A 142,666-nucleotide genomic window follows, 5' to 3' on the forward strand; every position below is an offset into this window, starting at 1 on the left:
TGAGTATTGAGCCTGATCCATACAGAGGGAAAGAAACCAGTAAGTCTTTTGTAGTTAAATGGGCCTGCTGTGAAAAAAAAAAATCAAGGTTTCTAAAACCAGCTAATTTTAGCTATAGGACATTTTCTGAATCCTGAGACTGGATGTGGAAGTCTGGGAAGCTGGGCTAAGGGCTTCTAAAGGCAGTGTGAGATCTTCTATAATCTTGAGATGCTTAGGACACAAAGGTCACCTAGTGGAGGAAGGCCTGATACAAAAACACAGCTGTCATCCTCAAAATGTTTGCCAGTCTGAAGCTGTAGGGGTGAAGAAGTAGAGAAAAGGGATAAAGTGTTGAGCCTGGAACATCCAAAGAGCAGGACTGAATCTTTTGCAGATCTTACAAAGTTGGGGAGACAGAGATCAATTAGACTCTCAGTCAAAAGCCCAAGAGGGCCTAGCCTGAAAACAGAAATGAATTGGAGGTGGACTGAATAATACTAGAATTGCAACCCCGTTCTTTTTCAGTTAATTGCTGATTAGTTTGAGGTAATTAATCAGTTCCTCATCCTATCTGCCTAGCAAAGGAAAGGTGGAACTTTTCTCTGGTGGGAGATACCATATAGAGCCTCTAGGTCTTTTATGTGTAAGTGTCAATGGATGTTTTTTTACTGCCTCTAAAATCCTTTTAATAAATGTCAGGGGTCAATGTCTGGTATGCAATAAAAGTTCCTAGGTATATTAAGAGGCAAAAAAATGTGATTGATAATCAAGAGAACAGATAAACAATAGAAACAGACCCACAAATGACCCAGCTATTAGAGTAACAAGATAAGGACTTTAAGTTACTATACTTAATTATAATGATTAAAGAAAATATTAAGAAATATGTACAAATGTATCAAAATGGATAATTTCAACAGAGAATTGGAATAATAAAAAGAATCAAATGATTTGAGAACTATAGAAAAGGTAACATTGAAAGGATGTGGGATTCTTTCACAATAGAATAAATGCCAATAAGCATAGTTTACTTTTGTAACATTTCAATTAGTCCAAAAATCTATATATTAAAGTACAACAAATTAATTGATCTCTTGTTGAGTGCAAATCTATCAATTAATAATCAAAATCAATTTATGCTGCATGGTAAATTTTCACCAGAAATGTCTGTGAAGAAGGAATAGCTGGAATTTCCACACTAATAGAAACAAAGTAAGAAAAACCTGCTACCAAATATCTTATTAGCCTCTGGTACTCAGGAGGCTGAGTGTGGAAATGATCTCCTCAGCTGCAGGCTGCCAGGACTCTGTTCTGTGGTGTTAGAGAAAATCAGAGATGGAGTAGGTTACCCTTGAAAATGCAGTTTCATAGGGACAAGCACAGTAACAAACAGTGTTTGTAAAAACGCTAGCTGAGAAAAAAAATTATATATCAATAAGGTTTTAAAGAAAATGCAAATTCAACTAGAGTCCATTTAGTTCAAATTATTTTTCTTGGATTGTCAAAATTGCCTTGAAAATTAAGGCAGGACAAAAGTTTAGAAAAAAGATGAGGAAAATATATAGGAGTTGGAGTTAGAGAGACCAGGATAAACTGCTAGCTCTATCTTATTTCCATACAGACCCTTAGCAAAGTATTGCCAATCTACATGCCAATACTTTGCTAAGTATTGTTTTTTGTTTTGTTTGTTTGTTTGTTTCCCAGATGTAAAGGAGAAGATGGTCTCCACAAGGCAACTCATTTAGTGCCTGGACATATCAGGCTGTCAAGAAGTGGTGGTGATTGTCCTTACAACTCTGTTGGGACTAATATTTGAAGATAAAATGCTCGTTATTTTGAAGATTTTCTTTTTAATTGGACTTTCTTTGAGCAGATTTGTTTCTGTAGTGCTGTAGGATAAAATGCAATATGATGGGATATAAAATATGGCAACTAAGCAAGCACTGGTCACATGCCCAGGACAGACACTGAAATTATACATCTACTCATGAATATTGAAATGAAAATCTGGCTATGTAAAATGTATTTACATTTATGTATTTTTTTCACGAGCAAAACAGATAAGATGGAAAGTAACAATAAGCAGAAACTAATTAGCAGCACAATGTCAGAAGTGGAGACGTTTGAGATTCTGTGCTATAATATATCTTCTGCACTGTGAATTTTAACTAAAACAAGAGGCTGTGCTGAAAACAACATCTCCCTCTGGTCAATTCAGGGGAATGGTCATTCTGAAAAGGCTGCTGTTATCACAAGATGGGATAAGCTTAACCCATCAGGATCAGCTGTTTATGTCCCCTCCTAAAAGAAGTGCACATAGAAGATATCTATGGCAAGTGGAACAGAGGATGTTGTTTAAAGGAGGGTTCCTTCTAATGCTACCTCCTGGCAATGACTGTGATTGGCAGTGACTGGTCAGAGTTGGAACTTCCAAATTGAGTTTATAGCCCATTTTTGTCTAAAGTCCCCAGGTGTCAATCACTATTTGCCAAAACAAACAAGCAAAAATAAAGTTGAGTTTCTTTTTATTTTATTTAAAAAACACAATCAAATGAACATTCTAGGACTGAAACAACACAATATCTGAAATTAGAAATACATTACACGGGTTTAACAGCAGACTAGACATAGATTACAAAATCATTAGAAAACATCCAAACAGAATACAAAGAGAATAACGAACAAGTTTTAAAAATAGAGCATAAAAGTCATATGAGATCAAACAAAATACCTACATGATTTTAATTGTAATACCAGAAGAAAAGAGTAAGAAAATGGAATGGAGGTCATAATTAAATAAGGGGGCTAGGGTTGTGGCTCAGTGGTTGAGTGCTTGTCTTGCATGTGTGAGGCACTGGGTTCAATCTTCAGCACCACATAAAAATAAATAAACAAAATAAAAGTATTTGTTCATCTATGACTAAAAAAAATTTTTTTAAAGAAAAATAAGAGCCAAGAATTTTTCAAAACTAATGGAAGGCATTGATCCACAGAGTCAAGTACTTTCATGAAACCCTTCCAGGATAAAACAAAATAGAGTGAACAAACGAAACCAACCAACCAAAAATCTCATAGGAATATCATAAACAATTAAAATCCAAAACTATTAGGAAATCTTAAAATCATCTAGAAGAAAGACACATACAGTCAAAGAAACAATAATAAGATTGGTAAATACTTTGTGGAAACTATAAGACAATGGAATTACATCTCTGAAGTGCTGAGAGGGAAAAACAAATAAACTTGGCAATGCAGAAAAAATAATAAAAATAAATGTGAAATAAAAATTTCTTCAAAAATAAAATTAAAATTTAAAAATAGGAGCTGGAGTTAGAGAGACCAGGGATAAACTCTTAGTTCTATTATATTTTCACCCTTAGCAAAGTATTGCCCCTCTACATCCCCAAAATAAAAATAGAAATAAAAAAATCTTTCAAAAATAAATGTGAAAGAAAAAATTTATTCAGACCAGCTGAGGACAGTCATCACTAGTAGATCTGCAATATAATAAAAACTAACTTAAGGTAGACTGTAGTAAATCAAGAATGTATATTGTAATTTCCAGCATAAACAGAAAGAATAATAAAAGAACCTATCAATAAAGTTAGTAGAAGTAAAGAAATTAAGAACACCTGATTAATTCAAACATAAGCAAGAAATAGACATAAAAGACAAACAAAAGATAAGAGAAAACAAATATCAAAATGGTAGATTTAAGCCAAACTGTAACAGTAATAACGTTAAGAGTAAGTGAATTGGGGGCTGGGATTGTGGCTCAGCAGTAGATTGCTCACCTAGCATGTGTGAGGCCCTGGGTTTGATCCTCAGCACCACATAAAAACAAATAAATAAAATAAAAGATATTGTGCCCAACTGCAACTAAGAAATAAATATTTTAAAAAATAAACAAGTAAACAAATAAATAAAATAAACCTATTGTGTCCATGTATAACTAAAAAATAAATATTAAAAAAAGAGTAAGTGAATGGAACAAATTAAGAGACAACATTGGTATAGTCAGATAAAAACCAAAATCAATGATTTGTTTTTTATGAGATATATGTATTTTATATAAAATGATGAAGAAAGGTTGAAAATAAAAGCATGGAAAAGATATTCTGTGTAAATACTGAAAGAAAACTGGTGCAGCTATATTAATATCAGACAAAGTAGACTTTGAATCAAGAAGTATTAGAGAGACATTGCTGAATGATAAAACAGTCAGTTCAAAAGGTGGTAAGGTGGCACATGCCTGTAATCCCAGTGACTTGGGAGGCTGAGGCCTGAAGACTTTTGAGTTCAAGGCCAGCCTAGCAATGTACTGAGACCCTGTCTTAAAATAAAAAGAGCTTGGTATGTAGCTCAGTGGGATAATAATAACCCTAACCCTAACCCTATGGATTAATAAATAAATAAACAAATAAAAATAAATAAATAAATAAAGAAATGAGGATAGCTCAGTGGTAGAGTGCTCTTGGATTCAATCCTCAGGACTGGGGGAAAAATGACATATATAACAAACCTAAAGTAATAAGCAATATTAAGGTTTAGATATGAGGTGTCCCCCTAAAGCTCATGTATAAGTGCAAAAAAGTTTAGAGGTGAAATGATCAGGTAATGAAAGCCTTGACCTAATCATAATCAGTACATTAATCTACCTGAATGGATTAACTGGGTGGTAACTGTAGACAGGTGGGGTGTGGCTGGAGGAGGTGGGTACCTGGGGGCATGACTTTGGGGCTTATATTTTGTTCCTGGTGAGTGGATCTCTCTGTTTCCTTGTTGCCCTGTCCTGAGCTGCTTTCCTTCTCCACTCCCTTCTGCCATGATGTTCTGCCTCACCTTGGGCACAGAGCAATGGAGTTGGCTGTCTATGGACTGAAACCATGAACCCCAAAGAAACTTTTCCTCTTCTATGTTGTTTTAGTTAGGTCTTTTTGTCACAGTGGCAGAAAAGGCTGACAAGGCAGAAAGGCTGACTAACACATGCAGCTAAGAATACATTGTAAAAATACATTAAAAAAAAAAAAAGAGTTAACAGAACTTAAAGTGGGAATAGACAAAGCAAATCCACAGCCAGACTGGAGATTTAGCGAATTTCTCACAGAAACAGAACACACAGATAAAACTTCACTAAGAGTATAAAATATTTTAACAATATGTTTAATCAATTGGACTTAATTGACATTTATCCTACATTATGAACAACAACACTCTTGTGAAGTACATACAGAACATTCACCACATAATATGCTGTGAAACAAATCTTAGCAACTTTCAAAACTCGGGTTGGGGGTGTAGCTGGGGTGGGTAGCTCAGTAGTAGAACCCTAAACTAGCATGAGGAGGCCATGGGTCCAATCTTCAACAGAGAATTAAGCCCGATTCTCTGACCACGGGGAATTATTATGTCAAAATCAATAATAGAAAGATAGCCAGACCTAGTGGCTCACGCCTGTAATCCCAGCAACTTGGGAGGCTGAGGCAGGAGGATCGTGAGTTCAAAACCAGCCTCACCAAAACCAAGGCACTAAGCAACCCGGTGAGACCCTGCCTCTGAATAAAATACAAAATAGGCCTGAGATTTGGCTCCATGGTTGAGTGCTCTTGAGTTCAATCCCTGGTACCCACCCCCAAAATAGAAAGATAAATAGAAAAATCCTCCAAATATTTGTATTTTAAGCAATTTGCTAAAACCATCTATTGGCCAAAGGAGGAATCACAAAATAAATTATAATTTTTGGACATCAATTATATCTCATGATATCTTACTAGAGAGTCAGGTAAAGTAATGCTTAGAGAATTTTATATTTAAATAAGTATATCAGAAAATAAAGTTTAAAAATAAGTGATGTAAACTTCAATCCCAAGAAGCTACAAAAAGGAACAAATTAAACCTAAGAAAAGCAAAGGAAAGGAAACAATAAAGAATAAGAGCAAAAATCAATGAAATTGAAAGCAAGTATAAAATCATAAAATCAACAAAATCCAAAGTTGGGTCTCTGAAAAAAATAATAAAATTGATAAATGACTAGCAAAATTGATGAATATAAATAAGGGTAAGAAACTAAATTATCAATATAAGTAACAAAAGAAAGAATTTTTTAAGCGAGAAAATTAATACAGCAAATATTTTGAAGATAATATATCTGAAAATAGGCAAATAATCTGAAAGATAAAATTTACCAATTCATATATTTATGTACTTATTATTACTTATATATTAATATGTAATTATTTATTATTTATGTTATATATTTATATTATTTAAAACTTAATGCATATTTGCTGTTATTATATTTTTAATATATATTTTGTCATGACATGATTCCATAATGAAAACCTTACCATACAGTTCCAAGCCTAGATGGGTTCACTGGAGAAAATCTTTAAAACTTAAGAAAACAGTAATAACTAATAACCAAACACTCTTCCCAGGGATAGAAAAAGAGTAATCACTTCCTAACTTCTTTTATGAGTACAGCATAACAATGATAACAATGATACCTGAGAACATTACAAGAAAGGAAAATTATAGGCTAATGTCTCTCATGAATATAGCTACAAGAAACCCTAAATAGGATTATGACAGATTGATTTGTATGATATATAAAAAGGATACTACATCACAAATAAGAAGGATTTATGACTACAGTTCAAGTTGTGGTTTAACATTTAAAAATTAGTCAATATATTTTGCCACATTTGCATAATAAAGAAAAACTAATATACAGAAAAAGCATTTAATAATATTCAACACTGATTCATGAAAAATGTCTAAGCATGTGAGGAATAAGAGGGGATTCCTCATTTTGATAAAACACTATTTTCTCCAAAATTCTATAGCTAATATTATTCTTTTTTTTAACATTTTAGTTGTAGTTGGACACAATACCTTTATTTTTATTTTTATGTGGTACTGAAAATCGAACCCAGCATCCTGCATGTGCTAGGCGAGTGCTCTATCGATAAGCCAAAACCCCAGCCCCTAATATTATTCTTAATTATGAAATTTGAATCCTTTACTCCTGAGATCAGATCCAGATATCAGCTATCTCTATGTCATTGGCATTTTACTGGAGTTTCTAGCCAGTGCATCGAGAAAGAAAAGGAAATAAAATTTTGAAATATTGGAAAGGAAGAAATAAAACTGTCAATATTTGTAGCTAGATGATCATATGCAAATCCAAAGAATTGATGAACAATTAGTATTTAAGAATGAATTTACCAGGATCATGGGATAGAAGATCAATATGCAAAAACACTAATGTATCTAAATAATAACAGCAAACAATTGGAAAAGAAAATAAAATTAGTTTCCACAGTGAATGTATACACCTACACAAACACACACACACACAAATCCTATGAATAAATCCAATGAAAGTGTTCAAGCCCTCTAAACTAAAAACTACGTAATATTTAAGATATTCTAAAAGAAAATCTATATGACTGAAGGGATCTACCATATTCATGGATTGGAAATCTCAGAGTTGTCAAAATGCCAGTTCTTCTCAAAATGACCTATAGATTTAATACAATCTCTGTAACAATCCAAATGAGGTCTTTTTTTTGTGTAAATCAACAAACTAATTCTAAAATTATAGAAATATAAAGGAACTATAATAGCCAAGGCAGTCTTAACAGAGGAACTAATTCAGAGGACTTCTACTTCCAGATATCAAGACAGGATTAGGGCTATAGTTCAGTGACAGAGAAATGCCTAGCCTGCATGGAGCTCTGGGTTTTATCCCCAGCCTTGCAATAAATAAAAAATAAATTGTGTGCGTGTGTGTGTGTGTGTGTGTGTGTGTGTGGGTGGGTGCGCATGCGTGTTTTTACACGCGGGTATATATATGTCTATTTTAAATTTAATACTTGATTCAATTTGTAAATGTTGAACACCTAGTTTTCTTTTCTTGAAATGCCTTTGTATGACTTTGGCAGTAATGTTGGTTTTATAAACAACCTATAAATTATTCTTGTGTAGGATAGTTTCATTTCTTCTTTGATATTTGTAGAATCTCCTAGTTCTCCTTACTTCTTCTAACCAAGATACACAAAGAGACTTGATTGCTTTGTCATCTGACCAGATGCATGTTTTTCCCTGCAGGCTTGAACCCAAGCCCAGGGTTTGAATATTCCTAGAAACTGATATATTTATATAGGTTGTTACCTGAAATTCAGAAAGATCATGAATGCTGTCAAACATGTTAGAACCTAGCTCTACCCTGAGCTTAGTTTCTTAAGCCCTTATACTAACTCCATAGACTGAACCTCTCCTTGCAGACACTCCTCGGTAGAATATCGATTTTTCTGGCTGTCCAATGAAAAGATATGGGCAACATTTTTTTAAAAAATTTGTTTTAGTTGTAGATGAACATACAGTATCTTTATTTATTTTTATGTGGTACTGAGGATCAAACCCAATGCCTCACACATGTGAGGCAAGCGCTTTACCACTGAGCTACAGCCCCAGCCCAATACTTTTTTTTTTTTTGTACTGAGGATTGAACCTAAGGGTCCTTCACCAGTAGATCTTTTATTATTTATTTATATCCCTTTTATTGTTTAATTATTTATTTTGGGCGGGGATGTTGGGGATTGAACTCAGGGGCACTCAACCACTGAGCCACATCCCCAGCCCTATTTTGTATTTTAGAGACAGGGTCTCATGGAGTTGCTTAGCGCCTCACTTTTGCTGAGGTTGGCTTTGAACCTGCAATCCTCCTGCCTCAGCCTCCTGAGCCTCTGGGATTGCAGGCAGAAATGCACCACTGCACCTGGCTGTTTATTTTTTTATTTTATATTTTGAGGCAGGGTCTTGCTAAGTTGCTGAGGGGCTTACTAAGTTGCCAAGGCTGGCCTTGAACTTGTGATCCTCCTGCTTCAGCTTCCATTGTCACTGGGACTATAGGCATGTGCCACCATGCCCAGTTGTTCTTTTTCTTGATTATGATTGGTTACAGGAATGTATTTACTTTGCGACATAACCATTGAGTGTTACACTTAAAATTTATGCACTATGTGTAGGCATACTTAGTTATATACAATGCAACTGCAATTCAATAAACTTATTTAAACTTAAAAATTAATTTATTAAACATTTTTAATTAATCTTCAATAAGAAAAATGTACTTTTCGGGCTGGGGCTGGGACTCAGTGGCAGAGCACTTGCATAGCATGGGTGAGGCACTGGTTTCAATTATCAGCACCACATATATATAAATAAATAAAATAAAGGTCCATCAACATTTAAAAAAAAGAGTATTTTTAAAAAAAGTAAAATGTACTTTTAAGTGTGCTTTTGAAACAGGTTTTTGATCATTTAAAGGTAACAGATTGCCACAGCTGGGTATGAACTAAGGTTCTTGTCTGAGAGAGGTATGGCAAATCCTCCTCCTTTTGCCTCCATTTACGATTCACACAAGAAGAATGAAGAGGAGTCCTGAACTCTTCCAAGATGTGTTGGCTGGTGGACTGGGGTGATCCCAAACAAAGTCTAATGTCAGAGAAAGGAGACCAGAGTCATGGAAAGAGAATTTGCTATACATGGAAGAAGGAGTTGGGTATATGGACCAACTCTAGCAATAGAAGCTAATCCCAGTCTAGCCCTCTCGTGGTTGATATGTACCAGGGAAACATGGATTATGAGTTTGAATTAGATAGTTAAACAATGGATCTCTAAAATATCATGGGGCTCAGTCAATCTTGCTATGACGCCTCCCTTCTCTTTCACTGAACATCCCTCAGAAGAGTCCCTTTCTTACTTCTAAAAAGACAGGGATTTTCTAGCTTGAATGCAATGCAGTCTCTGAGTTTCATTGGCCTTCGGGCTATGGCTGAATTCCAGCTCCACCAGCACATGGCACAGCTGAGTTCCTGCTTCACTGGTTCCTAGTGATGGTGGTGATGATAACATCAGCAGGAATGGAATTTGAGCAGGAGTATGACTCTGTGGAATCATTAGGGCCTAAGGTTATGGAGTCCCTGCTTGGGACGTCCTGGCAATGAGAAAAAGAATGATATTAACTAACAGCTCAAGCAATTTTACCCCAGGACCTCTCCAGCTGAGCATAACACAGAAAATGCATGCTCTCCATTTCACAAGAGATAACTTTAATCTCAGGCATCAGGCCAAAGCAGCAGCATTTCAATTCCACTAATGATGGCACATGGCAATGATGGGAGTCGACTGCCAGTGTGGAGTGGTCCTTCCATGAATGATTGAGTTCTGAGCCTGCAGATTTCTGGCTTGGCAGGCCATGGCCTAAAGCCCCTACATTTTGCTTACTTGCAAAAATCCTGGATTTTAAGCTACCAAGATTAAGTTGGGAGTGTTAGTAGAAAACAGTTGTATTCATTAACTGGCGAAGTCTGTGATCTCTGATTACCTTTGTGAGATTTTAGAAATATTTCAGATTGAAGGTCTAGGATGCAAGAAGTAATGAAGAAAAATAAAATAGTAAATATGTGGATACATATAAATAAAACTTCACTGCATAAAACAGTAATAAAGTCTAGTGGGTTTTTCAAAGATTAAATTAAAACACATGGCAACAATCTCACACACACACACACACACACACATTCCCATAGCCAGTATTGCTTTATGAGGTCAGTTGACAGCTTATATATTGCTGCTTTGAAGGCAACCTGTCTCTTCTTCTCTGGTTGAGTTTTCTTTCCTCCCTCCCTCCTTCCCTTCCTTCTCCTCCTTCTCCTCCTTTAAAAAACCCACAACTTATTATTTATTTATTTACTTATTTATGTAGTGCTGAGGATCAAACACAGTGCTTCACACATGCTAGGCAAGCACTCTACCAGAGCCACAGCCCCAGCCTTGCTTTGCAGTTTTAATATGATTTGTAGGTGTGGCTTTCTTTTTAATTTTTCTGCTTGAAGTTCATTGGAAATCTATAGTTTGACATCTTCATCAATTCTGGAAAACCATCAGTCATTATCTCTCTATTTTGCCTCTGTCCCATTCTCTCCCTCTGCTTTTGGGTTTTGTCTTGGATGTGTGCTGGGCCATCTCATATTACCCTTGATCTTTCTTAATGTCTTCCACAGATCTTTATCCCTCTATAATGTTTCCTGGGCATTTTTCAGCTCTATCTTCCTGTTCACTGATTCTATTAGCACTTGCCTTCGGTTGGCTTTTAAACTCATTTATTGAGTTTCTAATTTTAGTTATTATATTTTTCATTTCTTGAAGTTATTTTTAGTCCCCTTTCCTATCTGCTTGGTTGTTCTTTAAAATTTCTCATATTTCAAATTGGTCTTTTATTTTTTAATGGACCTGAGATACACAGAACTGGATCAGTCATAATTCTTGGTCTACGGTTCATGCTTATCACTGGACATGAACCCCTTGCTTTCTGTGTGAATGTTATGTATGTATTTATAAAAGAATATAATGAGTACTGCTCAACCCGAAAGCTACAAGAGCTATTTCTCTGCTCTTCCCATCCAATGACTCTGTTTTTGCTCTTCCAAATTTGTGATTATTGTTCTCTTCCTTTGCATAGAGTTATTCAACACGCCTGAATATATGTTCAGTTTTTGTCATTTTTGAACTGAATGAAAAAAATATTATGGTACATATAATTTAGGGGATGTTAAAAATACTCAATGCTATATTAACTAAAATGTATCCCTATTTTTGCATGCTTTATGTAATATTCCATTGTGACTATTTTATGATGATTTTAGCCCTTCTGTTAGTAGACATTTTGCTTGTTTCTATTTCTTTCCTACTTCAAACAGTGTTACTATATATATTCTTGTGTATATCTCATGATAAATAATATGAGCAGGAGTTTCCACTTGGTATGTAACTATGAGTGTCATGCTGAGTTGTAATATATGTAGGGCTATTGCTAGCTAATACATACCAGCAAAACTACAGGCTAGCACACAGTTTGATTGATTAAACATCTGTTCTGATTGATTATCAGCATGTATTGGTTATTAATACTTTGAATATTATCTTATAAATATCAAACTTTTCAAACCAATCATGAATTATTTAAAAATAGGTGTTCTAATTTATACCTCTACCAGATGTGTGTAAGAGATCCTATTGATTCACATTCTGTCTAATACTTGGAATGGTCAGATTTTCAATTTTTTGTGAATCTAATGGTATGCATCAGTATCTCATTCTGGTCTTAATTTGCGTTTCCCTAGTTACTAATAGTCCATATGTGTTTCCTGTAAGAATTCCCTGCTCATATGTGTCGCTCATGTAACATGTCTTTTTTTTTTTTTAATTTTTGGGTACTGAGGACTGAACTCAGGGGCACTTGACCACTGAGCCACATTCCCAGCCCTATTTTGTATTATATTTAGAGACAGGGTCTCACTGAATTGCTTACTGCGTTGCTTTTGCTGAGGCTGGCTTTGAACTTGCAATCCTCCTGCCTCAGCTTCCTGAGCTGCTGGGATTACAGGTGTGTGCTACTGCACCTGGCCAAGTAACATGTATTTTTTAAAGCTGATTTTGAGGAATTCATATAGAGAAATAAACAATTATTAATACTAATTCTTGGTCAGTTATACATATATTACAAAAATCTTCTCATTTATAGCTTGCCTTTCCCTTTATTTAATATAGTTAAATATATCCATCTTTTTTTTGAGACAGGTTCTCTCTGAGTTGCTTAGGGTCTAGCTAAGTTGCTGAGGCTGGCTTTGAACTCGTGATCCTCCTGGCTTGGCCTCCGGAGCCGCTGGGATTACACTGTGCCACCAAGTCCAGCAACACATCTTTTCTTTCTTGGATAGTGCTTTTTTTGGTGCTTATTGGTGCTTGTTGTTTATAAGAAAATATTTCTAAACCAAGTTCAAAAGGATATTTGCCAGGTGTGGTGGTGTATACCTGTAGTCCAGCTACTTCAGAGGCTGAGACAGAAGGATCCCTTGAGCCCAGGGGTTTGAGGCCAGCCTAGGCAACACAGAAAGACCTCATCTCTTAAAAAACAAAAAAGGATATTTACCTAAACTTTTGTGATGGATAATTTTATGTCAACATAACTGTGCCTTGGAGTGCCTAAATATTTGGTTAAACATTATTTCTGGTATGTTTGTAAGGGTATTTCTGGATGAGATTAAAATTTGAATCATAAACTGAATATAGCAAATGGCTCTCCCTAGTGTGGGTGAGCCTCATCGAACCCATTGAAGGCCTAAGTAGAATAAAAAGGCTAAGAAATAATTCTTTCTCCCTAGGCATGTTGGCATACCCCTGTAATCCCAGCAATTTGGGAGCTTGAGGCAGGAGGATGGAGAGTTCAAAGCCAGATTCAGCAGATTAGCAAGGCATTTAGCAACTCATGAGACTGTGTCTCTAAAAAAATATTAAAAAAGGGCTGTGGGTCAGTGGTTAAGCACCCCAGGGTTCAATCCCTACTACAAAAAAAAAAAAAAAAGAAAAAAATTCTTTCTCTCTACCTGTCTTTAAGCTGGGACACAGGTCTTCTGTTTTTGAACTGAGAATGAAATGATACTAAGAGCTCTCTTGAGTCTCCAATTTGCTTTGTGCAGATTCTAGGACTTCTCAGCCTCCATAATCGTGAGAGCTAAATCCTTATCATCTATCTATCCATTCATTCATTTGTCTACACACACACACACACACACACACACACACACACACACACACCATTGCTTCTATTTCCCTGGAAAACCAGATTAATAAATTTCTATTAAGAACTTTGCATTTGACATTTAATTCATTAACCTGACCCAACTGGAGTTGAATTGTATATTGTGTGAAGTAGGGACCCAATTAATTAATTTTCCAAATGGATAATCATTTGTCCTCCTTTTTCTACTTATCTGCAATGGCCTCTCTGTCATACATCCAAAGTTTCATATATAAATCTGTTTTGAGCTCTCTAGTCTATTGTACTGATCGTTTTGTCTCTCCCAGCTAGCACAGACCACATGGTCTTGATGCTATGTCTTCTGATATGTGATAGGGCAAATGACACCTCTTTAGTCTCCAGAAGTATTTAGAGTAATTAATGAGATCTCTTAGTACCCAGTGTGAAGCTTTTAATACCATTTCAAATTAAAAGCAACCTGGATTCTTGGAAGAATGGCTATTTTCAGGTCTGGTACAGCAAATGACAAAATGAGTTGAAATATTTTCTTATATTATGAAGCAAAGAAATTACCAAATGTTTCTGGGTGTGTGAAGGACCCAGCAGCCAACTTAAAGACACTACCTTTGGCCATAAATGGGGAAAATAGAGCATAAGTAGAATTGAAGCCGAGCATTAAGGAGGTTTTCTTTCATTACTGTGAGTTTGGCTATCAGCAAGAGGGCCTTGGGGCAGCTACCCCCTCTAGCCTATCTATTGTGTAATATGTCAGGAACTGCACACGGGTAAACTATTCAGTGACAATAATAGCCCAAGGAAATAATAATCTTTGTTCTTTAGTTGGGCAGAACTGAAAAACATCTCCTGACTAGACTATTAGGATCAGATATGCATCTTCTGGCCCATCCAACATGAGGAGGCACCCACCAGTCTGGTTACCCATCACATACTGTAAGGAGGTTATATAAACCACTCTGAAATCAGCTTCCTAGCAAGATGAATTCTGTCCCAAGAATCCTCTGTCTTCCTGTCTAGCTGGATTTTCAAATAAAGTTGACTTTCTTACCTGAACAACTTATTTTATTTTATTTTGGTACTAGGGATTGAACCCAGGGGTGCTTAACTGCTGAGCCACATCCCCAGCCCTTTTTTATATTTTAGAGAAGGGATCTTGCTAAGTTACTTCAGGCTTCACTAAGTTTCTGAGGCTGGCTGGGAGTTTGTGATCCTCAGCCTCCCAAGCCACTGGGATTATAGGGTACCATGCCCAGCAACAACTTATTTTTTATGTAATTGGCCTGTTGTATGGTGAGCAGTTGGGCTTGGGTCCCATAATGGAATAAAAGCTTCAATGGATCAAAATACACCAAATACGTTTAAAATGATACTAAAAAAGCCCTTATTACTCTATAGCCTATATCCCCTCTTTGGAATATGCTAGGGAACCAAGTTGTTATTTTTATTTTATTTGGGGTTAAAAAAGACATCATAAAGTACATGTTAAATGTTTAGAATTTTTATCTTTTTTTTTCAGTTGTAGATGTACACAATTCCTTTGTTTTATTTTTATGTAGTGCTAAAGGATGGAACTCAATGCCTCCTCACACATGCCAGGCAAATTGTTCTCCACTGAGCTACAACCCCAGCCCCTAGAATTTTTACTTTGTTGCTATTACTTTTGTTTTGAAACAGATTATGCTGTGTTGTTCAGGCTGCCCTCAAACTTCTGGGCTCAAGCAATCCTTCTAGCTGTCTCCTGAGTAGCTGGACTGTATAGGCCTGCACTATTATGCCCAGTGTATAGATTTTAATAAGTATAATCTAAAGTTTGATTTTTTTCTTATGTGTATGTGGTACCTGGGGTTGAACCCAGGAGCCCTGCTGAGTTACATCCCCAGCCCTTTTAATTTTTTATTTTGAGACAGGGTCTCACTAAGTTGCCCAGGTTGGCCTTGAACTTGTGACCCTCCTGCCTAAGCCTGGAGAGTAGCTGAGATTTCAGGCAAGTGCCATTATTCCAGGCTTAAAGTAAAATCCTAGAGGTAAGATTGAGGAGAATTTTACTTTTATTTTTATTTTATTTTTTAAACAAAGTCCTCACACCCAAGACTTCTTTTTTTTTTTTTAAAGAGGAAAGACACAGAGAGAATTTTGATATTTATTTTCTATTTAGTTTTCGGCGGACACAACATCTTTGTTTGTATGTGGTGCTGAGGATCGAACCCGGGCCGCACGCATGCCAGGCGAGCGTGCTACTGCTTGAGCCACATCCCCAGCCCAAATTTTACTTTTATATACATCCAAAAGAAGACATAGAACAATATTTTTCAAACCTTTATGGGGATGGAATCATCTGTTGAATTGGTTAACATGTAAATGGATTCAGTAGGTCCATGCTAGGATTTCAGATTCTGTATTTCTTTCTTTTTTAAAATATTTATTTCTTAGTTGTAGGTGGAGACAATACCTTTATTTTATATTTTATGTGGTGCTGAGAATTGAATCCAGTGCCTCACGCATGCCAGGTGAGCGCTCTACCACTGAGACACAAGCCCAGCCCCAGATTCTGCATTTCTAACAAATCCTGGGTGATGCTTGTGAACCCCACTTTGTGAAGCTAGGATATATGATTCTATGTAGCATATAACAGGAGTTCTTCTTTTTTTTAATATTTATTATTTAGTTGAACACAATACCTTTATTTCACTCATCTATTTTTATGTGGTGCTGAGGATCGAACTCAGGGTCTCGCAAGTGCAAGGCCAGCACTCTACCACTGAGCCATATCCCCAGCCCCAGGAGTTCGTCTTCTTCTTCTTTTTTTTAAAAAAAAAAATATTTTTTAGTTGTAGTTGGACACAATACCTTTATTTCACTTATTTATTTTTATGTGGTGCTGAGGATCCAGGGTTTCTCACATGCTACCGCTGAGTCACATCCCAAGCCCAGGAGTTCTTCTTTTTATTGCTGCATGATTTTTCTACTATATTATTATTTCATAATTTATTGACTTATTTTCCCCATTGGTAGACATATTTGTTTTTTCCATCATGGGGCTATTGTGAAATAAGTTGCTATGGATATTCTTGTACCTGTCTTTTGGTAGACATATGCATTCAATTTGAGGCAGTATGTTTCTAGGAGTAGAATTGCCGAACCATAGGGTAGCACATGTTTAGCTTTAGTAGATGCTGCCAGTATACCAAAATTGTGGTACTATTACACTCTTATCTGCAATGTATAGTTGCTTCCAATTTTACCAATACTTGGTACCACTGATCTTTATAAATTGTAGCATTCTGTTGGATGTATGGTGGGATCCTACTTAGATTTTAAATTCAATTTCTTTCATGAGTAATACTATTGAACACCTATTTTTATGCTTATCAGCCAGTTGTTGATCCTCTTTTGAGAAGGTTCATTTAAGGTATTTTGCTCATTGCAATTTTGAACTTGTTTCCTAATGGTTTGTGGGTGTTCTTGATATATTCTGGACATTAGTTCTTTATTTTTTTTAATTGGTGCACTATAGTTGTACATATTGTTGGGATTCTTGTTACCTATTTGTGCATGCACACAATGTAACAATATAATTTGGCCAATATCACTGCCCAGCACTCTCCCAACCACAAGACAGGAGTTCTTTAAAAATTTTTTTAGTTGTAGATGGACACAATACCTTTATTTTATTTATTTATTTATTTTTATGTGGTGCTGAGGATCGAATCCAGTGCCTCACACATGCTAGGCAAGCACCCTACCACTGAGCTACAACCCCAGCCCCAGATGAGTTCTTGATTAGATTGTAATTGCAAATATCTTCTCCCGGCCTTTGGTTTTTCACTCTCTTAATGGTTTCTTTTAATGAATATAATTGTTTAATTAAAAAATTATTTCTGATACTGGGGATTGAGCCCAGGGCATTTTACCACTGAGCTATATCCCCAACCCTTTTTATTTTTATTTTGAGACAGGCTCTCTCTAGGTTGCTTAGGGGCTTACTAAGTTGCTGAGGCTCCCTCAAACTTGCAATCCTCCTGCCTCAGGTTTCCAAGAGGTTGGGATTACAGGTGTGCACCACCATGGCTGGCATAATTGTTTAATTTTTATAAATCCAATTTGTCAATATATCCTTATATGGTTAGCACTTTTTGCATCCTGCTTGCGAAATATTTGTCCACTCCAAGGTCATAAAGGTGTTCTCCTGTGGTATTTTCTTGTGGAAGATTTAATGTTTTGCCATTCACATTTGGTCTATGATCTATTTTGAATTGCTTTTTTTGTTTGTTTGGTTTTTATTTTCCTTCCACTTTTTGAGGTCAAGGTTCATTTATTTCCCTCTGATTCATTGCTTTTAAAACTGGAAACTAAAGGAATGAATATTTTTCCTGCTTTTCCTGTATGAACTGTATATTAAGGTAATAAAACAATTGAGGAAGTTTCTCTTTATGGAAGTGTTCCAGCCAATAAATGAAGAGGGAATTATATAATTGGTACACCATTATTTTGCAAACTCTAATGCAAAAAGGAGACATTATAAAAAGAGAGACAACTAGATATGGTGTATCTACTAATGAAAATATGCAATACCACCTATGAAGAAATTCCTGCTCCAGAATTGAACCAGCATCTGATTGAAGCTCTAAGTCTAATTACCCATATATGGAAAATATAGGGGATAAGTTGTGCACAGTGGTGCACACATATAATCTCAGCTAGTTGGGAAACTGAGGCAGGAGGATACCAAGTTCAAGGCAACCTGAACAATTTGGTGAGACCCTGTGTCAAAACAAATTAAAAAATAGAAAGGACAGGGGATGTAGTTCAGTGGTGGAGTGCTTCTGGGCTCTGTATCCAATAGTAGAAGTAAAAAAGGAGTGGGGATAGAGGGGATAGAGGAAAAACAATAACTCTACAGACAAAATTCAAAATATATAAAATGCTCAGGATAAACAATCTGACCTCTTCAACAAATAAATTTGCTATTAAAAGAAAAGGAGAGAGAGACTATATATTTTTTTAAAAAATAGTTTTTAGTTGTCAATGGATGTTTTAAAATTTATTTAGTGCTGAGGATCAAACCCAGGGCCTCACACATGCCAGGCAAGTGCTCTACCACTGAGCCACAACTCCAGCCCCCTAGATTTTTTAAATGGTACCAACTGATTACAATGTATGAGAAATATTAGGGAAATATAACTGAATATTTGATAGCTATTTGAGACTAATGAAAATATGCAATACCACCTATGAAGAAATTCCTGCTCCAGAATTTATTTAGATGTGGTTATGATACTGTATAATGTTTAACAAAATAGTTCTTGTATGTACATACTAAAATATTAATAAAATATAATGTCTAGGCCTTGATTCAAAATAATATAAAGAGAGTACAAATGGAAGATACAGATTAAACAATACTGGCTGCAGGTCTATAATCATTGCATTTGGGTAACAGACATATGGTATTATACTATTTTCCCCTTTTTTGTTATATGTTTAAAAATTTTCATGAGAATATTAAAAAGTATCTTAGTCATTCTTGGCTCTTAACTTTTCCGTATTAATTTTAGAATCAGGTAATCATGTAACATGACATTTCAACTGAAATTGCATTAAATCTAAGGATCAATATGGGAAGAATTACATCCCTATGAAAATTATAGTTTTTTTTAAATCAATGTGAAATATCTCTTCATTTATTGTCTTTTTTGGGGGTGGTGGTGGTGGTGGTTACCAGGGATTTAACTCAGGGGCACTCAACCACTGAGCCACATCCCCAACCCTATTTTGTATTTTTATTTAGAAAATGGTCTCACTGAGTTGCTTAGCACCTTGCTTTTGCTGGGGCTGGCTTTAAACTTGCAATCCTCCTACCTCAGTCTATCAAGCTGCTGGGATTACAAGCATGTGCCACCACAACTGGCACCATTTACTGTCTTTTTAAATGACATTCAGAGTTTATAGTTTTATGTACCTTTTATTAGATTTGTCATTAAATATCTGACATTGTTGTGGCTATTGTAAATGATGCACTTTAAAAACTTACACACATTTAGTTAGAGGTGGTGCCGCACACCCATATTCCCAGCTACTTGGCTGGGATTATAGGTGTGAGGCTGAGACATGAGGATCACAAGTTCAAGGCCAGCCTGGAAAATTCAGTGAGATCCTATTTTAAAATAAAATAAAAATAGGTGGGGATGTAGCTCAGTGATAGAACACTTATCATGTGTCAGGCCCTTGGTTCAATCCACAGTCCTGCAAAACAAAAGCAAAAACAGAACACAAAAAGGAAGAAAAGAAAAAATTATATATTTTAACAAAATAATTTTAGCCAATTAGAAATAAAATGGAACTTTATGTGATTGAGAGGGGTCTCCAAAAACTTTACAATAAATATCATCCTAAAGAAGAAAAATCAAAAGCACTAAAATTGGGCTGGGGCTGTAGCTCGGTGGCGGAGTGCTTGCGTTGCACTTGTGGGGCACTGGGTTTGATCTTCAGCACCACATAAAAATAAACAAATAAAATAAAGGCATGCTATCCATCTACAACTACAAAATTTTTTTTAAAACAGCACTTAAGTTATGGAAATAACTTTTTAAAACTTTTTTTTTTAAAACCAGCTATCTGGGTATTCCTTAATCCAAGCAAGTTGACACATTAAAATTAACCACCACACTGATTCTTGTTCATGGAGTCAAGTTTTTTTTCCTGTGTTCATTTTCTTTGAAAATTTATCTGTGGAAATAATTTGAGGCCTGAGATGACCATGAGTTCTTTTAAGAAATATTTACTTTTGTTTCTGCCAGGCACCTGAGGCACTATCATTCTGGGACCATTTTATACTAAATTCTTGGTTTGAGTTTTTCTAGCTCTCCTAGGTCTGCTGAATTGGGCTGCATGTGGTGTGAGACATAACTTGTAGTTATGGGTCTTCAGGAGGTGATTGTTTCCTCTGACACTCATTGCTATTGCCAACATCAAAACAAGCTATTTTCTTGCAATTTTCCATGGGTAGGGATGGGCTGAGTTTTTTTTTTTTTTTTCTAGTTCTCTTGTACATTGAGAATATAGCCCCTTGGGGGTTCTTTGTTCTGATTAAGGAATATTTGACCCCCTTGGGCAGACTCTAGGTCTTATCTTTTTTCTCTTATGCCCTAAGAGATCATGACAACTGATGGTAAATTTAATTTGTCATCAGATGTTCTTGTATCAGTTATTTATTGCCATGATATTGGTGGCATAACACACCATCCCAAAACTCAGTGACTTAAAGTGACAAGCACTTATTACTGCTCAAGAGTTTTCAAATTGGCTTGATGATTCTTCCTACTCAGCTGGCTTCACATGTGTCTGCAGTCAGTGTGGCCATAAATATTTCTGCTGCTTGTGGCTGGACTCTGTTGTGTGTTTACAGGTCAGCTGCTCTAGGCTGGCCTTCAGCGTTCTTGGTTGGAATGGTTGGGATGACATAGCTCTTTTCTACCTTGTCACTCATTCTTCAGTAGGCTTTCTTAGGCTTGTTCGCATTGTGGAGGCAGGAGACCAAGAGAAAGAGGAGAGGTGTGCAAGTCTTTTAGTGGTTAGGCTTAGAACTGGCACATTGTGACTTCTTCTACGGTTTGTATTGGCCAAATCATGTCAGAAATCCCCCCAGATTTCAGGGGAGAGAAAACAAAGTCCACCTTTCAATCAGAGAGTTAGTTACAAAGTCAAATGGCAAAGGACATGAATTCAGGGAGAGGTGGAGAATTGGTGCTCTTTTTGCAACTTATCTGTCATAGCCCCCACTTCTAAAGTTGGCTTCAGTTCCCTCCTTTCTTCTTTGGTTCTGCCTTCATTTAGATTTAAACTGGAGTGATTCTTCTTATTTTTTTTTTTTGCCAGCACATTGATATATTTAAGAAGACTTTAAAAAGTCTTATCTATCATTTATCATGTTTTCAGCAGGATCAACCAAGACACTTGGTCTCTGTCATGCTGCTTGATTGACACTTTGGTGTCTTTGTACCTCTGCAACTCTCCATCTGAAATTCTCTCTTCCAACCTTTGAGACTCTACTCAAAAGCCTCCTTTATGCTTCTTTGACTGCCTCTCTTCACCTAGACAGAGCTGACTATTGCCTCTAGACTCTAAAAGTATTCTGTGCCCATTTCTGTTAAGACATAGAATTCCTAATGTAGCAGTCATAAATTACAGAGTCCCTTGTTCAAAAATTATTAAAAATTTTAAGATAATGACAGCAGAGCATTAAAACAAGAGTGTGGTCCTTCTAAGTATGGGGTCCTTTTAAGGACCCCAGTGAAGCTGGCTCAGATAGTCATTATTGATTAACATCTCCTTTGTCTTTAAGAATCACCAGATGGGTGTTCTTTCTAAGGTAATCCTGTTTGATTAATCATTATGTCCCAAGAGGCTAGCAAGGTGCCAGGGATGATCAGTCAATGTTGTTGAAGGAACAAATGAAAAATACATTAGGTTGTCAATTTTAAAACACAACTCTTTGATAACAGCTTTAAGAGAAAAGTAGAAAAACCATAGCAAATGTCCCCATCTATTGTAAGATGCTTTCCAGTTTCAGAATGGTTAACAAAATATACATGTTGGAACTGACAAAGCATGATGGTGTCTTTTAGCATCCTAGATGATGAATTTTTCTCTCTCTTTCTTTCTTTCATACTGACACTTGAACTCAGGGGCACTTTACCACTGAGCCACATCCCCAGCCCTTTTTATTTTTCATTTTGAGACAAGGTCTTGCTCAGATGCTGAGGCTGGCCTTGAACTTACTGTTCTCCTGCCTCTGCCTCCTGAGTTGCTGGGATTATAGGCATGCACAACCGCACCCGACTAGATGATGACTTTCTTATACTTCATGGAAAGTGAGGTGTTTCTTTCAATTCCAAGGAGTTTCTGGGACTAATTTCCTATCCTATTTTCTCTGACATTTACTCTTTACTGACCGATTCCTGGGCTGGGAACTGTAGCCTTAGCACACGATTCAAGGGAAAATGTCCTATATTGTAGGGTAGGATAGTTGAACAAACTGCTAATCTCCCACTAAGATTTCTCAGTTTCCTTTGAGAGAAGGACTCTCTAAGCTCCTTTATGTAATGTTGCACCTTTCAACATCTCCCTGGGACTTGGCTCCCAGTTCTAACTCTTTTGGGCCTGTGGCTTCTACTTTCCGTACCTCAGTTTGCCGTTTTATACAGGAATAAGAGGCAGTGACTCCAAAGGGATACGGAGAGAAAGGAGGTGTTATGGGGAGCATTGAATCAGAACAACTCCAGGGTCTCTCCCCAGAGCGATGCGCGGTCTCCCAAGCCTCTCAAACCCACGCCTCACCAGTTCAAGTTTTCAAAACCAGAAAAGGTGGAGGAAGAGGGCTTTAAGGACGCACACGGCCCTCCACCCCAACTTTCACACCCACCCAGGAAAGTCAGAATCCAGAGCCAGCCCCTCCTCCACATCTTCAGCCCCTCCCCCTGCGGCTTCCCCCACGAGGCCCCCTCCCCCCATTACAGCATCGTTCTGGGCGCCAAGACGGATTCTAGCCAGGGACTGCTGCAGTCAGCTCTCCGCCTCTCCTGGCTCCTGCAGCTTATGTACTGGCTCTGCAGCCACCGGCTGTGCTTCGGACAGTTCCCTTTCCCTCTCCCACCCCGCCCCCGCCATGGCACAGCTCCTGGCTCTGGGCCCAGAGGTGGGCGGACACAGTGGGTACGGGTGGGGGCCCCAGCAAAGACCGCAGGTATAGCGGGGTTCTCCTTCTACACTGGGGATGCCTCCACTGTGCGGAGTGTGGGTGGGGGACGCCTGTCAGTGGCCCTGAGACCGGGCACAGCGCCTCATCTTGGCAGGGCTGGGGCAGAAGAGGGGGGCTTCCTGAACCAAGCCCAAGAGCTGAAGTCGGGGAGCAGACCTGGAAAACCCGAAGGAGAGTCTCCTAAGGGGACGTGTCGGGATAGGGGCTATGTGTGACATTCAGAGTGTGACTATGCCTCGGTGGGGCAGGAGACCTTGAATGTGAGACTGTGACTGTCTCCCCAACCGCCCGGCTCTGGGCTTAGGTCCCTGTGCCTAAATCGGCTGTGCGTGGCAGTGACACTGTTATGTGCCCGTTTTGGGTCCTCGGTGGACACTGCTCCCGCGGCTCCTAGTGAGCGGGATCTTATTGGCACCCTAGGCTGGGCCTCCCCAGCGCTGTCGCTCAGCTCGGCGGGTGCTCCTCGTGGACCCGGTGGCCGCCCGCCGGCTGCGACCTGGGCCCTCCTGGGTCCGGTGCGGGGGAGCTTGGTCCCCCTCCCTCCCCTCGGCTCCCAGCTCGGCCGCCCTGCGCGGGGGCGGGGGCGGGGGCGGAGCGCGCGGGCGGGATCCCCCCGCCTCCCCTTCCTGGTCCCCGGGAAATCCAGCCTCCGTGGCTTGGCCGCCTCCCGCTCCCGCGCCCGCTGCCACTCGGCGCTCGCTCGGGGCTCCGCAGCCGGCGCGGCCCCTCCGCTGGGGGCTCCGCAGTGCCGGGTCCCGGTCCCTGCTCTCACGGCCGTCGCCGCAGCGCCCCCCGCCCGGGCCGCCGGCACCATGTAACGCGGCCGGAGCCAGAGCTGGGCCAGGTAAGCCGCCGGGAGGGGTGGGGACGGGGCTGCACTCGCCGCGCCCTCTGCAGCGCCCCCCAGGCTCGGCCCGGCTGCGGCCCGGGCGCCGCCCACGCCCCGGGCTCCGGCGGCCGCAGCTCCGGCCCCGGAGGGGGGAGGGGCTGGGCCTCCTCCGCCGCCCCCGCCCCCGCCCCGGCCTGGAGGCCCGCGGGCCTGACCCGAGGGACGCGCGGGGGACCGCACGGACCAAGGACCCGCTCTCCGGGCCCGGGCCGTGCCTAGCCGGTCAGCCCCCGCCCAGCCCTTCTCGGGCTGGAGGCTTGGATCTGGGAGGGAGTAGCTGGTTGGTTGTGGGGGGAAGTCGTGATGTTGGGGAGATCCGGAGAGAAGTTTCCTCTGCAGGTGTGAGTGCGTGTCACTGTGTGTCTGTGGTGAGTGTGTGAGTGTGTCATCGTGTGGGTCTGTGGGTGATTGTGTGGCAGTGAGTGTATGTCACTGTGGGTGAGTGTGTGTGCGTGCAGTGATTGTATGCAACGAGGGTGTTACTGTACATGTGTCTGTAGACATGTGTGTGAATGAGTGTGTGTTACCACTGTGTGTGGCTGTGTATGTTTCTGTGAGTGTGTGTGTGCCCGTGTGTGCGTGCCTGTGTGGCTGACTGTAAGGGTCCCGATATCTGTGGTCTGCGTGACTGAGTGTGTGTGTGTGTTGGCTGTGTGAGAATGTATCTGAGCAGGGTTCACTCTGAATCGCCCACACCTGGTCTTTGCCATCCTGTCCCCCCACATCACCAAGTCTTGGTGGGATGTGGCACCTGGAACAGGGAAATCAGACTTCTCAGAGGTCAGATCATCCCTTCTCTCTAGGGACTCCTTATCCTGGACTCAGACAAGAGCCTCATGACACTCCCTACATTGGTCTCCACATTCACCTACCTTGGGGCATCTTCTGTGGTGCTACTGGTTGTGTCCTTCCTGCATGCAGGGCTCTGCTGGTGGTGGTGGTGGGCCTGGAGCTGAAGACTGTGTGCCTGTATGTGCTGTTTCTCCTTCTTGGGGCCTGGGAGCTTGTGTCACCTCAGGCCCTTTAGAGCCAGAAGCTGAGGAGGCCAGGTGGAAGTGTCTGGTCTATTGTTAGTCATCAGAGCAGGTGGCTCTCTCCCAGAGTTCCAAGCCCCAAATCTCTAAGTTCTGGGTCATTGGTTCAACCCACTGGCTCCAGGTGTGTCTGTACTGAGCTCCTTGAAGTAATAATAATACAACGCCTCTGTATCAGTCCAGGACTTTTGAAAATGCTCTCCTCTCAACTCTTTATTTCTCCAAAAGCCTTGAGGAACAGGCAGGGCAGGTATCAGGTTAAGCCATATGAAATTTCTAATATCCACGGTTCTATTTTAACCTACAAAAACAGCCATTTCACATGTGTCAAGCTAATATAATGCCAATTCACAGATGAGAATGTTGAGGTTTGAGAGATGAATTCCATTTCCCACAATCACACATTTCTAGTCAGTGGTACAGAAAGACTCCAACTTATCTTTTGTTGACCCAAGGAACTGAACTGGACCAGGTTTAGAGAGTGGCACTCCTTGTTGTGTGCTCTCTGACATTGGGGGCATTGCCCTCCACCTCTGCCCAGCATTTCCTGAATGCTGGGGCTACTTGTGCACCCAGCTGCCAATGCCTAAAAGGGAGAGAGGGAGAAAAGAGGGAAGGGAGGGAGAGGCTTCGTGAGTTGGCAGTGAATCAGGGTCTAAAAAGGGAGCTGGGAGGGCTAGGGTGGCAGGTGTTTCTAAAAGGAACATGAACATAGGATGAACAGCCTCAGACACAGCCCCCGCATCCCCACCCCCACTGCCCCACTGATCTGGCAGGCAGTGCCCACCGCCTTTTGTGCCAGGGGGCTTATGTCCAAAGAGTGAGCTTATATGTAGTTATACAGAATGATGGCCATTGAAGGAATCTTAGAATTGACATGGTCCAACCTCTTAATTACACACTGGGGACCCTGAAGCCAGGAGAAGGGAGCGGACCTGCCCAAGGTCACAAAACAAACTTGTGGGTCCCAAGGCTAGTCTTAGCCAAGGAACTTTCTAACCCCCCAGGTGGCCTTCTATTCCTGAACTCCCCACCCCCATCAAAGCTGAGTATAGGGGATTTGGGGAGAAGTAATGAAGATTCAATATCTAAGGCTGTAGACCCTTTAACCTGGGACTCCTTTCCAAAGAGGGGATGCTAAAGATATTCCTGGGGATGGGGATTCCTAGCCATACCTGCTGCAGAGGCAGGCCAGGGCTAGTCTGAGTTCCTGCTGGTAAAGGGGCTGGAGCTGCTACAGGCCTTAGTCCTAGACATTCTTCTGTGTCAGTGCCTGCTGTCAGCAGCTGCCTGGCACCTCACATGTCCTCCAGCTGATGTTGGGGCCTGAGCTGGCTGAGCTTCCCACTGCCCCCCAGTTTCTGGTACATTTTGCCTCTAGCTGGGCTGACACTTCGTTGGTTTCTGATAGGTAGGAAAACTTCTGGGGCTTATCTGATTTAGGGAGGGTCTATAGTTACTTCTAAAACCTTTCTGATTCAATCTTCCAGGAGTTTAGGGCATATGATGATTATGATTGTCCCTATTTTATAGGTGAGGGGACGGAAATTCAGTGAGAGGTTTCCTATTTGGTTGGTTGGTAGGAGTGAGGGGATGAGGGAGCAAATAACAGGAGCTTTTGTTGAAAGGGGCTTCCAAAGACCTCCTCCAGTGTCTTACATCCCCATGGTCAGGAAACCTTCCCAGATTCTGATATCATTCCCACTTCGTGGAGTCAAAGCTTTGTCTCCCAGTGGGGGGTGGGAAGAACAGCTGCGTACCCTCCTCTATGCAAGCATTATGTCTCAATTCCCTCTTTATCCACCCCCCTTCCAGTCTGAAGGCTGCTGGCTCAGCGGGCCTCCTGCCGTCTGGGGAGTCTGGGTTTGAGCTGGGGTGAGGCGGTGGCACCATCGTTATGGTAACGAGCTGCCAGCTCATCGTTGCTAATAACTTGTCAGGCCCCTGGGCTCTATGCAGCATCCCTTCCCACCAGTCCTTCTTCCCATGTCACAGACAGAAAAAGTGAGGCTGTGAGGGAGGGGCCTAGAAAGAAAGCAATCTGGGGAGATAGGTGGCCTTTTCCTTGGGACTGTAGTTAGAGAGCAAAGGACAGGGAGGAGAGGTTGCTTGGTTCACACATATAGTCACACAGTTTGATTGCATGGGCTGGTAACATGTGAATGCACTCAGAACATTTTCCTGTAAACTTGTACATGCTAGCTGACATGTTCATGTACTTTCACACAGCAGCCCACAGGGAAGCATACTCCAGGCATCAGAACATGCTTGTGCATGAGTACTGCCTCTGCCATCTGTACATAAGGCACCCAAGAAATCTGGGTTTGTGGGGGTGTCCAGGTATGTGGGTGGGGATCTGATCTTTTTCTGATGCAGCTTCAAAGTGTCTTGTTAACAAAGGGACAGAATGGTCCCAGGGTTCCTTCTTCTCCCTTCCAGTCAAGAGCTCAGAATGGGAGTGGGCTGGGGACAGTGTGGGGGGCCCAAGCTCTTCGCTCCCAAAGGCCTCTGCCTCTGTGCCCTTTGAGTTCAGGTAGCCCCTGCCCCCCTCACTCCGTTATTTCTCATCCTCTTCTCTTCCTGTGTGTAAATATTAAAGAGCTGAGCCTGCAGGGCTGATGTAGACATGGGGAGAGAATGAAATTAAAAAGGATTCCCTTGCCCCCAACCCGACACCCCCGCCCCACAGTCCCCTGCTCCTGCCTCCTCCCCTCTCCCCTCCCCTCACTCAGTGCTTCCACATTCTCTCCTCCCCCCAGTCCAGATGGGAGCTGGCTCCTTCAGAAAGGGGGCTCAGAACAGGGTGTGGGGAGCTACCTCTTTCTGCCTCCCCCCAGCACATCTGCCTACAGGGCTGGGAGCCCCCGCGTGAGTATTTCTTTTATTTTGGGGGTAGTGGTTAAGAAGGAAAGTGTTTTTTAGAACAGCTGTGAGTGGCGTTGAGAGGCTCAGGGCTGAAAGGAGGTGGGTGGGGTCCTGTCTCTAGGCTCCCTCCAGAAAGCTCAGGGTCAGGGTTTCTTTCCACTCTTGGGACGTAAAGGGAAGGGAGGGGTATCAGGTGCCCCCGGTGGTTGGAAGTGAGTGTGGGAGAGGTAGGGGAGAGGGGCTTTGGCTCTAAAGAAGGTGTGTGGTGGGGAAAGCCTGCTCCTTCCTGGCATCTTGGGTCTCTGGAGGAGCCGGAATGTCACTGGGAGCTGTCCCGAGTGCTGAACTGGGTTCTATAGGATTTGCTGCTTAGGAGCTGTCCCGAGTGCTGAACTGGGCTGCCTTCGGGACAAGGATGAAAAGGCGGCCGGACAGTGCTGAGGGCTCCCTAGAAAATTTCTCCCAGATGACCCACTTTCCAAGGGCAGAGTCCTTGGGTAGAAATAAATATTCTGGGGTCCCGTCCGTGGATTTAGGCCTCACAGTTGTTAGTGGTATTTGGAAAAGGGACTTCCCTTTCCCTGTTTGCTCACCCCCTTCTTCTAAAACCATCCTACAGTTCTGAGGGGAGGCGGGTAGGGATGGAAGATGAAATTGTGGCTGTGAGATCTCTTCCCCTGGGGAAATTTTTAGTGCAACAAGCTTAGGGGTACTTTCACCAGCCTCTCTCCTACTGGGTTCCAAAAGTTCAGGCTCAAGTCAGTTCTACGTTAAGAGAACTTGGGTCTTGCTGGTTACTCCTGGCGTGGACAGCACTCAGGAGTTCAGGATGATTTTGTTGGTATCCTCATGCTCATCATACTTTGGAATTCAGGACAGGGACGCTGAAAAATTCTGCAAATCTCTCTTGTGCTCTGCCCATCCCCAGCCCTAGCTCAGAGCAGCATTTGGGAAAGACTTTTGTTGGGGAGGAAGATTTCTAAGCAAAGGAATCAAGGAGTGGGTGGGGTTGTTCAGTGCCATGGAGAAGAGAAGGAGGAGGCTACTGGAGACAGGGCAGTAGGAAAAGAGGAAGATCTGGAGGAGTTAAAATATTCAAATTGAGGGATGAGCTCTGGGTTTCAGTCCTTAGTTCCCTGGGTATCTTTTCCCCACTAACCTACGGTCAGGGTCATTGCAATTATCTGAGTTCTTCTGCTTTGTCTTCGTAACTGTGAAGGGACTAGAGCTAGGAGTTATTTCTCCAGGTCCCTTCCCTTGTCCCAGGGGGATGAGAGCCAAATGTCAGGACATGCAGATGAGATTGTGGGGGAACAACAGGCAGGAGGGGGTGATGGCAGCTCACCTCCCATCCTCAAGAGCACAATCAAATATTCAAATAGGATCCTTCTTAGAGGGAGAGGAAGGAAAGAGTTTCCAGATGGTACTGGGCAGAAATTGGGTGTGGTGGGGAGTTAAAGACGAGGGAGAGATATCTAGGGGATCTCAAACTGAACCAGTTCCTTCCTTCCCAGATGTGACTTCTAGTTAATAAGGAGCCCTTCACCCATCATATTTTTGATGTAACTCTTCAAGATGATTCCTCCCTTCTCTGGCTGCTTGAGAGGAGCTGAGTTTTCTTATGCTGTGGGTGCTGGGAGGTGGTAGGTGTGGGTGTGGGTGCCTGTTTGGGGAGGGGAGGTGTTTGTGCTCTACTCAGCTCCCTTGGTTACATAACAGCTTTGATAAGACTTTACTTTGGAACTGCTGCTACTGCCTGAAGCAGTCACCCCTCCACCCCCACATGGAATGCTGATGTCCACCCCCTTTTCCCTGGCCCCTTGGAGAGTCCTGCTATTCATGATCCAGTGTTCCAGCAGCGCTTCCCTGCCAGGAGTGTCTGTGGCTTGCCTCCCTGTTCCCTGACTGGCTCCTGTTTTTAAACATTTGCTTCTTTTGTTATTCTAAACCCAGGTCACTCTTTTACTTTTGTTAGCCTCCTGGTCTCCCCTCTCCCTGGGCAGGGCCCTCAGGCTGGGATGGGAGGGGTTCAGTGGACATCATGAAGGTCTCCTCTGGGGTAGAAGAAGGGTACCTCAGGAGGTTTCAGGAATGGAGCTAATTCCCTTCCTGCTTCTTCCTCTGCCTTAAGATCTGTTATATCTGTTTTGGAGTTTGGGAGTGGTGGGTCATACCCAGACGTTCTTGGAGGAAGGATTCTGGCATTGATATTTCCCTTTTTAAAATTAAGGGGCTGTATTTTGGGGGGAGCTTCTTGGGTGGGAAGGGATACACTAATTTTGTTGTTACCCCACCCAAGTTGTCTGAGCAAGGTCTGGTTTCTCCAGGCATGCAGCAAGGGAATTTCAGAACTCTTCTTTTAAAATGACTTTTTTTTTTTTCTCTCTGAGAGTGGGTGAGAATGGGATGTGTCCAGGAGTGAGTATGTCCTATTGATAACAGAAATACCTTTCCAAATGGAGAAGTGGGAGACTTGCAAGTTTGCAATTACTTATTAATTGGAGAGAATATGGACTTCTGGTTTTTGGACAGGGCAGAAGCCAGGGGAGGGAATGACCATCCCTGTGAATGGGTCTGTGACTGTGTATATGTACATTTGAATATGTGAGTTTGCTGCCTGGGTATAAAAACATTTATGTACGTAAGTGTGGGCACATATATATATGCATATGTGTATGACTTTATGTATGCATGCGTATATGTGACTGTGCAGGCAACTAATTAAACCAGTGTGTGTGGGGTGTGTGTGTCTGTGGTGTCCAGTGATACCTTATGTGTGTGTAAGCATGCATGTGAGCATGTATGTGGGCTACATATGTAGAGAGTACATAATGAATCAACAATGTATAAATATATGTACATAAGTTGAGTCATGCATGTGAATAAATGTAAGAGAGAGATTAAGAGAGATTAATTCTGGTTGAACATTGAGGCTAAAAGTTGTTCTCCCACTAGTTTGAACTTGATCCACTCTGATGCCTATGGCTCTTCTCCAGAAAGCAGGCTCCCTGTAGTCTCTCAAATTCTCAGGTCCTGAAGAGTCAACTATACTCTGCCACTATCAGTAGGCTTCCCCTACTAAGGCAGTACATATGACTGACTAAAATACACAAATCACCAAGGATGGGCTTGAGAATTCTTGGCCTCCCAGGCTGTGGTACAAATTCAGGTCCAGTTTCTATAGGACAGTCTGCAGGTATGCGTTTGTAAGCTGTGTCTCCTTTTCTCCACTTCAACTGCCATTGTTTTAAATCAGTTCACCCTCATCCTGATTTCTCACCAAAGTTATCATAACATGTTCCCAACTGTTGTCCATCTTTGCCAGTCCACCTCCATGAATTCTCCCTCTAAAAGCAGCCAGAGTAAGATGAGATCATGACTTTTCAATGGCCTTCCATCTCATTTGGAGTGAAATCTAAAGTGCCTAGTGGGGCCTGAGCAAAGTTGAGTGTTGTGTATAAAATAGGCATCGATCACCTCTCTGATCCTACATGGGCTTCCTTTCTGTCCCATAAAGTACTGAGCGCAGTGGCACCCTGAGGCTACTGCATTTACTCTTTCCTTCAGCCTGAAATGTTCTCCTCCCAGATAGCCACGCAACTTACTCCCTCACTTTATTCAAATCTTCACTCAAAAGTACCATATTTGGATAGGCCTCCCCAACAATCTAACTTAAAAAGTCTCTTATCACTCTACCCCTTCACCCCAGTTTATACACACACACAAACACACACACATATTTGTTTTAATTTTCAGTACTTGTTACCACCATCATTTCATATATTTGTTTATCATTCCACTTCCCTGCTAGAATATAAACTTCATGAGAATGGGAACTTCATATATCTTGTTCATGGCTGTCTCTTCGGTGTCTAGAATAGTATCTGGCTTGGAGTAGGCACTCACTACATTTGTGTTAAATAAACCAATTGTGGATGGATCAAGGTGGAACAAGAAGCAAGGCAAGGAGACCATTTAGGAACCTGTTGGGACAGCTTTGGTGAGAAATTAGCATGAGAGTATCCTGATGGCAGTGGTGGTGGAGAAAAGCAGAGCCAGTGTTCAAACACACGTGCACATATGTGTGTGTGCCTGTGGGTGTTCATGTGTATTTTAGCCAGTCATATCTGCTGTGTTAGAAGGGGAAGGCTAAGGAAGGTAAAGGTGTGCACATGTGTAAAATATGTGGTGTGCATGTTACGAACACCCTGTGACAAGCTGGACACCTTCCAGCTAACCCTGGCTGCCATCCTGCCTTCCTTTTGGATCTTGTCACCACCATCCCACATATCCCCACCTCTGCCAGCCAGGCTGCAGAAGCCTGCTAAGTGGAGGCTCTGTGGTTCCATTCCATCAGTGATGTGGAGCGCTTGCCTTAGGGAACAGGGGTAGGGAGCAATGGGAAGGATCTTAGGAAGTCAGAGCCACTGACAGTCTGAGAGACTCCAAGAGGCATGTGAACCTCCCAGAGGAGAGGGAGGAGGAGGAGGACTGTGGTGAGCTCAGAGCCAGAGAGCTCAGGCATGGCCCAGACTTCCTGAAGCCAGATGTAGTATCCTCCCTGTTCCACTCTAGGTCCTCTCTCCTGGTGGGGAGGGTGCCTTAACCAAGGATGGGCTTGAGAATTCTTGGCCTCCCAGGCTGTGATATAAAGTCAGGTCCAATTTCTATAGGACAGTCTGGGGTTTGGCAGTAGGAGAGGAATTTCTGTTCGTCTCAACTTTGATTATTTTCTTGTCTCCCAAGAGAGGATGGGAAATTAAGTTGTGCTGCAGAATGAGGAACTAAGGTTAGACCTCAGGCAGGACCAATCAGCTGCTTGCCTGAAGGGACTAAGACATACTATGTGGGTGAGAAAAGCTGGAAGGAGGTCTGGTGAGGAAAGGAGGAAGAAATGGGAGTTGTGGGGCAGCCCCACCCGGTGCCACTTTCTGATCTTGGGTGGAAGGGGCGGTCAAGACCCAAGATCCTGTTTGAGAGTTCCTCCTCTAGACCTCCAAGCCTGGAGCTGGGTTGCCTCAGTGCTAGCATTCCTTTCAGGTTCTGGGGTGTAGGGGGCCCTTCCCTGCGTTCTCTTTTCTGGGCTAGGGGCCGGGCGCTGCAGCCGCTCCCCTCCCACCTGGGCTGTGAGCATGGGGGTTGGGCCGAAACAGCCGCCAGAGCCGCCCACCTGCCCGCGGTGTCATGGCAACGACTCTGCCCACGTGGACGAAGAGGAAAGGGAGGAGAAGAGAGGAGAGGAGGCATCACGACCGGAGGATGGCAGGGGGCTTCTCTGGGTCCCTCCTGCTGAAGCCCTCACCCCTCTAGCTTGGCCCCAGTCCTAGCTTCTTTACTTCCAAGCCCCCAGGGCAGGGTGGGGCTGGTATTCCTGCCCTGGCCTCAGAGTGTGCTTGTCCTTGGGTGTCCTGAGTAATGACAACCTTGGCCTCCTGCACTGTGGGGCCCTGGCTGGGGTCCTGGGGGACCTGGGGCTTTGGCACATGCTGGTTTCTCCCTCTCTCCCCATCCTGCAAGTCGGGGATGGAGCCTGGGGCTGAGGGGATGAGAGCCCGACCTACTTCTCTATTTTCTCACTATTTTTCAAAAGGAAAATGACCCACTTTTCAGCCAATCGGACTGGGGCCTGTTCCCAGGCTGATTCCCTGAGCCCCCCTGCCCAGGCCTCTGCCCCATCCTCAGCCTCTTAGACACGTGCTGGGCCCACTTTTTAAGGGAAGCAGGTGCACCTGTGTAGAGGGGTCCCCCCTGCCATCTGTGCCAGGCTCAGGGAGGAACCTGTTCTGAATGGGGCACGGGTAGGCCAAGATTGGCTGATCCAGCGCCTATCACCCCTGCTTTGGGGGAGATGCTGTGGATTGCCTCAGTCCCAGGCACTTTGAATGACCTATCTGCCAGCCCCTTACACTCCCAGGATGTATCTTCCATCTCACAGATGGCAGGAAGGGCTGTGGGGAGGGCTCGAGGAGAACCACGTCCCCCTTCTCACCTTGTTTTGCTGGATGGTAGTGGGCTTTTCCCAAACTGCTCCATTTCCATGTGGAAAGGGAGAGCCTTTGGCGCTGAGAGACATGTCTGTCTGACTGCCTGCATAACAGTTTTTCCCAGAGACCCCTCCTAGAGGGTTCTGCCTGTGCCTCTCTTCCCAAGCCCCTCCCTTTCTCTAGGATATTGGTCTGGGCCTCAGAGCCCCCTCCCTCCCTCAGCTATATTGGCCTGGACTGGCTTGGGGGGTGATTAGGGATTTAATTATTTAGTTTCTCCAGCTCAGTAGATTAATTCCATCCATCACAGGCAGACCGAGTCTTCTCCTTCTCTCTGGGCTGCCTGGCCAACCCCAGAGGGAGGGAGCAGCATTGCTCACCTGGGCCTAGTATTGGATCTGGGAACAATGGATAAAGTTCTTGTTGGGGGAGGATTTGGTGTATGACATTGAGCAGATATGGGTGCTTAAGAGCTGTGAAATGAACATGTATAGCTCTCGGACGGGGATGAGCATGTGGATGTGTGAGATGTGAGGTTTGCATCTGTGCAGCTTCTGTGCACACAAACATCAGTGTGTTGTGGATGAAAACACACATGTGTAAGGGCCTTTACAGGAATAAGTTTGTGTATTATCTGTGTACATTATTTGACGATGGCTATATGTGAGAGGACAAATTCTGTGTAAGATGTATATAGATGACTTCATGTCTCTGCAATTTACCTATACATGAACACGTATTCAATTGTGAATGAGCAGTCTTGGGAACATATATAGCCACATGGGAGGGAGGGATGGCGGGGGTGGAGCTTTCCTGAGGCAGAGTGCTGAGCCAGGGCCATGGAGTGCCGGCTGCTGGCCTCATCAGACCATTTTGGTCAGGGAGACATGCTACTTTAGCCATGTCTGTTTAGCCTGGGCTTGGTGTCCTGGTGGTTGAAAGTGTCAGGCCTGGATTCAGACACATATTGAAATCCCTCTTCCACTACCTGTGTGACCTTGGGCAATTTTCTTTATATTCTAAGACTCTCTTTCCTCATCTGTAAAATGGGACTAGTGATGGTAGCTACTGCATAGTTCAGTTGTGAGGACTATAGGAGGAAATGCATCCAAAGCACTTAACACAGTGTCTGTGTGGTTGTGGGCATTCAGGGAGCTTGAACCTTAGAACGAAGAATTGAAAGGCACCAGATATTGTCTGTTCAGTGTTTGAATCCAACCTCAGCTCGAATGCCTCCCTGGGCAGGAAACTCCCAGCTCTTCAGCAACTGGGACCAAGTTTCCCGGCTGTGAAATTCTGGCCCAGCTATAGGGAGTCATTTTTCTTCTGCCTTCTCCTGTTTCTCCCCCTTTCTCTAAGCATTAACTGGGGGTGCTATTTCTTGATGGCTCAGTTGCTGACCCTGAAAATGTTGGGCACCTACTGGGTGCTTGGTTTGTCCACACAGAGATAGATTGAATGAATCATGGCCTTTAAGGAGCTCACAGTCTGACAACACAGTTACCCTTCTGTGCTGAAGGGAAGTATGGGACCCAAGAGGAGGTAGGACCTTCTGTGTCCTGGAGTTGATGGGAAAAGCACTCCTACGGAAGGCTTTTTAGAAGAGGGTGAAATTGAAAGGGACAGGTCTTCTATGTGGCACTACAGTCTATACTGCTTCCTCTCCTCACATACCCTCCTGTTCTCTCCCCAGATGCCCACTCTCTTCTGTCCTTCTAAGCCTGGAAATTTAGAGAGAGGAGCAAGGGCTCAGACAACCCTGAGGCTGGGGCAGGGTCTGGCAGTTTCAGGTAGTGCCAAGATTAGAACCCTGCTGTCAGCCAACAAAAGGACCTTCAAGGGACCCTGGGGGAACAGCCCTGTGCTTGATTTCCCTATAGGGGAGTCTCAGAAGGAGGGGACAGGCCTTGCGCTGGAAGTCCCTGACACAGCTCACACAAAAGGCTTATAGGGAAAGAAATATATATATATATAAAAAAATGGGAACTTGGTAAAATGATGGATATGTTAGCTTAATTGTGGTATCCACTTCATGGTATATAGGTATATCAAAATATTATATCACACACATGTTAAATATATGCAATTTCTGTTTTTTCTGAAGAGCAGGCCTAGGAGGTATCCTGAAAACTGTACTTTTGATGACTTCCTCAGATGATTCTGATTTAGATATTTGAAGAACTGTTTTTCAAACACTGAGTCGATGTACAAATATGTACTACAGATGAAAATCAAAATCTTCCATTGAGTTGTGGTATCCAGAAATTATGAGGGCCACAGAAGGATTAAAACCTTAGAAAGCCACATTTGGTAGAAGAGACACTAAAACACAAAATTGAATAACATTTGAAGAATTTCTTGGAGTTATTAACCTATGTCTAGAAATAAGTCTCATAAGGAATGTCAGTCACTATTTATCTAAGGATGTAACAACTTAAGAAATGATTGTATTATATTTTCTGGAAAAATTTTAAAAAGGCTTATAGGACAGTGTGTTAACCCTGGAGGCAGTTCTAAACTTAGAACCTCCCAGAGGGACTAGATACCTAGGCTGGCGGTAGGAAAGGTTATGATCCTGGCCAAGCACCTCATGCCCAGTGGACCCCTGTCATGGACTTGGGCACCTACCTGTTGTTCTCAGGTGGCCCTGCAGGATCAGGTCAGGCAGTACACTGAAGGCCAGGGCAGCACCAGCCCAAATCACATACAAATGAAAGAAGGTGCTAGGGCACTAAAGTCAGGAGTAGCCAATATATGGGGACAAATATGCCAGTTGACTTGTTGCCACAACCTAATGAAGTAGGCATCAATTTCCCTATTTTATGGATGAGAAAATGGAAGCTCAGAAAGAGGAAAGGGTTGTTCATGGTCACGCAGGTATGCTGCAGTAGATGATCGGAGGTGGATGATTGTCTCTCTAGTACCCAAGCTGTGAGGTTGCTGAACTTTCCCTTCCAGATCCCTGGAGTTGGAAGAGAAACTGCCAGCCCTGGCTGCAGGGGTTTGGCAGGATCTGTGAATCAAGGGCTTCTAGCTCTCTCAGATGACACCATCTTTGGCCACCTGGGCTGTCCTGCTGTCTCCTGCATGTTCAAGATGTGGGATGTCTTCAGAAAGATTCCAGGCAAACAGATTCTTCAATGCATGAAACAAATGAGTTTTCAGAGTGTCCATTTCTGATCCAAACCTCTCATTTGGCCACAACCTCAGCCCAGGGCTGTCTGAGACATCCTCCTAGAGGTCTCAGCTGGGTGTGGTGGCTCATGGCAGTCATCACAACAACTCGGGAGCCTGAGGCATGAGGATGGCAAGTTTGAGGCCAGGCTGGACAACTTAGTGAGACCCTGACTCAAAATAAAAAAGTAAAAAGGACTGGGGATGTAGTTCAGTGGTAAAGCATCCCTGGGTTCAATCCCCGGTAAAAACAAAAACAAACCCACAAAAAGCAAAACCTTGTGTCTAATTCCCATACAGTTAAATTGTTTTTCTTTCATTATCAATAGCTACCCTTCAGCAAAGTATGGGACATTTCATCTGTATTATCTTTATTCTTATGGCATCACAGTAAAAAAAAGTGACTATTTTTATTCCCATTTGAAAATGGGGAAAGTGACCTTGAGAGAGACGAAGGGACTTCCTTAAGGTTACATGTTTAGTAACTGGCAGACCTGGGCTACGAACCCTAAAGTTTGGTTCCAGGCCTGGAACTCATAGTCTCTCTCACCAGTTGTTCCTGGCCAGGATCTCTTAGGAGTTCTGGTCCTGGGAGTCTTCCTTCTTTACAGATGGAGGCTCCTGGAGACCTTCAAGAGGGGGAGAATGGACATGGCAGGGCAGCATAGCGGAGAATCAGTTTAGCTGACAAGATGGAGGAGATGGCTGAGAACAGGCTGGAAATGTTGGCCATGATGGGTGAAGCTGATCAAGATGAATTATGTCTTAGTGGGCCTTTGGCAGCCCTGGAGAAGGAGGATGAAGTTCAAACTCTGCTTTTGGGGTCTCTTGATTACATGGTCCAACTGAAGAAGGAGCTCTGGGACCCAGCAAGTTAGAGTGAGGGGACCTACTTGGGGCTGGAGGGTGAACCCCGAGTCTTACTCCTACATACAGCTCATCCATGAGAGCCCTCCTTACAGCCTATTCTTGCCATGAAACATTGGGATGTTTTCTTTTTTTTCTTCTTACTCCTTCTCTACTACCTTCCCTGTGCAAAAGGGCACATCTTAGGGTAGACCTGGGCAAACAGGATGAGCAGGGCTGGGTTCAGAGGCAGAATTTCTAATACCAAATTTTGAAGATTGTTCCAAAGCCTTTTTTTTTTTTTTGCAATGCTGGGTATTGAACCCAGAGCCTCACGCATGCTAGGCAAGCACTCTACCATTGAGCCACACCCCAGCACTGTTCCAAAGCCTTTTGAAGGAAAGGTGTGGAGGTTCTTTCTGTGGGCACCAGAAGGTGGGTGAGGCAGAAAGGGAAGACACTTATTCATGCAATAGATATTTTTTTGAGCACCCATTAGTGCCAGGCATTGTTCTAGATGCTCAGGATACTGCAGTGCATGAGACAGATACAGTTCCTGCCCTTCTGGAACTTAGGTTCTACCATGGTAAGACACACTCTACATGTGTAATGAATGGAGAAAATAATATCAAGGAGCAATAAGTTCCATGAGGATAATAAAACAGGGTGATGTAGAACGACATGGGGGATGTGGCTGAACTTTAGTTAGAGCGAGTGGTCAGAGAAGGCCTCTCTGAGCTGAGCCCCAAAAAATGAGACAGAGGAAGCCATGGGAATATCTGGGACAGAGTGTTCCAGCAGAGAGAACATCAAGTGCAAAGCCCCCTGAGGTGGGATTTTCAAAGAGATTATAGGTAGTGTGGGTTATTCACAGGCTGAACGCCATCCAGTGGGTCAGGAGATGCATTTAGACTCAGATCTGCCTACATGTCTTGAGTGTTTTGGAGCAGTAAACCCATTTTCTATGAAATTCCTGCCCTATGCCCCCAGGAAGAGTTGATGAAATACAGAAGTGAAGGTGAGTGAATAAGACTGCAAACCTCTCTCCTTCCATTCTGTTCCTCCTTCTTCTTTCTCCACTTTCTGGGGCAGGGAGGATAGGAGAAGAAGGGTTTTCCTTGGAGTCCTAAGGGCTGGGGTCTTTAGCCATGGGACGGGTCGAGGGGTTGAGGGAAGCACGGACAAGGGCGCCAGACCAGCAGCTACAGAGATCCTACCACAGTCATCCGGGTAAAGCCAGTGTCACACTGGCCAGGGGGCTCAGGCAGAGGTAGGTGAAAGGAGAGGCCTCTGTGGGCAAAGATGAATAGCCAGGTCAGGGGCTCTGTGTTAGGCTTCCAGTGGCTAGCTTATTCTGCATGGGCACATGGCCCCTGCAATCCAAGCTGCAGGCCAGTCAGGGATTGGGAAAGGGCTGTACAGGAAAACTGAGACAGAATCCTGGCCATATTGGTTAGGTCAGCCCAAGGAAATGTGGGAGATAGGCGAAGCCTGAAGCTTTGGGGTCCCTGGGCACACGTGGCTCACTCACAGGCACGGAAGAGCCCAGGCTTGTAGCATCAAAATAAATTCTAGGCCTCACTTGCTCTAAGTTCTGCTCTAATACTGGAACTGGTGTGGGGATGACCTCATGGGCTCCCTGTGATGGGATCGGGTAGGACAGACCCCCAGTGAGACAGCAGCTGTACCCTTTTGCTGAACAATCACGTCAAGCTTGTCACTCTCCCAGAGGCTCCCCGAGGAAGGGGTGAGTCAGCTAATATTCAGTAATCGAAATCTTCGTCTTTGCCCAAGGTGTCACTTTGTCAACCTCTGAGACACTTTGTTAAACGCACCTGGATCCCTGGGTCCCTAGATATGGACTATCTTAGGAACAACTTATCTTTTCCACAGCAGAATACCTTTGGCCTTAGATGGTTGTCACAAAGAGATTAAGTGACCTACCTAAGGTCACACTGTAAGCCAATGGAGGAAGTAATAAAAGCAAAACCACAAATAACAGTATCTACCTTTATTGGGTTTTTACCATGTGCTAGGTAGAGTGCTAAGGGAATTATATGCTTTCCTTTATTATCCCTTACATCATTAGTACCTTTATGATGGCTCTCATACAATCCCCATTTTGCAGGTGAGGAAATAGTTTAAGAGAGGTGAATCACCTGCCCAAGTACACACAGCTAGTAAGTGAGTGGAGAGGGATTTGAACCCAGATAGTCTGAAGACACAGTCCACACCAATAACCGCTTTGATCCAGTGAGTTTGTGAGTCACCTAGGTCTCAAGAAAATCAACTGATTTGGCTGGGCAGAGCCCTGGGGGCTAGGGAGAGAAAACACTGACTCCTTCCTCTGTATCCCTTTTCCTTCCCCCATTTTCCATTCTTTTTCTGGAAGGTAATTGCTTGGGGCAGTGACAACCTCCCTGGAGAATTACACAGCTGGTTTCCCAGTGAGATTTGTAACAACAACCCCGCCAGCCTGGCAGCCCCCAGCAAGTTCCGGTTTAAGAAACTAATTGCTGGATTGTGTAGTTGGTGCTAAATTGGGTAATTTCTTGGTGACGGCATCTGTGCCACTTCTTCCATTCCCAGATAGATTCAAGCTCTATCAGAGAAGAATTTGTCACACACGGCACCCTCCCAGACTCCTTCACTTCCCACTTCCCAGCCAGCCACAAGCGACTTGCAGAAGTGGCTGCTTTCCCGGCCCAGAGGTTCATCATCTGGGCAGCTCCTTGTGTCCTGGGATAGTGGAGAGATGACTTAGTGCAGTAAAGTGGGGAAAATAATGGCAGCACCCAGAGTTACCACAGGGCTTCAGAGAGCTTCTTTTATTCTGTGCTCGTCTGACTTTGGTCTTGGCATAAACTCACGTTCTCGCCACGCAGGGGAAAAGGTTAAATCATGCACTGGTTTGCTCTGGAGTGTGTGATATAGGTGAGGTCTTTTGATTGGTTTGTTTGCTAAACAAAAGCAAAAACATCCAAATGCACTTTTGTTGCTGTATTTCCTTCAGAATGGCATTGGGTAAGTGACTTCTCTGGGCTAACAGCACAGACAGTGGAAAAGTTAAGGCTTTGGAATTAGGCAGCGCTGGGTTTGACTTCTGGCTTTGCTACCGGCTTTCAGTGTGACTTTAGGATGGTTAATTAGCTTCTCAAAGTCTCATTTTCTTTTTCTATAAATTGGGAGGGGTGGGGATAATCTCCATCTCTTGAAATGGTTTTGGGAATCAGATAAAATATCACAAATGAAAGGCTGTTGTTCTTTGTAGGCTCTAAAAAGTCTCTCAACAAGCACCTGCCACGTGCCAGGCACTGTGCTAGGGGGGGAGAACACAGCGACTGAGACGGACAAGATTCCTGCGCGGAACTTACATTCTAGCGGGAGAGACAGGTGATCTCGGAATCACACAAATTTAAAATGGTAACGATGTAAGAGCCAGGTCCGTGGTGCCTTGAGAGCAAACAGCAGGGGGATCTGACCTACTCAGGGAGGCCAGAGAAAGCTTCCCCGAGGAAGCAACCACTGGGCTGAGATCTGAAGGGAATGCAGGAGGCAGCAAGGCAGAGGTGGGCCGGAAAAGCATTGGGGACAGTGGGAATAGGCCCCATGATGTGAAGGATCATGGAACTGAAAAAAGACTGGCATGGCTGAAGCAGAGAGAGCAAGGAGGGGGCATGTGGTGAGAGGATGTCGGAAAGCAGGAAGGGACACGCCGTGCTGGCCTGGTCAGACAGGTGAAGGTGCTTTGTCCTAAGCATCATCAGTAAGCCAGTGAAGAATTTAAAGCAGAGAAGCCACATGATCAGATTAGCGTTTTCAGATGATCATTTGGGTTGGAGTAGGGTAAGAGCTGAAACATGGAGACCAGTTGGGAGACTTTTGCAGATGTACAGGCAGAAGGTGATGTTCAGAGGTGTAGCTGGATTCGTTCGTAGCGCTTTCTGCTGCACATGCAGAAAATCTGGCCCAGGGAGGTTTAAAATAGAGTTCATTCCCTATCACAGCAGGCCTGGGGAAAGGCAACCGCTTGTGTTGCTTCCTGGTTCCTTGGTGCCAGGACTAACATCCCTGCCGTTGCCGAGGGCTTTCTCTCACGGTGGCAAGATCGCTACCCTCATTCTGGCCATCGTTATTTTATTCTGGCCAAAAAGAAGGGGAGGAAAGATGGCACTAGCAAGCTCCATCCTTTTTGTGACAAAGGCAAGACAATTTCCCAGAAACCCTCACCTAATTTTTATGTTTTGTTTTGAAGTCCTGGGGATTGAACTTGGTGGTGGGCTACCACTGAGCTACATTCCTAGCCTCATTTTTTTTTTCCTAAGACAGGGCCTTACTAGGTTGTCCAAGCTGGCCTTGAACTTGAGATCCGCCTGTGTCAGTCTCCTGAATAGCTGAGATTACAGGTGTGTGCCACAGTGCCTGTCTCATCATATGTTCATGTATATATATATCGTTAGCCAAAACTGAATCACATGGCCTGAAGTTACATGGGAGGCTGGGAAAGGGAGGAGGTTAGGAATGAGTTTTAGCTAGTCAGCCAACAATGATTGGTGGTAACAGAAATAAGTGGGTACATTTATTTTTAGGAAGCAGAATCCATAGGACTGGGTGATAGATTATGAATCCCTTCCTCACTTGTTTTTCCTTTCCCTAGATCATGTCTAGTATGAGTAAATGGCTGTGTTGGAGAGAGGTGCCAAAATAGTGGGGACAGAGGGTGAAGGAATGTGGCTGTGAAGCATAATATATAGCAATAAATCAGTTGATAATGAATTTTTTTGTTGTTTAGGAAATCCATAAATTAGATATCTTTCCCCTCCAGTAACTTGGATTTTTTAAAATATCCTTTACTATTTGGTCACTGAGGAATTCAGAAGTCCAAAATAAATGCCTCACATGAGACATTACATTGCATGATATTTTAGAGTTTATAAAGTGGTTTTGTATGCATTGTGTCATTTGCTATGCACTGAAATGAGCAGGGATCTCTATAGAGAAGTTGGGTCACTTGTCTGGGTTGTATACCTTCTGGTCTTGAGACTGTGCTCTTTCCACTAGACAGTGCTGCCCTGTAGGACATGGGTCAGGGAGCCAGAAGGGTCTGTCTGGAGACGAGCAACTGTAAGGACTTATCTCCTCTGAGAACACAGCTAGGAGAATATGGATCAATTTTAAAGAGACTGAAGTTTGTTAAGCTCTTGATAGCCCCTCACCTATGTGAAGCTGGATACAGAGAGCAACTGAGAACATCTACCATTGGGAAGTTCAGTGTGAGATTCCAGCTTAATAGGACTGCAAACCAACCAAATGGGATTGTGTGCAGTTCTACCAAAGTGGCTTTTGGTGCTCTGCATCTCAGACTTGGGTCCTGCCTGGGCTAGGAAGAGGAGTGTGCCATGGACCAAGGACCAGGCTGTCAAAGCTTCTATCCAAGGTGTGGAAATGTTTTCGAGTGCTTTTCTAAGTGCCTAAGAGGCAGCCATCTTGGTCTGAAGTGCCCTCTGTTACCCCAGAAAAGGGCAGTGGAAGAGAAGAATTGTCATAGAGCCAGGCAGCTGATATCTGTGAGGTCACCCCAGTCTCTCTCCAGGCAAGATAACCAGTAGCCACTCCAGTTCAGTTCCCAGGGTGAGCTTGGAGCTAGGCATATTTCACATTCTCCTCTATGGAAGATTCCCAGGAGACTCCACAATCTTCTTCATTGTCTCACATCCCTCAGGGTCAGGAAGTTCTTCCTGATGTCTGACTGCGTCTCTTCACTACTATTAATCACGCTTGCAAAGCTAGCTCTTCTTCCTGACATCCCTGTGTCTAATAATGGCATCATTAGTCTTCCAGTCACGGCTGCTGCAAACTTCAGAATCGTCTTCCTTTCTGACTCCCTCTCTCTCCTTCCCACTGTTCTCCAAATCCTGTCTTTCTACTGGAACTTTCTCAGCCCACCCCTCAGAATTCTTTATTTGTACAACTTTTCTGGCTTGTGCTTGCCTTTCCTCCATTGGGAGTTATCTCCCCTCCACCTTTGTGAAATACACAGCCATCTTGTACTCTAATTCAGTACCCTCTTCTCTGAGAAGTCTTCCTTGATTTCTCTCTACTGAATGGTTTTGCTCTCATCTGAACGAGCCTAATATTTTGGCACCTCTCTCCAGCACAGCCATTTGCTCATGTACTTAGTATATGTTTATTAAATATTAGGTCTGAGCAAAGCCCTAGATTAGATTCTAGGGATCCAGAGATGAATAGGACTTGGTTCCTACCCCACAGAAGACTATACTGTAGGGGAGGAGAAAGAAATGGCAACAATTTCAGTGCAGTGTGATAGTTGTTTCATGGGGCCACCCTGGGTGTTATAAAAGCCCAGTAGAGAGGCATAACCCAGAATGAGAGTACAGAAAGTCTTCAAGGGAAGGTGGGGCTTAATGTAAGTGTTAGCTGGGGTTGGGAGGTTTGGGGCAGGTGAAAGGAAATTCTAGGAGGAGGGAACAGCTCATGTAAAAATATAGGGACCTGAAATAACTCTGTCATGCGAAAGGTTGTTCCCTGTTAAACTATAGACCCCTTGAGGACAGGGATCACATTTAAATTACCTCTATACCAGTCTCATTCAGAGTTTTACTCATGGTAGCTGCTCAAAATGTTTGTGGAAGGCAGCCATATTTAAGGGCAATGAAAATGCTGTGGCTCAGCACCATGGACAGATCACACAGACACCTGCAGTTGGAGGTAGTCCAACCTGTGAGCTCATTTGCATGTATTTGCATAATGAAGCCAACCTCATTTCCCTGGGGGTCTGAAGGCTCTGCATCATGGGGGATCCAATCAGTCTTGGTTTTGGGGGTTGGGAAGGGAAACTGTCAGGGCCAGAGACCAGAGGACTTCAGAAGAATCTCTTTTCCCTTTTGCTGACCACTTCTTTCTTTTCTGTTAGGATCCAGTGGTCCTGAGCCTTCTGAAGCTAGGATTCTGCCTGGTGGTGGGGATCCTGACATCAAGGATGGGATACCCCGGATGGTGAGTGGTAGGAAATTCTGGGAGAGGGGATTAGATTCAGGTTCTCAAATCTGAATAATTTGAGTTTGTGTAACCTTACTATTTTGAGCTCCAGTTTCTCATGGTAAGTGTGGATAATGTCTGCATGATAGGCTGTCAGTGGGGTTAGGGTGTTAGGTATGCACAGTACCTGGTACATAGGAAGTGTTTAGGAAGTAGTATGAGATTAACTGTGAGCAGAGTTTGGAAGAAGCCTGAAACAGGGTGGGTGTGGGGAGGTGGTGATGGGAGGAAGGGAGATGGAGTCTCAGAGGTGCTGCTGTCTGGAGTCTTCTGGATTGTCATCCCCTCCTAGTCAGCAGATGGCCCAGGACATGGTCTGGGATGAGGGAGAGCTCCGTCTGCCAGCTCCTTCGTCCCTGTCCTTCCTGCTGTCACCCCCTCCTGCCATAGCTCCTGTCCTGGCAGCTCCTGGAGTTCTGATTGGAGGCAGCTCTTGCTGAGAGTTGACCTCTCTGTCCTGTAGCCTTGGCAGCCTGGGATGGGGGCCAGGGACACTGGTTCCAGACCTTCTCCTTCATCACCTCTCTGCCTTGCCAGCCCACTGTTCCTGGGAGGAGGAACTCCTGGGTTCCAATCCCAGTTTAGGATTCAGATACTACCTGTATAGCCAGCATCCCTGCTCTATGGCTTTTCCTCCCTCCTTGATTCCCCCACCCCCTCCCCAGTGGAAAGAAGCTGTGGGAGGGGGTACATGACAAAAGGGGAAATTTCACTAGAGAATATTTGGAGCCCAGAATATTTCCCCGAAGAGGCCTTTCATGCTCATAGAGGGTGGGAGCAGCCACAGCTTCTGCATAAGCTCACAGCCCCAGTGGAGGAAACAGGAGGAGTCATCTCAGGTTTTCCTTCCTGTCTCAGTGATGGGGGTGGGGGAATGAGCCTGCAGCCAGATGGAAGGAACTGGGTGTGGAAGGAAGGGGAGGGATTTTTCTGTGAAATGGTGCTAGATATGTAGATTTGGGTCCAGTGTTCTCTGGTCACCTGGCTGGGAGCTGTGACCCTGAGGCCGGCACCTATGGTAGTAGGCTGTGGAGTAGGGTTGGGACAGGTGTATAGCTCTGGATCTGTTTGCCTAAACCCAGCATGTTAAAAGTTAATTCACCTAATGACTGGTTTCCTTGACTATTTGGTGTGTTTGCTGTGGATTTCCTTTTGTTTTTGATAACCTAAGGATATTTAAAAACCCATTTGGCTGAGAGGATTTCCTCTTGTGAATAACTATATATCAAATTTGCAGCATTTGATGAATGACGGGATTATTTTGTGTCCTTGTGTCTTTGTCTGTTGTGACTATTTTAAGGACTTTTCAGCCCATTTGTGGAAATGTAGTACAATTAATCACAATAAATTGATACCTAAAGGAATACAAGACCGCCTAATGAAAGATGGTTTTAGGTGAAGTAGCTTGTTCGGTTTGAAACCCATTTCTCCCTATTTTCCCAGGAGGTTCCTGGGGCCTGGCCCCCAACACTATGAAGAGCCTTTGCTGAGGCCATGAGGGGTTACCATGGCGACCGAGGCAGCCATCCCCGCCCAGCCCGCTTTGCTGACCAGCAGCATATGGACGTGGGCCCAGCTGCCAGGGCCCCATACCTGCTGGGCTCCAGGGAGGCCTTCTCCACCGAGCCCCGCTTCTGTGCCCCAAGAGCTGGCCTGGGACACCTTTCTCCAGAAGGTCCCCTGAGCCTGAGTGAGGGGCCATCAGTAGGCCCTGAGGGAGGGCCAGGGGGGGCTGGGGCAGGGGGGGGGAGCAGCACCTTCCCCAGGATGTACCCCGGCCAGGGCCCCTTCGACACCTGTGAAGACTGTGTGGGTCACCCTCAGGGCAAGGGTGCCCCCCGCCTGCCTCCCACACTCCTGGATCAGTTTGAAAAGCAGTTGCCCGTTCAGCAAGATGGCTTCCACACGCTACCATACCAGCGAGGTCCAGCAGGGGCTGGGCCTGGGCCAGGGCCAGGTTCTGGCGCCGCCCCAGAGGCTCGAAGCGAGAGTCCCAGCCGCATCCGGCACCTGGTTCACTCTGTGCAGAAGCTCTTTGCCAAGTCCCACTCTCTGGAGGCACCTGGAAAGCGGGACTATAATGGGCCTAAGGCCGAGGGAAGAGGTGGTTCTGGGGGAGACAGCTACCCTGGCCCAGGCTCTGGAGGCCCCCACACCTCGCACCACCACCATCACCACCACCATCACCACCACCATCAGTCCCGGCATGGCAAGAGGAGCAAGAGCAAGGACCGCAAGGGGGATGGGAGGCACCAGACCAAGGCCGCCGGCTGGTGGAGCTCCGATGACAACTTGGACAGTGATAGTGGCTTCCTGGGGGGTGGGAGACCCCCTGGGGAGCCTGGTGGTCCCTTCTGCCTGGAGGCTCCAGATGGGTCCTACCGGGACTTGAGCTTCAAGGGACGCTCAGGCGGGTCGGAAGGCCGCTGCCTTGCCTGCACTGGCATGTCCATGTCACTGGATGGACAATCAGTCAAGCGAAGTGCCTGGCATACCATGATGGTCAGCCAGGGCAGGGACGGATACCCCGGGGCCGGGCCGGGCAAGGGGCTTCTGGGTCCAGAGGCCAAGGCCAAAGCCAGGACTTATCACTATCTGCAGGTGAGGCTTTGTGGGGGTGGGGAACAGGGTCCTCAGCCCTCACCAGTCTTGTCAGCCAGGAAACAGGGAAAGGGTTGGATGGGAACCAGCTGACCCTCAGATGGAGGGCATGCATGCAGAGAGGTGCCACTTGCCTCACTGTGTCACCCTGAGCTCCTGTTGGGGCTTTAGTTCCCCAGTTTGTGCAGTGCAGGGGCCCTTCTTCTGATGATGCACATCAGTGCCAGGAAGACTTCTCACTGACCTACTGTTTTGGACAAGGTGTGCTGACCTCTATCTTATGAAATTGGAGGCAGAATGAGGTTGAGAAAAGGCAGTGCATAGCGTGAAGCTCTCTGACCCTAGCTGCCCTTTAGCTTGGAGGTTGGCAGTTGGAAAACAATTCTCCTGGCCCAAAGCCTTCTCCTGAACTTTACTGCTCAAATAAGAGTGGTCCAGATGTTTGAATGTGAAGGCCAGTTTCCAGAATATGCTTCTGCTGAGGTTTGTCATTCTTGGGTACCTGTGGTGGGAAAGCCGGTGGGGGCAGGGTGGCGGGGTATGGAAGAGCTCTGGGTCACTGTCTTGTGAGTATTCCTAGGCTGAGGACATGCTGAAGTCTGAGCCTTGATTTAATTCCAGGTGGTGTTGGGAGTGGAGGTTCTGACAATAATTGGCATGCTCTCCCCATCCTGTTTTACTACCTCCGAGGCCTCTGCTGGCGAGCCTAAGAGTTTTGACCTCTTCTGCTGGACCATTCATCGCACCCTCTGCCAGCCCAGTCTGTTTTCTTGAGCTCTCCTGTACTTTTAGAAGGAAAAGTCAATAAAAGTTCTGGAGGTCCAGCAGACTTAGGGTTATCTCCTAAACCCACATTCCTCATAGATGATCAATCCACATTCATTCATTCCCTGAGCATTTACTTTGTGCTCAGATGGGTACAGAGTTGAAGACATAGACACTGCGTGTGAGAACTCACAGTTTAGGAGGGGTAGACAAGGAAGCAGCTGGAATAGAGTATGATTGGCTGTGACAGAAGAGAGTCCTGGGCACCATGGGGACACAGGAGTCCCTCACCTACCTGGTGATGGTGGCCAGGGGTGGCTTGAAACAGCTTCTAGGAGGAATGTCCCCTAAATGGAGTGTCAGCAGAGGAGTTGGAGTTAGTTGAGTGCAGATTAAAAGTGTTCCAGGAAGAGACTACAGGCTGTTTAGAGGTGTGGAGAAGTGAGCCTGCATGTGTCTTTTGGGTGTTTTTGGCCTTGCTGGTAAGTTGTTCACACATTACAGTTCTCCCGGGGGAACTCTTGAAAGCCCAGAGGAGAAAATAGGGCCATTGTGGAAGTAGAAAGGGACTTCTGGGATTCCGGACTTGTGGGTTGGCCTTGGATTGCCCCCTCCTGGGTAGGAAGGTGCTCTAAGCTGAACTTTGAAGGATGCAGGGAGGGAACAGCCACTATTCCTCCCCCATAACCGAGCCCTTGCCATCCCTGGAGGCCTGCCACCATTTTGCTGCTCCCTGCTGCTTCTCCAGGGCTGCCCTGACCTCCCTGGGGGCTTCCTTTTTAACATGCACCTCACAGTGTCCTGCAGAGGAGCGAGGAACTCTGCAGTGGCTATGGAGTGGGAGCCCTGCAGTGTGGCCGAGCCTGCCCTGGCTGGCCCATCTGCTGACTTATCTGCTGCTCCCCTCTGTACAGCGTGGGGAAAGGGAATGGTCCTCAGGGTCTGGGATTCCAGGGTGTCATGGAGTGGGAAGTCCGAGCTCCTTTAGGTGAGAACTAAGGAGCTGCAGGAGCCTCCCAGACAGCCTGGCACTCCCCGGTGCACAAGCAGGGGGGCTGGCTCCATCAGACTGGGTATCTTCTTCAGACTCCTGGACCTTTTGTTCAAGTCCCATTTCTCTCCCTAGACACCAGCCCTTCCTCAACCCTTTTCTGGGTCCTCTCTTTCCATTCTGAGCCTTGTTCCTTTAAGGAGCCTCATCTCCTTTCTGTATTCCCATTTCCCAGCCCTGACCCCTTGCTGAGTCCTGCTCTTCCTTGAGGGTTCCTTCTTGGGCTCTCATTCCATCCCTGGTCCCCAGTTCTCATACTGATCCCTGTCCTTATCCCTCCCTTGAGCCCTAGACTCTCCTGAGTCTTGTCCCCTCTTGGAGCCCTGTCTTTGCCCTTTGCAGCCTCTTCTTTACAACAAGTGTTTTACGTCCTGTTGGCTCCCCTTGTCGTCTCCCCTTGCCTTCACTTAGATGACATTCTTTGCAGTGTAGGTGATCCTCGTGGACTCCCTCAGAGGAAAAGCCAGGACCACCTAGCTCAGGCTGATCCCTTTACAAGGGCTTGAGCCCATCCTCCTCCATCCCTCAACTGTCCCCTTTCTAAAAGAAAATCTTTACTGTCTTTTCATCCTGAAAACATGCTCAAAGTCACTTTCACCCTAAAAACATCTTTCCTCAATTTCACTGCCCCTTGTGCTTCTTGCTTCCCTTTCTACCAGAGTTCTTAGAGTCTCCTCTCTTCATTTCCTTTTCCTTCTGCCCCTCACAGCCTCTGACCGCTGAAGGGACCTGGTTTCTGAGAGCTACCTTCAAAGGGTACCTTCCATACCTATAAGTTAAGATTTATTGATCACTCTCTGTGTCCAGGACACTCAGTATAGGTTTATTTAACTTTCCCAACAACCCTTTGATGTAGGCATAATTCCATTAGCAGTTCCCCGACAAGAAAGCCAGGTTGATGCTTAGCGATTAATCGGTTTTGCTCAAGTTCACCTAGCTAGCAAGCAGGGGGTCAGAATTTGCTTATGGATCTTCCAACTCCGAAGCCTGAGTTACTAACCTCTGAACGCACTGTGGCATTTGACATAATCAACTTCTTTTATTCTCGAGATGTCTCCTGTTTCTATGACATGGCATTCTCCTGACTTCCCTCCCACCCTCCTGCCCACTCCTTCTCAGGTGACTCCACAGGCTCCTCTTCTGTTCTTCACAGCCCCCTTTTAAATGTCAGTGGATCGCTCTTAGCTCTCTCTTCCTATATCCCCTGGGTTGTCTCCTTCTTTCCTATGGATCCAGCTGCCACCATGACTCCCACAGGTCTACCTCTAGCTCCAGTCTCCTGCTGAACCCCAGGCCAAACATCCAACCACCTCCTTAACAGTTCTGGGACAAACTCAAGGTGCTCAACCCCAAACCTATCACCTCTCCCCAAGCCTATTGCTCCGGGGTTCTGTGGCTCAGTGAGCAACTGCACCCCACCCCCCAGGTCCTCAGCCATCAGCCTGGCAGTCATTCTTAACTCCTCCCTGCCTCCTTTTCCCCCCACGGCTAATCAGGCTCACTGATGCTCCTTAACACCTCTCATCTGCATCTCCTCTTCCCCCTCATTGTCACTGTCTTAATTTAGGCCTCATCATCTCTTGCCTGGATAACAGCCTCAGCCTCCTAATTGGTCTCCCACCTGCCACTTGAGCCCCTGCCCTGCTCCTGGTCCTCCACCCTGCAGCCTCCGTCTGGGCTGTCGAGGGCTCCCTCTGAACACAAATCTGATGTGTCCTCTGCATAACATCCTCTTTGGCTCCTCACGGGGTCGAGCAGAGTCAGAGGATGCAGCAGGCGAGCTGGTTCAGAGGATGGAAGAAGAAGGATAGAAGGTGCCTGAGGTCAGTGGATACTTCACTGCAGGGAGCGGGATTGACAAAGGTCACTTGGGCTTCTGATCTTCATTCAGCCTGTCAGCACCTGGCAGATTACACCCCAGACTCTCTAAGTGGCCCTCAGTTAAGTGGCAGGAGGTCCTGGGAGGATGAAGTAGTCTCTCCCTCAAGGGAGGGGCCGACGATCTGAGACCTCCCTTCTTGTTCCTCCTCTGACTGCTCGTGGGCATGGTCTGCCCCAGCCAGGGAGCCCCCCCACTAGCAGTAGGGGTAGAGGATCCTGGCCCCTAGATTGACAAGGGACATGTCTGAGAGACAGAGGCCCTTGTCCCTGCAGGTGCCGCAAGATGACTGGGGGGGTTACCCCACGGGTGGCAAGGATGGGGAGATCCCCTGCCGTAGGATGCGGAGCGGCAGCTACATCAAAGCCATGGGGGATGAGGAGAGCGGCGACTCCGACGGCAGCCCCAAGACATCTCCCAAAGCAGTTGCCCGGCGCTTCGCCACCCGACGTTCCTCCAGCGTGGACCAGGCCCGGATCAAGTAAGGACAGGGAGGGCTGGCAGTGGGTGTCAGGAAGCTGATGCTGGCTTTCTGCAGTTGTGTGTAGAGTGGGTTCCTGTTGGGCAGCCCTGCAAAGGGTTCAAGTGGGGTATCTTGCTCTGCCCCATATGAAGGGGAAGGATTTGGTTATAGTTCCTGTCTGAGTGCCTTTTGGGGGGGAGTCTCTTTACCCAGTGTCTCCTAGGGGATCTCTGGAGGTTTCTGAGGAACAGAACCTGGTCAGAAGTCCCATTGCCTTCATTTCCCTTAGCAGACCCCCATTCTGACATTGACATTTTGACCTTTTCCAGCTGCTGTGTCCCACCCCGGATTCACCCCCGGAGCTCCATCCCTGGCTACAGCCGTTCCCTCACCACTGGACAGGTAGGGAAAAGCCGGTGCACCTGGACGGAAGGGAGGAGAGGGGTGTTCCGGGCCATATTCATCCTAGGCCTTGAAACCAGAGGTCTGGCCATGGGGAGAGGTCAGGCCTGGTTCTGGTGAAACTGGGAAACCCGCCTTGAGTCTCCCGGAGCTACTCAGACTGGGGGGTCTTAGTCGCATCTGCGGAACCTGCCAAGAATTCTCAAAGTTATGAGCTTGTAAGGAAGGACAACACTCCTTCTCTGAGGGTCTCTGGCCCTCTCCAGGCCTGACTGCTTCCAGCCCACCCCCATGCAAAGAGTGGGATTGATTTGTACAGATAGGACATGGGCCAAGCTGCAGCCTACCAGGCGATCTGGGCCTGAGTTCTGCCCCTACCACTTCCATCCCTTGGGACCCCCAGTGAGATATCTTACTTCTCAATGCCTCTCTTTTCTCATCTTTAAAATGACAACAGTAGTGGTAGTTATCTCTCAAGAGATTTGTGTGAGTTCAGCGGAAAACTGTATTCAAACACAAGGTACCAGTCCAAAAATTGATATTTTGTACGTGTGAGTTTCATCCCTAAGTGTAGGCTTTCTCTTTAATTAAGCAGAGACAGCTGCAGTCTAGTCATTAAATCTGGAGATGGTCTTGAATTCCAGCTCAGCTACTTACCAGCTGAGTGACCTGGGGCTAGTAACTTGACTTTGTTTGAGCCCCACTTTCCCTATTTAAAAATAGGCATCATAATAGTGTTCTTGGCACATGGCCAGCACTCAATAAAGGTTAGCTATTTTTGCTGTTTGCTGGGGGAAAAAGCAACGCAAAAAGTGATGCAGAAGACCGTCCACACGGACTCCCATTGTTCCCCACAGCGGTCTCTCAGTATTCCTTTGTTACATTTCCTGAATCAGGGAATCTTATTGGCACAGCTGTCTTTTCACATCACACCAACCTATGTTGCTAAACCCACTAGTTAATGCTCAGTTCTGGTGTTAACATCTTACCCAGTTGCTAACTCTCCTTCTTGAAACATTTTTTTTTTTTTCTCCTTGACTTTGGACACACCAGACCCTCAAGATTCTCCCCCTGGCTGCTTAATCTCACCTGTGTGCTGGATGCCTCTAAGACTGTAGGATTTCAACATTGGAGTTTTCCAGGGCTCCTGGACTGCTTCTACACCCACTCCTTGGGTGATCTCATCTAGGCTCATGGCTTTGAATATTACTGAGAGCCTGATGACTCCTCTGGATACACAACCCCAGCCCCAATCTTCCCAGGAACACCAGGCACATTTATCAAGCCGTGTATTGAAATCTCACTTGGATGTCCAGTACAGATCTCAAACTGGAGATGCCCAAAAGTAAACTGCTGACACCCCCTTTCCCTCCTCCATGGATTGGCGCTCCACCTACCATCTTCTCCTTTTCAGATAGCATCAACTTTGTTCTTTCAGGAACTTGGGTCTGAAAGTTCAAAGTCAGTGCTTTCCTTACTTTTTTTTTTTTTTTTTGTGTGTGTGTGTGTGTGTATGTGTGCTGGGATGGAACCCAGGCCCCCAGACATGCTAAGTATGTCCTCTGCAGCCGTGCAACACCCCCAACCCATGAAGTCAATCTGTTTTTTTTTCCTCTCTCATATCCCCTATCTAATCCCTCAGCAAAGCCTCTGGGTCCCACCTTCAAAATGTCAAAATGTATCCCGGATCCAGCCACCCTTTACCACTTCTGCTGCAAGTTACCATGTCCTTTTGCCTGGGCTCTTACAATGCCTTCTAGTTGGCCTCCTGGAACCTGCCCTAGCTTCACTTCATTCTCATCAGTGTGGACAGGGTGATCATTTAAACAGATTCCTACATTCATTTGCAAATCTGCTCAAAACCCTCACCCTTGCTCAGAGTAACCACCAAGGACTTTACCACGAGTTATAAGGCCCTGCATGATTTGTCCAGTGCTGCCTCCAAGTTCCTCTCCAAACACCGGTCCCTCTTCCACTGCAGCTGCACTAGACCCCCTGCTGTTCCTGGACACCTCACTGTGCTCTAGACTTAGGGCCTTTGCATCTGGGGCTCCCTCTGCCTGGGTGCCTCCTTCCCAGACACTGCCCTGGATCACTTCCTCACTTCTTTCAGATCTTTTCCCATATGTTCTAAAATTTTAATTTAACCACCCCCTGCCCCCCCACCCCGCAACATTTCCGATTCCCTTTCCTCCTCCTTCTGCTCCTCTTCTTTTCTCCTCCTCCCACTTTACATTATCTAACATCACATATACTTGATATATTTCTCCTGGAGGAATGGCTTAGAATCTCTGCTTTACGGAAGAGGAAAGAGATTTAAAGCACCAGAGACGCCACCCTATTATCTCTAATAATGCTTTTTCTCTTAAGTCTATTTTTTTTGTTCAGTATTTGCCCAGAACATCTTTTTCCATCTTTGACTTTAAAGATTTTATTTTTGTCTGCTAATGTTTCAGGTATGTCTGTTGTAAATAGTCTGTGGTTAGATTTGATTTTATAACCATTTGATAATTGTTTGAGTGTTTAGTGAGTTTATATTTATTGTGATTGCTGATACACTTGGATTTATTTCTATCATCTTATATCGTGCCTTCTGTTTATCCTGCCTCCTGGGTGATACATTTCTACTCCTTTGCTGCCTCTTTTGGATTGATTGCCTCTTTTGGATTGATTCTTCTTCTGCCAAATCCCATGCTGGTTTGGCAGTTATGTATTCTATTTTATTCTTCATGGTTACCTTTATAATTTTAATGTACATATTTGACTTAGCAGTTCAAACCTGATGGGTTTTTTCCTACCTTCCCTCTGAACAATGCAAAGACCTTAGGACACTTAATTTTGATGACCTCTTCCATTCTTCTTTTTTTAAGCAATATGAATTTATTTTCAGTGATATAGTTCTTTCCCAACATTCATGAGGCCATGGGTTCAATTGCCAGTGCCATACACACAAAAAAATTATTATCTCACAGTTCTGGGTGCTAAAAATACAATGTTAAGTTGTGGCGGGGGTGGTTTCTCCTATTTAGGGACTTGTATTTTCATGTTGTTGTTTGAAGAATAAAATACACTGAATTTGATCAGGTACAGTTCATCTAATTTTCTCTTCATGGTTGTACTTTTGATATAAAGTTTAAGAAATCTTTGCTTAATCCAAGATCATGAAAATTAATATTTCTTATACTTAATTTAGGTATGTGATCTATTTTGAGTTTTTTTGGGGAGCACTGTGTGTATGATTTGAGTTAGGGGTCCAACTTTATCCTTTTACGTTTTGATATCCAATTTTCTCAGCATCATTTTTTGAAAAGATTTTTCTTCCCCCTTGGCTCCTTTGTCAAAATCAATGTACTTATAAGTGTATGTGTTTAATTAATGAAACTTCAAATTTATTCCATGGCTATAGCCACCTGCTCGATTACTATAACTTTGTAGTAAGAATTGATTATGGTAAATTTAATAATAGGATTTTGTAATTCTTCATAAGGATTGTTTTGTGTCTCCCTTAGGAACCTTGTTGAAAGGCTTCAGGTATAGTTGGGAATTTGAAGAAACAGCATTGAATGCCCAGATCAATTTTTGGGGTATTGTGTTCTTAACAATATTAAGTATTATTATTCTTGGACATGGGCTGTTTTTTCATTTATTCAGGTCTTTCTTTTTATTTCAGCATTTAAAAAATTTAATTTTATTGTAGATTGATAAATTGTATGTAATTATGGAATACAAAGTGATGAAATAATATATAAATAAAAGGTGGAATAATTAAAATATTAGCATGCCCATCCCCTCAAATAATTTAATGACTTTTTTGTCAAAGGGATAAAAAATGTCTCTCTTTAAATATTTTTCTGGTTGTTGACAGACCTTTGTTTTATTTATTTATATGTGGTGATGAGAATTGAACCCAGTGCCTCACACTATAGGCAAGCACTATACCACTGAGCCATAACCCCAGCCCTTAAATGACTTTTAAAACAAACAAACAAACAAACAAGTTTTCTTTTTTTTTTTAGTTGTAGATAGACACACTACTTTTATTTTTTAAAAATAAAAATAGGCAAGTGCTAGATCTACCACTGAGCTACAACCAAAGTCCTGAAATGACTTTTTGATGATCACTTTCCTTCTTTGTATGTTCTTGTTGCCCAGTATTTCATTTCTACCTTTTTATCTCTCAAATTAGTCTTTAGTATTGATGCTACTTTTTATGCTCAGTACTTGATTATGTGTGCTCACAACTTTACCTTTTTTCTTCTTTACCATTTACCATTGTGTCTTTTTTTAAAAAAATATTATGTACATTTTTAACCTTTATTTTATTTTATTTATTTATTTTTTTGTGGTACTGAGGATCAAACCCCAGCCTCACTCGTGCTAGGCAAGCACTCTGCAACTGAGCTATGACCCCAGCCCACCATTGCAACTTATATTCATTCCTTTCTCCTAAAGTATATTCTTTTTTTTTTTTAAATATTTTTAGATGTTGGTGGACCTTTATTTTATTCATTTATTTTTGTGTGGTGCTGAGAATCAAACCCAGTGCCTCACACATCTAGGCAAGTGTTCTATCACTGAGCCACAACCCCAGCCCCTAAAGTATATTCTTTAGTAAGTTTTTCAGTGAATGTCTGTTCACTATACAGCAAGCTTCAACAAAAATACATGTTATCCTCAGTTTTTATTTTTTATTTTTATTTTTTTGATGTCAGGGTTCAAATCCAGGGCCTCACATACGCTAGGCAAGCCCTCTACAACTAAGCTATATTTCCAGTTCCTTATCCTCATTATTTGATATAGTTTAGCTTACTAGGGGAATTTTAAGTCAATAATTATTTTTTCTCAATGTTTCAAAGCTATTTGTCATCTATCTTCTATTGTTGCTGTTAAGAAGTCTGCTATTAGTATAATTGCCTTTGTAGGTAATTTTCATTTCTGCCTGGTTGCTGTTGAGATCTCGCTTTGATTTTGGTGTTCTGCAGTTTCATTGTGATATGTTTGAGCATGTGCTCCCTAAATCTGAGGATTCATGTCTTTCATCCATTGGAAAATTCTCTCTGGTTACTGTTTGTATGATACATTTTTTTTCCATTCTCTTACTTTCCACCCATGTTTATTTTGAATCTAAGGTATGTCCCTTATAGACCACATGTAGTTGGGTCTTGTTCTTTTGGTATTGGGGATTGAACTCAGGGGTGCTTTACCAATGAAGTACATACCCAGTCCTTTACATTTTTTTTTAAATTTTGAGACAGGATCTTGCTAAGTTGCTGATCTTGGACTTGCCGTCCTTCTGACTCACCAGTTACTGGGATTACAGGCATGTACCACCATGTCTAGCTAATCTCTACCTGTTGAGTGGGAGTTTTCCATCCATTAATATATAATACAGTTATTGACATGATTGGGTTGTCTCATATCATAATTTGTTTATCTGCACTTTCTTTATTGTCTTATTTTGTGTTAAATGCATCTTTTAGTGTACCATTTCAATTTCTTTGTTATTTTTTCACTATATTATTTGAATTATTTTATTAGTGGTTACACTAGGAATTACAATGTGTATCTTAGCTTATCAAATATAATTAATGATATTAAAATATAGAAGCATTGCTCCAATATATCTCCTTTTTCTATCCCTACTTTGTGGTATTATTGTTACTTATGCATATGTTATAAACTTAATAGTTGTTATAATCAACATTGGTATTATAGCAAGTGCTTTATGTAACCTTATGTCTTTCAAAGAAGAGAGTGAGGAAAATATTTTATATAGCCTTTTATATTTACTCACATAATTATAATTTCTGTGTTCTTCATTTCTTTTGTTGTATCTGAGTTACCACTAGGTGTTATTTCCTTTTAGCCTGAAGGACTTCCATTAATATTTCTTGTAAGATAAGTGTGCTGGCAATAAATTCTTCAGTCTATATCTGGAAATATCTTTATTTTAAATTCATATTTGAAGGGTAGTTTTGCTGGATATAGAATTCCTGGTTGACAGTCTTTTCTGCCATTCCATTGTCTTTTGGTGTTCATTGTTTCTGATGAAAAGCCAATGTTTCCTAATATGTGATGAATTATTTTTCTCTTGCTGCTATTAAGTTTTCTGTCTTCAGATATCAATTTTGACTGTTTCAATATGAGTCTCTTAGGGTTTAACTTACTTTAGGTTCATTGAGCTTCTGTAATCTGTAGATTAATTTTTTTAAAAGGAATTTATTTTAGATGTTGATGTATTTTTATTTTATTCCTTTATGTATATGTGGTGCTGAGAATCGGACCCAGTACCTTACACATGCTAGGCAAGCACTTTACCACTGAGTCACAACCCCAGCTCTATAGGTAAATTTTTTAAAAATCAAATTTAGAAAATTTAGGCCATTATTTCTTAAAATATTGTTTCTCTCCCTGTCTTTTCCCTCGTTCTTCCACCTCTTCTTCATCCTCCTTTTTCTCCTTTTCTATTCTTTTTTTCTTTTTCTAGGTATTTTGGTATACTTGATGTTGTCCCACAAATTTCTGAGACTCTGTTCATTCTGTTATATCTTCTCTTTCCATTCTTCAGATTGAGAAATTTATATTGACCTATTTTCAGGTTTACCAGTCATTTCTTATGTAGAGCCCCTCTACTGAATTTTTCATTTCAGTTATTATACTGTTCAGCTCCAGAATTTCCATTTATTTCTCTTTTTAAAAATAATTTATCTTTCTTTGTTGTGATTTGTATTTATTAAACCATTGTGGTTGTGCTTGCCTTTAAATCTTTAAGCATAAAAAAATATTTAAGAATGGCTTTTGGGCTGAGGTTGTAGCTCAGTGGTGGAGAGCTTGCCCCTCATGTGTGAGGCACTGGGTTCGATCATTAGCACCACATATAAACAAAATAAAGATATTGTGTCCATCAATAACCAAAAGATCTTTTTTTTTAAAAAAAAAAAAAGAATGGTTTTCTTTTATTCTTTTAATTAATTAATTAATAGTACTGGGGATTGAACCAGGTTCTCTTTCATGGTAGGCAGGCATTCTGCCACTGAGCTACATCCCAAACCCTTGAATATATTTATAATAATTACTTTGTTAGTTTTGAGTGATAAATACAACATTTGGGGACAATTTGCATTTTCTTCATTATTTGCATGTCTCATGATTTTTAGATGAATACGGAACATTTTGGGTAAATAGCAACTCTGAATTCTTAGTTTTTCCTCCTGAAAATTGTTATTGCTTTGTTTATTTGTTAATGTGTCCCTGGACAAAATTGGTGAAATCAGTCTGCCCTACAACATGTAGCCACTGATGTCTCTGTTCAGTTTGTTTGTTTGTTTTTCTTTTTTAAGCCCTGTTTCCTCTGGAGGTTGTCCTTGTACCTACATATCTTAGTGTTTAGTTAAAGATTGGTCAGAAGGTGTGCTAAAAAATCCTGAGCTAGGAAGGCTTCTTTCTCTCCCTTGGTTCTCTGCAAGGCCTAAGGGGGTATAACTTCAGGTTGTTTTCAAGTTTGCCATGGCTTTTACTCTTCCCCAGGCTGTCTTGTATTTTTCTCGAACATATATATTAGTTCCATTGGCCAGGGATGTGTAGGTGGTTCAGAGCCTCTCTGGTCTCTGCTGTGCATTCACCCAACCTCCAGTTGGCCCAAAATATGTGGAGAAGTTATCAAACTCACTGTGACTATCTCATTTCCTGGAATTTTTTGTTAATTTTCTGGCTGATCTGCAAGTCCATTGGTTGCCCCATGCAGTGCTGAAACCTCAGCCTAGGAGTGTTTCTGGCCTTCCCTTTTCTTGAAGCTGTCACTGACAATGCTCCAAATGAAGTGGAGCCCCTGGTAATGGCAGAAAGCAGCTAGTTTCACACACTGGATGAACTGTTGCAACTCTGAGAGCTGGAAGCTTGGGAAATGGGAGCGCCTGAGGCAAGGCTACTGCAGAATCATGCTGTTCTTATCCAAAGTTCAGTAATGTTCATGATGAAGTTTCCTTTTTTAAAAAAATATGTTTATTTTATTTATTTGTATGTGGTGTTGAGGATCTAACCCAGGACCTCACACATGCTAGGTGAGCGCTCTACTGCTGAGCCACAACCCCAGCCCCTGAAGGTTCCTTTTTGTGTGCCTTCAATTGATTATAATGGGATAAAGTGATTATTTTTACAGTTTTTTTCCAGCTTTCTAGTCATCTTGGGTGATAGGATTTAATGTCTTCCTTACTCTTTTATGTCTGAAATCATAAGTCACAAAAATTCCCAACAAGTGTCCTTATCTCTTTAAATATTGTCTCTCTCACAGTCTATGTAGTCTGTCCATGTGGAGCTCCTATTGTTGTAAAAGGGACTTTCTATTGTTTCTTCCATGTATCTATTTTAACCTCTATATTTTCCATCTCTTTGCCTCCCTATGCTGCTCCCTAGGTGTGTTTCTTGGGTGAATCTTCCAATTCAGTGACTTTTTCTTCAGTCATATCTAATCTACTATCAACTCATCAGTTGTATTCTAATTTTACTAACTTATTTTTATTTTTCAAAATCTGATTTGATTCCTTTTCAAATCTTTAGTTTCTCTTTTCCCCAAGCTTTTATTCTCTCTATTTTCAGTTTTAGCTTTGAAGTTAGGACTTTTAAAGGTAGTTCAAAGCTTGGCACAATAACACATGTCTGTACTCCTTGCTCCTCAGGAGACTGAGGCAGGAGGATCATCTTAGCCCAGAAATTCAAGGCCAACCTGAACAACACAGCAAGATTCTATCTTTTTTAAAAAAAGTATCAAACATAGTTTAAAAACAATTTTGCTATACATAAGGCAAAATTGCTTTATATGTCAAAAGTTTTATGTATCTTCTAGATAGTTAAAAACTGGATTCTCAATGACTTAATAGAAGTTTATGTCACAGTTTGTATTAGTTATCTATTCCGACATAATAATTTACACAAAATGCAGCGTCTGAAAACACAGGAACTTATTATCTCCTATTTCTGTGGGTCAGGCATCTGAGAGCAGCTTAACTAGGTGCTACCTGGGTCAAGCATCTCACAGGACTGCAGTTAAGGTGATGAGCAGGGCTGTGGTCATCTCAGGGCTTGCCTGGGGGGAGGCCTGCTTCCATGCTTACTGATGTGCCTGTTTACAGGCTTGGATCTTCACCACCCATTGGCCAGAGACATCAGATTCTTGTCATGTGGGACTCACTTTAGGGACATCGCACAACATGGCAGCCTGCTTCCATGTGAATCTAAAATAGAAACCACAGTCTGTAACCTAGTCTCAGAAGTGACATCTCCGATATCTGCCATGTTCTATTCATGAGAAGTGGGCCAATAAGTCCAGTCCGCACTCCAGAGGAAGTAGTGCATGCCAGGAGTTGGAGACCATTAAGGTGATGTCAGAAATGGCTGCTACATAGACACTGTTTGCTCATCTTCAGTGGAGGCCTGAGCAGCCTGGGTTAGGCATGGATCCCTCAGGTATACATTTTGCAGTTGCTTCTGTTAGAATATTCCTGGTCCAGAGCCATTTTATGTGAATTTTTAATCTGGGCCACGCAAGCCCATGAAGAGATAAAATCCCGTGTCTGTGGGAGGACTGGTTTATGGGTACAGGTTTTTAGGGGATTTGTCTCCTTTCTTCCCTCTGGTGCCTGAACTACAGACTGGCTTTTTTCTATCGGCCTGTGGTAAGGATTGATTTTTTTAAAAAAAATTTTTTTTGTCTACATTTTCATCGAAGATTTCCCCTTTTCTAGCTTTTAAAGGTTCTCATTTCAGCTTCTCATTTGGGCTTCGTGTGAGCCCAAAGCCTCACTCCTCCGCCCAAGTGGGTGTTAAAACTTAAGTCTTTTGGTTACTGAGACCAGAACCCCCTGCCCCCACTGCCCGCCTCCACTGGGCTGTTTGCAGCATTGGCTCACATAGTTCATATTCTGATTTTCCAGTCTCCTCTTTGCTTTTGTCCCCTGGGGACTTAGCTTGCTTTCTTGTGAGCTCAGCTATGCATATAAAATGACATTTGTTATGTTTTATCCAGTGTTTTGGAGTGGCTTGAAACGGGAGGCTTCAAAGGTTATCTAAACGAAATAACTTACGTAAAGTGTACAGGATGTCACCTGGCCCCCAGCTGGACCCACCGACTCTAGCATGGGCGATTTTCAATTAGATTCAAACGAAGTATTTTCCTTTCATTATCCCATGTGCTTGGAAATGGCCACTGATTCTGAGTCTGGTTTGTAGAAAGGCTCAGGATCTCATTTCCCCAGAGGATTCTTTTTGACTCTCCTGCAAGTGGGGGTTGGAGGAAGGAGGATGGAAGTTGATGCAGGAATAATGGGCGTATTCACCATGCAGTGGGACCATTTTATAAGCATAATATCACATAGGACAGATCAACTCAGGTGCAGTATTCCTCTGTGAGTCTATATAGATAGAGACTGGGTTTCCCTAGGTCCTCGTCCCTTGTAGACTCCCCAGAATCTCCTCTTGGCCAGTTGAGCTGGGAGGTGTATGACCACCGGGAGCTTCTCACTCTGCCACTGCCTGCCTTGGATAGAGTTGGTTGTGGACATAGCTGGGTGTTATTTTAAATATAGATAGAGATGTCTATTTGGAATAGAGAGCTCTCTCATTCTGAATGATATTGCCACTGTGTTTTAAGAACCTCTTGCTACTAATAGTCATAGCTAATGTTTATTGAGCATCTGCTCTGTGTCAGATATTATGCCTACTGCTTTACACATAGAAGAAAACTGAAGTTAAGTTCAGAATGAGATTCCTTGAATCCTTGATGACCAGGCTACTTGAGACCACAATGCTCTTGGCTCTTAGATTAGCTCCCATGGGATCCAGGAGGGACTCTCTGGGCTGGATTGGTTTTAGTTGGGGAGCACTTTGAGCCTAATCTAGAAAGGGCAGGAGTTGGTTGAGCTCCTGAGCTCCAGGAAATACCTTGGCAACTGCTGTCCATGGGGTTCCCAACATCCAGAGACAGTATAACTGGATAGTAGATTACAGGAAGTCATGGTGACAGCCACAGATGCCACATGGTGTGGCTTAGGCTGGTTGGACATGGAAGAATTTAACTTCTACTGGATCTTGGATTGCTTTTTCTGTGGCCTGTGATTTCTGTTCCATTGTAATGAAGTTCCTTTAGAAAGGAATTCAGGCAGTCCTCTTTTTCGTTTCTGGGCCTACATTAGAACCACTGAGTCTGTATCTTCAGCAGATTTTTTTCTGAGCTTCCAAGCAGCCAAAGCAGAGAAAAGCATATAGTTAGAGGGCCCGAGTTAACATAGACTTAACAGGCTCCCTAGGAGATCCTGATACTCAATCAGCCTTACAGGGGAGCTGACAAATGTAGCATTTAATTTTAGTTTTACCACTTACCAACTGGCTATCTGTGGACAATTTATCTGTCCTCTCTGAGTCTTAGTTTTCCCATTGATAGAATGGGATGGAAATTCCAGCTCTATTTGAGCCAGGGCCTAGTGAAATCATGCTACACTTAGGAGGCATAGTTATGGAAATATTAAGCAGCATTTTACACTTGGGTCAAGACAATTCTTTGAATCTCTGTCGACTGCACATAAATATGATGCTGTGAATCTTTCCTGGGAGATGTCACAGATGCAGCCTAGGATACTTGCTGTTATATTCACCATGGGATATTACTGAGAACCTTGTGTAAGACTCCATCCAGGGGCCTCTGCACAGTCATCCACAGGGAGATTTATCTTGGGCTTAGTGACAGGAGCAGTTATGGTTCTCATGAATGCCCCTACCCTGTGCTTTCTGGGTGTGATTTTCTATGCATCAGTTGCCATACTAGGTGCATTGAAAATGGAGTGTCAGATCAGTTGTTTTGATATTTATGAATTAATTCATGTCCATACCAGGTGCTTGCCTCTCCTCTTAGTTTCTTGTCTAATTCAGAACAACAACAAAAACCAATTGCAAGGGGCTGGGGATGTGGCTCAAGCGGTGGCGCGCTCGCCTGGCATGCGTGCAGCCCGGGTTCGATCCTCAGCACCACATACAAACAAAGATGTTGTATCCACTGAAAACTACAAAATAAATATTAAAAAATTAAAAAAAAAAAAAAACCAATTGCAAGTTCCCATTTTTTTTTATTTTGAGTCCCTTCAATAGACTTATAAATATGGTACCGTTATCATTCCCATTTGACAGGTGAGCAAGCTGAGGCCCCCAAACTTTTGCTTTCCTAGGCCACATTGCCAGGAAGAGACAGAGACAGCACTTGAATCTAGGTGAGCCTCATCTCATGGCCTATGCAGGCAACTCTCAGGCTACATTTCATACATGCTTTGGCTGGGTGGAAGCTCCGGGAAGAGTATGTACCCATTTGGAGCAATGTTTAGGACTCTGTCAGCTGTGTTTTGTCACAGAGCTTACCTCTGGTACTACTTTTTCCTACCTTTATTTTTTTCTTTATGCTGAAAACTCTGTAGTATATTTAGTCTCAGTCTATGGTTTGTGGCATGGTTCCATGAACAAAAATTTTGTATTGTATTTTTCTTCCTTGCTTCTATATTTTTTTAACATCATGAATTCTGCCCCACAAATTGTGAAAAACAAAAACAAGAACTTCAACCCATAGGCTTGGGATGCTGAGGCAGGAGGATTGCAAGTTCAGAGCCAGCCTCAGTGACTTAGGGAAGCCCTGAGCAACTTAGTGAGACCCTATCTCAAAATAAAAAGGGGAAGTGATTCAGTGGTTAAGTGCCCCTGGGTTCAATCCCCAGTATAAAAACAAAAACTTCATCCAGTAATGGTTGAGCTTCCCTTGGAGGGTGAGGGCAGGGCAGGAACCAGTGGACCAAGTCAGAACCCTTGTTCGTGAGCACAAAGTGGGGAAAGCCTTGAGATACCTGTAGGCTAATAATTACATTCCATCTTGCCCCTGGGTATATATATCTATAGGTTGATTTTAATCAAGTTTGTAATGTAGTGGGGTAATAAGTAATAAAGTGTCTTTCCCTGCAGTCCCCACCCTGATACCCAGCAGGCGTATGGATGACAAGATTCTCTCTGTCAGGCTCAAGTGTGAGAAAGATGAAGAACTAGGTAGAGAAGAAAGTGTGGTCAGAGTCCGGGGTACAGCCAGACACCTGGAGAAGCACAGGTGGGGGACAGGTAGGGGTATTTAAATAAAACTGGGCCCCAAGGCAGGCCGTAGGGAGTATCACAGGTGTCGCCATCTTTGGGGACAGTGAGGGTTTCTTTTAGCCCAAATGCTGGAGAAGAAGAGTCACAGAGGCCTAGTGGATGAAGACTTAGATATGTTCCTAAGGCAGAGCACCCTTTCCCAGCTCCTTGGTAACTGACCTCCCGGCCTCTGCCCCTAGCTCAGCGACGAGTTGAACCAGCAGCTGGAGGCCGTGTGCGGGTCTGTGTTTGGGGAGCTTGAGTCCCAGGCCGTGGACGCCCTGGACCTGCCCGGCTGTTTCCGCATGCGGAGCCACAGCTACCTCCGGGCCATCCAGGCCGGCTGCTCTCAAGACGACGACTGCCTACCCCTCCTTGCTGCCCCTGCCTCTGTCTCAGGGAGGCCCGGCTCCTGTAAGTATGCTTTCTCTGTCCCTGGCCTGGGCCTTAGTTGGAGACCACCTTGGTGTCCGTTCCGGTCAGTGCCATGACTGTGCTGTGGACAGATCGCTTTCCTCTCTGGGCAGGATGAGAACAGTCCTTGGCCCTGTATGTAGCAGCACATGGCGTGCGCGTGGCGGCCGGGTCCTGAGGGAGCGCATGGGTGTGCCTGGTGATGGGCCTCAGATTCTTGCCGGGATGTGTATCTCATTCCCTGCTTCGCCCTCCACAGCCTTCAACTTCAGAAAGGCCCCGCCCCCCATCCCGCCGGGAAGCCAGGCCCCGCCCCGCATCTCCATCACCGCCCAGAGCAGCACCGACTCTGCCCACGAGAGCTTCACCGCCACGGAGGGCCCAGCCCGGCGCTGCAGCTCCGCAGACGGGCTGGACGGCCCCGCCATGGGCGCACGCACCCTCGAGTTGGCGCCTGTGCCACCCCGGGCCAGCCCCAAGCCCCCCACACTCATCATCAAAACCATCCCTGGCAGGGAGGAGCTGCGGAGCCTGGCGCGACAGCGGAAGTGGCGGCCATCCATCGGTGTGCAGGTATGAAAGGAGGAGGCACCATCGAAGGCTCAGGTCTGGCCAGTTGGGGAGGGGTTGAGAAGATCAGAGGGGCCTTCTGGATACATAGAGCTTCTTGGCCAGTCTTGAGCTGCAAGTAGATCCTGTGCCTGGTCATCGACAGGGCTGTTTCAGCAACTTGTCCCTTTCCTGTACCATCATCCCTGATAGAGAGTGCAGAGAGGGGCCCAGTTGTTGCCACCTTGATGCGTCTGCTCTCTCGTCTCCTCAGGGAGATGAAGATTTGCCAGTTGGCTTGGGGCTCAGCCAGTGCTGACCATTCTCACTGGGAAGGGGTGTGTCCCCTGGCTAGGCCCCGCTGCTGACTCCTCCACCCTGCCGCCAGGTGGAGACTATCTCAGACTCTGACACCGAGAACAGGAGCCGAAGAGAGTTTCACTCCATCGGTGTACAGGTGGAAGAGGACAAGAGGTAGGTCATGGTGGGTACACTCAGGTGTCACTGGGGAGAAGAGGAGCAAGGGCTGTCATGTCCTCCTTGGCTCACTCTGCCTGCACTTGCTCTCCTACTGGAGTGAGACCCCACCTTCTTATTGGGGAGAAGTCAGAGCAGACAGAGGTTGTCCACAGAGACCTCCAGGGTAGTCATCAAACCTAAAGCGAGTTCTCCTTGTACTCATGCCACTCTCAGGTGCCTAGAGGCAGACAGACAGTGGTTGGGGAGAAAGAGAGGTAAGGAAAGGTAATAGGTGGCAAGCAGGCCTCCAGTCATTGTCCTTTACAGGGGATAATAGGACTGCCAATCCCTCCTTACAACCTGAGGTGGGCCAGTATGTGAACCCCAGAGAAAAAAATAAACAGGAAGACTGCTTGTCTCAGCTCCTGGCAGATATAACACTCCTCCTCACTTGGTTGCACAACATATAACCAGTTGGGGGTACCTATTATATGCCTGAGTCTGTGGTGTATCCAAGACAGTAGAATTACCAGCAGCCACTCTTCTGGAATTAGGTGGCCTCAGAAACACTGCTTCCTTAATTTCCACCTGAAGAATTAGCATTGTAAGTTCCAGAGGGAATATTGAAAGAAGTCCTCTCTGTTGTTGGGTCCCTGGGGAGACACTTTCTTTAACAACCACATGGCCATGCCATAGTGCCCATCTGCCCTCTGGAGCATGATGCCTGGTGGCCCTGGGTATGGTGTCTGGGAACCATTCTGAGGCTGACTGAAGGTTTTGTGGTAATCCAAGTTGTCTAGGCCATACCCACTGCAGGTGTCAAACTAGTGCCCCAGCACTGTCCCTTGCAGCTCTGTTCTCATGTGCCATTGTTGGCCTTCTGGCCTTCCTTGTGGTTCTGCCATCTATTCCTGGGACCCCCTGGGGTTCGTGTGTGTGTGTGTGTGTGTGTGTGTGTGTGTGTGAAATCAAATCTTCTTAGGGTTTCTGTGGGAGTCGCCCTTTTCCTCCACTCCTGTTCTAGCTCCCTGAAGGTCCATACTCTCCTAATATAGTAAATGCTTCCTTCAAGGGTAGCAAAAGGCTCCTTCTGTTGTCCCCATCACTCCTAAAGCCACTGTCCTCCAAACTCTTAATAGGTCAGGAATATTACAGAGAAGTGACAATTTATGACGGACTCAATTTGCAAATCCATGACTTAAGTTTTTGAGGATGGATATAGCTCTATGCTCCTAATTCTACACATCACCCTGACTCCAGTGCTAACTGTGGACCATAAACCAAGCCCATGTGTCTTCACTGCTTGCTTGGGATGCATCCAGATAGATCCCCGAGGAGTCTCTCTATTCCTCCTAACAGGCCTGAATCCTGGGAGGAGTGTAGCAGGCATCCTAGCTGAGCACACTCTGCCATTCATTCATGATGTATTCATTCAGCAAATACTTATTAAGCCTTTGTTATATGACACATGTTTGGTGCACTGCCTTAAATGCTCAGGGAAACACCAAAGACACAACTTTTGTCCTTATAGAAGTTATGGTCTAGAGGGAAATTGAGGCAATCAGTAAATAATCCATGAATAAAAATAGGATGATACATTGTGGTAATACCATGTAATGATATTATTGCACATCATGGTGGGAATATGAAAGAGGAAGAGATAAGAGAGAAGGAACCTTATTTAGATTAAGCAGATGACATTTGAACTGATGTTTGAGAACACTACAGTGATGATTGGGGGAAAAGCATTCTAGGGAGAAGAAATCACATATACGAAGGCCCTGGGGCGAGAAAGGTTTGACACGCACCAGGAACTGATAGAAGGTTCCTGTGATTGACAAGGAGTGCAATGGGGGAGTAGTGAGAGAGTGCATTGGAGAGTTCCAGGGGCCAGGTCATGCCGAGCATGGGCATGATAAAGAATTGGAATCTAATTATAAATAATGAGTAGCTATTAAAAGGTTAAAGAAAGAGTGTGACATGCTCTAATTTATGTTTACAAAAGATCACTTGCTACTGAATGGAGAATGAATTTGAGGAAAGTAGTGGTGGAATTGAGGCTAGTAGAAAGGTGATGGTGTTAGCTATTATGATCTAGGTCTTTTTTTTCTGTTTTATTTTATAATGGGGGCACTGCTAGTATATGGGAACACTATTAAGTTTTGCCTATTGATTTTGTATTTAGCAGCCTTGCTGCTCTCCCTTATCAGGTCTCAGGTTATCCGAAAAATCATGGTGGGTTTTCTGTATAGATTTTTTTGCAAATGAGGATATTTCTTTTAGATCTTTATTTTAAATTTATTTTTCTTATAATAATGCATTGAATAAGACTTCCTGTTTACTCCTGAGTAGTAGCTTGCTTATTCCATTCTTGAGTTTAGTAGCTAGGCTTCTCAAGATGTCTGCTACATTTTGTGATAGGTACTGTTTTTTTTCAGGTTAGGGAATTTCTGTCTATTGCTAGTTGACTAAGAGTTTTTAATTTTCATTTTTTTAAATAGAAAAGGCAAGTGGAATTTTACTGAATGCTTTCTCAGAGTCTACTTAGATGATCCTAGATTTTCTCTTTCCATGTGGAATATGGTGCATTATATGAATATTTTTTTCCCAGTTGGTCCATTCTTTAATTCCTGGATAAATTCTGCTTGATCCTGTTATCAGTTTGGATTGAATTTGCCTGTAAGAGGGTCTCGGTGTCTCAAAGAAGTGTATTTCTCTTACATCCAAAGCCACCTGGATGTAAAGAGGTATGGTGTCAGGACCCTAGGCTCTTCTTTGGCTGCTTTTCCATCCTTTGTGTATTACCTCATATCCCAGGAGCTGAAATTCAAGCTCCTCCTGCCATGTCTGTGCTGAGCAGTGGGAAGGAGAAACTGAGGAAGAAGGGCATCATCCTTTTTAAAAAGTCACACACAGCACTTTAACCTACATCACCTGGGCTGTAACCACATCACGTGGTGGCAACTGGCTGCTGGTGGGGGGGGGGCTGTGGAGGATAGTCTTTCAGCTGGGAAGCTGTCTGCAAAGTACAAAGTCCACAGCTGAAAATTACAGTTCTTATGACTAAAGACTGAGATGAGAATGGATATATGGAGCTCTTGGAGTTTTTATCACAGCCTTGCTGTATTATTTTTATGTGTATTGCTATATTTTTGAGTAGTTATTACTTTAGGATTTTTATACCTATGTTCACAAGGATATTGGCCTGAAGTTTTGTTTTGTTTTTGTTCAGCTCAGGTATTAAGGTTATGCTAGACTCCTAAAATGAATTTGGTTGCTTTCTTTGTTTCTGTTCTTTGGAACAATTTGTGTAAAGTAGGCATGATCTATTCCCTAAGGTTTGGGAAGAGTTACCTATAAAACTATCCAGGCCTGATGCCTTTTGGGAATAAGAGAGCTTTTGGAACTATGGTTTCAGTTTCTTTAGTGGTTTTTGATCAATTCTGGTTTTATTGTTCTTTTTGAGTCCATTTTGGTGACTTGTATTTTTCTAAACAGTGTACCATTTTACAAAAATTGGTAGTTTTCCAAATTGGCATGAAATATTGTGTCTAATAGCATTATAATTTTATAAATGTTCTTTATATCTTTAAGTTAGCTTCCTTTTCCTTCCTAAGACATGTATTTATGCTTGACCTCTCTTTCTTGATCAACCTTGTATCTTCTAACATTGAAATGTATTTTTAAATTACATTTTATCAGCCTTTTAAATAACTAGCTTTTGGTTTTGGTGAGCAATCATAAATACTTCCTTTCTTTTATCACTTTGGTGTTACGATTTTATTTCTTCTAACATGTTTGACTTTTATTTATTTATTTATTTATTTTAGAGAGAGAGAGAGGAGAGAGAGAGAGAATTTTAATATTTATTTATTTTTTTTTAAAGTTTTCGGCAGACACAACATCTTTGTTTTTTTTGTATGTGGTGCTGAGGATCGAACCCCGGCCGCACGCATGCCAGGCAAGCGCGCTACCGCTTGAGCCACATCCCCAGCCCCATGTTTGACTTTTATTTAAAAAAAATTCTAGAACTCAAACACTGACTTCTAATATCTCTTATTTTTCTAATGTGCTTTTGGGGCTATAAATTCCCTTTCTTGCTATACTGTTATAACTGCATCTCATAAGTTTTGGAATTTGGTATTTTTCATTGTTCAGTTCTAAATAGTTTGTAACTTTCATCATATTTTTCCTTTTAACCTGTGAATTTAGAAAAAAATTCTAGTTTTATTGTTTGTTTGTTTTTGAAATTTCCAAGTGTATTTCTTGGAGGGAGGGCCTGCCTTTTGATGATTGGTTTCTGAATTTGCTATGTGTGGTCACAGCAAGTGTTCTGTCTGGGACTTAGTCCTTAGAATGTGTTGAGGCTTCCTCTATCATATATACACGAATTATATGTATATCATATATAGCATATCACATATGTGGTCTAATTTATAAATTATATCTTTCAAATGTTTATCTTTCATTTTCTTGGTACATTTCTTGGTTTTTGTTTATTTGTTTTGTTTTTTGGTATTGGGGATTGAACTCAGAGGCACTTATTACTGAGCCACATCCCCATCCCTTATTTGGATTTTATTTAGAGACAGGGTTTCACTGAGTGGCTTAGGGCCTTGTTAAGTTGTTGAGGTTGGCTTTGAACTCAGATCCTCCTGCCTCAGCCTCCTGAACCGCTGGGATTATAGCTGTGTGCCATATATATATATATATATATATATATATATATATATATATATATATATGATGGACCTTTATTTTATTTATTTATATGCAATGCTGAAAATCGAACCCAGAGCCTCACACATGCTCGGCAAGTGCTGTACCACTAAGCTACAGCCCCAGCCCCTAATCTGCCAGTTTTGAGAGAGGTGTGTTTAACGTCTTACTGTGATTGTGGATAAGTCATTTTCCCTGGTAACTTTATTTTTTGTTGAGTCTGACTGTGTGCTGTTATAGTTATTTTAGCTTTTCAGTAGACTGACTCTTTTTATCATGAAATAGGCTGCTTCCCCTACTCACTAATGATTTTTGCCTTTTTTAAAAATTTCTATAGCTGCTTTCTTTTGGTTACTTTTCCAATACATCTTTCTGCATTTCTTTTTTTTAATATTTATTTTTAGCTGTATTTGGACACAATACTTTTATTTTATTTATTTCTATGTGGTGCTGAGGATCGAACCCAGGGCCTCACACATGCTAGGCGAGCGCTCTATGGCTGAGCCACATCCCCAGCCCTGCATCTCTTTATTTCTGATGTTCCTATATCCTTATGTTTTAGATGTGTTGGTTATTGTAAGCAATATTTAGCCAGAGTTTAGTAGACATATTTAATCCATTTGATGTTGATATAGTAATATTTTTGTTATTTACTTGGATTTATTTCTGCCCTTTTTTATGAGGGTACTGGTAATTGAACAGAGGTGCTCTACCATTGAACTAATCCCTAGGGGTTCCCTAGAACCCCTCTGGTTTTTTTTTTAGTTTGAGTCAGAGTCTCCCTAAGTTGCTGAGGCTGGCCTTGAACTTGGGATCCTCCTGTCTCAGCCTCCCGAGTAATGGGGATCACAGGTGTGCGCCATTATGCCCAACTATTTCTGTCACCTGTAATTTTTTTCTATTTAACATGCTTTTTGTTACTTTTCTCCTCTCTGATTTTTCTGTTTTCTGTTGAACTGATCAAGTATACTTTCTTTTTCCCTCCACTGGTTTGGAAGTTTTACATTTTGTAGTAGTGACTTACCTTACAAATTTGACAGATATGCTTAATTTCTTGGTTTTCTAATGATGTCTAAAATTAGTATTTCTATCCCTCTTAGATACGAAACAAGACGCTCTGAACACTTCCATTTTCACTTTAACTCCTTCCCTTCATCTTCTATATTGTATTTATCTAGGATTTTGATTGTATCTCTTTAAAAGTTTCTGCTCGGTCAGTTGTTGTATTTTTTTATGGCTTAATAGTGTGGATTTACAAACATGTTTGAGCAATATATGAGCTCACTATTACTGCCTGCTCCTTCCTCATGGGCTCAGTTTCTACCGTGCTGTGGTACACCTTGAGCTTGGGACCACTTTTAAAGTTAATATCTCAGCTTGAATTTCCGTGTTTCCCTGGCAGTACACATTTGACCCCCCCCCCCCCCCCGCACAAAGCATCCTTAATGTTCTGATTTCCCAGTATCCTGCTTCCAGACCACACTCCTGAATCCCTGGCATGAGCTTATTTGGTCCAGGTTTGTAAACTGAACAGACCTTCTTGGTTTCTGGCTTCATGTTACGGGTATCCTTCCAGCATTCCATGACGCTCAGGTTTGGGGTCTCTCCTCCCTCCCTCCCTCCCTCCCTCCCTCGGCATTCCCTTCTAGCCTCTAGCATATGTCTGGCCCCAGATTCCCGGGGCTCCCTTGGCTTAGATGCCCTCTCACTACTTGCGTTTTGAATTTCCTTTTTGCTTCTGGTACCTGAAGATGTCTCTTTCCTGTTTTCAAGCTTGGCATTGTAGCAAAAACACCTTTTCAGTTTGATTTTCTCCAGCGTTTCTAAGTGTTTGGGGCGTGGGCGGGAGCTTCCTAAGTCGATTCAGTCTACTATAGTGATCAGTGGTTTGATCACAAGGCTGATAGCAGCAGATTCAGGGAGAAGTGGACCCAGGTGAGAGGCATTTGGGGGTGAAAGGTGGGCAGGGCAGGGTCAGGCAGAGAGCCTGGGCTTCCCTGCCCTCGTGTAAGTGCTTGGTGAGGTCTCGATGGGGCGGAATCAGTTTGAAAAAGTGTCTGAAAAATGGGATTGCCTGGGACAGGTGATCACACTGGGAATTCAGAGGCAGTGACAGGTGGGGAGAGGGGAGATCTGGCCCATCTCTCTGGCCCAGCTCCCTCGCTTGTCTGCTGAAGGCATCCTTAGTTATACACCTGTACAGCCCTTGCTGTCCCTTCTGTCCCTGGCACTTTGAGTCTGACTCACCACACGCCATGCCCCAGCTGGCGCTTAACAGTGAGCCATGAATTCCAGCAGCCTCGCCAGGCAAATATCCAGGACTCGCCCCCCCACCCACTACCACCCATTTTCTTGGACTCCTGTCCTTTCTCCTGTCTAGCTTGTCTGTACTTTGGTTTTAAAATTGCTGGACAGGAAAGTGCTTGTCTCTGCCTTTCAGGGTCTTCTCTGCCAACCTCTTGGGTAGAGTTCAGATGCACAGCCTGTTACATCTGGCAATTGCCTGTGGATCCTTCTAGTTGTCCATCATCAGTGATGACTTAGCTTAGATAAATGCACAGGGGTGGGGGCTGCACCCACACCCCCGCCCAGGACTCATTTGCCCACAGATGGATTGGATCCCTGTTATTTGCCAAATACTGGGCTGGGTATTGAGGATAGACATGAGCAGAACCAGATACAACTCCTGCCTTGGGGAAACATAGCTCCATGCTAATCTCAGAGTCTCCTCAATAACAAGGAATAGGGCTGGGGATGCCACTCAGTGGGGGAGCACTTGCCTAGCTCTTGTGAGGCCCTGAATTTGATGCCCAACAGTGAAACAAAACAAAACAAAACCCAGGCTGGGGAAGACTTACAGCTGTGACAGCTGGCACAGAGGAGAGGCAGGTGTGCCATGAGACTGTATTCTGGGGGCTTTAACCTGGTCATAGGGGTCAGACTGGGCATCCCTGGGAAGTGACATTTGGGTAGAGACCTGATGGATGAACAAAAATTAACTGAATGAAAATCAGAGATAAAAAATGTTCCAGGCAGAAAGAATGGCACATGCTAAGGCCTTGTGGTGAGAAGCAACATACCTAAAAACAGTCATCAGCTCTGTCCCAAGGTGACCTTACCACCCTGTCTTCTCCACCTAGTACCCTCTGGGTCATGTAACGGGTCATCTCATGTCCTTGCTGAACTTTAGAAGACTATCCTGGGGTCCCCTGGGGGTCACAGAAGATGTGCCTCCAGCTCCATCTAACCATGGGCATCTGACAACCCTACTTAGACCCACTTGCACCCACCCAGGGCCACTTGGGAAACTATGTAGGAAGGCCTGTCCACCCCTTCCTTAGCATCATGGTCACTTTGGCGTTAGCACCTGGGGAAGGGCATGTGCTGAAAGGACAAGCCCTTGGAGCCCCAGGAAGGAGTCTCCCATCCTCATGAAGCTACATTCCAAGATAAGCCCTGGCACAGGCATTGCCTCCCCTCCCCCGCTTCAACTCCAGGGTGGTTCCTTACTGACCTTCATGACTCCTCCTGAAATGCCATCTAGTCCCACCCAGGTTGGGGTGGTGGTCTCAGGGACCCCAGCCTGATCATCTTAGATGCATTGTGCCTGGCTGACGTGTCACTGCCCCTCCTCCTGCCCTTGCCATCCTACTCCTCCTGCCCCTGCCCATTTCTTGCCCAATACCCCTGGCAAACCCTCTTGACAGTTTCTGGCTTTTTCCTTGGACACTGTGTCTCAGGGGGTAATCCAGCTTCTTGCCAGAGGTTTATGTGTTATCCCCCAGGGAATCACAGAGGGAACATCTCTCTAAAGTAACCATGAAAACAACTTCCAGAATCCCCAGGAATGTGATCATCACCTGGAAGAACTGAAGAGGAGGAGGCCTCTGGAGCCTAGTTAAAAGGCCTGAGGAGAAAACACCGTGAACGCATTGTTACACGGCAGTGATAAGTCACAGCCGGAGCCAGTTTCTATCCTGTGCTTACAGCTGTTGGTGGAGAGCACAGCAAACACTGCCAGATCCAAAACTTAAATGGGGCATAAGCCCTGGGCTTCACAGTCCTGAAGACTCATCTGCTATAGTTAGGATTAGGTTTGGCTGTGAATTATAGATCCCCCTCCTGCAAATGACAGTGACTTCAAAATGATTGAATTTTATTTCTTTGTTGCTGAGAACAATCACAGAGGGCTGGTAGGTGTTCCATGGTGTCAGGACCCAGGCTCCTTCTGTCTTCCTGTTCTTCCACCCTTGACACTTGCTTGCTGTCTCATGTTCTAAGTGGCTGCTTGTGGTCCAGCCATCATGTCTGACTCTGGTTATCAGGGAGGAGGGAAGGATAAAAAAGGGCACACCTTTCTTTCCTTTTATTTTTTTTGAGGGGACTGGGGATGGAACCCAGGGCTTTGGGCATGCTAGACAACTGTTCTGTTTATATACACTTGAGATGATAAAATTATACAGATGGAAAACAGATCCAGTGCTTTCCTTTGAAGAATACTTTCTGGAAGTTGTACATACCACTTTTGCTTATATCTTATGGACTGGAACTTAGCCACATGGTGATACCTAGTTGTAAGGGAGATTGAGAGAAGAATCTGTATCCAAAGTGGCCACTGTCCAGCTTAAAATTATGGGATTCTGTTACTAAGGAAGAAAGGAAGAATGGATGTTGGGGGATAATTAGTGGTCTCTACCATCCTTCCTTCCAGCCAACCAACCAATCAACCACCCAGCCAACATTTATGTTTGAGGAGCTGCCCTATTTAGTGAGAGAGACAGATATGCAAATAACTCACTACAATACAATGTGATATGGAGTATAAAAGAGGTTTTGTTTGGAGTACTGTGGGAGAACAGATGGAAGTGATCAACAGCAATCAGAATAATTAATGACTACAATGCCCTCGCTGGGGCCTCCTGCTACATTCGGACTATTGTGTATATCCAGCTCCCTTTCTTTGCAGTGAGAGCCGCAAACTTTCCTACTTCTCCATAATAGCCAACACAATGGGCCGGCAGGTGCTGTTCTGAGTTCTTCATACACATTATCTCACTGCAGTCTCGCAAGCTAAGACTGTTCTTCTCACTTACAGATGAGAAACAGGCCCAAGCCATGGATCGGGCTGTTGGATGCGGGCAGCCTGGCTCCTGAGTGCCTGGGCTTAACCTCTCCGTTCTGTCGCCCCTTCCTCTGTCCCCACCAGTCTCCTCCAGCAGAGGTCTCAGCCACTGCACTGTGAGGGCTGATGTCATCTGGTGGGACCTTGCTTCACCTCCAGGCCAGCCCCCAGCTTGCCTGCATCCCTCCCCCGGCTCGGCCTCGGTCTTCTTGGCTAGAGCTTCCCCCTCCCCTGCAGTCTGGAGAGGCAGCAGGCTGTGGTGGCTTAAGGAAGTCACTCGGCCTCTTTAAACATCACTTTCCTGTCTGTAAGTAGGGATGGGACTAACACCCTTATCACGGGACTAGCCTTGCACCTACTCAGTGCTCAGAGGATGTTATTACTTTTTATCCCCCTTCCATCTGGTTCCTTGGACTGTTATCTCTCTGCATCTTCAATCAGCTTTTCTTTACAGGTCGTATTGGTTTCCTATTCCTGCCGTAACAAATGACCACAAATTCAGTAAGGTAACACATACATATCTAATGTCTTACATTCCTGGAGGTTGGAAGGCTGTACCGGGTCTCACAGGGCTAATATCTAGGTGTTACAGGACGACGTCCCTTCGGGGTGCTTTGGGAAGAATCAGTTTTGTTACCTTTTCCAGTTGACAGGCTGTTTGCATTCCTCATGGCCTTCAGGGGTTCAAAGCCAGCTCCACTGGTCCTGCCCTCAGGTTGCCTTACACCAGCCTGGATTCCTTCCTCCCACCTCCTGCCTGACCTCTTGTCTCCCTTTCTCACTGACAGGGACCCTGTGACTAAACTGCACAGCCCTGGATAATCCAGGGCACTCACTTCATCCCATCTGTGGAGTTCCCAACACATTCACAGGCTCAGGGGATTTGGGTGTGAACCTCTTTGGGTGCCATTATCTTGCCTACCTCTGGGATTATTTCCCCTCAGGATGTAGTAGGTAAGAACCATCTTAAATAAAACACCTCTTCTTTAACCGTGTGCCCTTCACACTTCTTTGCTTCTTAGGCATACTTTTGTTTTTTGGTACCAGGGATTGAATTCAGGGGCACTTAATGACTGAGCACATTTTAGCCTTTAAAAAAAAAATATTTTGAGACAGTCTTTATTAAAATGCTTAGGGCCTCAATAAATTACTGAGGCTGGTATTGAATTTGCGATCTTCCTGTCTCAGCCTCCCGAGTGGCTGGGATTACAGGTGTGCACCACCACATCAGCTCTCAGGAAAGCTCTTTGAAGGAGTCATCTTGATTAGCTTTCCCATTTCCTAAAAACCCACTGCAGTCTGTGTCTGCCCCCGCATCCCACCAAACCCACATTTGCCCTCGTCATAGTGGCTTTGGTGACTCTTTTCATTCTGAACCGGCTGCATTGTTCGTGCTGTCTGCTCATTCCTGCTGGAGACCTTCCTCTCCCTATCTTCCTTTAAGTCATTCTGGTTTTCTTTCTCATCCTCCCTGGCTTCTTCCTCTCCTCTGTGAGCTATGCTGTTCCTCTATGAGCTATGCTGTCTCCACCCACCTGTGAAATGTCCATGTTTCCCTGGACTTTAGATCTTTGATCCCTTGCTCTTTTCTTGCTAGTTTTAAATGCCACTTACACAAGGATGGCTGACTCCTGCTTGTGCTGTGGAAATCTCTGGCCCCTGGCTGGGAGTGTTGGTGAGGAGTGTGCTTCTACTACTAATCTCATGAGCTCATCAGCTCTTCAGTCTTCCTTGACGCACACACAGTGAGAGAGCTCACTGAGGTAGTGACTTGAGAACCATGAAGCCTGGGGCACTTGGTGCTTCTGTTCCAGACTGTGTGGCTGCTTCCATGGAGATGGAGCGCCATCCTCTCAGGACTTCTCAGAGGAAGGTGTGAAAGACAGCAGGCCCAGGTGTGCCAAAGGACAGATCTGTGTTTAGTGGGGGTGACAGGGAAGCAGCAGGATAGCAGCTTTTTGATAGTGTATTTACTGGTGCAAACCCCACCTTTACCTCTGTGATTTGCAACTCCTGGAGCTCTGAAGGAGTTACATGCTCACTAGTTCAAAGGCACAGAACTATTCATGGGAAGCTAAGATGCATCCTGACGGTAGTTAGACACACAAGACTCTCACCAGGGAACAGTTTAACCAAATAGTGAGGCTGCCTCTGAATGCAAGAAGACTGCTGGGGGGGGCGGCGGTATGAAACTGAAGAGTGGCCTGGGGACAGTCAGGAGGTTCAGAGAGGAAAAGGGACTTGGTCATGGAATGGACAGGGAGTGAAGAGGAAGAAGGCCATTTGGGGCAGGGGAATAGCATGTGCCAAGGTGGAGAATCAGGATAACAGATAATCTATTTGGGGAACAGGGAGATTGTAGGGGAGATGAGGTCAAAGATGAGGACAGCAGCTGGAGCATGTGGGCTTCATAAGGGCTTTAGGTAGGTTCTAGGAGGAAGTTTGAACTTGATCTTGCTGGCAGTGGGAAGCTATCGAATTTTTTGTTCCAGTTCTGGGCATTAAACCTAACATGCATGGTCAGCAAGTGCTGTACCACTGAACTATGCCTGTTACCTGAAGAAATGATGGTGTGTGTGTGTGTGTGTGTGTGTGTTTGTGTTTGCTGGGAATTGAACCAAGGGTCCTATGTATGTTAGGCAAGTATTTTACCACAGATCTACATCCCCAGCTCCTATTTAAAGGTTCTGATCACAGAAATGACTTGACAGAGTTCAGCTCTTTTAGGAAGACTATTCTTCGGTAGATTGGGGAGGGATTGTTGGGCCTTAGATCTTAAAATATGCAAGGTATAATTTTAGAGGAGATACCTTGATAATTACTGGCCCATTCCTATAATCTTATATTCCTATAATTTTATATGTGTGTATATTTTTAGATATAGGTGCATATTTATATATAATATATAATCATATATAACATCTATTTTAAATATACCCTCACACATATTAGATGGCCTAGGTGAACACATAGTGACAAAGCTAGCATTAGAACTCAGGTCTGCCTCCTAGTCCAGTGATCTTCTATATTGATCTGAGTGGTTGCAGAGGTATCTGAAAGGAGGCTGTCCAACTGTCTAGGCACATGGTGATGCCAGTCTTGACCAGGGCAGACACCCAGGTAAAGACCATGTGGGAGGCAGTGAAGACATGTTGTCTCTCCTCCTCTCTCTCTTGGTGGGGGTGGGGACATAGGGCTCGTTGGAGACTGCACATGAGTGCATCTCTCTTTCCTGGGTCCTGCAGCATCCTTCTGGGCCTGGTTTCTATGGCAACAGGCTCCCAGCAGGCAGCCCGCCAGCTGGAGGGAAGCAGGCAGGCAGGCAAGGAGAGAAGGTTTGGGCAGTATGGGGAATGCTGAAGTTGCGGGGGTTGGGAGTCTCCTGGGAAGCTGGACAGGTCTCTGGAGCTGTCCCAACAAGTCTGTCTCTCTTCTGACCATGTGTGGAGGGGGCGGGGAACTCAGGACCCATAGATCTTTCTTGTGAGGTCCTTGCATTCTCAGATGTAGAACTTCTGTTCATCCTCTGTCCCCCCACATCTCCTGACTCCCACTTCTTAAAGTATTGTCAGACCCTAACCTTATACCTCTTAGGAGGCCACTGAGTTCTTTATAGAAAAGAGCCCCTACTCTGAACTCAGGGGAAAAAAATGAACAAGGCCAATTGACTTTCTGTTTTGCATAGGATTTGCATATTATTAACTCAAAGACAAGAAATTTCCAGGCCCTGTGTCATTCCTGCCAACAACTTAATTCAGCTCCACTGGCACTGGCATACTGTGTCTGGCCAGGCTCTGGGCTGAGCTGTCAGGGTCCCTAGGGGAGAAGTCCTCCCAGCCGCATGCCCACTCCACCCCCAGCTGCTCCCAGGCACCTCCTCCCCTGATGTTCTAGCAGCTGCTGTGGAGTGTGGAACAGAGTGCTCTGACTGCGGAACCCAGCAGGCAGCCCTGGGTCCAAATTCTAGCTCTGCTACTTTGTGGCTGGGTGATGCTGGGCCTCTGGGCCTAGGTTTACTCATGGGTCTTAGGGCTCAGTACACACTGTACAGCCCGTGCGAACCAGCATGGATTTACCTTTGTTAGAATGCTGAATGCATTTGCATTCATCCATAAAGAGCTAACACTACCCTGGACCCTACCTGGGACCCTCTGATCTACCTCACAATCCAGCTTCTACAGGTGAGGTCCCAGCACTTTGGTCACAATCTGCTTGGATTGGTGTATGACAGCATCTGTTCGGGCCATGGAGTACTGGTTGTTAAATATTTTGACTGTCACCCTGTGGAGAGGTGGTGCGATGAGTAGGTATATTGGGTACCTACTAGTTGCAAGGATTCATCCATTTCCAGTGCTTGGCCTCATGCTGACTGCTTTGTAGGTTCCCTTCCTCACTCCTTTCCCCTTTTGCCTGGGATGTGGGTGAGGGCTAAGATGGTCAGGGACAGAGGGGACAGGCACCTCTCTCCACAGGCGGGCAAGGTTCAAGCGCTCCAACAGCGTGACGGCCGGTGTGCAGGCAGACCTGGAACTGGAGGGCCTGGCCGGCCTGGCCACGGTGGCCACAGAAGACAAGGCCCTGCAGTTTGGACGATCCTTCCAGAGGCATGCCTCTGAGCCCCAGCCCGGGCCCCGGGCCCCCACCTACTCAGTCTTCCGCACGGTCCACACGCAGGGCCAGTGGGCCTACCGCGAGGGCTACCCACTGCCGTATGAGCCGCCGGCCACCGATGGGTCGCCCGGCCCTGCCCCCGCCCCTGCCCCTGGCCCCGGGTCTGGCCGCCGCGACTCCTGGATGGAGCGTGGTTCACGTAGCCTCCCCGACTCAGGCCGCACGTCCCCCTGCCCACGGGACGGCGAGTGGTTCATCAAGATGCTGCGGGCAGAGGTGGAGAAGCTGGAGCACTGGTGCCAGCAGATGGAGCGCGAGGCGGAGGACTATGAGCTGCCTGAGGAGAGTGAGTCGGCCCCATCCAGGAGTGTTGCAGGGCCGGGGGCTGGGGACTGGGGGCTGAGGGCACAGGGGACCGTGGAGCGGGGAGAGTGGGGCTGCAGCATAGTAGGCTCCCCCCACCCACCCCGTTGGACTGAGTTTGCCTTCTTTCCTGGTTCTTCAGCCCCAGAGCTGGGGAGGTGGGGGGTCAGCAGTGGCAGCAGGACCTGTTGGAAGCTCTTGGAAGCAAGCCGCTCTGATCAGGTAGAAGGCTAGACTTTTAGAAGATGGCTATCAATCCAGGTCACCAAATCCATGAGGACAAAGGGAATCCAGATCTGAACTGGTGTAGGGATCCAGAGTGATCCAGGAGCAAGACCTGGAGGTAGAGGGAAGGCAGTGCCAGTCAGATCAGATCTGAGGCTCAGCTAAGCAGTCATTGCCCTGGCCTGAGAGGGCATGGCCCCGCCCTGTAAATCCAGGCTGAGGGGAGGGGAGACACAGTCTCTAAGTTTATGGGACTAGGAAGTCAAAGTGTCATGTTCATGAAATTACCTAGTAATAATTCTTTTTTGTTTTTTCTTTTGTGGGGCTGGGGCTGGGACTGAGGATAGAACCTGGGATTCCCAAATGCTAGACAAGTGCTCTACCACTGAACTTCACCCCTAGTCCTCCTTATTTTTGTGATAGGGCCTTGCTAAATTGCTGAGGGTCTAAGTTTGGTCAATAGGGCTAGGCTGGGGCTGGTATCCATCTGTTCTCTGATGTGGAAGGAGGAGGATACAGGATGAGTGCTTAGCTAATGTAAGCTGAGTGAAGGAAGGAGCATCAGTGCCTCAGGATTCAGTCCTCTTGGTGAGGTGGGCAGGGAGCTACTAATTAGGAATTGAGGATGGGGATGGGGAAGGGGCTGGGGGAGATAGACTGTGCAAATAACTGAGTGGTGAGAACCATTTAGGGCAGACTTCCTGGAGGTGGGGGAAGGAGATGTCTCATTCCCCTCCTTGAGTTTCCTTCTGCTCTCCAGTCCTGGAGAAGATCCGCAGTGCTGTGGGCAGCACACAACTTCTTCTGTCCCAGAAGGTCCAGCAGTTCTTCCGGCTGTGTCAGCAAAGCATGGTGAGTGCCCATAGGAATACAGCCTACCAGGTTTGTGGACCTGGCAGGTGATCCAGAGTATGACCAGGAGGTAAGACCAGGTCTGTGTGCCTGCAGGGGTAGTTTTGAGTATATTGTGCCAGGAGGCGGGGGGGTCAGGTATTTGTGCCCAAGAAAGGAGAGACCTGGGCTCTTTTTGGTCTTGCTTTCTCCCACCCCCAACCCCTCTCCCAGGTTGAACTTCCTGAGGGTGAGATTGGATGGGGCTGTCTGTGGTCCTAACTGGGGTCAGACCTCCCTAACTGGCTGCCCCCACTATGTCTTCCACTGCTGCAGGACCCCACTGCGTTCCCCGTGCCCACCTTCCAGGACCTGGCGGGTTTCTGGGACCTCCTACAGCTCTCCATTGAGGATGTTACCCTCAAGTTCCTGGAGTTACAGCAACTTAAGGCCAACAGCTGGAAACTCCTGGAGCCTAAGGTGTGTGTTGGTGGGTGTCTCTAGAGGCCACACCCCGAACAATTACCTTCCAAGGAGAGATGTGTATGAAGGGGAAGGGCCCATGAGGAGGGACCCATGGGCAGCAAGGTGATGGGTGACCATCCGCTTCCAGAACTTCCGGTCATTGCAACCTGGGTGGCCCCAGTACTTATCACTGCCTGAACTTCCAGAGCTGCTTCAGGCATCTCTGGCCCTTGCAGTTTGGGAGAATAGAACTAGACCTAGAAGGTCACCTTCAGCTCAGGCCTAGGCATAGAGGACAGAGCAGTATATATACCCTCAGACCTCAGCCTACTAGATCCTGTCTGCCATGGGTCTCAAAGGAGTGGCGGGTCACCTCGCTTGCCTAGCCTCGGTTCTCAGAGCTGTGCCCATGTCCACCTGGCGTGAAAACACAGTCTCTCAGCCAGCATCCTGATGCGAGCTGTTCAGAACAGCTCCACCAGGGGGCGCTCGAACACGTCACGTTTTAGGGAAAGATGGGGGGGCTTTGACCTTGGCAGATCGAGTACACCTGGGGCTTCAAGTCGCAGCACCCGCGTTCAGAGTCACACAGTTTCCATCCCTCTGGGAGCTGGGACGTGGGGTCACGGGATGCCGGGTGGATCCCCCGCGCCCAAGCTCAGCCGCCCGCTCTCCCGACAGGAGGAGAAGAAGGTCCCTCCGCCGATACCAAAGAAGCCCTCGCGGGGCCGGGGCGTGCCGGTGAAGGAGCGCTCCCTGGACTCCGTGGACCGGCAGCGGCAGGAAGCGCGCAAGCGGCTCCTGGCGGCCAAGCGCGCCGCCTCCTTCCGCCACAGCTCGGCCACCGAGAGCGCGGACAGCATCGAGATCTACATCCCCGAGGCCCAGACCAGGCTGTGACCCGCCCGGCCCGCCCAGCCGGGCCCGGGCCCGCGGTTTTCTACCCGTACTGTACACCCAGCGTCGAGGTCACTGTGAACGCGGGCCGCCCAGTGCGCCCGCCGCGCCGGCACCGCACGCCCCGGCCCCTCCTGCCCGTCACACTCTCGTGGGTTTTTTACCTTCCTGACCCCACGCGAAGGCGCCCGGGCTGGGCTGGGGGCCGTGCCTCTCCGCCCTGCGCTCCCCACCTGGAACCCCCACCTTCCTGGTCCGACGCTTTGTCCCCACCTCCCCATGGGCACCATCTCTGCCATTATTTCCCCCCACGGGCCAGGCCGGGCCGGGTCCCTCATCTGGGCTCTGCGTCCCCTCACCCACCCCGCGGGGCTGGGCTTCGTGGGGATCAAGCTTCGTGGCTTTTTATGAAGAATCCCAAACCCCGCCTAGGAGCCCACCCCACCCTCCCAGGGCTCCACCTTCAGCCCTCAGCCCACAGGGCCCAGGGACCGCAGTGGCTGGACCAACCCAGGACCAGGGCACCTGGGCCTCTCCCCTTTCCCAGCGGCTGGGGAGGGGAGATGGGGGCTTCCCCTCACCACACCTGTGGCTGTTCCCACATCCCGAGTATCCCAGGAAAAATAAAACCGCAGAACTGCACTTGAGCCAGCTGCTCTCTCCAGAAGAGGCCACCTCTGCCTGGGGGTGGGCGTGGCAGGGAGGGGGGGCAGAGAAGTGCCATGCTGGTGCTCTTGATTTTGGGACAGCACAGGTCCTAAGCCCCTCCACGGGAATGGGCCAGCTTGGAGAAAGGGGATTTGGCCCTCTGGTGGCCACAAAAAGGACCAAGGCTTTCCTGGAGGGGCTCTGGTGGCCTGCAGAGGGGAAGGTGACAACCTCTTCACCCTCCCTGGTTCAGTTTGGTTCCCTTTCTGCCTCCCATTCCTCCTAGGGTTCCCCCAGAGCGGGAAGCACTGGCGCCCAATGCAAGGCACACAGCATGTGCTCAACAAACAGTGTGGTTATTATTAGGTATCTACAAATATGGTTTCTCTTCCCTTGAGGGCACAGTGTTCCTTCTGCTCCAGTCGTTCCTAATCAGCAGCAGAAAACTATTCAGAAAAGTGCTGCAACTTCCTCTGATGCCTCCTATGGGTGGATACTGGGAAAAGGAGGTAGAAGGAACATAACTTTTCTGGGAAGCCAATCCAGACCTAGTAGTAGTGATGGCTAATATTTATCAAAAATGCTTCATGTGGGTCAGGCAAGGGATGCATGCATTATGTGAATATAGCTCATTTTTACAATGGAGGACAAAGCTGAGCCCAAGGGAGGTTAAGTGATTTGTCCAAAGTCACAAAGCTAGAAGTGGTATCCCAGGTCTATTGCCAAGTCATGACTTCTTAGTTTTATAGCCTTCCTAGCTCAGAAAAGACTTGGTTGCAGCCCCACCCAGAAAGCCCTATTTCTAGTCCCTTGAGGTTAGTGTGTCACCTTGAGACAGGAAGAAAATCCCCTCAAGGGGTTGGTTGCTCTTCTAGGCACTCCTGGACCAATTCTCACATTTATTCAGTAAACATCACTCTCAGACACCATAGAGGTAACCCTGAACTGTGCAGTTTCTGTCCTTATAGAGCTTATGTTCTTATGGGAAAACCAGACAAGTAAACAAGCAATTAAAATGCAGTGGTGAGTTCTGGGAATGACTAGGTATTAGCCACTGACAAAGGGCTGGGGCTGGGAAGAATGTTCCAAGATCAGGGAACAGCTGTGGAAAGGCCTGGAGGAGAAAGGGCATTGGGAAGGCAGAGATGGATCATGTGGGCTTCAAGATCTGGTTGAGAAGGGTGAGCCTGCATTCTGTGTGCCCTGGGGAACTACAGAAGGGTTTTGAACTGAAAAGTGGTGTAAACGTTTTTATAGGCTGGTTTGGGAGACTACTACTCTAACAACTACTATACATGCCCACTCCCGTGAGCCCATGAGGAGGGCTCTCATGTGATCTGAATTCCCCAAAGCAAATTAGCTTGGAGCTGCCCATGCAGATTCCTGGGCCTGGTCCAATACTTAGTGAATAGACCCCATCCTTGAATGGTTATTTAACAAGTGGTCCAGGTGATTCTGATGTGAGGCCCAGTTTGGGAACACAGGTTGGATCACACAGGCTTCCTTTAGAAGTGATGATTTGTCTTTCTCCCATAGATTTGGCAAGGGAAGCCTGGACTGCATTACTTCTCTGAGATTGTTTCGTGTCTAAAATTGGGACATGAATGAGTTTTGAACTAGACAGTACTCAGAACAGTCTTTGAAGTGGGTGTTGTTATCACCTCCATAAGGAAACTGAGGCTTGGAGAGGTTAAACAGCTTACCTCAAATCCTGAAGCTAGGAAGCAGCTGAGTCCAAGTTCAACCTTCTACATTATACCATTTTTTTTCAAGGTCCATATCTTTTCTCAGAAATGGAGCTGGGTTTCCTGGATCAGGAGGTATATGGGAGTGGGCACAGAGGAGCAGGTCAGTTTCTGCAGTTCTGATCATCTTGCTACTGGCATGATGTTTAAAATATCCCCAGGTGATGCTAACGTGGAGCAGTCCCCTTAGGTTGTTGTGACCCGTGTAGTTGGACTGAGCCCTAAGGGTATATTAACGTGGAGACCAAGTTCTTGTGCATGAGTTAACCCCAGTCTGGCCATAGCCAGGAACATGAACAGAGAGACTACAAAGGGAGGTAGGCCTGCTCCCCTAGGAGGTCTGAGGAGATGAGAGTGGGGAGGTGCTAGCAATCAGGGTGCCAGTCTGTTTTGTGCTGCTATAATAGAATACCTGGATAATTTATAATGAGAAGAGATTAATTGACTCACAGTTTTGGAGGTTGGAAAGTCCAGCACCATAATGCCTAAAACCAGGGCACGACCTTGTATGCCTGTAGTTCCAGCTATTCAGGAGGTTCATTTGAGTCCAGATGTTCAGGATCAGCCTGGAAAACAGAGCAGGATACTGTAAAAAAAAAAAAAAAAAGTTCCTGCATTTGGCCAGGGCCTTCTTGCTGCATCATCCCATTGTGGAAGGCGAGAGAGGGCCAGAAAGGGGAAGAGGGGGCCAAACTCACCTCTTTAAAAGGGTACCAAATCCCACCCACCCACGAGAATGGAGTGCTCAGCCAAATCACCTTTTAAAGACCCTATTATAACAGCAATTAAATTTTCACATGAGTTTTGGAGGAACATACATTTAAACCCTAGCGTAGGATCCCGAGAAAGCTTTCTGCTTTGTGAACTGAGTCTCGCAGAATGAATTAGCATTTTGCAGTCAAGGAAGAGAAGGGAGAACATTCCTTTCAGGTGAAGGGATCGACTTTGGCAGAAGCTTGGAAAGGGTATGTGTTCTGGGAAAGAAGGGAGAGCAAAGGATGGAGGTGGGCATTAGGCTGGGATGGGGTGTGGCGGGAGTGGAGGAGATGTGGCCAGAAGGGACCCATGGTGGCAGTGGGGTGTGGGGAGCTAAACTAGGGATTTCATGTTTTTTTTTTTTTTTGTAAGTTTTTGAAAGACCCTTGGGCCAAAAGGATGTAAGTGGTCTGGAGGGGGCAATAAGAAGGCAGGGAGACCATTGCTAATGGGATCCAGGTAAGAGGGGGTGATGTTGACTTTGAGAGACATTTAGGAAGCTTTGGTGAAACAATCTCAGAGAAGTGACCTTGAAAGTCACTCAGATTTTTGGCTTGATGAGTGAATAAGGCCAAAAAAAAAAAAAAAAAAAGAAAAAAAGGATGAGGGGAGGGGCTGTAGCACAGTTGGTAGAGTGCTTGCCTAGCAATAAAGGTGTCCATCTACTGTATTTTTTTTTAAAAAAAAGGACAGGAGGAATGACTGTGTGTAATATTTAACATATGAGTAATAATTTACTGAGCACTTATTGAGGAGGTGCCAAGTACTATGCCAAGCACTTTATATACCTTAAGGTGATTTAATTCAGCAATCCTAGAGGCTAGGTACTATTATTGTCTTTATTTTTTTTAAGAGAGAGTGAGAGAGAATTTCTTAATATTTATTTTTTAGTTTTCGGCAGACACAACATCTTTGTTTGTATGTGGTGCTAAGGATCGAACCTGGGCCGTATGCTTGCCTGGTGAGCGTGCTACCGCTTGAGCCACATCCCCAGCCCCTATTACTGTCTTTAAAAATGAGGAGTATAAATATAGCTTTCCTGAGATTAGCAGATAGCCAAGGTGGGATAGCCATCTGATTTCCAAGTGTGGGCTCTTGAGCCCCACCCAGTTCTGCCTGAGGAAACTGTTAGGACCCAAGACACAGCTCAAGGGCTGGTTCTTCTAGGGAGCCTTCCCTGATCCTTCCTGGTTGTGCTGATGGTCCTCCTTTGTCATCATGTTTCTTGTACCCTGGAGACATTCTGTAAATTTGTCTGCTTCCCCTTCAGTCAATTCCGGAAGTCAGGGAAGGTCCAAGTCATTTCTGCATCTCCAGTGCCTACCACGTGTTAATTGGCTGGCTGAATGCCAGTTATTCTAGGCAGTTCTGTTCCCTTCTCCTTTCTTACTTATTCAATGTGCAAGCAAATAAGTTCTGCTAATAACAGTCTCCTAAATAGTTCTTTATACTGTTTCTTTCCATCTTAATTGCCAAACTTAGCTTTGGGCTCTTCCCAGTAATAGAGGAAGTGTCCCTAACCTGATAGTGCAGTATAGGAGGCTTCCTATGAAAGTAATTCATGAACTTGAAAACAAAAACAACCAAACAAAAAGAGTTACTTTGTTCAACAAAGTAACTGGGTAAGTACTTAAGGTAAATGGAAAAGCATAAGCAAAGTTACAGGCCTGTAAAACAGTTTGGTCTGTGTGGGAAATGGGAAGGTATTATTATGTATTACTAAAGATAAGGAAATATGCCAGGCAGAGATCAGGTTGATGAGATTGGGAAGGAAGGTCCATGTGGAGCCATTAAGGAGGTTGGGCACAGGGACTTTTTTTTTTTTCCTGTATGTGATAAAATAGATATCTGTTCAGTGTACAGTGGAAATACAAAAGAGGGAGTGAATACTTGCACCCGAGGGGTCACTGGTTTTACTCTATTTCCATTTTTTGTACTCACAATAGCTGCTATTTATTTCCCTGCTTGTGGTGTGCCTAGCACAGTACTTTACGTACATGGTCTTATATAATCCTCACAACATCACTGAAAAATGGGTGTTATTACTTCTCTACAGAAGAAAAGGAAGCTCAGACAGATTAATAATGTTCCCAAGGTCACACAGCTGGAAAGCTAGCTCGGATCCGAAGAGGTCTTAAAACACTAGATTATAATCTCCTAAAGAGAGTTACTTTAGGTCAGGGGTCATGTCTTATGTTTCTGTGTACCCGACCTAGGTCTTAGAAGATGCCTAATAAACGTCAGTTGAATGAATGAATGAATGAATGAATGAATGCTTTTCACTTTCTCCACGAGAAAAGCACGTGGCGACGTCACAGTGAAACCTCCCAGACATGAGGGGGCGCTGTACCGATTTCAGCGCAGTAGGGTCGGGCTGCGCACACCTAGCTCCTTCTCTCCCTTAGCTGGAGCTCAGCCAATCCCTGTGCTCGAGAAAACCCGCGGCCAGTGGGCGGAGTCACAGAGCAACGCCCCGCGGGCCGTCGGGAGCCGTGACATCCGTGCTCCCGGCTAGCGGCTGGAGAGCGGGGCCAGGCCGAGGAGTGCGGGCTGGGCCGCAGGTGAGCACGCGGGCCCGGAGGGCAGTTACCTTCTCTGGAGCGGCTTCCGGGGCCGCCCGTTCCACGATGACGGCTCCGGGCCGCGACCTCTGAATTAGGGGAAGGGTGATAGCGAGTTTCTGCTCCCGCGCAGGCCCGGCCTAACGGAGCCCTCCCTTCCCGGAGCTTGGTTGCAGAGTCTGGGAGCCCAACCGGCCTTCTGCGGGTTTCTTGGCCTCAGGCACCTGAGTGAGGATAGACGTTGACAGGGCCAAGTGTATGGTGGGACGGAGGAAAGAGGGTAGCTGTCTGGACCTTGACCTCACTTGTGCTTCTAACCCTGGCTGGGCTCGAGTGGCTTTGAGAGCTCATTCGTCCACCTTCTGAGGCCCCCTCTGTCCTTAGCAGTTTTCCAATTTGGGAGTGCATCTTCGGGTCTCACTGGACCTATGGGGCCCAGGCCCAGGTTTCTTGGCAGACCGTTGATCTATAGTGCATACATTATTCCTCTATTGGAAATAGTAGTGACAGTATTTGAGAGACACTTCTGCCTCTTTCATTTCGATACCCTGGGGTTGACTCCATGGAGTCTCTAGTTTTCGTTTAATCAGCAAAGACATCTGCTGTGTTCCTGCCACCTTTTGAGGGTGGGTGGATGACTGCTGTGGTTTTACCCTAGTGAATTGCTTGAGCAATCTGTCATTCATACAGTGAATTCGTTCAAGCTTCCCCCACCTTGACCAATTTGTGCCAAGGAGGTTGGGAGAGGTGGAGGGATGGATAGGACATAGTGGGACTGGACTGGTCCTTGCTCTTTAAGAACTTTAAGGTGTTTTGAGAAATGCAGACAAGTAGAGCAAGCCAGCACAGTGCCCACACAGAGAACATGGTTATAAGTGTTAAATAAATGAATAAATTGACTTATTTGGGAATGACTATAACACAAGCAGGGAGACAGACCTTGTATTGAGAGACTTTTAGTTGTAGACTTGTGATTGGTATGTTTTAGGACAGATTGGAAAGCTCAGTGGAGCTGCTGTTTAGAAAAAGTGTTTGCTTAAAAAGAGGGAGTTTGCTTAAATGACAGGAAATAAAATGGAGACGTGTTAGGTTTGGGATTCTTCAGGGTGTCTCTTTTAACAATGTCTTAAGAATTTTACAAATTTCTCAGTATATCAATTTGCAAAAAGGGAAGCATTTCTAGGTAATGAAATGCTAAGTTAATGGGGAAAAACTGCAGGAGGCTCTTCCTAAGTCCAGAATTTGGACAGAATCCATACAGGATCTGCAGTGTGTTCTTTCCACCAGAAAAGCACAGGCTTTGAAGTTAGAGAGATCTGGGCTTAAAATCATGGGTCTATCATTTCTAGTGGTCTTGAGCAAGTTAACAATGTCTCTTAGCCTTTATGGCTTTAGACAAAAATCTGGGCTACCGCACAAAGACATTGTGAGGGCCAGATGATGCCTAGTGTATAAGTTGTCCAGGGTAGGGTCTGGTGCTGAGACAAAGGACTAGGAAGGGATTCTTGAAGCTGCTGCAGTTTTCTGCCCCCATGATGGTCCATTATAGTCTTAGGTCCACAGAACACTTGGATTCTGAAAGGGAGAGAATGAAAGAATGGATTATCTTTTCTTTGGTGAGATTTTGATTGTTACTCTAGTCCAGAGATAGGCTGGGGAAATATCCACACGAGCACAGATAGATTTTTAGTTGGGGCTTTTGGGCAAGTTACTTAACCCTCTGATAATGCCATCTATCTTAGGGTAGAGATGAGGATAAAAGAGATAGTTTATGTAAAGTGCTTAGCCCAAGCCTAGCTATAACATGTGCTTAATAAGTAGTAGCCATCATTATTATAATTGTGAATGATCTTTGATAACTGAAAACCCATTTTGTTCCATTGTCCAAGGTGTGGAACACCTATAAAAACTTAAAATTGAGCAACTTTGAAGTAATTATTGTTTTTAGAAGTTTACTCTTTTGAGAAATGAAATAGGTGAATGACTATATCATTTGAAAAAATACATATATGTGTATTTCACATATATGCATAAAGGATTTATGAGCTCTAGAGTATGATTTCCAACCTATTTTAATCTTGTGTCAATATCATTGAAATGTTTACAGAATTGATAACTTGGGACTTCATTGGTTAGTATCAATAATAATCATTTGTCACTAAATGGCCATTAAAGTGAGCCCATTTGTGTGTGTGTGCGTGCGTGTACGTCTGTTTGGTACCTGGGATTGAACCCAGCAGTGCTTTAAACACTGAGCCACATCTCCAGCCCCTTTTTATATTTTTTTTTTTAGAGATAGGGTCTCATTAAGTTGCTTAGGGCCTTGCTAAGTTGCTGAGGATGACTTTGAACTCCTGATCTTCCTGCCAAGGCTCCTGAGCCATTGGGATTATAGGTGTGCGACACTGTGCCTGGAAATTTGTGTGTTTTTACATTACTCTCGCATTGTCATGTTTCATTTCAGGAGGCCCTAGTACATTTCCGCCCCTTTTATTTTCTGCCATGCCTTGTACAGTGTTTTTTACAGAGAATTTTCAAGTCCTGGGTCCTGTGATGCCCAGAGTATATAATGGTTTGTGATATTTTTAGGAGCTTACTATGCAAATGTAAGGATATGAGTTTGATTGAAGATAGTATATTTTGAAGAAGGTTTGACCAGCAGATTTGGGAAGTATAGACTACAGTGTTAGAAAATCAAGTTCAGAATAGGATTAAAACCTTTATTTATCTCACACCCAGAACAGTTAGGTGATAGATTATGGTTTGGGCTGTTTTGATATGCTCCTTGTACTTTACATGAGGAAGTGGAACTATTTTCTCATTTATTGAGGTGGGAGATGACAGTGGGATTGTATATGGTCATTGTCTATTTTGTAGAACAGAGAAAGGCTGTTTTTCCCTTCCTAATATGTTGGGAAACTGGAGGGTTTGCAGGGCTGTGGTCCACAAAAGGCTTGACGCTCAGAGGTCCCCTTGTGGGGAGCACTGCCATGCGTAGGTGCATGGTGCATGGGATAAAGATTCTTTCCCTCTTCCCTAATAATTGAATATTTCAAAATTTCCTAGATTATTTCAGGGACCTGACTGTGCATAAAGCATAGTACCCTCTGGCATTACTCTGCAGCAGCTGGCTGCTCAGTAAATGGTGCCAGGAAACTTGGTAAGTGGTGTGCCCTGTGGGTTGTCGATATCTGGTGGGTTGTGGGTGTTTGTTTCTCCCTAATTCTACCTTATGCTCTGCTGCAGATGTCATGTGGCCTGTGTTTTGGACCGTGGTGCGTACCTATGCTCCCTATGTCACATTCCCTGTGGCCTTCGTGGTCGGGGCTGTGGGCTACCACCTGGAATGGTTCATCAGGGGAAAGGATCCCCAGCCAATGGAGGAGGAAAAGAGCATCTCAGAGCGCCGGGAGGATCGTAAGCTGGATGAGCTGCTGGGCAAGGACCACACTCAGGTGGTGAGCCTTAAGGACAAGCTGGAGTTTGCTCCTAAAGCTGTCCTGAACAGAAACCGCCCAGAGAAGAACTAATGGAGGACATAGGGCCATATGGTCCACAGGGCTGAGACTGGTTCTGCCATGTCGACCCAGCCCCAGAACATATATCTGATTTGCTTTGCTGCTTATTCTGGCCTCTCCTGCACCCCACAACCACACTGTACTGGCTGTTCCTTTTTGGCCAGGCAGGCACAACAGCAGCTGAGGGGCCAGCAAAGAGGAAGGCTGCATCTGTTGAATGAGGTCCACAACTGCTCAGGCTTCTGGGCTTACGTGGGTGCACTGCACAGAGGACTGTTATGGAATGAACATTGGTTCTCAGACTACCTGGGGAGATGGTTTGGTCTCAGGTGGGAGGGCTGGGATTTGGATGTTGCCTTTAAGAGGGGTCCACACATGTCAAGTTCTAGTTTGCACTGGGAAAAGTTCAAAAATCTACCTGGCTTCCTCAGTTGATTCACCCTCTTTCGTGTTCATTCTTTCAGAAATTCTGTTAGCTCAGGAATGGGATTCCCCAGGGAAGGAAAGCATTTTTCTGTTGTCAGAAGCTCAGGCTGCTCACCTTGGGACAGGGAGGAACATGTGCCTGGTGAATTTGCTTGAAAACAATCACTGTCTTCCACTCCTCACTGATGTGTAATGAAAACCTTGATTAAAGTGGCAACTGAGCACCTGTTGATTGAATCCTATCTTCTAGAGGCATTTGGTATCTCCTTAGGAGTTAGGAAGCTCAGGCATTCAGGTGGGACAATAGTGGTGTTCAAGGACTCCCAGGGGCCTGGAAGCCTTGTTTCAGGTGGTTCACAGCCTTGGTAGTTGCTGTGAATCCCAGAGGCCCAGGTTCCCAAGAGCCTTTTTACCATGACAACAAGAGGCTATAGCATCATCTAAAGTCCAAGTACAGAAGATGGATGTGTGTATGCATGCACGCACATACCACACACGACACCCTTCTCTTGAAAAGTAATATATGCACGTTAGAGAAAATTTGGTAGGGATTAAAGAAGGTCACCCATGCTCTCAGTGCTCTAACTACTGTTAACCTTTTGATATCTTCACTAGTCTAGTTTTTAAAGATATAATTTACTTTATTATTTTTTCACGTTTCTCTTGTTTTTAAATTTTTTTTCAGTTACTGGGGATTGAACTCAGAGCTTTTCACGAGCTAGGCAAGCACTCTACCACTGAGCTATACCCTTAGCCCCCCTTTTTAGCATTGAGACCAGGGTCTTGCTAAAATTTGGTCACCTTCGTGCTTCCACCTCCTAAATAGCTGGGATTACATGCATGCCTTACCATGCCTGGTTACATATTATTTCTTAAAATCATATCCTGTGGTTATCATAATTTTTTTTTTAAATTTCTTTTAGTTATAGATGGACATAGTACCTTTATTTTATTTATTTATGTGGTGCTGAGGATTGAACCCAGTGCCCCACATATGCAAGACAAGAGCTCTACCACTGAGCCACAACCCCACCACTTATAATTGTTTTTTTTTTTTTTTAAGTTGTAGTTGGACACAATGCCTTTATTTATTTTTATGTGGTGCTGAGGATAGAATCCAGTGCCTCGCACGTGCTAGATGAGCACTCTACTGCTGAGCCACAATCCCAGCCCCTCCTGTTTGTTTTTAATAGTTGCATAATTGCCCATCAAGTGGGAGTATGGCAAAAGTTTATTTTAAAGATTCCCTGTTGGTGGACATTTGAATTGTTTGTTCACAAGTTTACATACTGCAATGAAGATCTTTTACAAGGCTTTCCCTGCATTTTTGAGAATAGTAGGAAGAGTAAATGGTATTTGGATAAAAGAATTAACAAATTTTGAGGGTTTCTGTGCATAGTTAACTAAATGTCTTTCCAAGAAGACTGTAGGAGTTTATGCAGAATGTTATCACTTAAGATGTTGCCAGTGGGATTGTACAGGCTGCAGAGTAGAGGGCTGGAACAGGCATAGGATCATGTTGCCTCATGAAGCAGAGTGGTGAACCACCTAAGTGAGCAAGGGGATTGTAAGTAATGAGCACTAGACAAAGAGGGAATCTGCGTCCTTGCCCAGCTTATCAGGTTCTCTCTCCCCAGAACCTGATGGTTTTAACTGGTAGGTGAGGCTGGAATTCCTCAACAGGTAGAGATGCCAGCTATGGAGAGGAGGAAGCAAATCCAGTGAATGACTTCCCCTCCGTGTTGCTGAGGCCAGGTGGGGATGTTGAACTGAGCTGCTGTTGTCTCCCAGGGAAGGAATCCCATGAAGAGTATGGGGGAAGATTGCTACTTCTGTAAAATTAGGGTTCTGAAAGGATCTGCTAAACTCAGCTTCTGGTTACTGACCACCTGTGGCATGCCTCATGACAGACCGGTGCTGCCACCCTGTGGCAGACTTGAGCATTACCAGGCCTGGGATCGCTCCAGGGGGCTAAACCAGGAGCAAACTTGATGCCTACAGGTCAATCAGAGGACAAGTGAACAGTAGGCTAGTCTGGCTGGGAACTGGAAAGTACAGCCCTGCCTAGAGGGGGCAGTAGTGATTCAGCTTTCAATTTGTGCTGCTTGCACTGGCACTGAGATTTTCCATTTTTTTCCTCAAAAATGCTGGAAATTCAATGGAGTTTTAATTTTTTTATTTGTGAAAACTTCTGTTTCGTTTTGTTTTTTTTAAAATGTGACAGTTTGTTTTTAAAAAAAATTAAGCATGCTAACACACTTGCAGGGTTAATTGGGCTAGGGGCTGCCAATTAGTGATCTTTCAAAATGCCCTTCTCAGGATGTAGCTTGTAGACTGCTTGCCTGGCATGTGTGAGGCCCTGGGTTCCATCCCCAGCATTGGAACAACAACAACAAAAAGCCCCTCTGCTAATGACATGGCCTAATTCATTTTTTTAGTTGTCTAACAACTTGTAACAAATATCAGGTCCCATAATTGGTTTCCATTGAACACTTTTGGGTCTCCTGCACATGCGCAGTTTAATATCAACCTAAGCAAAACATTTGAGGAAGGAAAGCCACATAAATGATAGAAAAAGATTTTCCCAGAGACATTTTTAGATTTTCAGATATTTTAAAACAACCCTGTCTCTGCTGGTATGCCTCCTACCAGTGCCTTGCTAAGGAAGCGCTATCTTTGGAAATGCAAGTTGTTCCCTTCTTCAGGCTCACTTTGATTGTGCCCCCTTTTAAATAATTTCATTTCCTAGGGCAAATCCTGGCGGAATTTCTGCCTCCAGCAAGTCTATTAATATTCTCAGCTAGATCTTTCTTTCCCACGGACTGGCTGAGATCTACTGCCGTAGTGGCTGTGCATGCTCTCCTGCTTCTGTGCAGGTGACATCAAGTAGCAGGGCTAATGTAGATGTAGGTAAAGACAAGTCATGGTTGCTGGGGTGAATCAGGGTATGGACTGGTTTTCTTCCATGTTTGCTGATTCACCTTGAAAGCATGTGACCCTCTCTTACTGGTCCCACAGTCACAGTTCATTGAAACACATTATTAAGTGGCTGAGCTTGGAGCTCTTTGCTTGTCCTCTACTCCCCTAGGTTCTTTTTTTTTTTTTTTTTTAATTAGCCCCGTGATGGTGGTGGCTTTGGAGCAGGGTTATCCTGTCTGAGCACGGCAGGAATCACTTCTCTGCCCTCAGCGGCTCAGTGTCTGGTGCTTTTCCACTCTCGACCCTTTCCTGTGCCTGTTGCTGTGTTAGCATGTCAGCTGGGTAGCTGCCAGGACAAACCTTCCAGAGAGCCCTTTGACTCTTGTCAGCTTCCCAAGGTCCTGGGCTGGTGGGACTGTTGGCCAAATGAAACAGCATGGAATTAGTCCCACTGAAGTGTGGGTTGGGGGCAGTCAGCTGGGATGAAGAGGCTCTGCCTTGCCTCGCTTTTCCTCATCCATGTTGGCGTGGGTCTCTACGTATTTGTGGAGTGCTGAGCCAGGGCAGTGTGGTAGAATGAGAGTAAAATGGGTTTTGGAGATTGGCAGATTGAGTTATGAACAATGTTTCAACAACTAGATCTTGGTCAAGTCACTGAAGCCTTTCTGAAGCTCAGTATCCTCATTTGAAAAACATAAGACTTTTTGGAAGTGGTTTGAGGGAGGATAAGGTAGTGTATGTGAAGTTTTAGCACAGCCCATGGCAACTAGTAGGCACTCAGTGAGTGTTAGCTGCTTTAATTTTTATTGCAGGGAATGCCTATATTTCCTGCAGTTGTTACATGTACGATTGTGACCCTGGTGAGTGGGAGAAGAGAGCGATCTCAGCTGGTGACCCCAAGGACCCTCACAGGCCTGGTGGTTGAGGGTTTCTTAGGAATAGTTATGGAAAGGACTGGCTTTCCTAAGAACCAAGCTGACCCGGGGGACTGCAGCCTTTAGACCTGGTTACTGAGTAGTACTCCACAGTGTGGTCTGCAAAGGCAAGAGGTGAGAAGTGGGGAGTAAGTCATCCAGAGGTGTTCTGACCCAAGAGGTCATGGATCAGGAGAATGGGAAGACAGAGCCTTGGACTTGAAGGCAAGAGAACTGGGAGGCTTGGGGATGCTATCCTTTCTCCTGGCCTTTGGTTTCCTAGCCTGCAAAATGGGGTGCTAAAATGTTCCCTGCTGGTAGCACAGGAAGAGAAGCCGATTTGAGTACTTTGAAGACATGCAAGGGCTGGACGTGCTGACCCAGTAAAACTTCTTTTATCTAAGTGGGATGGCAGCCAATCTGAACAATAAAATATAAATACAAGCTCTTTTATTCCTTTGCTGTACATGGTGTCTTTTAAAAGGATTTGTTAAATAGAAGTCTTTGGAGGATTCAGTGTGAAGAGCAAAGAATAATTATTAATTGGTGTATCTGTTTTCATCCTCTTCCAGCAGTGCCTCTCATGTGCTTAAAAATTGTTTTTTTTGTGTGTGTGCTGGGGACTGAACCCAGGCTTCATGCATGCTAGGCAAGTGCTCTACACTGAGCCACACCCCCAGCCTGGTGTATTCTTTTTTAATTAAATTTGTTAACATTATCTGTTAAGCCACTTTTACATAAAACCATGGCTTTAAACAATGGCAAATGGGCCTTCTAAATTATTGAGATTTAAAAAAAATGTTTAGCATCCTGGCAAGGGCATGGACATTTTGGAAGAGTCCAAGGTATTTGCCTTATGCCCTCTCTCACTGCCCCAAATGCTTCACATCCACCTCCATCTCCACTATCCATTGTTTTTCTTTTTTTGGTACTGGGGATTTAACCCAGAAGGGTTTTACTGTTAACCTACATCCCTAGCATATAATTTTAATTTTTTATTTTGAGACAGGGTCTCACTAAGTCGCTGAGGCTGGCCTTGAACTTATGATCCTCCTGCGTCAGCCTCCTAAGTTGCTGGGATTACAGGTGTGCCCTGGCTCCACTGTCCTATTTCCTTCTGAGCCTGCACTGCCAAGTGCAACTGGAGCAATTTGTATAGCTCACTCCAGGCACTCTCCATTTGTGGGTTCTGGATGCAACACAATCTGGAATGCTTCAAGGTGATCATTTTTTTTTTTTTTTTAATGTTTTTAGTTGTCAGTGGATCTTTATTTTTTTTAAATTTATATGTGGTTCTGAGAATCAAACCCAGCGCCTCACACATGCTAGTCAAGCGCTCTACAACTGAGCCACATCCCCAGCCTGAAGTAATCCTTTTTAAACAGGCTCCCTGAGTCCCCAACTCTACAGCTCTCTTAGCTGTGCTGCTTGCTGCTTGCCCCTGCCACTGCAGTGCTGAGGCCGTCTTGGCTAAAAGCCTCTGTGATAGTAAATCTGGTCTCTTCGTTCCTTGGTCATGTTTGAGCTCTGTAGTTTGCGGCACTCTCTCCATGGACTTCTCCCTGACGTCACCACCATCTCTGTGTCTGTCCGCTTCTCTCTCCTGTTCTAAACATGATCAACTCCCAGCTTCATTTTTGCCTCTGCTTCCTTGTTGGGCAATCCTAGCCTCATTGTGGCTTCAGCCACTTCCTGTCTCTGCCTTGATGACTCGCACATACATTTCTAGTTCTGAATTCTCCCCTAAGCTTCAAAGCAGTGCCCTGTACATAACCTGGAACAGATACTATGCATCTCTGCTTTGTTTTACTGTATAGTATGATAGTTAAAAGTGTTGACTTGGGTGTGAAACCCAACTCTGTGATCTACTCATGTGACTTAAACTGTAGCGCATCATCTGTAAAGCAGGGCTAATTCTGCTTACCTCTCAGAGGTACTGAAGACTGAGATAATGTTTATAAAACACCTTACACAGGCTCTGGCACAGAGCATCTCTTCTGTTGCTCACATCATTTTGATACTTCCTCCTCCCACTGTCCTCTTCATGGACTCCAGTGCCACCCTGTGGTGACCCACTCCTACATCTGGAATCCATCTCACTCCCCTGCTTTAGGCCCTCATCTTCTCTTGCCTAAACTCTTGATCTTTTCCTGAACATTCCTGTTCTACCAGCATTTTCTTTCTAAAACAGTGGTTTGAGGTTATTCCATGAAGACCTTCTGGCTCCTCTTGCCTACCTTGTCAAGAACCCTGGTGCCAGGTAAGATCTTTCACCATCTTGCCCCAAATCACCTAGGGCTTCCCAGGCAGGTGCTCCTGCCTGCACCTCCTCAGCTTTCTCTCTCTCACTACCTGAGTGCAGAACCTGTTTTTTGCAATTTCCTCAATATGTAGTGCTCCTTCAAACCTTGGTGCCTCCTGTCTGTGCATGGGCCTCCTCAGCTACCTGGCGAACCCTAGTTATACTACAAGATTTACCATGTGGGTCCACACCTGACTTCCCCGAGCAGCGTCTACCTTTCCCTCTCTGCGTCTCCAGCCCTGTGTTCATTCTACTGTGGCATTTGTTCCCAGGGACCATGACTACTGTGCATCAGTTTCCTTAGACTGTGAGTTACTTGAGAGTAGGGACCAAGTCTTACCACTGTCCCTTGCAGGTCTCATACATTGTCATTGTCAATAAATGTGAAAGAGGCCCTTGAGTGTGATTCTGGGAGGGAACAGGTAGTGGGGGTGGGGGTGGAGAGCTCTCTGAAGGGTAAGGCAGCAGGGTACCAGGTTTGTGCTTTGAGGGGCCTGCTAGCCTGGAGCTAATGGCAGCTGTTTCACTGCTGCTTTGCCTTCCCTAAGAGAAAACATTGGCTTAATTTTCCCAGGGGAAGTGGGCCTTGGGCAGAGGGCTGCCTTTCTCCACTGGGTAGGACCTGGACCAGCACAGCCATGATGAATTTGACCCTGATGACTCTGTAGTGGGGAACAATGTCCTCAGGAAAGCATTCAGGAAACCCTTCGTGTAGCAGTGATCAAAGCCCTACAGTAGCTCAGCGGGGTGGATGGGAAAACTCCAAGGAATCCAGCAAGGCCCTTGGGTCTGAGCCCAGGGAACTGCTTAATGCACTCAGCAGGTGGAGCGCTCACCAGGCCTCAGACCCCTGGGCAGCCCTCGGGGAGAAGGAAATCATGGGTGCAGGCAGGAGCACCTGCCTGGGAAGCCCTAGCGGCTGGAGTACCTCATTTTCCCCTAGTGTCTTCCTCCAACTGAGGGCCTGAGAGCTTGGGGTGGGCTGGCAGGTGAGGCTGAGAAGCCTCATGAACAGGTAGGGCAGGCTCTGGTTTCCATTTCATCAAGAAGCTGATGGAAAGGGGTTGGGAATAGTGTAGCTCCGTAGTAGAATGTACACTTTACATGCAGGAGACCCTCCATTCCAATCCCCAGCACCAAAATAAATAAATAAATACATTTAAGAGAGGGGGTGACAGGTTTCTGCTCCTCCCTTCAGAGGTTCTAACTCAGTAAACCCCGGGGCTGGGCTCTGGGATCTGCATTTTGGCTGGGCTGTGACTCAGTGGTGAAGCTTGTACTCAGCACGCACAAGCCTGATCTCCACCTCCAGCCCCCAAACAAAACAGAATCACACTAACGCAAGACTTCTTGTATTTATGTGAAATGATCTTTTCATTGCCCTCATCCTGGAGGAACTCAAGTAGACGAAAGAGCTCTGGTTGTCCTTATGCCAACAGCAGGGACCTGGGGCCTGGAGCAGGAAATGGCTCACCCCAGATAACGTAGGGTTCTTGGCAGAGCTGGCCATGCCGTCCCATGCCCTCTCTACTTCCCAGCTGCTCTTGTCATCTCACCAAACCAAGGTCAGCTTGTGGCCTGCAGAGTGGCTGACGTGATGACTGGGAAACACCCTTGAGTGCCTGCTGGCCATCAGGCGCCACCACAGCCCTGTGGCCAGCGGTTCCCCTGACTGAACTCTGAAGCAGCCTGCAGCCTGCTCTTCCTGCCCCTTCTGGTTTCATTTCCCAGAATGCAGACCCAAGACCAACTCTAGGGGTAGCTCTGGCCCTTTGATGCTCTCCAAGTTGTTTTCCTCACGTGCAGGAGGGTAGAAGGTCACAGTCTTTCCCACAGACAGAGTTCTGTGTGTTTATCATTTGTTCAATTGATGACAAGGGGGATTGTTCAGCTGCTGTTATCCCTAAAGCCCTGTCCCTAGCTGCCTCTCTTCTCACTCACATTCTGTGCTGGGGTCTCTATAGGGTCAAATCCATGCCCTCCCCCAACCCCCTCCAAGAAACTGCTCTGGAGTCAGAATGTTTGTGTCCATAGCCTGGCACTGCCACTTACTGCTCTGTGCTCTTGGCAAGCCACTTCACTTCTCAGTGTCTCAATCTCACTTGCCAAATGGAGCTAGTGCACTGCTTCTCTTCCAGGGTTTTTTTCAGGTCTACACACCAAGGCCCTCGGAACAGGGTGTCCCATTCAGTTAGCACTTGGGGAAAGCTGGTTACCGTGATTAGTAGAATTTCCCTCATTCCATGCATTTAGCCTCACTTCAGGGCCCAGGTCTCTGGGTTCTCAGCAGGGGTGCCTGAGCATAGAGGGGAAGCAGGCCCGTAGTGATGCTGTGGCAGAGGGCTAGGGAATGCGGGGAACGCCATGGTCCTCACTGCTGAAATCCTTGACCCTGCCATTTGTTGCTTCTCTGCCCATTTCACTGCCACCATAGTTCTGTTCTGCACAACCTTGGTACCTTGCAGTGTCCACCAGCTCTAGCTGGGTCCCCAACACCCACACGGTCCTGACTTGGTTGGCTCACTGATTGGCCTGGTAGAAGCTGGGTAGTGAGGGGTGGGCTGAGCTGAAAGGGCCCTGCCTGGGTTATCGGGCTCCTGGAGTGCTATCCCGGTGTGAGGATAGCACACAGCTGGGTGTGCATGAGGAGGAAGTCTTCCCAGACCCTTCTTCACCTCCCAGACAAGTCAGGGAGGAGGCCTTTGTTTGCTAGGGCTGCCATAACAAAACACTTCTGAATGAGTGGCTTAGACAGCAAAAAGTTTATTTTCTCACAGTTCTGGAGGCTGAAGTCCAAGGTCAAGTTGCCAGCAGGGTTGGCTTCTATTTTTGTTTTTGGTACTAAGGATTGAATGTGGGGATGCTTAGCTACTTACTGAGCCACAACCCCTCTTTTATTTTGTATTTTGAGACAAGGTCTTGCTAAGTTGTTTAGGGCCTCACTGAGTTGCTGAGGCTGCCTTTAAACTCATGTTCCTCCTGCCTCAGCCTCCTGAGCCACTGTAATTACAGGTGTGTGCCACCATGCCTCACTGGGTTGGTTTTATTTGAGGCTTCCTGCCTGGCATTTGGTTGTTGTTGTTGTTGCGCAGGCTGGTTTTGAACTCCTGGGTTGAAGTGATCCTCCCACCTCAGCCTCCAGAGTAGCTGGGACTATGAGTATGCCACCACACCCTGTCTGCTGTCTTTGACTTTGCAACCTCCTGCCCTCTTCACATGGTCTTCTCTCTGTGCATGAGCACCCCTGAGCCTTTGTCTCTGTGTCCAAATTTCTCCTTATGGACACCAGGCAGATTAGATTAGGGTCCACCCTATGGCCCCATTTAAACTCAGTCAGAGTTACAAAGGATACCTTTGAGTATAGCCACCTTCTGAGGAGGTGGGGTTTAGGTCTTCACCATCTGAGTCCCTGACAGGAGGATAGATGACAGCAGCATGGAAGGGGCTTCCCCTGGGGAAACCTGCAGAGTGGGGACAGCAACCATGAGGTAAGGTATGGGTCTACTGAGGGCAGGCCTGCTGGTCCCTGGCTGCTTGCTTGGCCTTTAGGTGAGGCTAATACTGGGTCTTCCTCCTCTTCTCCCCAAGAGGTCAGGTGGGAACTAAATGCCTGAGGCTGGAAGGCTGTGTGAACTGGTGATCCCTGTGGACTCTGGGGCAAAGGAATAGTCAGGGACCAGACAGCGTCCTGTCCGTCCCCTGCCTTATCAGAACCTGGACATCCTTCTGCCTCCAGGCTGTGGCCCAGGATCTCCCAGTGTGGCACACTGACTTTGAAGGGGTAAGGCTGCCACCTTTGTTTTAGCTGAGCTCTTCAGCATTCTGTGTCCCCTGCTGGGCAGGGAGTGGTGGAAACAGCATGGAGAATCCAAACATTTCTTCTATTATTTTTTCCAGAAGACTTCACCTGCCTGATGGGGTTGATTCAGGCTGACACTGTAGTAAAGGTTTTCCCTGAGCTCATGAGTTTCCTGGTAAGAGAGGGCAGGTGGGGAAGCCGCTTAGCAGTGTGGTGGGAGTCGGAATTGGCCATTATTCATGCAGCCCCACAAGGCAGGCTGAGGGTCATTTCAGGGGCCTCTGATGGGGCACCACCCTCCCCAGTTCTCTGTGTCTCCCACTGGGTCAGTAGTCCTAGGCCTCATGAGGTTTCTTATCAACCAGGATCCAAGAGAGGCAGGAGGGGCCTGCCCAGCGAGTCCCACGAATCCCAAGCTTGCAGAGGTTCCTGGCATCTTGGAAAAGGGTCAGAGGGTGGCTACCCGAATTCTGTGGACCTTGTCATCTTGGGAAGCTAAGGCAGAAAAGTCCTGGGAAAAAAGAAAAGGGAAACTGTGCTCACTGAACTGCAGGTTGAGCACCAGGCTGGACGCTCATGGGATTCCATTCAATCCTCTTGAGAGCTTTGCACAGCAGGGATTGTTTTTGCTATTTTTACAGAGGAGGAAACTGAGACTCAGGCTATTTAACTGCCCCAATCACACATTGGACAAGAGTTGGTCTTGCAGGAATGAGAGCCTAGGTCTGCTGGCTTTGGATCTCTTTTCTGCTCCCAGCGAAGCTGGCTGTCCTTCCTGACTTCTCTGTGTCCTTTGCCTTTCTTCTCCTTGGACGGTGGAGGGTGGGAAAGTAGGAGAGGGCCTGCTCCTCCTTCCTTCCAGTTCAGAGACCTATGCACTCCTTCCAGTTCCCCCATTCCTGTGCACTCCACACTCCTGGCTGGCTGAGCCATAGCTTTCAGGTCTCCAGTGGCTAGGAGGAATTGAATGGGTTGTCACCTCTGACCTGTCCCCTCCTCTTACACTGACCCTCCCAACACAGACAGCCACAATGGCCTGAGTGCTGCTCAGTTGAGTGGAGAACAATATCCCTAGAGAAGGGCTTCTGGCAGATCTGGAGCAGCCACCTGCCCCTCTCCAGGGGTGTTTCTCCAGTGCCAGGAAGGTGGGGGAGGACAAAGATTTGGTGGATGTGTTGGGGATGGGGTTCTTAAGAGCAGATGTAAGAGGAGGGGACATATGGTACTTTCTCCACACCCTTTATCTAAACCTGACTCTCAGTGTCAAGCAGGGCTGTGTGTAGTTTGGGCTACTTCTTATTAGTGGATTATGTGGTTGTCTCTCTCATTAGCTGGGTGTTCCCGGGCCACTTAGCTTCTCTGTGTCTTCATCTTTAATGTGGTGATTTTCTACCTACTTCAGCTAACCGAGAGGCAAGTTCTCAGCACAGTGCCCAACTCCATAGAAGGCATCAGCTCTCCCTCTTGCTCAGCTTTCCTGACAGTTGGTGGGTGTTCTGGGTCTTGGTGATCAGTTTCTGCTGGGAGGCCAGGTGCAGGGGAGGCTCAACCTGGGTAAACCTTTTCCCAAGCCCTGCAGGGGCCTCCTGCTTCCTGCTCCCTTGCTTCACTTTGCTTTTTGCAATGTGGAGGAAGCTGAAGGAACTGTGATTATCCACTCTGGGAAGATAAAGCTGAAGGGTGACTCAATACGTTTTTGTAAGCCACATGAAGGTTATCGTTCAGAGCAGAGTGACCAGTGAACACCAGGAAACGTGATCAGTGTGCAGCAGAGAGGGATGGAGTAGACATGAGAAAGTCTTTCCCAGCAGTGGAGGCCTGAGGTCCTGGAAAGGCAGGGGGTAGGCGGGTGAGATCTAGGAAGCCTGTGAAATCTTTAAAAATAGGTCGTTTTGTTCTGGCTGGGCTTGGGTGGGGTTTGGCCAAGAGGTGGTCAGAGCCACTGGTCAGAAGCCAGCCAGGAATTCACCCTCGAATCAGAACTCAGCTGAGATTGGTGGCATCCTTAGGGGACAGTGTTGAATATTGGAGATGAGCCTGGACCAAGGGAAAGACAGGGAAACCCTGCCTCAGCCCCTACCCCCAGCTTTGCCTGGCTGTATTTTCGGAGACAGCACAGGAAGTGGGCCTTCACAATGTCAGGATACAGGAAGCTATCGGACTATTGAAGGCCACTTCCTGTGAGCTGGTCATTCACATACATTTGTCACTGGCTATCAGGCCTTTTGGGCCCTGCCATTGTCTGGAGGGGTTGCAAAAGGCTGGGGGCGCCAGCAGAGGCTCTTGGAAACAGAATGTGCTATTGTGCTGAACTGGCAGCACCCTGCGGGGTGGGGAGGAAAGTGGTGGGTAAGAAAGGGGACGCCTGCCTCTCATTGTCACTGATTGCACAATGGGGCTGGGGGCTGGGGTCCTCTCCTACTCGTGGGAGCCTGAACTTCTAGAAGCAGGGGTGACTGCACAGGAGGCTGACTTCAGGCATAGCCCCAGATAGATCTGGAAAGTATTCTAGTACCTTATTAGCACTGGTGGGTTTTATCAGCCTTGGTGGGTTTTCTAGATCTCTGCCAGGAGCCAGTGTGTTTTAGAATGGGCTTGAAGTCAGGCAGGCCTAGATTTTGAAGTCCTTCTCTAACACTATCAACTGGGTGACTTTCCGCAAGTTGCCTCCCCACTCTGAGCTTCAATTCTGCTCTGTAAAGTGAGGATAGTCCTGGCTAGCTCATAGGGATGGCCATTACTTGAGAGAATCTGTTAAAGATTTTAGCACATATTAGATGGCAGGCGGCACACACTAGATGTCCTTCTCTACTCTCAACGTTATTTCCAGCTCATTTCTGACCCTACCATCTGGTCCTCCAGTGAGTGAGCAAATCAGCATGTACCAGGGTATGAAGGGGTATTTTAATGTCAGCCCAAACAAAAGCATTGCTTTGCCTTCCTTGATGCCAAGAATATCAAATCAACTGTTAATTATCTGCACTAATGGATACACAGCAGATAATTTTTCTTTGGTCATGTGCCTTATGTGTGAATCTGGGTGTGTTTGATTTCTGGAAGTTCATGTCAAGCCAAATAATGTGGTTCTAGCAGGCGAAGCTAGCTCAGAGAGAGGAGCTGGAGAAATGTCTGCTGACCAGAGCTCTACCCTGCTCTGTAATCCAGCAGTTCTGGGAAGGGGTCACTCTCTTTTCTCAATTAATAGGAGGAGACTGTGTACTTTGGAGTCAGACACTTGGGATCAAGTCTTGACTCTGGCCTCAATGATGAGATAGACTTGTTAGTGGCACTTTACAAGTCTTTTTTTTTTTGGGGGGGGGTGTTACCTGGGATTGAACTCAGGGGCACTCAACCACTGAGCCACATCCCCAGCCCTCAAGGTCTCACTGAGTTGATTAGCACCTCGCTTTTGTTGAGGCTGGCTTTGAACTTAGAATCCTCCTATCTCAGCCTCCCAAGCTGCTGGGATTACAGGCATCACCATGGCTGGCACCTTATAAGTCTTAACTGTATTTACCTTTCAGGGTTTTTGTGAGGATGAAATAAGAGCATGCAACTGCCTCGGTAGCACACACCTGTAATCCCAGTGACTAAGGAAGCTAAGGCAGGAGGATGGCAAGTTCAAGGCCAACCTCAGCAATTTTGCAAGCCCTCGCTAAGCAACTTAGTGAGACCCTGTTTCAAAATAAAAAATAAAAAGGGCTGGGGATGTGGCTCAGTGGTTAAATCCCTGGGTTCAATCCCTGGTACCAAAAAAAAAAAAAAAAAAAAAGAAAAGAAAAGAAAAAAGAATGCACATGCTATATCATCTGGGTGCTTTCCTTCCTTTTCTTTCCCTTCCCCCTTGTCTCTGTCACCTCAGCCATGCTCTGATGGCTCAGGCACACAGCTAAGGTTAGATATTTGGACTTCAGTGGGTTTTACTGCCGACTGCATGGAAGAGCTCAGGCAGGGCTGTTCAGTATGGAAGCTCCCAGCCATGTGTAACTATTAAAGGTGAAATAAACTAAAATGAACAATGCAGCGCCCCACTAACCACCTTTCAAGTGCTCAGCAGCCACAGCGCCTGGTAGTTATGGTCTTGGACAGCCGAGGCAGAACATTCTTGTAGGCACAAAATGTCCTGTTGCATAATGCTGAGCTAGAGGCTAACTACGGAACCTGGTCAGCAGAAGGAAATAAACTAGCAAGGACAGGGGGTTCGGGAAGCTGAGATCTGAGTCAGTAGTGGCCCTATGCACTTGGAGTGTCTGCGAGGACTGGACTCTTCATGCTGGTGCGCTTAGTCTGACACTCAAAGGCTGGGGGACCTCTGAGGCTGGACCAAGAAAGCTGCCCAAGTAGACTTACATGGCCAGGGACAGGTCAGCTCCAGGCTTTATTGACTTACTGTTGCCTAGGTGCCACAGCCCCCAGGTAGGTGTGTTGTGACCATTAGGCCGGGGGACACCACAACCACCACAAGACCCTTTAACCTGTCTGCAGCTCTATATTCTTGCATTTGTCTCCCATCCTTGGCACAGACACTGTAGATACTGACATGGCCTCACCCTGCCATAGAAGACACTCATCCTCTAAGAATGGATGGTAGTTCCTGCACATGACTCTATCTCTCCTTACTCAGTCCCCTTGACTGCAGGGGGCTGACCCTGACATTCTCAGCATGAGCACTCCCAGCCAGGCCTGGTTCCTGGGCTTCGGCAGGCTGCTGGGCTTGGATCAGCCCTGTTACAGCAGCCTGGTGTGCGTGAGTCCTAGGCACCCCTAGACCTTAGCCATCTGACCTCAGCAGCGTGTTCCCAGTTTATGCTGTTTACAAGCCCTGCTTTACTTCCTGACACTGACTAGTCAGTGTCACCTCTCTCACCCCACTGCAGGAGCTGGGCTAGGCCTCTGTGCTCTTGTGAACTGGATTCCTGCTCTGAACTCACGTGTCTTCTGAAACTGCAATTCCAAAATCTGCTCTGATCATCAAACTTGCCCTAAAGATCTCTCACTGGTGTGCTGGGTCTTGCCTTTGGAGTAGCTCACCCTATCTGCCCAGTCAGATTTCTGGCCTTTCTCATTAGCTGCACCAACAGTGAAGTCCTAGCATGCCTGGCAACTGAACCATTAGTGTTGGACAGATTTAGGGAGGCCTGTGGGCTTTCCCAACTTGGGCAGGTTCATGGACAGTCAGAACATGCAGAGTTCAGAGCTGCTGGGCAAGTGGTAAGGTCAGGAGCTGGTCTGGGATTCCACTTGTGAGGTTAACTTGTCCCCATACTTGGGGGTAATAAGGATTTGTAGCTCAGAGTATATTCTGCTCTGATTGCTTCTTTCACAGTTGGGGGCCCTGAGGCAAGATAAGAGATATGGCTGTATATTGGGGGGTCTGGTTTGGGACCCAACCCATCTTGCTTCTGTTGGTCTGAGGTCGCTCAGCCTTTTTCTCCATCCAAGCCTGGGGTCATCGTCTTCCACCCTAGTCCAGTATGAGCTGTTCTTTTCCCTCCCATCTGACCTCTTCCTCTCCCCTCCTGCCACATGAAGTTGTGGTCAGAAAGGTGGTCCCCAGGCATGGCAAGGTGCCCCTACTACCCATTCCCACCTCTGCTTCACTCAACTGCCAGCTGAGAGGTGGGGGCATCCGGGGAGGGGTCTTTGATTCCAGAAACAAACAATGTTGCTACCCCTGCCATTGTTGGGAGAAACCCAAGGGACAGCCCAACAGGGGGTGGTGCCCCTCTCTGCCACCCCAAGCTTTTCTTTTCCCTGGGCTGCTGCTCATTGTCCTTCCTATCCTGGGCTGGACATAGGACCTTAGGCAAGTAACCAAAATCCACCTCGTGCTGTTCAGGCAGAAAGAAGATTTTAATGGTCTACATGGTACCTTCAGTGACAGACACAAGTCAACAACACTCCCCATCTCCCACCTTTGCATCTTCTGAGCTGGCTGTGATCTCTAACTAAAGACTAGTTTCTTCCACAGAAGGAAAACCAAGCCACAGATAGCACCTAAGTCTTAGATGTCAGAGGAGAGGACAGCTATAATCCATGAGTTCTTCATCTTTATCCAAAAATCTCAGAGAAGGGACACACTGGCCCAAGTTCCTGTCCCCAGATGAATAATGGCTAGGAAGAAGTGTCAGATAAGGACATGGGAGCGTCAGCAATGGCCTGTGGATGGGGCCACGGTTCCTTGGAGGGCATGTGACTCCTTAGATGACAGTACAAGGGAGAGCAGAACAGGTGTGGCAAGGCCTCTTGGGCAAGGGCAGGGGTTCACGGGGTGAATTTAGCCCTCTCTGCCACGGTGATTTCTTAGTGGCAGTGTGCTGGCTTAGAGAAGGAACTGAGGAGAGGATGGCTATGAGGATTTGGGGGATTTGTTCTGGAAATGGGCATTAATGGTGTCCCAGGTAGGCTGGCACCATAGAAACAGTGTGAGGCTCTGCCACCTCCACAAGACTTAGCATCTATAAGCCTGATCCCCATATCTAAAAGTATGCAGGAAGTGAGTTTTGCTGGCCTCACCAACCTGTGGATGCAAATGAAATCGCACTTGCCAATGCCCCACTGTTTCTGTCCCATAGCTCCTGGTGTGTGTGACCCCCTACTTACTGAGCTTGGAGAACTCTTAGGTGTCCATTGCTTACTATTTCATGATTGAATTCATTCTGCAAGCCACAGAGAGGCTATAGGGTCCCTGAAAGTGTCTTCATTCCACATCCATTGCTGTCCCAGGGGCCTTAAACTTGCAGACAGCTTGGGTGGCAAGTGTCACCACATATCCATTGGTCCTTACTACATGGAACCACTTGGAATTCCATGAAGGGGGGAGAAGATTCACCAAAGCCAGCTCATACTTTGTCACTGGGCCCCAGAGCAGTGTGGCTTGTGAGGCTTCTCTCACAAGATTCCCAGGAAAAAGACGCCCTTGACCTCTGCCAGCAGCTCCCCTCCCTTTCTAAGGTTCCAACCTGGTCCCAGGAGCTGGGCTGGGAAAGGTATTAAACTCTGGCCTCTTTCTCCAGGACCCTGCCTTCTGCATACTCCCACATCAGGCCTGCTCCTGTCAATGGATGCTAGGAGGAGGGGACACTGTCCTTCAACCTGTCAGATAAAACCTGACTCTGAATCCCAGTTTAACCTTGTCCAGAAAACCCTCTTTGCCAGAAATGCAATTCCTTTTCAGATCGCTGTGTTGATTAAAGGAGTTACACGAAGGGACTCAGAAAATGTTGATTCCCTTTCCTGAATCCTACGAGTTCAAGGCATTCCTCTGGGAAGGCAGGGGCCATCATTTTCAACTTGTATAGCTGCTGGGAACCAGAGGTGCCCACTCAGAAGGTCAGGGATCCCTGGCACGGCTTGGCCAGATGAAACCAGGGTTCTCCCAGCCAGTAGCTCTTGTGTAGTTTCTTAGGGGGAGGTTGGTGAGGGGCTGTGGTGGAATCAAAGATCCCGGCTGGTGGTAATATGTCACTGTCTTAAGACAAAAGGCCAGGGAGAGGGCCTCCTGGCTGAGGTGTGGACAGGAGACCTCAGACTTGAGAGGGGAGAAAGAGGCTGGAAATTTCTAGAGTCCTGAAAACCAGCGTTTCACCTGCGCTGCCCCCTGCAGTGTGCGTGTCTACCCCGTTGAAAGTGAAAAGCCGGCTTTCCTCCTGGCAGGAAGGACGGCACTCAGCCTCTGCCAGGGTGCGCCAGACAGCAGGCCCATCAGATAGGAAACACTCGTGCTCTGGCTCAAAGGCCTCTCCCTATGTTGGAATGATAACGAATCTACCAGGGTTGGAGGGTAGCCTAAAGGCAGGAAGGGGAGAGCTGGCTTCAAGAGTTCAGCTGAAAAGTAACATGGGGACAAGGACTAAACAAAGGGGAGGGAGAAAGGGCTAGGCCAAGGTCTTGGAGATGTTTGAAATCTTCCTGAGAGGAGGTGTCCTCCCCAGTCAGGTGTTCTGGGTTCTGGGAGCCAGGCCCAACTGTCCCTAAGCCCCTCCTCCTCTTTCCTGGGAAAGGCCCTCAGTGAAAGTTCTGGCTGCATCACTCGGTCCCCAGCACAAGTTGGGACCAGATCACTGACCCATGAAAGGAGCACACAGAGGTGGTGTTCTTGGGGACCAGGCAGGGTCAGGGTCAGCTGGAAGTTGAACTTCAAGGCTGGAGCCCAGAGGAGCTGAAGCCAGAGGAGATGGCTGTGAACGTGTGGCTCTCAGAACACCCTCCTGTGAAGCAGCCGGTAAGACCTGCTGTCATTCAGCTTTCATTTTCCACAAAAAGACACATAGAACCTAGTCACACACACAATGGAGGTTCCATCTCCCGTAGGAGCACAAACGGCCACGCGCATGCCTGTGGACACACATGGCCCGATACAGGACAGCACTTCCTCCCATCCTCAGCCACTCTGGTGCTGGAGAGTTTGTCCAGGCCCAGCATGGTTTGTCCCCTCCTCTTCTGCCCTCACCCCACCCCCACCCAGCCCCACCCCTGAGAAAGTACAGCTCAGGGGTCCCCAGGGCTGCACAGGAAATGCTTTGTACACTACGGGTCAGCCAGGCTATTTTCTGTCCCAGGACTGGAGGGAGGTTGGGCCAGGAGCAGCCTGTCACGACACACTCAGCTGTACTTTGCCTTTCTTTTTTGTGGATTTTTCTCTGCCTCTACAATCAGTAGCGGGTGTATCTCTGTCTCTGCGTCTCTGTCCTGACACTGTTTCTCTTTCAGGCCTCAGGATCATTTTGACTCGATGTCTTTGCCACCTTTCACTCGATGGTGACCTAACAGATCCTCCAGAGCTTAGCTCAGTGCCACCCCTTCAACAGCTTTCTCTGATCCTTTCTCTCCCCATCCCCAGAGCCATGTGCAGAAGGGACGCTGAGGAAGGTGCTCTGTGGATGAGCTAGGTCCCTCCTCCCCAGCTGGACCAAGGGCCCTCACCCTGACTTAATGACAGTGTTTCTCAGCATTGGAACACAGAGACATACATTACACGAGTGTCCATGTTTACCTCCATTATTCATTTACTCACACGAAGGGAGGCAGCACCTGTAACGGTTAAGAACCTGACTGTGTAGCCAGACAGCCTGAGTTGCAATCTTAGCTGTGTGACCTCAGGTGAGTCACTTGACCTCTTTGGGTCTCAGGTGCCTCCACTGTAAGATGGGGATAAGCTAGCACTTGCTTCCTTGAGTTGTTGGGATAATGAAAAGAGTTAACAGGTGTAAAGTACTGACAGCAGTGCCTGATCATCACAAGTACTTTCAAATGTCATCTGCTGAGATGGAGAAATTGCACTTACTGGTACATCCCCCAGGGAGAAAACTATTTTTGGAAAGGATACTTTGACTAATCACTAGGGTGGAAGCTCTATTGTCAAAAGCTATATCCTTGAGTAACAAGAGATGGTTGCTAACCTGTCTTTATTTATTTATTTAGTGGTGCCTGGAATGGTACCTTGGCTCTTGAGCATGCTAGGTAAGTGGTACCCTGGCTCTTATGCTAGGTAAGTGCTCTACACCCCAGGCCCTCAACTGCCTTTATTTAAGGAGGGTGGTTTGAATAACTGCAGGGCTTTTGTTTAGTTGAGTGTTATGCCACTTCTGGGCCAGAGCTGAATTGCTTGAGATGGGGCAATCTGGGTAGGGTAGGGGGCAAGGGCAAGAAGGAGATGTGTTAGTTAGTTTCCAGTCACTGCTGAAACAAATCGCAACACACTTATGGCCTTAAACAGGATTGATTACTGTAAGAACAGTACAATTTCTTATCTTACAGTTCTGGAGGTCATAATTCTGAAATGAACATCACTGGGCTAAGGCGAAGGTGTCAGCAGGCTGAAGGCTCTCAGGAAGGGCCCATTTCCCTGCCTCTTCTGGAGAGGCTCCTACATTCTTTGGTACATGGTTCCCTTTCTCTATCTTTAAGGCTGACTCCAGGGCTCTCTGAGCCACATCCCCAGCCCTTTTTATATTTTATTTAGAGATTTAGAGACAGGGTCTCACTGAGTTGCTGAGGCTAGCTTTGAACTTGGGATCCTCCTGCCTCAGCCTCCTGAGCCACTGGGATTATAGGTGTATGCTACCACATTCCTTTTATACTTTTTTTTGAGGGGGGCACTGGGGATTGAACTCAGGGGCAATTGACCACTGAGCCACAACCCCATTCCTTTTTTGTATTTTATTTAGAGACAGGCTCTCATTGAGTTGCTTAGCGCCTCACTTTTTTTGCTAAGGCTGGCTTTGAACTTGAGATCCTCCTGCCTCAACCTCCCAAGCCGTTGGGATTACTGGTGTGGGTCACTGCACTGGCTCATTTTATACTTTTAATGGCTTCTTTGACAACCCCCCAAAAGATATTCTCCTTCTAAATGTCAACTGAACCTTCATTCCCTTTTTATGGAGGAGAGGTTCTATGGATCGAATGCAGGGCCTTGTGCATGCCAGGCAAGTGCTCTACGGCTGAGATACATCCCTCACTTTTTTTCTTCCATTTTTTTGAGACAGGGTCTTGTCTCCCTCAGTTGCAGAGGCTGGCCCCAAACTTGCCATCCCCCTGCCTCAGCCTTCTAAGTCTTTGGGATTTCAAGCATGTGCCATCATGCCCAGTTCTTAATTCCCATTTGCCTTGTAACCTAACATAGTCCCAGGTTCTAGGGACTAGGATATGGGCATCTTGGGGTGGGAGCATTATTCTGCCCACTCCTAAGGACTAAATGGTGGCAAGGAGCGTGGGGAGTAAATGTATCTAATGAGCATTTGGGGTTCTTGCTGAGGGGTGTGCTCCTGTCTTACAAAACCTCCAGTTCTCGGGTGCTTTGTGGTTTGCATTTTCTTTGGGGGAGGGGGAAATGTGGAATCTCGATTCAAGGGTTGACATGAGGTAAAAGCAAAGGTCACCCTCGACAGGAGGAGACCAAAGTGGATTACACAATTATTCACTCCACCTGTGTGTGCCAGGCCAGGCCCACAGGCCCAGGCTGGGAAGCTTCCTGAGGAGGAGATGCCTAATCTGAACTTTGAAGGAGAAATAGAAATCCATCAGATGACCATTGAGCTAGAGTGCAAGTTGGCACGGCGTGTATCAATGTGTGTGACGGGCCTGGCATGTGAACAGTGCTCCATCGATATTGCATTTCTAGAAAGAATACTCTGGTGTCATCCTACCCTATTTCCATTTCTTAGCTGGTCATGGACCTGCCAAGCTTAACCAAACAGGAGACACCTCCTTTAGGAGACGTCCCCTGCTGTTTGAGTGACCTGAGAGGTCTTTTTTCAGGAGCTTTCATTAGGAAAAGAGGAACATTAGTTTCTCATTTGATCTTCAATATGGCAATAACTTTTCACATCTAAAGAATGCTTCACACTTTACTGGATCCTTTCACCCACCAGCAGAAGAAGCCAAGGCTCAGAGAATTAACTACTTTTCCCCAAGGTCACACAGCTGTGTTGTAGAACCAGGACTGGGGTCCAAAGTCCCTGCTTCACAGCCAGAGGCCTGAGCACCTGTGAATTGCTGGGCATCCAGCCCCTTCCTTCTGGCTGCTGAGGCAGCTGGGGAGCAGGTCTGGTCGCCCAGTGCTGCCCACACCATTGTCCTCTCCCTGGGAAAGGGTTTTCTGAGGGTGGAAGTGGGCCCTGAAGCACAGGGAGAGTACATTGTTCAGCTGCACCTGGAGGGTGAGCTCATGTCGGCAGACAGAAGGGGAGGCGGTGCCAGGTTGGAGAGGGTCTGCCTGGTTCTCTGAGCCCAAGTCCCTATCTCCATCTTTGCTGTCTCCTCCTGGGAATTGTTCCTTTCCACGAGGCCTGGGCTGCCAATCAGGGGGCCAGGAACCTAGTAAGGCCAACAGAGTTCCTAGTTTCCCTGGTGAGAGTTGGGTCAGTGGGGTTTCCCTCTGTGTGGTGGGCTGGTTGTTAGGCCTGCAGAACCTTCTCTAAGAACAGGGCTGTGTGCTCAAGTGAACCAGAGAGCAGCTGAGGATCTCTGCACCTTGCATAGCACAGCTGTAGGAAGAAATCCAAGGTCGCCAGCATTTCTCACATGACTTGTTGGACCTCGGGGCTGTTCTCAACTCCTGATCTCATGGTTCCATTGCTGACACCTGGGGAAATGTGGGAACAGGTGCTCTCTAAGGTCCTCTCCTCACTCTCCCTCCAAAATACCAGCCCTCAGAGGCTCTGAACTATTGATGACTTTTGTCATATAATTTTGGCTGCCCAGCACCCTAGAGTCCCTCTTTGTTTTGAGATACCTCCTTTGCATCTTGGAGGGAAGCAGAGCTCTCCTTCTCACCACAGAGGTCAAAGGGACCAATGTGTTTCCTCCTCCCCCTTCTGGCTACTCAGGCAGGCACATATAGTCTAGGCTTAGGACTTTGAATCTGGAGGGAATGACCCAGAGACGAAGGAACAGGGGAGGATTCATTCAGAGAGGCCATGTCCACAGGCATGCAGGAGCGCTGAGATGGCATTCTGCATGCATTCTTTGTCCACAATGTCACGTCAGCTGAGCTCCTGCTGCCACGCCTCCCTGGATTCCTGCTTGTTCTCTGAGTCTCACTGGAAGTCTTCCTATGGATATTCTATATCCTCTAATATTTTTATAACATAGATTGGCTTGAGTTTGTTCTGTTACTTACAACCAAGAATCCTGACTGAGCTCATTGTGGGTGCTAAAAAATAATGGTTAAATGAATCTACACAAGCAATTTCTGTCCCAAGAAATGTCTCATACATGGCAACATTTGTTGCCTGTTTTTCTATTTTGTCAGCAATGCAATCCTAGCCAACACAAACCAATTTGTCTGGTCCCACAATTTCTGAGTACAGGCCTTCTATGGCATGCATCAGGGGAATCCAGAGATGGGTCACACTTGGTCTGTTTCCTAGGACCACTAAGACCAACATGGAGGACCAGCCTGGGCCAGCACGGAGGGCCTAGCAGAGTACAGTGGAAAGTCCTAGTAGAAAAGAAGACTTCTGGAGCTCCTGAGCCAGGACTTTAGGAGGGTGCAGGTCCAGATGGGTGGAAGGCCATCCTGGGCTAGAGGAACAGCTCAAGGGGTGTGGGAAATCCTGGGGCACGTATGAGTCCATATAGAGATGGACTTTCATGCTGATTGCTGCTGACATTTTGAGCAGGGGAGGGACAGCAGCACGAGCCTGGGTTTTGGAACCAACAGCCAAATGTTGCCATATATGAGGCAGAGCTCGGGCAAGTCACTTGAACTTTCTGAGCCTCAATGTCCTCATCTGTAAATGGAGGCAGTAAAACTCCACAGTTCATTACAAGGATTTGAGATATTTATGAAATAAAGTACCTGGTCCAGGAGGCACCCAACAAGGATCCCTGTGCTAGGACCACAAGCCCCCTCACCAGGGACCATGCCTTTTCTCTCCTAATTCTTGGCACAGTTCTTGGAACAGAGCAGGTGCTGGGTAACTCTCAAGTGGAAGACCCGTGGTTGGAGTTTGGCAGCTAGTGTGGAGGAAGGAATGGAGAGGTGTAACTGTAGGAGGGATCCAGGCCTCAGATTCAGAGCCACTCCTGGAGAGTGAGGCCTGACTCTAAGGAAATAAAACACTCTCGATTCAGCAGCTGTTTCAACCTAGGGGGTGAAGAAGAGCAAGGCTTCTAAGAACTGAGGGTTTCTTGTCCTGTGCAAGCAGAGACAGAGAAAAGGCTTCATGTTTTGGACTTTGAAGTGCTTGGTACACACTTAATTGAACATGCAGATGGGCCTAGGAATGAGATGGTGTGAATCTGAGAATTGGTATTTATATGTGGTGTTGAGGATTGATCCCAGGGCCTCACGTGTGCTAGACAAGAGCTCTACCACTGAGCCACAACCCCAGCCCCTTGGAGAGAGATTTTAGTTCAGAATATGGACATACTTTTAGAATAGGCTGCCTCTGGAGGTAACTGAATTCCTGTTGGTGGAGATGGTATGAACAGAAGCTGGGAAGCCATTGGTAGAAAAGCTGGAGCACAATGGTCCAATAGCTGGCTGGGAAGTGTATTTGTCAGCTTCTGCTGCATAAGAACCATGTAACTTCAGTGTTATACATCGGTAAGGATTATGGCTCACAAGTCTTGAGTGAATTGGGTTGAAAGGCCAGCTGGGCTGAACTTGGATGAGATCATTTGCAGGTCTGGAGTGGTCAGTCATTGGCTGATCTAGATTGCCATAGACGGGGTGATGCTGTGGCCTGGCTCTGCTCCACATGTCTTTGTCCATCGGCAGGTTGGCTCAGGCTTGTTCTCTTGGCTATGGTAGAGGTGCAAGACAGGAGACATGAACATGAAGGCCCCCTGGGACCTTGTCCCACAATTGGCACTCAGTCACTTCTGCTGCAATTTGTTGTCCAGAGCAGGCCACAGGACTGACTCAGAACTAAGGGGTAAGGATACAAATTCCAACTTGTGAGAAAGGTGGCAAAGCTGTGTGACAAAGTTGGGCACAGAGGAGGGTTAAGAGGGAGGGCCATTCACACAGTGCCTGGTGGTGAAGCCAGTGCTCTTCAGCCTGAGCTCTGTGCACGCCTAGGTTTCTGTGCATTTTTGCCAGGGATCCAGAGGCTGAGTGGGCTGGACTTTCCTCTGGACTATTAACTTAGGATAAAAAATGGGACACACTCCCGGTAGGTTCAAGGTGTTCACTACATACCTGGCATATTTTACCTCCCTATTTAATCTTTAAAAAAAACTCTATATTTTAAAAATATTTTTTAGTTGTCAATGGACCTTTAGTTTATTTATTTACATCCAGTGCTGAGAATCGAACCCAGTACCTTGCATATGCTAGGCAGGTGCTCTACCATTGAGCCACCACCCCAGCCCCTCCGTATTTAATCTTATAAGCACCCTTGCTATGGCTTTTATTATATCTACCATTTTGTTGATGAAAAGACACTGAGACCTAGAAAGGTTAAGCAATGAGCCCAGAGTCACATGGTTGTAGGACCTGTCTGATTTCAAGGTCCTCTCCCTGCTCTTCCACCTCCTGAGTCTCCATTCCTGGGACTGCTGATTGGTTTGACAGGTGAGGTAAAACCCAGATTCCAGGAAACTGGAGAGCACAGGTAGCAGCAGAGCCACGGCAGGGGCTGCAGAAGAGCTTGTGGTCCTCTGTGGCCTGAAGAGCCAGTTTTCTGGAAAGGGAGTCAGAGGCTAAGATCCGGTGGGAGTTTTTGAGAGGCTGAGAATTCCTTGACTTCTCCACCTACTTGATAGCTACTGAATGCTGGCTGCAACTAGGCTCTGTTCTGGGTCCTGGGGATGCAGTTGGGAATGAGATGGACCAGAACTCTACCTACCTGAAGTTCACTTTACAGCAGAAGGGAAGACACGAAACCTATAAGGGAAACCATGATATAACTTCAGCTAGTGGGAAGAGCTAAAGGCCCAGCCTCCTGGTGGGGGATTCCAGGCAGGTTCAAGGTTGGATTGATGACACAATGCATAGGTGAGAAGTCATCTTCCAGGGCTCCCTGCGGGGCTATGCTATCTGACAGAGGCAGAGCTCCACCCAGGGTTAGAGCAGCAAGAGGTCTAGTCTGTTTGGATTGGATTCCCAGGACAGGGCCTGGGGACAGGAAACAGGTGGATGGAGCAAAAATAGAGCTGAGGATAAGGGAAGATGGGTAAGGGCTGTGAAATGAAGAGGTGGGTGGGCATGGGGAGTTGGACTAAGCTTGAGAGGATGGGGTCCAGGCTAGATCACGAGCCCAGAGAAGGGATATGTGGACTCATCAGGGACCTAAGGACTCATCCTTTAGGTCCTAGGGATGTTAGGTACCAGGGATCACTTCTGAGGCCGGCTCAGAATGTTGCTGCTTGGAGTAATCTATGGAGGAGGGATTTGAGGCAGATCTTACTTCCGTGGGAGAGCTGATTGGTTCATAATGTCTGCCAGCATTACAAGATGGGAGGGGTTTGCAGTAGTGCATGATGGGGTGTGGTAGGAGTAGCCCCACCTGGTGGGGGGCACGTTTCATCAGTGTTTTACTCAGCTTTTTTTGCTGCTATGATTCAATGACCCCACCAGAACAATTGTGGAGGAGAAAAAGTTTATTTGGGGGCTCAAAGTTTCAGAGGTCTCAGTCCATAGGCAGCAGTCTCCATTCCTTGGGGCTCCAGGTAAGGCAGGGCATCAAGGAGTATTGGAGGAGGGAAGCGGCTCACGTGATGATCAGAATGCAGAGACAAGGAGATCTCCACTCTCCAGGTACAAATGTATACCCCCCAAGCCACGCCCCCAATGCCGACCTCCTACAGCCACACCCCACCTGCCTTCAGTTAATTAATCCCATCAGGTGAGCAATCCACTGATTGGATTAAGGTTCTGATGACCCAATCACTTCACCTCTGATCTTTCTTGCGTTGTCTCACATGTGAGCTTTTGGGGGACACCTCACATCCAAACCATAACAATCATTATTATTCTGGATGCTGACAATAAAGAGCAGACTGAGTTTCAGTCACCTTACTATTCTTTCTAAAGGTACCACAGACAGGGCTTCCTGTAAGCACCCCCACATCTGGGGTGCTGCACCCATGCAAACCACAGGACCAAAACAGACTAGAGCGCCTCTTCCTGGCATCTGCTTTAAACCTCTGTAACAGGACACACACTCCCTTTTTTTCCAAAGAGTTGGAATTGAAAGATAGTGTGCCCTCTTAAAGTCAGACAAGCCACTGGACTTCCAGCTCTTTTCTTTGTGCAGAAAGTGCCTGGTGTGGCCTCGCTAGGCACTCAGCACTCAGTGTACATGGACATGGTGGCACTAGCCAGTGGGCCAGAGGGGTCTGGATTCCTCAAGGAGGACATGGTGAGAAGGGTATTTGGGGACTGATTATTGGACAGTAGTATTATGACGTTTCTCCAAAAAGAGAGAAAAAAAAAAATAAACACCAGCCAGCCTTTCAGAGGAGAGGTCATGGATGGGAATGGAAGGCAGACGAAGACTCCTAGGGACTCTCTCTGGACAGGTCAGGTTGGCCAGGATGGCAAGACTTGTCATTTCCTGGTGGGGTTCAGAGCCTGTGGGTTGGCTGCAGGGGCCGTGATCCTGGGAGAGAGAGCATCCTTTGCCTCAGAGCTGACGAGGGTCCCTGTGTGTGCAGGGAATGGGCTGGTGTGGCCTGAGGAACAAGTTTCTTCGGCCAAGTAGGGGCGGAGCTCCCTACTGCACCAACAGCAGCAGGTGTCACTGCCTCAGCCACACGCCCGGCACAGGTCCTTCCACTCATGCTGTGAACTGGCTGCTCTGTGCCTGAGGACTGGCCGCAGGGGCTTGCTCAGCCCACTCACGGGGCAGCCTGGGAGCCGGGAGAGTAGGGTGCCAGGAATAGCCCTTGGTCAAGGACAGGTACAAGTGTGGACTCATAGTCCAGCTTCCTTGCGTCCTGAGGCATAGGTCTGCTCTGTGCTGTCTCCCCAGAGGCCCCCAGAGGCATAGACCCCAGTCACTCCCAGCAGTCCCTTCTCCCCTGGTTCCCTCTCTTCCTTATCTCTGTTGCTTTATGGAAGCTTCCTGGGGACCAATTCCCAAACAAACCCTTTGCGTACAAATCTTTATTTCCTACTCTGGGAGGATCTCTTGAGACTCTAATCAAACTGGTCTGTTGTGAACTTCCTGACAAAAAATGAGATCTAGATAAGGCAGGTTGACAATGCTCCCACCACATCTCTAGGAAATTAATAACTTAAGTCTGATAAAGCAAAGACCCTTACAAATATGGTGGGCTGTGGTGGGACTGGACAGGGCCTGCAAAAGAACATGGACTTGACAGGCAGCTGTGGACTTATATCCCAATGGGCACCAATTGCCGTGTGACCTTGAACAGTCATTTAACCTTTCTGAAAAAGCTGATGGGCAGCAATCCTTATTTCTCATGTTCTCTAGGAGCACTGATAATGGTGTTCCTGGTGAGGGGAGGGACAGAGAGGCTGGCTAAGAGCCGGCATTCTAGGACATTGCAGCTCTCAAGGCTGGCCTCTGTGCTGCTGGGGTCAGTGATTGTCCCTGCAGTCTGGCCACCTCTGGGCCCTTCTCTTTTCAGTGAGGAAAGACTTGGGTTGGGTGTTTTTCCCCCAGAATGGCAAGGAGCTTTCTATTCCCTCACCCTACTCTGAACCTGGCAGGCTGGCCTGAGTGACCTCTGGGCTCGGCCTGGCCCTGGCCCTGATGGCAGCCCCAGCTGGCAGCCTGGCAGCCAGACCCCGTCTGTGCTTATCAGCTCCCATGTTTGCTCAGGATGGGTACGGGCCTCCTCCTCCCCCTCAGAAAACAAGAAAACATGTTTTGCCAGTGGTGGGGCGGAGTGGGGTGGCCTGGCTGGCTCCAGGCCAGCCCCCTGGTGGGGCGGCCAGTGGCGGGCAGCCTGTTGTTGTTGGAGTGGAGGGCTGAGCCGGCCGTCTGTTTCCTCCAGCTGTCCAAGCACCTCGGGCTGGCGAGGAAGCCCGCGGTCCCATCTGTGGGCCCAGCCGAACCCCTTGTCACAACAAGGGAACAATGGCTTGGATGGGCTGGTGGGTAGGTGGGAGGACAGCCCCCTCTGCTCCCTGTTTCCACCCTGGACAGGCAGGTTGGGGGGAGGCGGGCCTGCTCTCTCCTTACCCCCAGCCGCTGTCTTGTTTTCCACCTCTTTGAACATACAGTCTCCCAACTTGGGGGCCAAGGAAAACAGCAGCCTCAGGAAACGTCTCTGGGCTGGTGTTGGGGTTTGTGGCTCTTGGAGGCGGCAGAGCTCGGGGAGGGGATTAGAGAAGGACTGGATCTCATGGGTCGTGGTTCCGTTTCCCCCGAGCACCTTGCAGACTCTATCCTCCTGCATCTTTGGGTCTTCGGTCCCAGTGTAAGACCTGGGATGGAGCAGATGGCAGAAAAAATTTGTTGACTAAATCAGTGGAAGATTGAACATATGAATTAATTAATTTTCTAGCTCAGTTACCTGGTAGCTGTGTGACTTTCTGCTGGTTGCTTAATCTCTCTAAACCTTATTTCCCTCATCTGTAGACTATGCACCTCATAGAATTGTTGTGAAAATCAAATGTGCTTCTAGCATTTTGGCTTTGTCCTGGGGAGTATATAGTATAATAAATCCAACGGATTTTAACTAGTGTCCCTGGATGATTGTTGTGTTGTGGTGCTGTTGTCAGCGTGTGATTTAGAGGAGGTTTCAGGGTATTTCCAATAAGAAGTCTATGATTTTGTCTCTATGGATACAGGGAAGAGAGATAAGCAGATGCTGTCCCTCTGGAGCCAGGAGGGCATCTCTCTACCTGTTCACCCTGCTGTGCATTGTAGGCTGGCTCCTGGGGCCTGGTTAGCTCTGGTAGTCCTTGGGAACAAGCAAAGGAGTTTGGGTCTCCTGAGAGACTTGTGTCTTTCACAGGGAGTGGGGCCCTTTTACACATCCATCGCCAACTTTCATCTCCACGAAAATACTGCAGAAGTCAATAGGATCCCTGTCTTGGAGATGGTGAAACTGAGACTTAGAGACGGAGTCACATAGTCCAAGTCATACTTTTCAGTCTGTAACTTTGAAACACTAGACTGCATTTGCTCTATCAAGCCTCACTGCCAAGAGATTAAGGTGTGCTATCTTACAGCTTGGATGATCAGTGGGGATTTGGCTCATGGGTGATTCTAGACTCAGGAAGCAAAGATGGAGATTCAAGCTTGAGGCCAGAAATGGAAACAACAGAGCCGGGAACTGGTCTGCCACGAACTAAGGCTTGTGAGGAGTTGTGTTCAGTGCAGGAAGGGTAAGGCTAGAGCAGTGCTGTCTGTGGGTGTGCATTGCATGGCCATGTTGGATTAGTTACACTAATGAGTTAATGACAACAAAAATAAAAACCCAGCTCTCCGTGGCTCTGTGGCTTAACACAAGAAAGTTTGTGTTTTGCTAATTTCACAGTCCAGGGCAATGGGCCCAGCCCTGCTTTGTGTACTCCTGCAGCCTCCTCTAGGGGCTCAGAGTTCTCGGCTGAATCTTCTCCAGTGACCAGCAAAGAAAGGGAAACATGGGGAAGGCAACCTGCCCTGAGCTGCCTGGTCTGTAAGTAACACACGTCACTTTCATCCCCATCCTGGTGGTGAGAACTGGTTGTGTAATCCTGCTAGATGCCTGGAGTCTGGGAGTGGGGTCCAGCAGTGTGTCCAGGAAGAAGAGGTCAGCTCGACCAGTGAGCCTTAGCAGCTCTGCCGCAATAATGACACTTCTTTTAAAATATAGCTAACAATTTTGATGTGCAAGATACTTTGTTCCATAGAGGTTATTATTTTATTTAATTTTCATTTAATCCTTGCAACAGCCTGATGAGTAGGTAGGTAGTTAGGGAGACGACTTCCCCACTTTGTAGACCAGGAAACTGGTACCTATTAGTCTGCTTTCTATCATTAAACTTTTGTCTGTTGTAGAATGTCATATATATTTTCTTTCTTTTTTTTTTTTAACTTAACATGGTTTTGAGATATATCTATATAGTTGGTATGATCAATCTTCATTTATCCCCTTTAAAGCATTTTGTAGTGTTATTTCAGTGTGATTTAAATTTGCATTTCCTTAAGGACTAACATTGAGTACATTTTCATGTCTTTTAGTTATCATTTTGATGAAGTCTTATTTATTAATTTTTCTTTATGCTTTGTGTTTGTAAGAACCTGTGGTCACAAATTTTTGCCTACCTCAAGAATTTCTATTTTTTTGTACTTCTAGAAATCTTATATGATTAACTCTCAAGTTTAGGCTTTAAAATTTATTTTGGGATAATTTTTGTGTTCCGTGTGAAGTAAGGCTGAGGTTCTTTTTTTTTTCTCTATGTATTCAACTGTTGCAGTACTATCTGATGGGGAAAAAATCCTTTCCCCACTGATTTACTTTAGCAGCTTTGTCAAAAATCAAATGACTACATGTGTGTTGGTATGCTTCTGGATTCTATCTGTTTTATTGCTACATATGCTTATCTTTTTGTTAACATTTTGATCAAAATGACTTTAGTAAACTCTGAAAACAAGTAACATGTGTGTTCCAAACTTGTTCTTTTTCTAGGTTAATTTCTGCCCGAAGTATTGATGAGGTTACCACTAGGATTCTATTTAATCTGCAAATCAACTTCAGGATAATCAACAACTTTAAAACATTGAGTTCTGGGCTGGGGATGTGGCTCAAGCGGTAGCGCGCTCGCCTGGCATGCGTGCGGCCCGGGTTCGATCCTCAGCACCACATACAAACAAAGATGTTGTGTTTGCCGAGAACTAAAAAAAAATAAATATTAAAATTCTCTCTCTCTCTCTCTTTCTTTAAAAAAAAAAAACAACATTGAGTTCTGTTATCCATGAACATTGTATGTCTTCCATTTAGTTAGATCTTATATTCTTTTCACCATGTTTCATAGTTTTCAGGGTAGAGATCTCTACAGTTTATTAAGTTGATTCCAAGTTTTTTTTTTTTTTTTTTTAGCTTTATGCCATTGCAAGTAGCATTTTTATTTTTATATTCTTAACTATTCATTTATTTATTATAGTACTGGGAATCAAACCCAGGGGCCCACGCATGCCAGGCAAGTACTCTACCACTGAGCTACATCCCCCTGCTTCATAAGTGGCATTTTTAAAAGTTCAAATTCTGATTATTCTTTGTGGTATATAAAACACAGTTAATTTTTGTATACTGACTTTGTAAATTGCAATTTTGCTAAATCACTTATTTGTTCTACTATCTTTTTTGTAGGTTCATTGGGATTTTCTAAATTATTATATCTCAAGAATAAAGAGAATTTGACTTTTTCTTTTATAAGATGTATGCCTTTATTTCTTTTTCCTTATTTCATTGCACTGGCCAGTAAAACATTAAATAGAAGTGATGTGATCAGAAATATTGCCTACATTGAGTGTGGTTCTTAAAATAGACACTCTTTATCAGATTGAGGAAGTTCTATTCTTAGATAACAGAGTTTTTTAACCACTGGATGTTGAGTTTTGTCAAATGCTTTCTTGTACTTTTTGAAATGATCACATGGTTTTGCTATCTAATGTTTCAGCAACCTTATATTCCAGGAATGAGCTAATTTAGTCATAGCTTTCTATATAAACTTCTGTTAAAGATTATTTGTGTCTAGGATGGGTGCAGTGGTGCACGCCTGTAATCCCAGTGGCTTGGGAGGCTGAGGCAGGAGGATTGTGAATTCAAAGCCAGTCTCAGCAATTTAGCAAGGCTCTAAGCAACTTAGCAAGCCACAACTTAGCAAGTCTCTAAATAAATATAAAGCAGGCTGGGGATGTAGCTCAAGGATTAAGTGCACCTGAGTTTAATCCCCAGTACCAAAAGTGGGGGAAATACTTTATATGTTTATGTCAATGAGGAGTTTTGGTCTGTAATTTATTTTTTGAATTTTTTTTTATCTATTATTTTTATAAGGCTAATGATTGCCTCCTATACTGAATCAAGTTTAAAAAAAATATTCTGGAGGAGTTTGTGTAGAAGTTCTAATATCTTTGCTTTACATGTTTGGTAGAATTCACCAGTTATGTTATCTGAGCCTGGAGTGGTTTTTTTTGTAGGAAGATTTCAAACTTCAAACTATTTCTTTAAATAGATTCAGGGGTGTCTGGGTTATCGATTTTTGAGTGATCTTTGGTTGTTTATATTTTTCAAGGAACTTATCCATTTTATCTGAATTGTTGGATTTGTTGGCATGAAATTATTCATAATATATTCTTATTTTTTTTTGGGGGGGTACCAGGGATTGAACTCAGGGGCACTCAACCACTGAGCCATACCCCAACCCTATTTTGCATTTTATTTAGAAATAGGGTCTCACTGAGTTGCTTAGCTCCTCACTTTTGCTGAGGCTGGATTTGAACTCCCAATCCTCTTGCCTCAGCCTCCAACTCCTCTGGGATTACAGGTGTGGGCAACTGCGCCCAGCTCTTATTCTTTTAATAGCTGTAGGATCTCTGTACTTCATATTGGTAAAATAGGTCTTTTCTCTTTTTGTCTTCATCAGTGTGGCTGGTGGTTAATCAATTTTTTATGTCTTTATGTATTTTTTAAAGAATGAGTTTGATTTAATTGATTTTCTCTATTGTTCATATATTATTCAAGAATGTTATATAAATGGAATTGTACCGTGTGTAGTCTTTTGGGATCGGCTTACTTTACTCAGCATGATTAGTGGAGTGATATCTCATTGTGATTTTAGTTTTACTTCCCTAATGGCAAATATGTCGATACACTTCAAGTTCTTATTTGTCACTAGTGTATCTTCCTTCAGTGAAATGTCTCTTTATGTCTTTTGCCCTGTTCTAATTAAATTTTTGGCTTTTTTACTGTTGAGTTTTGAGAGTTTATTGTATATTCTAGATACTAGTCCTCCGTTGGATATGTGGTTTGCAAATATTTTCTTTCTCTCTGCTGCTTTTCTTTTTATTCTCTTAGAGTCTTTCACAGAGGGTATATTTTTATTTTGAGGAAGTTCAATTCATCCATATTTCCTTTTATAGATCAAGCTTTTGGTGTCAAGTCTAAGAACTCTTTGCTTAGTCCAAAATCTCTTTAATATATATTTTTTTTCTTTTTATGGTGCTGGGGATTGAATCCAGGGCCCTGGGCATGCATGGCAAGCACTCTACCAAGTGAGTTATATCCCCAGACCTTCTTTAATGATTTTTTTATAACTTTACAATTGATATTTAAATTCCATGATTCATTTTGTATAAGGTGTGAGACTGAGGGTGAGGTGCATTAAAAATTTTTTTAAAATAGATGGACACAATACTTTGATTTTATTTATGTGTTTATTTTATGTGATGCTGAGGATTGAACCCAGTGCCTCACACATGCTAGGCAAGCACTTTACCACTGAGCTATAATCCAGCCCTGCATTTGTTTTTTTAAAATTTATTTATCTTTGCCTATGTACGTCCAATTGTTCCACCACTATTTCTTGAAAAGATTACCTTGCTCCATTGAATTGATTTTGTGCCTTTATTAAAAATCAGTTGAGAATAATTGGGTTTATTTCTGAGTTCTCCGATTCATTCCAGTGATGTTCTATCTTTCCATTGGTACCATGCAGCTAGTTCTGGTGCCTATCTAATAATTCTTGAAATTGGATAGGCTGATTTTTTTCCATATATATAATGCACACACACATATATGTAATTTTAGCTATTCTAGTAAATTTGCATTTCCATGTAAATTTTAGAATAACCTTGTCAATATGAATAAAAAGACTTACTGGGATTTTGATAGTAATCCCCTTAATCCTGAATATCAATTTGGAGAGAATTATCTCTTTTTTTCTCTTTTAATATTAGGCATTGAACCCCAGGGTCTTGCACATGCTAGGCAAGTGATCTGTCACTGACTCAATCCTCAGACATTATTATTTTATTTTGAGATAAGGTCTTGCTAAGTTGCCCAGGTTGGCCTTAAACTTGAGATCCTTCTGCCTCAGCATCCTGAGTGGCTGGAATTACAAGCATGCACCACTATGACCAGTTAGAATTATTATCTTTACTATATTGAATCCTCCAATCCATGAACATGATAAATCTCTCCACTTATTTAATTTTTTTTTGAACCAGGGATTGAACCCAGGGTTGCTCAACCACTGAGCCATATCTCAGCCATTCTGATTTTTTGAGAGAGGGTCTCACTAAGTTGCTCAGGGACTCACTAAGTTGCTGAGGCTGGCTTTGAACTTGCCTCAGCCTCCTAAACCGCTGGAATTGTGGGCATGCACCACCACATCTGGCTTTATTTAATTCTTTAAAAAAATTCTTTCAGGGGCTGGGATTGTGGCTCAGCGGTAGAACACTCGCCTTGCACAGGTGGGACCCGGGTTCGATCCTCAGCACCACATAAAAACAAAGGCATTGTGTTGTGTCCATCTACACCTAAAGAATAAATAAATAAATATTTAAAAAATTCTTTCATTAGCATTGTGTAAGTTTTAAACATGCATATTGTTAGATTCACTCCTCATTTTTTTCAGTGATTTTAAATGGTATTGTATTTTAAAGTTCATAAGTTCACTGTTAACATACAGAAGTACAAGTGATTTTCTGCATACACAATCCTGTTATCTGCAAATACAAACAGTTTTCTTTCTTTCAAATATGTGACTTATGTTTCCTAGCTCCCTACTTGGCTTTCTCTACATCACCCTGGAAGGGTATTGGGAGCAACTTGTTTTAGCATCTTGAGGGTGGAAGTCTAGGCTCCCCACCCAGCCTTTGCTAGTGTGGGTGGGTGTGTGGCCTCACCGTACAACATTGTGTGCAAATGTACACACGTACAGCCTTGTGACTTGCACAGTTTTTTTCCGTGGTGTTTGCCTGGGGTGGTTATTGTCTCAAAGTTTTCTGCCTTGCCAGGCTGCCTCTTTCTTTGGCTTTTGTCTAGAGAGAGCAGTGTTTGTTGGAGCTTTTTCTTTTTTTCTTTTTTGGTCCGTGCCTGTTGGCATTTAACGTTTTCTGCCTTCTTAGCCTCCCAATCTTGGATTTTTGAGACAAAAAGAAAATTTAGAGCAGTCACTATCACGTTATTCCTCTGGTTCTGGAGGTCTCTGGTGCCTCTTTCTGGAAGTGGAAGCTATGTTATTATGTTTATCTCCATTGTTGACTCAGAAGCTGTATCTCTATTTTAAGACATGTTTTTGTGGAGGTTTCTCTAGGGTTTACAATATCTTTAATTTATTTTCATAGTCTGTCTTCAAATATTATTTTACCACTTTATGTATTATGTAAGAACCTTGTAAAGATGTATTTCCATTCTCTTTCTCCTGGCCAATGGGTTACTGCTGTTCTGTTTTATTCCTACATACACTGTGAACATCATACTATAATGTCATTATTTTTGACTTCAGTCAATTAAAAGATAATTGAGATTTGACTTCAGTTGATTAAAAGATTAAAAGAGATTTTTAAAATGTGTATGTTCCCTCACATATTTACCATTTTTTCTCTCTTCATTCATGTAGATCCAAATTTCCATTAGTATCCTTTTGCTTCTGCTGGAAGAATTTTCTTAAACATAACTTATAGTGCAAGCCTGCTGGCAATGAATGAGTTTTTCTTTGTTTGAAATACCTTTGTTTTGCTTTCATTAAAAAAAAATGATGGGCTGGGGATGTGGCTCAAGCGGTAGCGCGCTCGCCTGGCATGCGTGCGGCCCGGGTTCAATCCTCAGCATCTCATACAAACAAAGATGTTGTGTCCGCCGAAAACTAAAAAAATAAATAAATAAATATTAAAAAAATTCTCTCTCTCTCTCTCTCTCTCTCTTAAAAAAAATGACAACTTTGATGAGATGTAATTTACTTACCATACAATTCACTCATTCAAAGTGTACAATCCAATGATTGTCAGTACATTCGTGGAGCTGTTCAGCCAATGCCACAGTCAATTTCAGAATATTTTAATTGTCCCAGAAAGAAATGGGGTACCCCTCAGCAGTCACTGTCACCCCCAGCTCCCAGCCTGGGTAACACTAAGCTGCATTCTGTCTCTAGATTTTCTTGTTCTGGACATTAACTGTCAAGGCAATCGTACAAGACCTGGTCTTTGTGAACTGGCTTCTTCTCTTAACATAATATTTTCATATGCATTGTAGGCATCTGTCAATTTCATTTTGAAATGTATTCCTCTAGATTTAGAGCAATAGGTTGATAGCCTTGTTTTTAACTTAAAAAACGTCCTGTTTTGTTTTAGCGTGTTTAGTTTCCGAAGAGAAGTCTTCTTTTGTGCTTACCTCTGTTCCTTTTTGTGTGTGTGTGGGGGAGAGTACTGGGGATTGAATTTTGGGGGCAAAAATTGACCACTGAACCACATCGCCAGCCCTATTTTGTATTTTATTTAGAGACAGGGTCTCACTGAGTTGTTTAGCATCTCATTTTTGCTGAGGTCGGCTTTGAACTCATAATCCTCCTACCTCAGCCTCCCGAACTGCTGGGATTACAGGCATGCGCCACCGTGCCCAGCCCTCTGTTCCTCTTAATGCTTCTTTTTTCTCTGAATGCTTTTAAAATTTTCTTGTTGTCTCTGATTTTCAACTATTTGATTATGATGTGCCCTGGTGTGGTTTTGTTTATACCTATCCTGCTTCAATTTCATTGAGTTTCTTAGCTGAGATTCTGTGAGTTTATGATTTTCATCAAATTTGAAATATTTTGGTCATTTAAAAAAATTTCTTTTCTGGGCTGGGGATGTAGCTCAGTGGTAGAATACTTGCCTGGCATGCCCAAGGCTCTGGGTTCCATCGCCTACATGAAAAACCAACAACAATACAAAAACAAACAAACAGCAACCCAGAAAACAGAAAAACAAAATCTTTTTCTGTGTTCTCTCTCTTCTTCTGGGATTATCCTGTTCATTATTAGATGGCTTATTATTATTATCCCATGGTCATTCAATTTCTTTGAATAATTTTCTTTCTGTACTTCATTTTGGCTAATTTCTATTAGCATGTCTTCATCTTTATTGAAAAATTTTACTAGTTTCTATTCTTATGTAAATTTCATCCCTTGTATTTTTTTCTGATATCACATTTACTTCTCTTTACAAAATCCATTTTGGTCTTTTAAAAAATATTTCATGTTTTTTCTCCAGAACAATCAAGTTTCCTTTATATCCTCAAGAATATATTTATAATATAACTTAAATTTCACTGTTAATGCCATCTTCTGTATCATTTGGGGGTCTATTTTTATTGATTAAAATGTCTTCTGGTTGGGGCTAGGGGGTGTAGCTTAGTGGTAGAGCACTTGGGTAGCATGCATGAGGCCCTGGGTTCAAGACAGTCTCAGGTGTTTTGTTATAGCAGCAGAATTGGACTAAAGACACCCAGCCAACATGCCCTCAGAGAAATGTTCACTTAAAACTCTCACACTGGTACTGCTGTCCCTGGGTGGAATTTCCTGTGGTGGTCATGGAGTCTGTAGTCCCTGGATGCTCCGCAGCATGCATTGGGCTTCTCTCTACCACTTTCTGAAGAATCCTTGATGGGACCGTCTGATTTAGTTGAATGTAAGTTAGGGCCAAACCTGGCTGCTAGGTTCCAGGGAAAAGGTACAGTCTCCCCACTTTGGCTTCCATTATGGGAGGTAGACCCAGACTTCCATGTGTCCTAGGACCTCCTCCCTAAATTGAAGTTACTCAGATATCTGTTCAGAGCTAGCTCCCCACCCAGAGAAGATTCTTCCCTTGTGTAAGGCAGTCTCTGTCTTCTAGCCTCCCTGCCTGTTCCCACCCCAGGGTCAGAAAGGTGGCCTCCTTTCCTTTCTTTTTCTGTCACATACCTGCCTCACATGCAATATTTGGGGGTTCTCTTCTAAGCTGTCATAGGTGTGGTGGCACACGCCTGTAAACCCAGCAGCTGAAAACACGCTGAAACACAATTGTATGCTTAATCTTATTTGGAAATAATTTCCAAAGTCCCATTGATGCCATGGCTTGGATTGTAGAGTTCTCAGTACTCTCAGTGTGTCTGCCTCTGAAAGGCCCTGCTTTCATCTCTGCTGTCCTTCTAGAGGCCACCATAGAGCCTCCTGGGAAGTCACCCTGGGATCCCTGGCTTATTATGCTCTGTCTGGGCAAGGACTGACCATGGTTAGAGCTTGGCATTTGCACCCATGATCCTAACCGAATGCCTGGCCTGCTCCGCTGGGCAAGCTGTGTGGACCTATACTGGGCTTGCTTCCTGTGTCTTCCTGCCCTCATTTGCCTCCTGGAGATTTGCCTTCTCTCCTCTGGAGAGCTCCTGTTTCTGGTTCCAGAGATTCCTCTGGACATGGCCCAGCTGGGCTGATTGAGGTCCTTTGTGCTCACTGAATGGCCTGGATAGTCAAGTCCCCCCACCTCAACTTTGGGCTCCCTGCATCACTTTCCTCTGCCACCTCCCATTCTGTGGTTTGAGGTGTGGAGCAAGGGATATGGCTTTTTTGGAAATGATATTTTGAGCTTAACAAAAACCTCAACCAACCAGACTCTAGAATCAGCATCCTCTCTGCCAGGGAATGCCGTTACATTAAGCTCCTTAAATTTATCAGAGGGAGGAGAAATCTGATTTACCAAAGCTGGGAGTGGCTAATACTCCAGATGGACAGAATCTAGGTTTAAGAGGATGATCCTTGTCAGTCAGATCAGTGAGTTGAGGTGGACATGATGACATTGAATGGGTGCAGATGTCAGATCGTCACTTTTATTCCCCAAATTCCTAATCACATAAGCTCATGCTTAGTAATAGCTTAGTGGCTTCCTACTTGCAAAAAGCTCAGGGGTTTTAGTTGAAAAAAATCTCATTATATCACCAAACTAGCCTAACCCTGATTACAAAACATCTCCACGTGGCACCCACAGAAGCCAAGGAACAGTTTTATTTCGTGCTTTTGGTTGTAGCACAAACAGAATGAAGATATATCATATGAAGAAATAAGGCAGTCTGAACATTTAATTCCAATAGGCATTCCTTTTTTTTTTTTTTTTTTTGGTGAGTAAATACAAATTACTAAGATACATTCATGAAGAAGAAAACTTGAATAGACAATTTGTTGCCAAACAATTTTTGAAAAAAGGCACCAAGTCCAGCTGGCTTTATAGGCATATTTGTTAAAACCTTCCAGGAATCATGGCATTAAAACAATCGCAGGCCTGTGTATAGAATTCCAGGCTTAAAATCAGGTTCCTTGAAATCCTGAGGGCTTTGTTCCATTGTTTGATAGCTTTCAATATTGTTGCAAAGCCTGATGCTATTCTGAGTCCTGAGATTGTACATGGAACTATGGGCTCACTCTCGGAACATGTAGGCACATCTCTGTCTCTGGTGTTCTGAAACTCTTCAATAGGGTAGACCTCTGCTCATCCCTTGGCACTTGGTGGCCTCCCAATCTAGAAATAATTGAATTTTCTTTGATTACTTACACTCCTGATATTTTCTGTCTCCTTCTCTGGAACTCCTGCTAGTTGGACCTCCTTTACTCATCCTTTGATCATTTTTAATCTTTTTTTTTTTCTAATGTCTCTATCTTTAATATTTTACTCTAGCTTTTGGGACTTGCATCACTAACTTCCAATATATCTACTGAAGTTTTTGATTCTGCTATCCTGTCTTTACTTTCCAATAACTTGGTTTGTCATTGTTCTCTACGTGTTTTGTGGAATCTCATCTTCCTATTTCATGGATGCAAGGACCCTCTTTTATCCTGAATAAAACATTGAGTTTAAAAAATTCTCCATGCAAAATTTCTCCTTACTCTGGACAGCTTTATTCTGCTTATTTCAGGCTCTTTCAGATAAGATATTTTCTCAAAAGCCTGAGATCCTCAATTGTGTGCTCATCTTTAATTGTCACTAGGGCTGAAAATGTGGTCCAATGGTAGAGTGCTTGTCTAGCATGCACAAGGTCCAGAGTTCTACCGCAGAACTACCCATCCCACCCCCTCAAGAAAGAATCACTAAAATCTGTTTAACTAAGACCGAACTGTAACTGGACATGTTGGTGCACTCCAGAAATCCCAGTGATGTGGGAAGCTGAGGAGGGAGGATTGAAAGTTTGAGGCCAGTCTCCAGTCTCAGCAACTTAGTAAGTCCCTAAGCAATTTAGATCATGTCTCAAAATAAAAAATAAAATGAGGGGTTGGGGTTGTGGCTCAGTGGTAAAGTGCCTCTGGGTTTAATCCTCACTCAACGCCCCCCTCCCAAAAAAAAAAAAAGAGTGAACTCTAATGTAATCGCTGGGATTTGGGTGATAATGATATGTCATTATTGGTTTATTGGTCATGATAAATAAATGTACCCCTCTTGTGGGGGGTATTGATAGAGAGGCTGTGCATATGTAGGGCAAGGATATAAGGAAAAACTCAATCTTTTGCTATGAGCTCTAAAAAACAAAACTATTAAACAAACAAACAGAAATTAAACATTGTATTAGAGGTTCTAACAAGTGCAGTAAGGCAAATAAAAATTAAGTCAATGAAGGGAAAAAAAAACAGCTTTTTGGACACTGTGTAAATGATTGGGACCTTCTGATTAGGATCATCACAGTCTGACTATCCAGCTATTTACTTCCTTGGGGGAAATCCCAGGCCACTTATCTTTATATATCTTTTCTGTGGGTCTGTCAGATTCCACTGAGAAGCCTCTTGTGAACACCTATCTGAAGAAAAAAAATGTATATATCCATAGCTATCTATCTATCCTTCGATCTCTGGCTTCTAGGACTCTCAAGAAAAGGAAAAGTAATAGAAGGAGAATGTCTTCTACCAGGTGTTTATTAAAGTATCTTACAAAACTACAGCAATGAAAAGACTGATATTATAAAATGATAGCTCAAAGGAACACAATAATTGGTAGACAATTTTATGTATGAAAGTCTAGTATATATACTGCAAGGTCTATATACTGCTATATACTATATATCACAGATGAGTGTAGAAAGGATTACCCAAAAAGTACTGCTGAGACACGGGATTTATTGGTTCTTTGTCTTGTGAATTCAAAGAATGAGATCCACTGACACTAAGATGAGAGTAAAGTAACAGGATTTTATTAAGTAGAAAGAAAGAAGCGTTCACCCAGGGGCAGGGTGTCAAGACAGGGTGGCCGCCAAGTGGCTGTTGTCTAGGGGTTTATATGATAATGTTAGAGGGGAATTAGGTGGCCTTGAAGATCATAGGCTGGAGATTTTTTTTTTGTGGGGGGGCGGTATATAGGGGATTGAACTCAGGGGCACTCAACCACTGAGCCACATCCCCAGCCCTATTTTGTATTTTATTTAGAGACAGAGTCTCACCGAGTTGCTTAGCATCTCACTTTTGCTGAGGCTGGCTTTGAACTTGAGATCCTCCTGCCTCAGCCTCCTGAGCCACTGGGGTTACAGGTGTGTGCCACTGTGCCCAGTTTGGGCTGGAGATTTTTTAAAGAAGTGGGTCTCTGAGTCCAGTCACACCAGGGCACTGGTGTTCATGGGTCCCCAGTCCATCAGGATGTTGATCAAGTGCTGCTTTGCTTCAGGGACTGGCTCAGGGTTCTGGGGCAGACTTTCAGGCCCCAGTGGAGTCACTGGTCACAAGCTGTCTGCTCCATTTATAAACTGGGGGCAGGGGGAGCTTAATCCTGCCTGCCTAACACATTTCTATCTACTGCTGTCACTGCTGGACTCTTAATTTTTTAATTAATTAATTCTTTTGGTGGTACTGAGGATGGGAACCATGGCCTCATGCATGCTAGCCAAGTGCTCTACCACTGAACACCATCCCCCGCCCAATCATGGGTTGTTTGCAGGGTAAATTTAGCACTTCACTTTACATTGTATGCTAAAAATTAATGTAGGGTGGAAGGCTAAAGCATACTATTTGTGGAAAGGGAAAAATTGATAAATTTGACCACATAGAAATTATAAACTTCTGCAGACAAAATAATACACTGAGAAATTTTTTAATAATATGCCAGATAAAGGGTTGATATCTTCCCTGCCTTCACCCACTTGGTCTGCTATAACAAAACACCACAAATTATGTGGTTTATAAACAAAACACTAACACTTATTTTTTTCCCCCTCGGTTCTGGAGGCTTGGAAGTCCAAGTTGAAGACACTGGCAAATTTGATGTCTAGTGAGGGCCTGCTTCCTCTTTGAGCTTTCTGATGTCCTCACATGGTGGAAGGGGTGAACCATTTCAGTTCTTTTCTTTTCTTTTTTTAAAATAAGGGCATTAATTCCATTTGTGAAGGGTCCACTTCCATGACTTAGCCCACCTGCCAAAGGTCCCACTTCCCAATACCAATAATCTCTCAGGATTAGGACTTCAACACGTGAATTTTGGAAAGACATAGTCAGACCATAGCATTCTGTCTATAAAGAACATGTACAAAATGATCAGAAAGCACTAAAACCTGGTAGAAAATGGGAAAAAATATATAAATATATCTATATAAAAGAAAAAGAAAGTGTCGAAGCCTTATGTTAAAATGTTAACCCTCATTAGTAATCAAGGTGATGATTACTAATGAAATTAGTAATGAAAGGTGATACCATTTTTTTCTTGCTGTTTAATAATTAATAATTAAAAGTTATAATAATGCTTAGCATGCACTAGACTCCAGCAATGAGAAAAAATTTAAAAAGCTAGTACAAGTGCCTTAAAATGAGGACTTTCATACAATACCATTGAAGAAGTGATTTTTTTTTTTCTTGGTAGTAGTACATACTGAAAACAACCCTGAGCAACAAATACATCAAGCCCCTTTCTTTTTCTTTTTTTGTTCCAGGGATTGAACTCAGGAGCACTTAACCACTGAGCCACATCCCCAGCCTTGTTTTGTATTTTATTTAGAGACAGAGTCTGGCTGAACTGCTCAGAGTCTCTCTAAGTTGCTGAGGCTGGCTTTGAACTCGCAATCCTCCTGCCTCAGCCTCCAGAGCTGCTGGGATCACAGGCGTGAGCCACTGCAACTGGCCTCAAGCCCCTTTCTTCTTCAGAACCTTGGAAAATGTTCCCTCTGCTTGGAACGTTCTTCCCCAGCTCTCCCTAGATCACCCCGCCTCACTCTTCAGGTGAAAGCTCATCTCCTCCAGGCAGGCTTCCCCACCTCCAGGCTAGATCAGATCCTCTTTCTTTACTTTTCTATCCAGCAGTGTTCTGGAGAATCAAATGGCGGGGGCAGGTGGGGGCTGAAATCTCGCCATTCAGTGTTTAAACTTCCACTGAACTCTTCTATATTCGTTAATTGAGCTCCTATCCTCATCTACATGGTGTTTCCTCAGCTTGAGACAGTCTTATCCTTTCTAGAGAATAAACTTCCATCCTTCCACGGTGAGGGGGTGGGCACCTCTGCTCTGATGGAGCAGGGACTTGGGGCATAACTGCACTAGGTCAGCCCTCCTCTTTTTATAGCTCCACCTCCGTTTCCCCTGGGGGAGTTGGAGCCCTCACTCTTATCTTGGGCTTGTTCTTCTCTGTGTTTCTGGATCATCTACAATGAATCACTTTCACCCAGAAAAAAATACCCTAAATTTTTTTAAAAAGTCCCTAAATTTTAAAAGGTAAGAAATTTTAAAATTTCTTTGACCCAGTGATTTCATTTCTTGGAATCTCTCTCTTTTAGGGAAATGGAAATTTGGAAAACATTTATGTACAGGGCAATTACATCACAGTACAATTTATTGTAGAAGCTCATAAGATTTTATCATCAGTGACTTAACCATGACCTCAACCTTAGATTTTTAGAATATAACTAATGATCTAGGAATGAAAGATGACTGGAAGGAATGACTTTAGAACGTCACATCACCTTTAAAATCTAGAAAGATAATTCCATATAAGAAAAATAGAAAGAAATTAAAAGGTTAATGTCATCCCAGATTGCATGAATAGAGGGAGAGGTTTTGGGTTGCGAGGTGTAATCTGGATTCTGATCACCTGGAGAATGGTGTCCAGCACATAGGGGAGGGTGACGCATGTTAAGAGGAAAGAGGACAAACAGCAGGTGGGTCAGAGACTTCTGGAAATAAGGGTCAGCTGAGGGGATGGGAGGAGCAGGGCCTCTGGTGTTACTGCATGTGCCTGCAGGGCCTAGCGGAAGGACAGAACAGCTGAGTGTCACGTGGCTCCTGGGGTCAGACCAAGGCTGGCTGGAGAAGCTTAAAGGTGGAGAAAGATGTTGGGGCAATCCTATGTTGGAAGCCTCTTCCTGAAAGCATGCACAGTCAGGCGAGGTTGGTGTGAAAAGGATATGAAGGACCCCAGACAAGGGCTCTTGAGGTCAGTGGTAGAACCATGGGGTCAGTCACCCAGCCCAGCAGTTCTCTGCCGTTCATGACCTTTATGACGTCCACATGCTCCCATGGGCCATAGATAAGATGACCTTGGGTTATGCAAAATTCCCAGTGCACTTTATATAACCCCGCGCCTTTCTTTTCTACTCAGGAAGGCAATGTAAATTCAAGTGCCTGGAATTCATCTTTTTATAGAAATAACCTCGAATTTGTTCTGATTCATAAAAAACAACACATCACTCATGAGCTTCAGATCAATGATTTGTATACAGCACTCCTGTACCCAATTGCTGTTTCTCACACAGACCTTTTGTTCACAGCAGGGAAATCGAGGCCTAGAGAATGGAAAGAACCACAGTCCAGTGAGTCCGAGAGGTGGGAGGTGGGGGCCAGGTCTCCTGTCTCCAGGTGGTGGATCTTTCTGGGACTGAGAACCACCTGCTATCAACTTAGGTGTGGGTGGTAGTCAGGGATAGGCCAATGAGAGGAAGGAGAAGCAAGGGAAGAAGTGAGACCTGCACCTGCTGTTCCATCCGGGCCACACCACCAAGCAGGTGCCTGAGTCTCACATATACTGACCGTTCTCCTCAGCCTCCCTGACCAGGGCTTAGAGGTGGGGGTGGGGTAGGGAGGGGTGGAGACAGACACACAGGGAGAATGTCATATGAAGATGGAGGGGGAGATGGGGTGATGCTTCTAGATGCCAAGAAAAGCTGAAAGAAGCTACCAGAATTTAGGAGAGAGGCATGGAACAGATTGTGCCTCTAGGAACCAGCCTTTCAGACACCTTGATCTTGGCCTTCCAGCCTCCAGAACTGTGAGAGAACAGATTTTCCCCATTCCAGCCACCAGCTTGTGGTACTGTTACAGCAGCTCGAGTGGGCGAAGGCAGGTAGAGGGCACTCAGAACCACTCTTCCCTGCAGAAGTCTTCCTACCATCCTGGCCCTCCCCAAACCATAATGTCCCACCCCACCACACTGTCCTCACCCTTAAACCCAAGTCTATTTGCCTGTGGGTTTGTGTGACCACCAGTCGAGGTCCCAATTCCAGTCTTGCGGAAGGTCCAAGTCCTGAGCCCCAGCCTGACCCCATGCACAACACCAAACTCAGAGCTGGTGAGCTTTGAGGGGTGGGTAGAGTGTCCTCTTTTCTCTCTTAAATCTTCCTGCTACTTTCCAAACTAGGACAGGTAGGGGAAACCAGAAACACATGCTCCCAGGGCCCTCGGGTAGGGCTGGCTCCAAGACACCCACCTCTAGCTCACAGCCTCTGGCTGAGGGATTCTATTGAAGAGGACCTCCCAGCCTTTTCCAATGTATGAATTGCCTCGTTTCTGCCCAGTTTAACTTAACCCCCCATTTTACAATCAGAACTAATGCTGTATGGGGCTTCTGCGGGTCCTTGGCACTATCTTGCTGAGAAAGGCATGTATTAAGTAGTGGTCCAGAGCCTGAGAGGGAGAGACTAGAGCTGGCGAAGTCAGGGAGGGCTTCTCAGAGAAGATGTTCTTAGCCTTGCTGAGAAGTGTGAATTGATTTACTGCTTGACTATCATGAGCCAAGGACAGGCATATTCTATTTTCTCATCACTAATGAGGCAGGCAATGTGATCTGCATTTAGATATGAGAAAACTGAGAGGAGTGAAATTTTTGGATTATATATGTTGGGGGCAGCATTCACATTCAGGACCCTCTGATGCCAAAGCTCATCTTCCTTTTCCTTCTGCACTAAGACTTTTACCTTTTCCAGGTCTACTAGTGTTTAAAGAACTGTGGGTTCTGGAAGTGTGGGGCAAGGATTGTCCAGGCTGCTGTGGTCTGATCTCCCTGGCTGTGTGGGTGCATGGAGGACGGCTAAGATGCAGACCCTTCAGCTGCTCCTTCCGGAGGGTGGACTAGAGAAGGCCAGGGCAGGAAGGACAAGCAAAGTAACCCTCCCTTCCAAAACCCCACGGGGTCCAGGATCAGGCGGGACAGGTGCAGGATGCATGGGATGCATTTGAATTGGGCTGTGGAGGGCGTGGCTGGTGGGCACACTTGGGAAGCAAAGTGTCCAGTTGGAAGCACACAGCAGGCAGGCAGTGTGGCTGGGGCTGAATAGGAAAAGACACTGCTTTGGCCACCAGTTGATGGGCCTGTTGATTACCAGGGTCCCAAATGGGCTGAGGCAGTGGGATGAAGAGAAGAGGCCAGTGCCTGGGACGTTTCAAAAGGCAGAAAGTTAGGACCCAGGGCTGCTGGGAGGCAGGACACAGGAGCTTGAGGTCTAAGGTACTGGCTGGAGTTGAGGCTGAAGAGACAAAAACAGTTTGTGCAGGACTGGAAAAAAAAAAAAAAGTCCCAGGCAAAGTAACAGTCCCCTCCCTGAAGTGCATCAGGACAGCATCGATACACACCTCAGTTGTGGCCAAGTCCCATTTATTTTAGAAGCACAAATAGTGGAACTAGGAAAGAGTGACAAAAATAAGGCACTAGTCTCCTGGACAGGGCCAGAGCCAGCACAGGTTCTGTCTGACTGTGTGACCAAGGCTGACCCAGCAGCCTCCATTAGCCTTTTCCTGTGAGGAGAGGTTGAGAGGACAACCTAGGTAAAGGCCACTCTTCCAGAAGGGTAGGTGTAGAACAAGGTGGCTCTGGGTCCCTCCAGATAGGTGAAAAGGCCCACAACACCCTTGTTCAAGAGCACCTGGGCTGGCTCTGTCTGTGCCCCGGGGTGTGGAAGCCATAGTGCCCTCTGGTCACCAGGAAGACCCCAAGAAACCAAGAACTACCTGCAGTGGGGCCCCCTGGCCAGACAGCATCCTCATCCCGGCCATCTCTGCAGAGCCCTGGAGAGGGGGCCTCCACAGCAGTCGGATTTCTCAGGACCCCTCTTTTGAATGTCATAAGTCCCAGGCCCCTACACATACTGTTTCTTGGAAGAACAGGTACTGGGGCGACTGGGGGATTTCCTTCCAGTCTGGGGAGGTGGGTCCAGGAAGAGCGGCGGGGGGTTGGAGGAAGCCAGTCTTTCCTCGGTGGTCAAGTTGGCCCAGTTTTGCTCAGTGGACGAGAGCCCGTTGTAGGTGGGGCATGGTGGCGATGAGGGCCCCTCACCCATGGGGAGGTAGAAGAACACCTGTTCAGGGTAAGGGTCTGAGGAGGTGCCCTGGGCGGGGGTTGTGTCCCGGCCTTGCTGTGCCCTTATCCCCCGGCTGAGGCAGCGGCACAGCAGGTACGCCAACTCCAGCAGGTTGAGCACCAGGGAGATCACTCCAACCACCAGCATGAAGATGATGAAGATGGTCTTCTCTGTGGGGCGGGAGACGTAGCAGTCCACGAAGTGGGGACAGGGTGCACGCTGGCACACAAACACAGGCTCCATGGTCCAGCCATAAAGGCGCCACTGGCCATAGAGAAAGCCTGCCTCTAGCATGCTCTTGCACAGCACGCTGGCCACATAGGTGCCCATCAGCGCCCCACGGATCCGCAGGCGACCATCCTCTGCCACGGAGATCTTGGCCATCTGACGTTCTACGGCTGCCAGAGCCCGCTCCACGTGTGGGTCCTTGACTGGCAGGGCCCGCAGCTCACCCTCCTTCTGCCGCAGCCGTTCTTCTCTCCGGGACAGGTAAATGACGTGGCCCAGGTAAACCAGGGTGGGCGTGCTGACAAAGAGGAACTGCAGCACCCAGTAGCGCACGTGGGAGATGGGGAAGGCCTGGTCGTAGCAGACGTTGGTGCAGCCTGGCTGGGCTGTGTTACACTGGAAATCTGACTGCTCATCGCCCCACACTGACTCTCCAGCCAGGCCCAGGATGAGGATGCGGAAGATGAAGAGCACTGTCAGCCAGATCTTGCCCACCACAGTCGAGTGCTCCTGGACCTGGTCTAGCAACTTCTCAAGGAAGCCCCAGTCACCCATGGCTCGCGGCCTCCGTCTGTGGGGAGACAGAGCATATCAGCATGGCAACGGAGCATTCTTCTCAGTCTGACCTAGCAACAAGCCTCGTGTGTGTGTGTGTGTGTGTGTGTGTGTGTGTATGGGTATGAATGGAGTGTGGTCCTCCCATGTCCATTCTACCTGCAAGGAGACTCAGACTCAGCAAGGAGTCAGGGTCCCAAGCAGAGCTTTGTGATGATGG

General features: G+C 45.5%; 3 protein-coding genes and 1 long non-coding RNA gene across 8 annotated transcripts in view; 3 read left to right on the forward strand and 1 right to left on the reverse strand.

Annotated features, from left to right (window-relative positions):
- Nucleotides 1-24,069: 24,069 nt before the first annotated feature.
- Dlgap3 (DLG associated protein 3) lies at nucleotides 24,070-84,827 on the forward strand. 3 transcript variants are annotated; one of them, XM_058570915.1, is made up of 13 exons: nucleotides 27,669-27,822; nucleotides 28,049-28,157; nucleotides 45,093-45,175; nucleotides 46,661-47,818; nucleotides 51,789-51,994; nucleotides 52,306-52,378; nucleotides 65,731-65,944; nucleotides 66,204-66,517; nucleotides 66,882-66,967; nucleotides 81,266-81,750; nucleotides 82,753-82,844; nucleotides 83,160-83,303; nucleotides 83,970-84,827. In XM_058570915.1, exons 4-13 carry the CDS (start codon nucleotides 46,712-46,714, stop codon nucleotides 84,186-84,188), a joined length of 2,940 nt encoding a protein of 979 aa, XP_058426898.1. In that variant the 5' UTR covers nucleotides 27,669-27,822; nucleotides 28,049-28,157; nucleotides 45,093-45,175; nucleotides 46,661-46,711; the 3' UTR covers nucleotides 84,189-84,827. The 3 variants fall into 3 exon arrangements, with proteins under 3 accessions (XP_046325426.1, XP_058426898.1, XP_058426899.1); XM_046469470.2 differs by lacking the exons at nucleotides 27,669-27,822; nucleotides 28,049-28,157 and adding an exon at nucleotides 24,070-24,210; XM_058570916.1 differs by lacking the exons at nucleotides 27,669-27,822; nucleotides 28,049-28,157 and adding an exon at nucleotides 40,718-42,564.
- Nucleotides 84,828-89,738: 4,911 nt separating this feature from the next.
- On the forward strand, nucleotides 89,739-94,063 carry Smim12 (small integral membrane protein 12). Of its 2 annotated transcripts, XM_046469027.2 has the most exons (3): nucleotides 89,798-89,895; nucleotides 92,962-93,055; nucleotides 93,142-94,063. In XM_046469027.2, exon 3 carries the CDS (start codon nucleotides 93,147-93,149, stop codon nucleotides 93,423-93,425), a length of 279 nt encoding a protein of 92 aa, XP_046324983.1. In that variant the 5' UTR covers nucleotides 89,798-89,895; nucleotides 92,962-93,055; nucleotides 93,142-93,146; the 3' UTR covers nucleotides 93,426-94,063. The 2 variants fall into 2 exon arrangements, with proteins under 2 accessions (XP_046324982.1, XP_046324983.1); XM_046469026.2 differs by lacking the exon at nucleotides 92,962-93,055 and having other exon boundaries at nucleotides 89,739-89,895.
- Nucleotides 94,064-111,416: 17,353 nt separating this feature from the next.
- Nucleotides 111,417-127,101, forward strand: LOC124110185 (uncharacterized). Its single transcript, XR_006857209.2, has 4 exons — nucleotides 111,417-111,997; nucleotides 113,197-113,235; nucleotides 113,533-113,653; nucleotides 124,816-127,101. It is a non-coding gene; the product is annotated as an uncharacterized LOC124110185 (long non-coding RNA).
- A 13,842-nt stretch (nucleotides 127,102-140,943) lies between these two features.
- Gja4 (gap junction protein alpha 4) overlaps nucleotides 140,944-142,666 on the reverse strand; it is a 2,707-nt gene continuing 984 nt past the window's right edge. For both annotated transcript variants that reach the window (XM_046469331.1, XM_046469332.2), the window contains exon 2: nucleotides 140,944-142,462. In XM_046469331.1, coding sequence (XP_046325287.1) covers nucleotides 141,442-142,446 — 1,005 coding nt within the window. In that variant the 5' untranslated portion in view covers nucleotides 142,447-142,462 and the 3' untranslated portion in view covers nucleotides 140,944-141,441. The remainder of the gene's footprint in view (nucleotides 142,463-142,666) is intronic.

The sequence above is a fragment of the Marmota monax genome, unplaced genomic scaffold (assembly GCF_021218885.2).
Source record: "Marmota monax isolate L192 unplaced genomic scaffold, Marmota_monax_Labrador192_F-V1.1 WCK01_AAM20220418_F8-fsc00008, whole genome shotgun sequence".
Classification (NCBI taxonomy): Eukaryota; Metazoa; Chordata; class Mammalia; order Rodentia; family Sciuridae; genus Marmota; species Marmota monax.

Bases quoted from the DNA above. Each gene is read 5' to 3' on its own strand.
- Dlgap3 (XM_046469470.2), top strand. From the start codon at position 46,712: ATGAGGGGTTACCATGGCGACCGAGGCAGCCATCCCCGCCCAGCCCGC. The intron at 51,995-52,305 runs GTAAGGACAGGG...GACCTTTTCCAG, and splicing joins GTGGACCAGGCCCGGATCAA to CTGCTGTGTCCCACCCCGGA. The intron at 81,751-82,752 runs GTGAGTCGGCCC...TCTGCTCTCCAG, and splicing joins CTATGAGCTGCCTGAGGAGA to TCCTGGAGAAGATCCGCAGT.
- Smim12 (XM_046469026.2), top strand. From the start codon at position 93,147: ATGTGGCCTGTGTTTTGGACCGTGGTGCGTACCTATGCTCCCTATGTC.